The sequence below is a fragment of the Nicotiana tabacum genome, chromosome 3 (assembly GCF_000715075.1).
Source record: "Nicotiana tabacum cultivar K326 chromosome 3, ASM71507v2, whole genome shotgun sequence".
In the NCBI taxonomy this organism is placed as follows: Eukaryota; Viridiplantae; Streptophyta; class Magnoliopsida; order Solanales; family Solanaceae; genus Nicotiana; species Nicotiana tabacum.
The window spans coordinates 13,659,718-13,803,896 of NC_134082.1; the positions used below are offsets into that span (position 1 = coordinate 13,659,718).

Genomic DNA, 144,179 nt, shown 5'->3' on the forward strand with positions numbered 1-144,179 from the left:
CAACACACTCATCACGTCTTTCTTCGTTCTTGGGGGAGGTAGATCTCTGATAGATTTTATCTTTGTTGGATCTAACTCTATACCTCTCCTACTTACTATGAAACCCAAAAGCTTGCCTGATGGGATTCCGAAGGCGCATTTGGCCGGGTTCAGCTTCAAGTCGTACTTTCTCAGTCTCTCAAAGAATTTCCTCAAGTCTTGGATATGATTGTCTCGAGTCCTGGACTTGATTATCACGTCATCCACATACACCTCTATTTCTTGATGCATCATGTAATGAAAAATGGCAGTCATGGCTCTCATGTAAGTTGCCCCAGCATTCTTCAGACCGAATGGCATAACCCGGTAACAGTAAGTGCCCCATGGTGTAGTGAATGCAGTCTTCTCAGCGTCTTCTTCATCCATCAACACCTGATGATATCCAGCGTAACAATCTACGAAAGACTGGATCTCATGTTTGGCGCAATTATCAACAAGGATGTGGATGTTGGGCAATGGGAAATTGTCTTTGGGGCTTGCTCTGTTCAAATCTCTATAATCCACACAGACCCGAGTCTTCCCATCTTTTTTCGGCACTGGAACTACATTCGCTAACCACGTGGTGTACTGGATTACCCGAATTACTCCTGTTTTCAGCTGCTTGGTGATTTCTTCTTTAATCTTGTCACTGACATCAGTTTTGAACTTTCTCTGCTTTTGTTGAACTGGAGGACAATCAGGGTGAATTGGCAATTTATGCACCACTAGATCAACGCTTAATCCTGGCATGTCATCGTATGACCAAGCAAACACATCTTTAAATTCAACAAGGAGTTGAACTATCGCGTCTCGCGTTCTCTTGTCCGTGTGAATGCTAATTTTGGTCTCTTGGATTTCCTCAGGAGTTCCCAAATTAACTGGTTTAGTGTCATTCAGATTCGGCTTAGGTTTGTTCTCAAAGTGTTCCAATTCTCGATTTATTTCCTTAAAAGCCTCTTCTTCGTCGTATTCCATTTCTTGGTTCATTATTTCGCAGTTAGACCGCATGTTTGGATCCGGGCATGAAGTCCGCAAGCATGTCATGTTATTTAAAGCCGCATTATTAGAACTGAAAGAAATAAAATAGAAAAATAAAAAAATCAGAGAGAATAAATAAGATAAAAGATGAAATATTTATTTCATTTCATTGAATTTTGAAGATAATAGGGTTTACATCAGAATTTAAGGACAAAAAACTAAAAGGAAATCATTCGAGTTACACCCCAAAATAACTCGTGATGCAGAAAAGGTGGCAAGACTGGTCTACCAGGATTCCCACTTGATCGGAAACGGAGTAGCCTTCTAGTTTTGCAATTTGGCATCGGGCCCCATGTAAAGCACCTCAGCGGTGCTCGAGCCTTCTCCCGGCTGAACCATATGGGTTTCGTACATCATTTGCCTCATAACCTCACAGATTTCTTCAATTTCCTCGGTCGTGAAGGTCTCATCCTCTCTTTCTTCATTGTACTTGGGTTTGACGAATGTTTTGTAAAGATGGGGAATTGGCTGAGATAATACCCAACCATTGCTCTTCCGTTGGTTTGCCCACATTACGTCAGCTTCTTCGGCGTAAAAACCAATACCGAAGAACTTTTCGGCGGCAGGTAATGTGATAGGTTCGGTGATACCTTGCAATAATGCCCCGAGTCCCTTTCCCAGTTTATAACCATGCCTGATCATTTCCTTGGCAACCATAACTGACGCTTTTGAGAGAAAAGGTTGAGGGTAGGGGCTTCCTTCTTCGAATTGGTCTGCGACCACAACCTCGAAAACTTGATAGACTATGTGTTCACTACCCTCCTTAGCTTCGAGGCATGGAACCGGCGGGTCTCGATAAATTGAATGCTCATCCTCTCCGTGGACTATAATCTCTTGATTTTCATGTACAAATTTTACCATCTGGTGGAGAGTAGAAGGTATGGCTTCCGTCGCATGAATCCAGGGCCTTCCTAGAAGGAAATTGTAAGAAGTATCCATATCTAGGACCTGAAAGGTCACCTCAAAATCCACAGGTCCAATAGTCAAAATCAAATCGATCTCGCCTAGGGTGTCCCTTTTGATGCCGTCAAAGGCACGAACACATACGCTGTTGGGCCTGATTCTCCCTGTTTCGATCTTCATTCTTTGCAGAGTCGAAAGGGGACAGATATCCACTCCGGACCCGCCATCCAGCATGACCCTCTTCACATAGTACCCTTCACATTTAACTGTTAGGTGGAGGGCCTTGTTGTGAGCGGCCCCTTCCGGGGGCAGATCATTTTTGCTGAAGGAAATTTGATTGATCATGAAAAATCTTTCTGCCATCCTCTCTAGCTGTTCCACGGTAGTTTCAATTGGGACGTAAGCTTCATTGAGGGTCTTGATCAACACTTTTTGATGCTCAGTTGAATTCATCAATAGAGACCACAACGAGACCTGAGCGGGAGAGTTTCGGAGTTGATCAATTATCTCGTAGTCTGCAGTTTTCATTTTCCTGAAAAACTCTTTCGCTTCCTCGGCGCTAACCGGTTTCTTGAGTGGGAAACGCTTCTTTGTAGAATCATTCAACTCCTCCAGGTTGAGGTATTTCTCAGTTGGGTTAGTTTCATTAACTTCTCCCAGGATTTCTTTTCCTTTGTAGGTTACTACCGCCTTGTTATAATTCCATGGGACGGTAGTAGGATCCGTCATGGGCCTCTGCGGCGCGCGTCCAATAATCACGGGCTCATTCAGCCTTGGTGAAATTATTGGCCCCCGTTCCGCATAGGTCCCTTTGGGCACATACATCTTAGATCCTTTGTTCAGCTCAAACCTTCTTGGAGGGCTCAATGTCACTTGTCCTTTCTTCGAACCTTGGGGGACATAAAGGACAGTATCTTTCGAGGGTACTACCTCAATTTTTGTTTCCACTACTTTTTCTGTGTTTTGAGGAGGGTTTTTATTCTTCTTTTCCACCTTTTCTTGCTTTGCATACGTCTTGGGATCTTTCTCAATGTCGGCGATTGCAATGATGGCTTTCAAGACAGGATCAAACTCTTTATCTTCGCAGATCATCCCAATAATCGGTACATTGTTGTGAGCCGGTAACGGATTGTTGGTCACATTAGGAATGTCTTCGTCCTTTAACACTATTCGCTTTTGTTCTATGAGGTTTTCAATAACCCTTTTCAAAGTCCAACAGCTCTCAGTGTCATGTCCTTCCACTCCAGAATGATAGGCACATCGGGCACCAGGTTGGTAAGAGGGTGACTCTGGGTTTTGCCTATTTGGGGGTACGGGTTGTAACAAACCCATTTGGACTAATTTGGGGAAAAGGTTGGAATATGATTCACCAATAGGTGTGAAGTCCATTTTCCTGGGCGGCTCTCGAGTGCGGGCGTTGTAGGGGAGATTATTTTGTGGAGGTCGGGGATTATACTGAGCTTGGTGAGGAGGTTGATTTCTTGGAAATTGAGCTCGTTTTTGGTGAAATTGTTGTTGTGGCCTAATATATGGTTGTGCATTCATTACTGTGTAGGGCTGAAGGTTCATAGCATAGGCCGCATCTTGATGGGGGTAGTAGTGTTGCGGGGGTCTTTCAGAGAAATGAAATCTGGACGGATGGGGTTTTCTTACACTCGAAGTTGCCATTGTTGCTTTTTCCTTCTTCTTTCGGTTTGCTCCTCCTCCAGACCCGCCTTGGATTGCTTGGGAGGTGGCCCTTATAGCAGACTGACTCAAGATTCGCCCTGTTTTTAAACCATTTTCTACCATTTCACCAATTTTGATGGCTTCAGCAAACGGCTTTCCCATTGCAGACATCATGTTTTGATAATAATCAGCCTCCTGAGCTTGAAGGAAAACGATGACCATTTCTGTTTCATCCATGTGAGGTTTGACTCTGGATGTTTGTTCGCGCCATTTGACAGCATATTCTCGGAAGCTCTCCGAAGGCTTCTTCTTTAGATTTGACAATGAATTCCTGTCGGGGGCAATGTCGATGTTATATTGAAACTGCCTGACAAAATCCCTAGCCAAGTCGTCCCAAATGTGCCAACGAGATACTTCCTGATCATTATACCATTCAGAAGCAATGCCAGTCAAAGTTTCTCCAAAGTAAGCCATAAGAAGTTCTTCTTTTCCGCCCGCTCCCCGCAACTGGTTGCAGTACCTTTTGAGGTGGGCTATGGGGTCCCCATGCCCGTCATATTTCTCAAACTTTGGGGTTTTGAAACCCAAGGGCAGATGTACGTGTGGGAACATGCACAGGTCAGCGTAAGATACGCTTTTTTGCCCGCTCAGACCCTGTATATTTTTGAGAGTTTGCTCCATGCTTCTCATTTTTCTGGTCATTTCCTCTTGTTCAGGCGTTTTCTCGGCTTTCTCCTGTCCTGCGATAAACTCGTACCGAGACGGCTGAGGGTAAGCGTTGGTAGTGAACTGACTAGGTTCCAATGGAAGAGGTGGTGCTTGAAATGTGAAGGATGATGAATCGAAGTTAGGCCTGGGTAAGACAGGTTGTGCCGTGGATGAACAAGGTGGAGCAGTGAATATGTTTGAAACCGCTCCGGCAGCTAACACCTGGGGGCGAGACTCAGAAGGTGTTCCAGTAAAGTAGGTTGAGATGGTAGGAAATCCCAATGGGGTATTTGGATAATTTGTGGGGATGTTGGAGGTTCCACTTGCCCTAGGAAAAAGCTCAGGGAATCCAGGGATCGCACTTGGTGGCTCTTTTCCATTGGCCCAGGCGTCCCACATTTCCATCATGCGGAGACGCAGAATCCTATTTTCCTCAACAGTTGATGACTCAGAAGTTGGGATGACTGAGATTGAACTTTCCTCCGAAATAGGAATCGTTGGCAGAGGAATTTCTGAAGACATTTCGACACTTCCCTTCGACCTTGTGAAATATGTATGAGCAATTCCTCTTGATTTAGCGAAGGGTGGTTGAACGTTTCCTTTTGATCTCGTGAAGTATGTATGAGAGGCCAGATTACCACAAAACCAAACCACTTTTCTAGGAACCTGAACTTATCAGCAAACATGACGGTTAGTGTAAAACAAATAACAGACAGGTAATCTCACATTGGGGTGTGATGCACCTATACAGTCAGGGGAGTTTCTACATGCTTGCAACAAAGACATGTGTCATTCCGGCTTCTCCTTAGGCTTTTTTTTATCACCATTTTTCTTTCTTTGTTTTTTTTATTATTTTATTATTTGCAGTTAAAAAATGTGACCGGATCCGATGAGGATTGCCTACGTATCACGATGCCGCGTGAATCAGATCTTGCGTAGTTCGGGATAGAGGAGTGTAAAAGAAGCACACATTTTATTTCTTGAAGCAATCTATTACAACCAACATTTGAAAAAGGGGAAAATAAACAAACCTTGAAAACAAATGCAGACTCAAACAAACTAATGCACCCTGATGCGAAAAGACGGACAGAAGATGCTAAGATGCAGACTCGACCTATAAATACATCAAGGTTTCGAGAATTGGCGCCCGCGGGGCATCGTTCGGCCTCGCCGCGGTCTTAGGTGTGAGATCCCTTTCAAGTTGTTCCAGCTCATGCATGGTTTGCTTGACATACACCATCACTGCCGAGAGAACGGTAATGGTGGTCATGTTTTCACACCGTAGACATCTTCTGATGATGGCATGGGCAATGGTCCTGATCTTATCCCTGGTTCGCCTCTTCTCTTTGAGTAAGTGCTCTATTTGATCATTACGGGCTGTCAGAACCCGAGAATCCTGGAGGCATTGATTTTGCCACTGCCGAATTTCTACTTCCATTTGGGCTAAAAGCTTGCGACAATGTCTATTTTCAACTCCTAGGGTTCGGGTTTGCTCAAACGCTCTGTCCATCTTTTCCTTCAAATTGGAAATGGTTCGCTCGTGATCCCTTTCCAACTGCTGTAAGTGTCGATTACATTTTTCTGTCCTTCTTGCCCAGCGTGCCTCGAGCCCCGCTATGGTATTTTCTGACTCAGTCCGGCGCTCCCCAATTTCCGTCCTTAGAGCTTTTATCAATCGTTCATCCGACCGACTCCTTTGTTGGTTATCAGCATCTAACCTCATTTGATTTATCCGGGCCTTGAGCATCTCGTTTTCCTGAGCCAACTTGTTCTTTTCTCCCAGATCGGTAGCAACTTGCACATTGTGCTCATATTTTAGACATTCCACTTGTTGCTTCAACTTGCTGATTTCGGTACGATAACCTCTTTCTTTTGCCAACCAATCCCACTGCTTTTGCGATGATTCGGCGAAATTCAAGATGTGGGGTCTTTTAGCCGGCCTTTCGTGTTAGAGTTCTCTTTTGTACCATGCAAGGTAACCTGGCGCCATTTCACTTTTGGCCCGATCCTGCACACAAGTATCTGCTTTCAAATATTGACATTCGTTCCAGATCTGGCGGATTTTTGCTTCAGGAAATTGTCCGTCAGGGCTTATCTCAATTGTTTGAGCACTAAGATCTTCCTCGTGTGGCACTATTTGATATCTTCCGAGTTGTCTCAAGACTCGGCAGGGCGCGTAAGGTTGAATGCTCTTAAGTCCCATCAGTAGGAAATGAGTTCTAGTTGCTGGCATATACATGATCTCATCAACAGGCAACCATCCCAGTGTCCACTGTATTTGGCTGGCAGTAAGAGCTTGAAAGAATGAAGTCCATGCCATAACTCCTTTGGGTAGACTGATCTCTTTGGTTCTCGTGTAAAACTCTTCTATGCAAGTCTTCTCCGAAGAAACATGGCTCAAAAATTTGGAACGATGGCAGAGATGTTCAGTCATCCATATTTGTAGCAGCAAGTTACAACCTTCGAAGAAATTCCCTCCGGCTTTGCAGGCTGTGAGAGCTCGAAAGATATCGGATACCACCATAGGCGCGAGAGTACTGTCATTTTGAGTGAGCAAAGTACTGACGACCCCGGATATTTTCAGATCAATATTCCCATCTTTCCTCGGAAATACCAGAAGGCCCAAAAATGTTATCATGAAAGCCACCCGTCTGTGCTTATCCCACTTCTGACGACTTCCTTTGCTGCATAGCTTGTTAATCGGATTGTTGAATCCTCCTACATGACCATACCTGTCGTATATGAAACATGGATTACAGAAACCGGCGGCCAAATCTGGGTTATGGACCGTCCTGGGTATTTTTAGTGAGTCTAGAAATCGATGCACCGTGACAGCTCTTGGGGCGACCAGGTATCTTTGCCTTAATGGAAGTTCAGCATTTCCGATGTACCCAACCATTTCCTCCAGAGTTGGGGTGAGTTCAAAATCGGAGAAGTGGAAAACATTGTGCGTTGGGTCCCAGTAAGTGACCAAAGCTCTTATGATATCTCCCCGAGGCTGGATTTCCAGTAAACTCGTGAGACCTTTAAGATATTTCTTGACTTCACCTTGTCCTTCAAGACCTAGATCATTCCACCATAGCCGTAACTTGACAGGGATTTTAGTCATTATCGAAAAGTGCTCATTTTGCATTGTGCTCATCCTGCACATTTATTAAGGTGATTATGCCAACGAAAAACTTTTATTAGACTCAAAAAACATAAAACTATCTATTTTTTTATTTTTTTTTATTTTTTTTTTAAAAAGAAAAGATTTTGTTTCCAAAATAATGGACTCGGTTTTCAAATGCGGCCTTTTAGTACTTCGGGAACGAAGATTTTAAGGCTGCGAGGATCAACCGGTCAAAAATAAAACGATGACCAAAGATGACCGTTTATGCAATGTCAGCCTTCCGCCGTCCTTTTCGGGAACATTCGGCTGTTTTTGACAACAAAAACATCACTTGATTTTTTTTTTTAGAATGGTGACACGACATTGGGAACATGGCCTCACAGAGCCTCGGGGACGAGGATTCCAAGGCTGTCAGGCAAATTGGTCAAAGTTCAAAATGACAAAAAAAATGGTTGTTTGTGCAAAGTCAGCCTTCCGGCGTCCTTTTCGGGAATATTCGGCTATTCTTGACAAAACAACATCACCCTACTCATTTATGATGATGTTAAAAAAAAAAATTCTAGACATTTTGGCTATTTCTGAAAAAGGGGAGGTTGGACCCGATGAGGGTTGCCTACGTATCTCACATCCGGTGCGAATCAAACCGGCGTAGTACGGTCAATAAGGCGTAGAGTACAAATAAACTAAACTCCTTCTGACTACAATCTTTTAAAGGGAAAAAGTATTTTTCTGGAAATTTTTTTTTTTCGTTTTTTTTTATTTATTTTTTTAAAAAAGGAAATATTTATGAATTTTAAACTTCTTTTCACCCTTTTTTTTTAAAAAAAAATTCGAAAAATCTTTTTTAAAACGGAACAAATACCCTTTTTTTTTGAGTTTTGAATTTTCTCCCTTTTTTTTTACTTTTAAATAAATACCCGTTTTGGATTTTGAAAGTGATTAAAAGGAATTTTTTTTATTGTTTTTTTTATATATAAATCAAACTAAAAGACAAATTTTGTTTTCACTTTGTTTTCTTTTTTTTTTAGAAAATTCCGGTGAGGTTTTGACACTACTTGGACATTGGTTTTATCTTTTCCAAAAAAAAGTAATTATCTCCCTACGCTGCTATTTTTCTCTTTCCCTTTTTTTGATTTTTTTTTAGAAACCGGTCAGCACGCAGATCTGAAACAAATAAATGCGCCAACAAACGGGATGTAGCAGGATGGTCTTTTCATTTCAGGTTGCCTGTCCTAGACGGACCCAACCCCTGTGTTGAGTCCCCTACGTCAAATGCAACATGATGCAAATAAGCGTTCCTACTAGGGACCCGACATGAGGTTTCGTTATACTAGGTTTATAACCTGGGTATATGTTCGAGACTGTGTACCCGAGCGGACAACTCGAGTCGAGGAGGGGGCTACGTATCGGGGACCCGCGAGATCGTCCGGCTTTGTAACTTGTCCGGCCTCTTTCTTATTTCAGGTATTGACACTAACAGAATGGGGAGTCTCGACCAGCGAGCTTCTCCCCGGAGGTAAGAAGAGAGGGGTTTCGGCACAATTTATATACAGTTCAGATAATATCAAAGCGGTAAAAGACAACATTTAGCACGTTATGCCAAAACATGTAATAAAGATCAGATGATAAAGCCAAATATAACAATTATTCTAAGCTCGAATTCTTAAACCCTGAACCAGTGGTTCTGGGCCCAGCTCCCCAGCAGAGTCGCCAGAGCTGTCACACCTCCTTTTTGCGCGCCCGCCCCGAAGGGTTGAATGCGCGAGGGAGTTTTTCCAATTTAAGTGACAATATTCGAAATGGGATTATTTATTTAATTCAGAGTCGCCACTTGGGAAAGGTTTGGCTTTTGGTGTCCCAAGTCACCGGTTTATCTTGAATCCCAAATCGAGGAAAATATTCGACTTTTCAAATGAAGTCTACGAACCAGAAATTCTAAGTAAGGAATTCTGTTGACCCGAGGGAAGGTGTTAGGCACCCTCGAATCCCGTGGTTCTAGCACGGTCGCTTAAATTGTTATAATGGCTAGATATCTGATTTATTACATGTTATTACTTATGTGCTTTCATTAAGCTTAAAATCGCTTTTATTATTATTTATTTTTTATGGAATTGCAACATTGTAAAAATGCATTTCGAACCACGTCACAATCAATGCTCCCATGGTTGTTAATACATTCCGACTCCGTTGAGATTTGGATTTGGGTCACATAAATGCGCACCCGAATTTAAGAAGGTAAGATTATTAAAATGCACGCCTGAAGCAATTATCGTATTATTATTTCTGGGTAAGGCCGTGGAATTTTGCTAAACGGCTCATCCCGAAGTCTAAGTAATTTTAATTAAACATTTATCGAGGGCCCCGCAATTTGTGTGTTTTATTTGGCGAGGCTCATCTCATTTATTTTTATTAGGATAATCCCAAAGTGCCTACATTTTCTATTAAAATTGTCTCTACAAAAATGAAAGAGAAAAGGTCTTAATTTATTTACATGCTTGAGTTATTATAGTTGAGTTTCGAATATGATTCGTAAATTCTGAAAAAATGATACAAGCAAGGCAGTCTGTTGCCAGTACGGGCACATGCTCACGTATTACTACCTAATTATATTATACTAGGCATGTTCTCAGTTTGTCAAATTAAAAAAAAACTTGGCAATCTAATTTTAATCCTAAAACAATTACATGCTGGAATTAACCAATATTATTTAACTAAACAATTTTCTTACAAGTTCCGAAACGGTCTATTCGTTTGATTTTTAACTTAGACGGACTTACTACACCATTTATTTATTTACTTGGCAATCTAATTTTAATCTAAAACAATTATATGCTGGAATTAACCAATATTATTTAACTAAACAATTTTCTTACAAGTTCCGAAATGGTCTATTCGTTTGATTTTTAACTTAGACGGAGTTACTACACCATTTAATTATTTTTAAGCAATATATAGATAGTTCATCCGTTAAGCTATCTTTGGATGTTCCACTATATATACATTAAATAGCTACATGATTCCGATTTTTGTAAGCTAAATAATTTATATATACAAATAAAATTAAGAATATAATTCAAAATAAATTTAGAACTTCAATTCTTCATTTTTCGTATTCATGCTTCCTGTTTCAGTTTACAACAATCAGCGTGTCAGTTGTGTACCTGATATTGGAAGCAAAAGAAAAGTGAGAGATCAGCAGAAATTCAGTAGCATACAACAACAGCAATCCCAGCAACTAGTAACAACCAGCGACGAGAAACTTAGTGACATATTTTAAAATCAAGACAAAATCCGGAAACAACAACAACCAACGGACAGAAGCAAAGGGAAACTTTTCAGATTTTTGAAAGACTAGTTAGTGTTTAACCCTTAATTTCTCAATCCGTATCTCAGAATATTTGGACTATATATCAGGTGTATATTCTTCTTCTTTTGAATTTCCAGAATGTTTTTCTTTTTGTTTTTCTAAAGTCTTAGTATTTTTTTTTCGGAATTTTCTCTCTTAAATTTTTTCCTCCTCTCAAATCTGATTCAAGACCTCTCTATATATCCCCCAACCCATAAATCTTTTAATCAATTAAAATCAACCCATTTTCTCTACCAAACCCATTATCTTCCCACTCATCCCCATTACATTAAATAAATATATCAGACCACCCCATTATATTTTGTCCCCCATGCCTAACATAAATAAATACAAGATTCCCCCCACTAATTTTTGTCTTGTCCCCCCTTTATATTAAATAACCATATCACAACCCATCCCATTTCATTTGTCCCCCATGCTTCAAATAAACAATTACAAAATGTACAATTCCTAAACTACCCCTCCGACCTTATTACAAATTACTATTTTACCCCCGAACGTACTACAAATTACCAAACTACCCCATCAGCTATAACACATCAATTAATCAAACTTAACCAAAATATAGACAATATGATTAATTTCTAACAATGTTCAAACAACAAATTTCATGAACATGATTTCTTCAACATTTTAACAACAAACCACATGAACATGATTTCAACAACATTTCAACAACAAATCACATGAACACAAATTGAACAACAAAGAACAACTAAAATTTGATTGAACAATATTTTTAGCAACAACAAACCTATTTTCGGATTTAAACAACAACAACAATCAAACAAGTATATTTAGATTTCTAAATTCAATAATATTGAACTCAAAATCAACCATAACAACATTACAACCAACAATTCCTATATCAAACTTAAACAAGATTATGAGACAAATTCAAGAGATAATCATAAATGATAAACAAAAAAAAATCAAACTATACAAATTTCGGATTCAAGATCAACAAACATAATATGAACATGAATTAAATCTAAAAATAAAAATGACGGATTCAAATGATTAAAACCAACATACTTCCCTTATTACAACTAAATTCTTTTAGGCAAATGACAAAACAAAACCTAAGAAGAAACAATTATGAATTTAAACTTGAACTTAACAATATTAACAATTTCCGGAAAATACATAAAATACATTAAACAAATTGAAGAAACAATTAATTAAACTTCAATTTGTATCTAACTAATATTAAACTAACAAATATTCACTTAAACAATAATACAAACATGAAATAAACATGAAAATAACTAATTAAACTTCTATTTTGAAATCTGAAAATTAATTCAATCAAACACATGAACACACTAGAAAATTATTTCAACAATGAACAACGAACAAGACAAGAATTGAATCATTTAACGAGTTTGGATTCGGAAAATATCAAATAAAAATATGGACAAAAATAAAACTTAGAACAACTAACCGTAAATGACCAACGACAAACATCGAATGAACTCTAAATGAAACCAACGAAACTTTGACATAACGAAGAAGACGAAGCAAGAGCCGAAGCATGGAACGTGAAGCAGCAGCAACGGCAGCAACAACGACGACCCAGCTCCGGCGAACCAGCAACGGTAGCAGCAACACTATGGAGGAGACATACCTAGCTGCCACGACGAGGCAGGAGAAGCAACGGCGCCGGTGGGGTTTGAACGATGAAGCAGCAGCTGCGCCGGTGGGGTTTGGACGATGAAGCAGCAGAAGTTGACGCGGAATCAGCTGCCATGGAAGCGAGCGGTCGACGAAGGCAATGGCGGACTGCTTGGTGGAGCTGGGCAGCCATGGATGTCGAGCTCAAGCTCGAGCTTGACGAAGGACGAAGAAGATGAAGTGACGACGCAGAGACAGCTGCGCGGACAGCAGTAGCTATGGTTCTTGGGGTCGTTTGGTCATGATGAACTGTTTGTTGATGGTGTTTGGACGAGAGGGAGTGGGGTCAAGGGCAGCCATGGTTGTGCTTTGGAGTTTTGAGGAAGAAGAAGGAGAATAGGGGGGGATGCTTTAGGCATTTTTAGGGTTTTCTTACTCTTTTTTTTTGTTTTATTTTGTTTGTACAATAATAGGGGTGTTGGGTTATGGACTGGGTCGACCCAGTTCGAAATGGACTGGGTCATAGGGAAGGTTGGACCATTTTTTGGGCCTGTGGCTTGAAATCGAAGAAGAGGCCCAATTCCTACTTTCTTTATATTTTCGCTCTCTTTTCTTCTTTTATTTTCTAAAACTAAATTATAAAATACTTAAACTATTATTAAGAACTAAATTAAGTCATAAAAGCGCAAATTAACTCCCAACATCAATTAACGCACAATTAAATAATAATTAAGCATAAAATTGTATATTTGGACATTAAATGCTAAAAATGCAAACGATGCCTATTTTTGTAATTTTTTTTAATTTTTGTAAAACACATCTAATTATTAACAATTGTGGAATTAAATCCTATATGCAAAATGCGACATGTTTTTTGTATTTTTATTAATTTAGCAAATAAACACGCACAGACAAATACAAATAATTATTCAAAATATCACAAAAATTGCACACCAAAGAGAAAATCATTTTTTTTAATTTTTTTTTATTTTTGTAATTCTCATATAGGGCAAAAATCACGTGCTTACAATGGGATGAATCGCTTATGGCGTTGGAGATATATTGAATACCAATGAACCATTTGGTGAAAAACTAATGGCTTGGAAGGTGATTTATGTCAAGTACTATATATCAATAGTTATAAAATCGATGAAAGCAAGGACTGTAAAAACTAGCTTGGCAAAATTATACTTATGGACTCAAATTAAAAATATTTAACTGACAAGAAATATAAAGTAACAACAGGTCTTTAGTAACTGCTTGCTTCGTGTCAAAAACGAAAAAGAGCATGTAATAAAAGATGATTTGGTTCTTTCGTAACACTTGGTTATCAATCGCAATTGTAATAGTAGTGCATTTAATAAGAAAAATATTTCTATCAATAGATTAAAATGTAATTTATCCAAATTACATGATAGAAATTAAAAGCTATCTTAGCTAGCAGAAATGAATATATTGATCAACTAAATAAAAGGTTGATTGCAAAATTTTATGGTAAAAATAAGATATTTTTCAGTTTTTGACTCAGCAAAATATGATACAAATAATTACTACCATGAAGAATACGTAAATACTTTAATACCAAATGGCCTTATACCACACAAATTTGTTGTCAAGTTTATTTTTTCTTATGTATATCAGTGTCACCATATATGTAATACATTAAGTTAAAATTGATCCTTCGTTACATATAAATTGATTTGAAGAAAACTATGCTCGTCATGCTAATGAAAATCTTAGATCCATTGAATAACTTATGTAATAGCACATAGATTGTATATAGAAGTTTTGACAATAACGTCATACATGCAAAAATTATGATGCCGGTCAATGTATTTCTAAGTATATTTTTATTTCTGAATTCAACTTTCATCTTCCGAAACTAGAGAATATCCATTTAAATTTGTGTGAAAATAATTTTCGGTATGTTTATGTTGTGCAATTAAATAAATAAAGCACAAGGACAAACATCCTAAATATTGGACTGTATTTATCGCAATATATTTTTTTGCACTAAAAAAAATTATCAATATCGACAATAAGAGTTATGGTTACGGCAGAGCAACCAAAGTATTACAAGGAAACATACGCAAAAATATCATCTACAAAGAAGTGTTCGGTAAGATACCACCAAGTTAAATACTTTTAAACTATAATACGTAATTAACTAACACGACTAAATTGATGTAAGTTCTGATGATTTCCTTTTATTTTGAATTCACGTATTATGCTAATGTAATGATATTTTTCAGTTTTTAGATGATTTAAATGGTTAAAAACCATCGTGTATCATTATTAACGTGCAACGCACGTTCATAGATACTAGTTGTTATAAAAGCACGAATGTTGAAACGCTAAATGTTAAACGACAAAAATGTCCCGTAAATATTGACCAATTTATACCCTTTAAAATTGAATTATTTCTCCAACAAAAAAATAGAATATGGGATAAAATTGTAACATTTGGTGCCTAAAATATAGGAGTTTGAAACCAACTAAAACTAGAAAATTCAAAATCATAAAAATAACATGAATTAAGTTATAGTGCCTAAAATAATGGAATTGTTACTAATTAATAATAGAAGTTCTTAAAGTCACGTGTCGATAGAAAACAAGAAGAAAAATTTCTTAAGCCACAATATAACGTAATATTCCAATGCCGCTCTAACTCCTTGTTTAAAGGTATAAAAAATACCTAAATAAAAAAATAGAGTAAGTTTAAACGTAGAGAACATATAATTAGCAACCTATCTTGTTTTAGCTTCAAAATCAGAGGTAGTATTTAAATAGAATTCGATTTTTCATTATACCAAAATAATCTATGAATTTATGTAGGATTAAAAAAATAAGGGTAAATTATTATGATGAGGACATTAGTTCTTTTTTCCCCAAAGATGTGTCCTTTTAATTTAAATATTGACCAACTTTTATACCCTTCAAATTTAAACTATTTCTTCAAAAATAAAATGAAATATGGGATATAACGTTTGATTTGGTAGAATGATGATCTTTTAATATATACGCTAATTTGCAATTCAGAAACCCTAAATCTCAATTGATGACTACTCATAATAAACCAATTACTTTAACAAATATATATATATATATATATATATATATATATATATATATATATATACACACACTAAATTACATCTCAATGTTCTGTATGACGATTGATTTAAACATACTAAAGAATTTTGATATGCGCAAGCATACTTGTGTATGGACACATGATAAATCCTGTGCTTTCTAAGAGATTGGATTAATAAGAATTTGAGTTGAATAATTTCTAGCGAAAACTTTTATATATCATGACTTCTTCCGTATAATCACACAAATTATTTTCAATGTGTGGCTAGGAAATTAAAATGTTTAAACATAAAAATGTGTAATACTTGAAATAGAATAACGTCCAAATAAAAAAAGTTGATGAAAGACAACAGTGATTAAATGACTTTTAAGCTTTGTTTTCTCCATTATGATCAATATATCTTTATCTTGAGATATATATATAAGGCTTAACTAAAACTAATCATAACTTCACATAAAATAGCAAATAATAATGCATTTTAAAGTTATTTTACAACTTTAATCACATAACTTTGTAATTCCAGAATATTTAGTTTCAATTTTTCGTCTTATATTATGTCAAAACATTATTCATGACTTGGTTTTGTACGATATATTGTATTTTTTTTATCTTAAGGAACTAATTTCATACTGTATACATATTCAATAGTACATATAATTAAAAGCTTATTACTGTCAGTATGCATTTCTCGTGCAACGCATGAACATAGAGACTAGTACTATATTAAAAGTACGAATACCCTTAGCGAAATGTCGTTCCCCTTTTTTACCCTTTAAAAATGAATTTCATATTGGACAAAATTGTAACTTGAGTTATTTTCCTAATATTTAGGACTTTAAAATCAAATAAAATTTTACATCTTAAATCTTTCCTTGTTAACTACTATGTAGAAAGTCCTATATTTAGGACTTTAAAATTAATTATAATCTTATATTGAATAAAATTACAACACTTATAATTCAGAATTGTCTTATATTTAGGACAATTCCTTCAAATTAAATTTTAGCTGCTCTTTTTCGTTAGTACGTAGTATACCAAATTCTTAACTGAAAAATAGAATTTTTCCATCACTGCAATTTTAGGTTTGAAATTTTTATATCTTTAACTTTCACATTTTCATGGTGCAATTGTATCTCTTTGTTTAGCATCATTAAATTGTTAGTGTCCGTTTGGACGCATCTGATTATTAAGGATCAATATTAACTTCTCTTCTTCTTATAGCCGATGTTTAATATCTCTGGTGCATTCTCTTTAAGTTTTTTTCCTTAGTAAAATATCGTTCGTCTTTTTACCATTTTAAACTAATTTTACATCACATAAAAGTGCAAATTAATAACTTTTTTAATATTTAAGACTTTGAAATCCGCTAAAATTTGGTATTAAATCTTTTCTTATTTGAACTATGTAAAAACTCCTAATATTTAGGTTATATAAATTTATTCCTTAAATCTTTAAATATTAAAGTTTACTATACAATGTGAACCACACATATAAACACATTAGGACGAGTAAGAAAATATCTTTAAATAAATGACATGCCTAAATTAAAAATAATAATAATTATAGTAATAATAAATACTACAGTATACTTATAACTTTTTATTTATATATTGTAATATATGCCCATATTAAATCACAAATCCAATTATAATATTCGACAAGTGAAGCATAGATAAGATACTCAAATTTATATATTGAGATTAGCAATAAATCGTATTGTTATTTATAAGAAACTTAAGACTGTTTAAAGTATAACTTTCTCCATAATTCTTTTAAATTTATATTATTTAAATAATATAGAAGTCAAATAATAATATCCATTGATTTTTTTTAAATTTTTTTTTATAAGAATTCACGTGCAACGCGCGTACTCTAAGACTAGTACTATATTAAAAGCATGAAAACTATTTGCGAGATGGCGTTCGTCTTTTTACCCTTTAAAAATAGATTTTACACTAGACAAAATAGTCATTTAATTATTTTTCTACTATTTAGGAATAGTCATTTAATTATTTTTTCTTATTTGATTTATGTGAAACGTCTTAATAATTTGGAGTTAGACTCAAATTCAACTGAAAATTTTATTTTAAATGATTTTTTCTTACTTGACCAACTTTTACGGAGTATATGAACTTCAGAAGTACTTTTGGAGTTAAATACGTGGCAATTAAAGTTTTCTCATTCCTAGCCTCGAAGACTATGATTATAAGTCGTTTTCCCTCCAAATATTACCAATAATCGATTACCTATAAATCATGATACATCAACAGAACGTTCATTTTTTCTTTTAATTTTTTAAGAATTTGATTTAATTTTAAGCATAGATTTCTAAAAGTTTCAACTAACATGACAATATTAATTTAAAAAACAAATTAAAGTACAATAATACTATGTAAAAATGTAACTACAGCTAATATTTTAAACTTTAGATAAACTAATATATTTAAAATTTTAAAATGGCTATAAAAAATTTTCCCCCTATTTTGAAAATTTATCATTAGCACTTTGAACTCTTAAAATTTCAAAGTCGTCAGTGGAACTCTTGAATGTTTCAATAAGGGGATTTAGATTTAAACCAATGTGAATATAAACAAATTATTTTTTACATAAGAAAATCTTTGCTTAGCTTATAACCTATTATTTTGATGAACTTTTAATGAACATATAAGAATACTTGAGTTGCAAAGAGCAAATTCTGTATCATGTTAAAACCAAATATATAAATATGATTTTATAAAGAGATGTTAGGTGACATGCAATACATAACGTATTTGTATCTTATATAATAAGATATCCATAGCTATAAATATTATATAACTAACTCAACTAAATTCATCATTGAGAAGATATTGCGTTTAGCTATTGTTCAATTGTATACGGTCAAAATCGCATGCCTCCGATTTACAGGCTCGACGGTCCGCTCTAGGCCCGAGTCCGGGGGAGGTTGAGTTCGAGACCAGTGGACCATACTCGAGCTCGAAGACAGAGTGCAATGTTCTGAGATAGGAGTTCGAGGAATATCAAGGTCAAGCATGCTCGACCCCGAAATAGTACCGTTATGGATTTGTACCAGAATGAGCTAGATTCCTGCCACGTCTCCAAAGTCATGGCACAAATCTCGAAATAGGGTTGTACGATTCCGTACTAAGCGGTTAGACAGTTGTACCAAGAATATTCCTTACTGTAAATAGAAATATTCCTTATTTAAGGTTCCCCTATTATATAAAGGGGACTTCAATCATTTGTAAGCTGATCAGATCATTGAGAAAAGAATATACTCTCTACTTTTTGCCTACTATTCATTAGAATTGTCCTTTAGCTTTATTGTTCTTACTTTGCTTTTTCTACTTAATTTTTCTTATTGCCCTAAGACACCTCGAGGTCACTGCTGTTAAGTAACATTTATTTGATTCACTTCTATCTTTTATTTTTACTTCATATTTCTTGATTATTAATTGGTATTGAACTAAATTACATATCTTTAAAACCATTAATCAAATTTAATTGTTACTCGTATTTTCGAGGTAAATAGTTTGGCGCTCACCATAGGCTACAAATAATAGTGATTATATCTTTACTGATTCTCGTTACACACGTTGCTTTTACACTTTTTCTTGTCAAGATTTTTTGATTTGCGGGCTGAAACATGTCAACAAAACGCACCCATTCATGACAACGAAGGTCTTGGAGAAAACAACAACGTAGGAGTCAGTGTACCACCGATAAACCCAGGGGAAGTGCCACATGTCGAACCTGTTGACGTTAGTTCATACATTGCTTTGAATGCAGATCTAGGCGCAGACCTCGAAAGAGATATACGCAGGGAAGCCCGGTCCGGTGGCCAAAGAACACAAGGAATGGGAGAAGGGGAAATTAGCCTCCTAGTGATATTCGAGATGCTGCAAGCTCAGAAAATCGCCATCGCTCAACTTCAGAGTCAGAATAGAACTCCAAACACAGTCGAACCAGTAAACACTCGGCGTACTGTACTACCATTAGAAAGGCCCGATAAAGTGGCTCAGGGACTGACCCCACGATTATGAGGATGCTCGAAGAACTTACTAAGAGGATCGAGTCCGGGAAGAAGAAAATTGAAGATAATGACAAAAAGGTGGAAACTTATAACTCCTGGGTAGACCAGATATCGGGGGAACCTCCAGTTTTGAAAGGTCTAGACACCAAAAAGTTCATACAAAAACCATTCCCCCCCAGTGCGGCTCCGATGCCCATTCCGAAGAAGTTTCGCATGCCTGATATACTCAAATATAACGGGACAATCGACCCTAACTAGCATATAATTTCATACACTTGTGGGATTAAAGGAAATGACTTGAATGACAATGAAATCGAGTCAGTTTTGTTGAAAATATTCGGGGAAACACTATCAAAGGAAGCCATGATTTGGTATCACAACTTAGCTCCTAACTCTATTGATTCATTTTCTATGTTAGCAGATGCCTTCGTCAAAGCACACGCCGGGGCCATAAAGGTGGCCACGAGAAAATTGGACGTCTTCAAAGTAAAGCAAAGGAACGATAAGATGCTAAGGGAGTTCGTGTCCCGGTTTCAGATGGAAAGAATGGAATTACCACCGGTCTTCGATGACTGGGCAGTACAGGCCTTTATGCAAGGTCTGAATGAAAGGAGCTCGATCGCGTCTCGACAGTTGAAGCAAAACTTGATTGAATATCCAGATGTGACATGGTCAGATGTGCACAATCGTTACCAGTCAAAGATCAGGGTCGAGGACGACCAGTTGGGAGCCCCCTCGGTTTCAGTTCATCCTAACAGATTCATAGCCAAGCCCCAGAGGGACATAGATCAGGAATCGAGATTCAACAAAGAACGATATCAGCCATATGCCGATCAAAGGAACAGCGGCCCGAGCCGCAACACTCCTCAGAACGATCGGAGAAACGATTGAGGTCAAAGTTCTCGGGGACTCATGAGTAAAATTCGATAAGCACACCAACCCCGCCGAGGCCCCTCGATTATCAGAATACAACTTCAGCATAGATGCATCAGGGATTGTCTCAGCTATTGGAAGAATTAAAGACACCAAGTGGCCCAAGCCAATATAGACCGATCCTTCTCAAAGAAACCCGAACTTTGTGTGCAAGTATCATGGCACACATGGTCATCGGATAGAAGATTGCAGACAGCTACGGGAAGAAGTGGCTCGTTTATTTAACGAGGGTCACCTTCGAGAATTCCTAAGTGATCGGGCTAAAAATCACCTCAGGGAGAGAGATGCAAGGAAAAACGAACAAGCAGAACCACAACATGTAATCCACATGATCATTGGAGGAGTCGATGCCCCTCAATGACCTGTGTTTAAGCATAACAAAGTATCAATCACCAGGGAAAACGAACTCGGAGTTATGTGCCTGAGGACGTCTTATCATTCTGTGACGAGGGACAGAAGGCATATATCAGCCTCACAACGATGCCCTGATAATCTCTATCATTTTAAATAAAATTCAAGTTAAACATGTTTTAGTGGATCCAGGTAGCTCAGCAAATATAATCAGATCGAGGGTCATGGAACAACTCGGCCTACAAGATTAAATTGTACCTGCATCTCGGGTCCTGAATGGCTTCAACATGGCAAGCGAAACAACAAAAGGAGAGATTATCTTGCCAGTAAACGTAGCTGGGATCATACAAGATACGAAGTTCCATGTCATCGAAGGTGATATGAGGTATAACGCGCTCTTCAGGAGACCATGGATACACAACATGAGGGCAGTGCCATCAACTCTTCACCAAATGATGAAGTTCCCAACAGAGGAAGGAGTGAAAACAGTCTACAGAGAGCAACATGATGCAAAGGAGATGTTTGCGATTGAGGAAGTGGTGCCGATACCAGAGCCTTCGACCTCGGAGAAATCAAGCATCGGAGGTAAACAGGCGACCAAATAGCAATCATCGCCTCCAACCTCGATGGAATCAGAGCAACAGGTAATCGAAGGCGAAGATGAGGATTTCCTTACTCCCCAAACCTTCGTCGTTCCCGAAGAATCCGATCTAACCAAATTAACCTTCGAGGAGCTGGAGCAGGTCATTTTGATCGAATACATGCCCAAGAAAAAGGTATACCTGGGAACGGGATTAACCCCTGAACTCAGGGAAAAACTCATTCAATTTCTTATTGATAATATAGATTGCTTTGCTTGGTACCATTTAGATATGACACAGATTCTATCGAAAATCACCACGTATAAGCTAAGCACTAATCCCAGGTTCAAACTGGTGAAGCAAAAAAGGAGGCCTCAGTCTGAGGTAAAGCATGATTTCATAAAGGACGAGGTAACCAAACTCCTTAAAATAGGATCTATTCGGGAGGTAAAGTACCCCGAGTGGCTAGCCAACGTATTTGTAGTTCCTAAAAAAGGAAACAAACTTAGAATATGCATAGATTATAAGGACTTGAACAAAGCATGTCCGAAAGATTCTTTCTCACTGCCCAACATCGATCGTATGATCTATGCCACGGCTGGCCACGAGATCCAAACTTTTCTCGACGCCTACTCCGGGTACAATCAAATTCAGATGAACCCAGGGGACCAAGAAAAGACTTCATTTATTACAAAATTTGGGACTTATTGTTATAATGTAATGCCCTTCGGGCTAAAAAAATGCAGGAGCTACATACCAACGCCTAGTTAACAAAATGTTTGAAGAACAAATAGGTAAAACAATGGAGGTTTACATTGATGATATGTTGGTTAAGTCCATGCACGCAGAGGACCATTTGACTCATTTGCATGAAGCTCAACACGAAGAAATGTGCCTTCAGAGTCGGCTCGGGTAAGTTCCCCGGCTTCATGGTGTCGAATATGGGCATTGAAATTAACCCCGATAAGATCAATGCCATCGAGGACATCACGGTCGTGGATAGTGTGAAGGCCGCACAAAGGTTAACAGGTCGAATAGCTGCTCTGGGTCGATTCACTTCGAGGTCATCATATCGGAGTCATCGGTTCTTTTCCTTGCTCAAAAAGAAAAAGGATTTCGCATGGACCCCGGAATGTCAGCAAGCCTTAGAAGAATTAAAGCGATATATGTCGAGCCTGCCTTTGCTTCACACCCCGAAGATAGATGAAAAACTTTATCTATACTTGGTAGTGTCTGAGATAACAGTAAGTGACCTACTAGTTCGAGAAGAGCAAGGTATGCTATTTCCTGCTTATTACGTCAGCCGAACTCTGGGAGAGGCTGAAACTAGGTACCCTCACTTAGAAAAATTAGCACTTGCATTGATAAGCGCATCTAGAAAACTAAAACCATATTTTCAATGTCATCCTATATGTGTATTAACCACGTACCCCCTTCAAAATGCTTTGCATACGCCCGAATTATCGGGACAATTGGCCAAATGGGCCATCGAGCTTTGCGGGTATGATATCGAATATCGACCCCGAATGGCCATCAAGTCTCAAATCCTAGCTAACTTCGTGGCTGATTTTATGCCAACCCTCGTACCCAAAGTGGAGAAAGAACTCCTATTGAGTTCAGGTACGGCATCGGGGGTATGGACCCTTTTCACGGACGATGCCTCGAATGTGAAGGGGTCCGGACTTGGCATTGTCTTGAAGCCACCCACGGGTGATACCATTGGGAAATCTATCAAAACTCCTAGATTAACTAACAATGAGGCCGAGTATGAGGCCATGATTTCAGGACTTGAGCTAGCTAAAAGCTTGGGAGCAAAAGTCATCGAGGCCAAGTGCGATTCTTTATTGGTGGTAAACCAAGTGAACAAAAGTCTTGAGGTTTGAGAGGATAGAATGCAACTGTACTTGGACAAGCTACAGGTAACTTTGCACCGCTTCAAGGAGTGGACTCTGGATTATGTGCCTCGGGAACAAAATAGTGAGGCTGATGCGCTTGCTAATCTAGGATCCTCGGTCAAAGAAGATGACATCGTCTCGGGGACTGTCGTCCAATTATTGAGGTCCGTGGTTGAAGAGGGTCATGCCGAGATAAATTCAACGAGTTTAACATGGGACTGGAGGAACAAGTATATCAACTATTTGAAGAGTGGAAAACACCCATCGGACCACAAAGAATCGAGGGCCTTGCGAACCAAGGCTGCTAGGTTTGCATTAGATGAAGATGGAACATTGTACCGAATAAAATTCGATGGAACATTGGTGGTATGCTTAGGGCCAGGGGACACCGATTATGTCCTTCGAGAAATCCACAAAGGCACTTGCGGGAACCATTACGGTGCCGAGTCTTTGGTCCGTAAAATTATCAGAGCAGGTTACTACTGGGATATCATGAAAAAATATACTAAGGAATTTGTCAGAAAATGTGATAAGTGTCAATGATTTGCACTGATAATCCATCAGCCCGAAGAACAACTCCATTCAGTCCTATCCCTGTGGCTTTTTATGAAATAGGGAATGGACATAGTTGGACCCTTACCAACGACCCCATGTAAAGCTAAATTTATTTTATTTATGACTAATTATTTTTCTAAGTGGGTGGAAGCACAGGCCTTCGAGAAAGTTTGAGAAAAAGAAGTTATTGACTTTATCTGGGACCATATCATATGTCGATTCGGGATACCTGCCGAGATTGTATATGACAATGGAAAGCAATTCATCGGCAGCAAGGTAACAGAGTTCCTCGAAGCACATAAAATAAAGAGGATTTTATCGACACCGTACCACCCAACCGGAAATGGATAGGCCGAGTCAACAAATAAAACTATCATTCAAAACTTGAAGAAAAGACTAGACGATGCAAAAGGGAAATGGAGAGAAGTTTTACACGAGGTCTTTTGGGCATATCAGACGACATCGTAGTCTAGCACCGGGGCCACCCCGTTTTCTATAATATATGGCTTCGAGGCCCTCATCCTTGTCAAGGTTGGAGAACCCAGTGCCAGGTTTTGACATGTATTGGAGGAGTCAAATCACGAGGCCATGAATGTTAGCCTCGAGTTATTAGATGAAAAGCGAGAAACAACGAAGTTCAGATAGCCGCGCAGAAGCAAAGGATCAAAAGATACTACAATAGAAGGACCAACCTTCTACATTTTGGAATCAGGGACTTAGTTCTACGAAAGGTCACCCTCAACAATCGAGACCCAAATGAAGGGAAACTAGGCCCGAATTGGGAAGGACCATACCGAGTCCTCGGAGTTGTCGGTAAAAGATCTTACAAACTTAGCACGATGGAAGGTGAACAACTGCCAAATAATTGGAACATATCATTGCTCAAACGATACTAGTACTAAGGTATGACTTTATCCTTTTATACATTTGAGTTTAAAACTAAATTGTTACAGATTTTCGATCGAAGCTATCGAAGGCATGTGATCTTGAAGACACCCTTTTTATACGAAGGCCTTAGGTTTTAAAGCATGCATTGCACTTTTTTTCCCTTAGATCGGTTTTGTCCCAAATGAGTTTTACCGGCAAGGTTTTTAACGAGGCAACTACCACGTCCTACTTAAGGAGAACTCAATAATATCCAATGCTTCTTTTCAATAAACCTCAAATACTGGGGGGCATCACCCTCGAAGGTTATATTTTCAAGGAAAATACTTCACGCCTAAGAGGGCCTCGATAGGAAAACTGTATAATGGGCCAAACGATCAGATGAACCATGTCCATATAGAATAGTCGAGCTCCGACGGCAAAGCATGTATGCATGTATTAATTATTTGAAGAAGCATTCTATTAATATCAACAACACTTTCTGTCTCAAAGAAGTCTACTATTATACGAGCTCTACACTTATAATCCTATAGGAAACGACTCAAGAGCCAAAGCATAAAAGTATACCTTAATACTCGGGGATTGTCATTGACAATCAGTACATCTGAGTCAACGAAAACTCGGACTCATAAGACCTCAAAGATGCACCCCCTAGAAACAAAGGCCAAGGCCAATATACTAACTCGGGGCTAACTTTTTCAAACAAGTTCAGAAAGTTATCGGGAAACAAGTCCAAGTGACAAACCCGAAGGCTACGACCATACTAAAGACTACGATCATATAAAGGCTATGGCCAAAATAATGTTGCTCAGAGAAGTCCGACTTTAGCTATAAATTAAAGGCCTTCAAACATTGAAAAACCGGTTAAATCAGGCTACCCTCGGCAAAAGCAAATATAAAGGGCTTCGATAAATTCAACCCCCCAAAAAAAATCTAAGGGCTTTGATAAATTCAGCCCTCTAATAATCCAAAGGTTGCGATAACAGCAGCCTTCGAAAAAACCTCAAGAGGTATTCGATTGTGTTTATACAAACAAATTACTAATAAGGTTCCGATATGTCGAACCTTCAAAAAATCCAGCGGGTACAAAAACACATGCTAAGGCATAACTAAATTTTCACTAAGTCTTTTAGCCGAAATGATGAAAAAATTATATAGCCATTTTAGAGGCCAAAATGGCCCAACTTAAGAGCCTAAGGGCCAATTTGAAAGAGCCTAAGGGCCAACTTAAAAGAGCTTAAGGGCCAAAAGCATATGAGAGTCCAAGACTTCGTTCTCACTCAACTTGGACCCAAGAGTCCCATTGTTCCGAGCTCGCATCAAATTGATTTAAGCTTAGCTCGAGGATTATCTAAAACCTTAAGTGGTATTAAATTGAGCAATTAAAACCTAAGGGTTTATTACGTTCTGAGTCTGAACCGATACTAGAGCTGATTATTTGAATTATCGAAATCTTCCATAAATTAGAACAAAATAAAATTCAACACAAGTCGAGGATAGAACAAAAAGATACTTTATATTCATAAGGGAAATTTTACAAAACATATTTACAACGCCCACAAGGGACCCTTGCACAATAAAGAAAACCTAATCTATTTTCGGGGCCACATCCCCGGGAGCAATGTCCTTTGGGACTGCACCGTCAACAGCTTTACCTTCGGGAACTCCCTCTTCTTCGGAGGCACCTTCTTCGCCTTCCCCATCCCCGGAACCACTCACAACATCCTCGTCATCGAAAGAGACGAAAAACCTGGCATCGCTTTCCCGCGCCTTTGCTTCAGCTATCTTTTCAGCAAGGTTGAACCCTCAGGCATGGATTTCTTCGAGAGTCTCCCTCCAGGCCTAGCACTTGGCCAAATCATTGCTCCATTTTTCCCGGTCAGAGGTCTCCCCCAGCTCTTCCTGAACGGCCGCAACATCCCTTAAATATACAGCGATGGATTTATCAGTCATAGCCTTCATCTTCTTAGCTTCAGCCCTGGCCTGTATAGCTTCGGCCCAAGCTCTAGCAAGCTCTGCCTCTAACTCCTCGATTTTACTGGCCTGAGCCAGGCCTTTTGCTTTATGGCCCCGAATTTGGCTCTCAATCAAGGACAGTTGGGCTGTGACAACCTCTTTATCAGTAGCAAGCTGATCCATGTTCTTTTTCCACTTATGGCAGTCAGCCCTAACTTGATCAACCTCGCCTCGAAGCTGATCGATCATATCCAACTTCCACTGCAGTTGAGACATCGAAGTATTAGCCTCCAAAGTAAGACCAGAAGGCCATACTATGTTAAAATAACAGTTACCTACTCATCTAGCTCGGTCTCATTTTCCCGAGCTTTGGCCAATTCAGCCTGAAGGTCCTTAAGATCTTCCTCTTTTTGGTCACAGAGGAGCATCAAGGACTTATCTTCGCCTGAAACCTCCTAAGCTCGGCCTCACATTGGCTCAGCTCGGCTCTAAACTTGACGATGGCCTATGCATGAAACGAAGATATGTCAAGCAAAGGAAAAGAAAGAAGGAAAAATTGCAAAACTGAAAATTAGTATTTACCCGAGAAAAGAGATATTGAGCCTTGTCGAAGAGGGTGGATGCATCGTTAAGGTCGTCGGTATCATCGATCCCAGTAAAATAACTCTGAAAGGGATCTTCGTCGATGACCTTGCTCGGATCAGGCATGCGCAGAGTGTTAACTTCTTCGTTTGCCTCCTCGAAATAAGTTGGCAAAGAAAAGGACTGACCTATTGTCAAGGCCCTAAGCTCTTCTCTCGGGGCGTTCTCATTAGCTTTGAGGGCTTCTGCACTACACCCTCCAGTATATTTGTTGAAGGCAGAGGAACGATCTCGACCTCTGGGGATGCGGGGTCCTTGCCCGAGTTTTTCTTAGGGTTCTCCTCACCTCGGGATGAGGTCTCTAGTTCCGAGGGCTTGGCGGTCCATTGGTTTCCTGGTTTGATGCACCAGAGCTACCTCTTCACCATAATTCTCTTCATCATCCGGGGAATTGTGGGCCGAATCTGCGTCCACATGAGCAAATCTCTTTCGTAACCTTCGAGCTGGGGCTTTCTTATATTGAGGTTCTTTCGGGCTTCGAAACCCTCTTTCTTCTATTGCCTTTCCCCACTTTCAGGATCGGGGACTCGGCCTCTTCCCCGGACGAGTCCGGCCTCATTTCGGAGACATATCCTATGCCTGCAAACAAGCCTGAGTCAGGTGGCATAATTAATAGGAGAAATATATCGAAATTTTGAATGAGAACTTACCATGATGTTTGGCCTCCCATTTACCCCTCGACAAGTCACGCCATTTGCGCTCGTCATACGAGGAGGTCGCGGCCAACTTCTTGACCCAGTCCTCGAGGTCAGGGATTGCATGTGGCATCCAAGCATCAGCTGCATGAAAAGGTTGAAGCCATCACATAATGCGAGAACAAAACACAAGGGAACACTGAAAAATGAATTTTTTACTTACGTCAGAAGTTCCATCTCGCAGGAAACGACATTTGTTCCTCGGGGATGATGTTCAAAGTCTTCACTCGGATGAATAGACTCATCCAGCCTCGGTCTTTGGTCTCGTCATCACTGGCAAAAAAGGCTTTCTTGGATCGACGTTAGAGCTTGATCAGTCCACGAAAAAGTTGAGGCTGATACAATCTGATGAAGTGATGGAGGGTAAACTCCAGTCCATCGGCCTTGCTAGAAAAATAGCACAACATAATCACGATGCACCAAAAGGAAGGGTGGATCTGCCTTAGGGTGACCTCATACCTTTTACAGAAATCAATCACCACCGGATCGAGGGGACCCAGTGTGAAGGGGTAAGTATAAATACTTAAAAAATCCTCCACATGAGTTGTGATGCTCTATAGGGGAGCAGGGATCTGTATAGTAACCTCGTCCCCCCGACCACACTCCTTCCTCAGAACCTAGAGATGCTTCTCCTTTATCTAACAAAGGTACCTCGATGCATTTTCACATCGGCCAGGTACTGCAGGTGGTGTTTTCGACATCGAAGTATTTCTTTAAAATGCAAGTGGTTGGAACAATTTCATGGAGGGTCGGCGCTTTATCGACGGCCAATCGGAAAGTAGAAAAAGATGATGCCTTTTCCTTTTGAGGGACTATTTTAGAAGTTTTCGCCATGGTTTTGGGTTACAAAAGATGACGAGGCCTGGTTGTTTCCGGTACTAAGAAGACGGTAGTAGCATAAAATAAAAGGGAACATATTAAGAGAGAGAGGTTTGGAGGAGGTTCAGAGATGCTTGAAAATTGAAGTGAAACTTTCTTAAAGGTAGGACCTTATATTTATAGATGGGCGGCGACGATTCAACAACACTGGTGGCCGACCAATACTCCCGGGCATTTAATGTTTTGGGGAAGCAAACCGACGGGACATTTCAGTCACTTCGAGCGCCTACGTCACGAGAGTGACATCATCATTATAGACTCTTGAGGATCGAGGTTCAAATCGTTTCTTATCATCTTATTCTAAGAAACGCGAGAACTATCTCTACATGGTCAAAATCGCATACCTCCGATTTACAGGCTCGACGGTCCGTTCTAGGCCCAAGTCCGGGAGAGGTCGAGTTTGAGACCAGTGGACCATACTCGAGCTCGAAGACAGAGTGCAATGTTCTGAGATAGGAGTTCGAGGAATATCAAGGCCAAGCATGCTCGAGCCCGAAATAGTACCGTTATGTATTTGTACCAGAATGAGCTAGATTCCTGCCACGTCCCCAAAGTCATGACACAAATTCCAAAAAAGGGTTGTACGATTCCGTACTAGGCGGTTAGACAGTTGTACCAAGAATATTCCTTACTGTAAATAGAAATATTCCTTATTTAGGGTTCTCCTATTATTTAAAGGGGACCCCAATCATTTGTAAGATGATCTGATCATTGAGAAAAGAATATACTCTCTACTTGTTGCCTACTGTTTATCAGAATTGTCCTTTAGCTTTATTGTTCTTACTTTGTTTTTCCTACTTAATTATTCTTACTGCCCTAAGCCACCTCGAGGTCACTGCTGCTAAGTAACATTGGTTTGATTCACTTCTATTTTTCATTTCTACTTCATATTTCTTGATTATTAATTGGTATTGAACTAAATCACATATCTTTAAAACCACTAATCAAATTTAATTGTTACTCGTATTTTTGAGGTAAACATCAATGTAATAACATTCATTTTTATCATTTAAACAAATATTAAATTTAGTTTAATGTCAATTGCTATTTTTCAATAATATATTCTTCTTATATACATTTTATACTTATTGACGCGACACTAAAACTAGGACTAGACTATACATAGCTTCCTTTAAAATTATTTTCTCAAAGATATCCTCGAAGGATTATATTGTGTAGCGACATTGAAGGCTGGCATTCAATAAGAATCTCTTTATTACGCATTTTAATTATGTTTTGATTATAATATTATTTTCTATTTTCATTGAAAGCACTTTGGATAAATCTATTTGCTAGTGGCCTCAAAATATAAATTCAATTGGTTATTTTATAATTAGTTTTTGGGTTAAACTGTTACAACCAAACGTAAGTGACTATAAAGCCTCTTAGACTATCCGGGACCAGTGGCATACCCATGATTTTATATAAGCATATCACCATTTTAAGAACTGAACCAATAAATAAATTTTTATAACAAGATTATTTTAGGAATACATATTCGAATAAGGCAGATCAACTTCTAGAAAATTGCGGGGACTTGGGATACGGGGACTAGAGAGTGCATTGTCTGAGTTGGAGTAAGTAAAACTGGAGAATAGATGAGCAAACAACATTATAGGTTGTTTTAGGATATTTTTAAATTTTTCAAAAAAGAGTTTTTGATTTGAGTTTTTATTATCCTTAATAATGAAGTATTAGTTCATAATAGTATTTGTTTTCGTTTTTACATTTTCTTGAAATTTCGCTGGAATTGTATTTGTTTATACAGTTGCAATGAAAGTGTCATTTTGAGGATCATATCAGTTAAGATTAAAAAGGGAACTTTCAAAAATATTTACATTATTAAGGGGCCTTTTAACAATATGTGGCTACATTTTATGTATTTATATTTCGTAGCTAGTTTTTGACAATGCGCTGTATTTGAGTGTATTTGAATACACTTTTCACCTTTTTAAATCTTTTATTAATTTTTTTTCACGTGTATTTAAATGTATTTGAATATACCATTCAGTTGTATCCAACATTATTTGATGTTGCAAAATTTAATGTATTCGACTGTATTTGAATGTATTTACACTAAAAATGATGAAATACAGAATACAGTTAAATCCAGTCAAATCTCCGACAAAAACACAAAATACACTATATTTAAAAATAAAGAATACAATCAAAGTCGATCGGATTTCCGGCGAAATACAAAATACCACTGTATTTACCCTAAAATAATGAAAAAATACATTCAAATCTTTTAAAAAATATACAGTATTTATACTAAAAATGAAGAATACAATCAAATCCGGTCGAATCTCCGACGAGAATACAAAATACATTATATTTGAAAATAAAGAATACAGTCAAATCCTGTCGGATCTACGGCCAAAAAACAAAATACACTTTAGATCTCTGACGAAATACAAAAAATACACTATATTTATACAATAATATTTCAAGGTGAAAGATAGTGGAGGAGAAAGAGGGGACTTCTTTTTCTGATTAGAAAAGCAATGGTGGAGGAATAAGTTTTCGGTCAGACGAATACGCTCAAATGTGAGATACAAAGAAGGAGAAGAAGCCATGGATTCCGGCATCCCCGTTAGATCCAGATCTGGTGACCCCTTCGATCTTCCTACTCCATTATTTTTGCCGTCGGTAATTGACCTATCGCAACTTCGTAATTTTTTAGATCTGGATCTAACGGTGGCAATGAGAGAGAGAGAGGCGGCTGGATCTGATGGCGGAGATGAGAGAAGGGAAGAGAGAGAGAGAGAGAGAGAGAGAGAGAGAGAGAGAGAGAGAGACGACTATTTGGTTGGGTTCCAGTAGAGCTCCGCTGGAGAAGATGGCCAACGGCCTTGCTGAGGGTGAAGAGAGAGGTAAAATGAGAGAGAGTTGAGGGAGAAGAGAGAGAGAGAGTTGAGATTTGGCATAGCTATGATGGATAAATTGTTGCTATGTAAATTAATTAAATTAAAAGGTATTTATTATCCATAAATAGATCTTAGATTTATAAATACAAGGGAAAGATCATTTTTTTTTACCGAAAAAGATCGTTTTATCAGGTAATGGATACACTATAAGCATTCCTTTTCCAAAAAATAGCCAACATCCACTACTAGAAATTACACTAATTGCATCGGTTATTTAGCAACGGTTATGTAACCCTTGCAATAGATGGTCTATTGCAAGGGTTACAATTATTGTAATAGCCTCTTAGGCCTATTAAGACAGTACTGAAACTAAACCATCGCATTTGTACCATAACCGTTGCGACAAAGATGTCTATGAAGACAGTATGGTAAAATAACTTTGTGGGGACGATTCTTTCTAAAAAATATTATTGGGACAATTTAGTTTCCCTCCAATAATTTCACTAAACCCGCGAATTCCCATTTTTATAATTAAAAAGTAATACCAAAATCTAAAGTATACATATCAAAAGAGTGGTCTTCTTACGCCTTTCTCTTCATTGAGAACTTCATGAGAAAAAACCCTCCAGTGAATTGAAGGTTTCTTCAAACCCATATCCAGCAAAGGAATTTTTCGATCAAGTATACATATCGTTCTCTACCACAATAGGTGTGCATGATTCTCTCTCCTCCATAGCTTAAAAGTTCTCTGTCTCTAGATCTACCATTCAAGGGTTTTTGAAAAAGCTTACAAAATACACAAATGAGTTTCTATGAAGTCATTATGTTTTGTTCTAATTTATGTTTGATATTTAATTTTTGTGTTGTTTAAAGCCTTTATCTCAAATTTGGTGAGGATTTGAGAACCCCGTGAAACATTCTATGATAAAAAATTAAAGAGGATTGCTTAAATTTGGGGTTTTAGTAAAATTGGTGTTTGAGAAGCTGAATTTCAATTCTTTGAACCAAAATTTTATTCAAAGTTGATTTTGTACTAAATATTGAGTTTACTGCTGTTTGGAAGGAATACCCTTCGAAACTCCATCGTTGAGGTCGACAAAATTCTAAAACTTAATTAGAGAAAATTGTTGATTATATCTTGAGATTTCACTTTTTTGATTGGTTTTCTGATGGTTTTGCTCTTCTGTTCTAAAATGGGTGTTGAGGCCTGAGGGGTATGTTAAGTAATGTAATGTATGTGTGTTTTCTCATAGAACTGTTCCATGTGGAAAGAAAGATTTTATTCTTTTATCTTAATGATTGGTGTGACTGGAGAAGAGAAAAGTATGTTAATGTTAATTTTATTAGTGTTAGTTTTAAACCTCTAGTTGTAACTTTGTGTATGAAAGTGCTATTCTTTTTCTCATAACAATGAATGAACAAGTTTTAAGTATGGATGTAGTTTTTGTCCTCTACTCAATTCTTGATTTACACTGTGATTAGTAGTGCCCTTAAAATAGATAATAGTTCATGGAAGTAGGATGAGGAAAAAATATTAGTTGATGAGATACGTACATATGACATTTTTATGTATCAATATTAACTTTTCAATTGTGAACTAGAAATTTTAAGGCCTCGGGAATGAGTGAAGTTGTTTAACAGAGAGTAGTATTCAATTGTCTAATTGTTTATAAGTGCACATAATTGGTACTACTTCTATGTTGCTACATGTGTGATTGGATTTTATCTCCATATTGTACAGAGGACTATGAGAATTTTGGTTTTTATATACTTCAATCTGTTTTGTGTCTCTATTTTAATCATACCAACCAAAAATAACCAAAATAAATCCTCTTAAATCATGCTACTTTATTAATGTTTTAGATTTTGACTACTGAATTTTATTACTTTTAAAAAAAGTAACTGATTTATGTATTCTCAATTTTTGCAGCTCGCTGAAAATGGTGTTGTCGTAATATCCAATATCATAGTGTGTAGATGATACTATGTGAATAGCCTTCAAGCTTCAACATCTCTTCAAGCTAGTTTGAAAAACTCTACAATTAGTTGCTTATACTTGATCTGATTTCCTTTTTTGGTTATTCTGTAATTCAATTTTTGTAGATTGTAAATTAATTATTTCTTCCATGTCAATTATGATTAAATTCTGAAAAGTGTGATATGTAATTGGAAACGTGTGCTGGTGTCTTTACTTGTCATTGGTTGCCTTGGTCCTCATGTCTCCGCTCCTCTCTTAGACCATCATAATAACCTCTTATGCCTTCTTACCATTTTTTTCAGGGTGTTGCAAATTAGTTACGTGAAGAGAATATTGTCGTCATTGAATTTGTTAGTATGGCTGAGAAAGATTGGAGGTAAGAGTAGTTTTCCCTTTTTTTGAAATCTGATCACAATAGTATAAACTATTTGAAATAAAAAATAATTTGTTGGAACACCATCAAATACTTCTGCTGATATCTTCATTTCAAAGATGAAATAAACTTCTGAACTTCTGATTTCTATGGTGTCATCATCTCAAAGATAGTTCTGCTCTTGATAATTTTCATTCCCTCTTTACCACCACTGATACTGATATCTTTATTTGCTTCAAAATTGTAGTCATGATTCAAGAAGGTACAAGACAAAAGAAAAAAGTGGAAAGCCCGACATATGTTCAAGCTGGAACACTTACATCTTTGGCAAATAAAAAAAGGTTGTTGCGGACCAGAAAAACGAATATTCTAGCTAGCTTTATACGATTAACTAAAGAGCGTCAGGTTCTGAAAAATTTAATGGAAGAACATTTGCTACCAATGCCAAAACATCAGAGGGTAGGAGCCCATTTACAAAGTGATTCAACCACCCCTACAACATAATCAGTAGAGCAAGAAGTGCAATTGGATGCTAATACTCCTATAGTAAATGAACAAGGTAAGAACATTTAGATTTTATATTAAAATATTGACATCCTATATCTATTTTACTAAATTGGAGGATACTTTTGATTTTTATTATTGTAGGATCTTGTACTAACTAAAAATAAAGACGTAAAACAAGGATGCTAAGTGTACATGGAAGGAGTGAACGTAAGTTAATTGTGGTCAATGAGTTTGGTCAACTTGTTGGTCCTACTAAAGATGTTGTGATGGAGGGTTTACCGTGAAAATGGTAATAACAATTAAATTTGTAGATGGAGCTCTAAAAATATGTGATCTATTTTTATACTAGTTTGTTAAGCAGTTGATGCTAAGTATATGAGATTTAGAGACGAAATAAAGTTAACGAGAAAGCTATAATCAAACCGATGGGTTGGTTACTCGAGGCCTCGGGTTTGTCGACTCTGGGCCTCGAAATCGATCCCGAAGCTCAATTATGAACGATCGAAGGCAGCAACTATGTAACTAACGATTATAATGAAATCAATGGAGGCTCTTTATGGCCAATGATAAGCAATAAATGAAGAACAAGTATGAAGACAATAAATAAAAGCAATAATATCAAGAGAGAGTATGAGAGAGCAAAGAGAGTGTTCTTCTATATTTCTTATGGAGCAGCTGGAGAAACTGAAGTGACCAACCCTTACAAAGTGATAGGGATCCCCTTTATACAGGAGGAAAATCCCATAATAGTACAACAAGCATTAATTACAAAGATATGGAGATGTGACGTCTAGATGACACCCTGACTCGGGTCTTAGAGTAGCTCGCTAGGCTCTGTCAGTCCTAGCTGCGTGCCTTGGGAAATCCCCGTTTCTACTGTGACCATGGTCAACATTACCCTAAGACCGAGTGCCGATGAACCTCAAGGTAGGAGACTCGATCATAACCTTGTAGCTTTGAGATGTCGAGATGGTCTTCTGAGGTGTTTTGATAATGAGAAATTGGACCCTCCGATTTCGCCGTACACAAATAGTCCCAGCGTTTCTTAGAGAGGAGTGATAAGAAACGATTTTGACATTCAACTCTTCGGACTTCTTGCGGTGATGTCACGCTGACGATATCATACCTACGATGTAAAGCTTCACGATAACCGTTACATCCCACGGATTTGTCTTTTCAGCGTCATTCAATGTGCTGCCGATCGCCATTCTTCAAGGTGACCGTATCACCGTCGATCCAATTTCCAACGGCGTATTGATTGTGACTGTCGATTCGTCTTTCAAAGGCATTGATGTCATTGTTGGCCGCATTATCACCCCCTATAAATGGGGCCTTTCCATGATATCTTTTTATCCAAGTGTGTATGCGGCAAAATTAGAGGGCCCAATTTCTTGCTAGTAGTTCATTTCAGAAGAATACCTCGAGGCCTTGAGGACACGAAGCTGTGACCGAGTTCCCTCCCTCAAAGATCGTCGAGGCCATTCCTAAAGGGAATGTTGATCGAGGCTACAATAAAAATGGAGAATTCCTAAGGCACGCGGCTAAGTCTGACAAAGCCGGCCTGCCCGGAACCTGTATCAAGGTGTCACGTCTAGCCGTCCCATCTCCATACCTTTATAATTAATGTATTTTGTACTATGTTGGGATTCCCCTACTATATAAAGGGGATCCTTGCCATTTTGTAAGGCTTTCCTGTTGTTGCTTCAACTATTCTACACGAGATAAATAATAATTCTCTCCATCTCTCTTTTCTCTCTAACGTATTCTCCCGCCACTATTGCTCATATTTATTGCCTTCATACTTGTTCTTCATTTGTCGCTTGTCATTGGCCATAAAGAGCCTCCCTTAATCATATCCTAACTGTTAGCCCCTTCCCGATTATCCCCGATAGCTCGAGTTCGAGCCCAGGCATCGACCTCGAGGCCCCTTATCGGTCAGTCCGAGGCCAGAATAGCTAACCCCCCGGTTCGATCATAATCTCATTTTAGCTCGCATTTTATCTTTTATCTTCATATATCTAGCATCAACTGCTTAAACAACTAGCATAAAAATAGATCATGTATTTTTAGAGTCCCATCAACAAATTTAATTGTTATTACCATTTTCACGGTAAATAGTTTGGCGCCCACCGTAGGGCTAAAAATAATAGTGATTATTTTCTTTCTGGTTTCATTACACAACGCAAGTTATCTTTCACACTTTTTCTTGTCCAAGATCTTCGATTTCAGGTCAAAATCTCTGGCTTAGTGAACAGAGTTGAGAACGACAACCTTGAAAATCACGGAGAAAACGGTGTGGCTGTTCCAATTATTGGCGCACCACCACAGAACCCCGACAACGCACCTGGACTGATTCCTGCGGACATGGGTTCGCAAGACGCACATCAGGTCGACTAAACCTCACACTTCAACAGGAAGCCCAAAAAGCCCCCGCTCGGGAAGAACGGGAAGTTAGTCTTCATGTTATTTTTGAAATGTTACCAGCAAAACAGCCGGCTATCGCTCAGCTACAAAGCCACCCGAAGACTCCCAACACAGTAGCACCGGAAGCTACTCCCCCGGCTGAACAGGTACCGGAGAGATCGAGCAACAACGGATCGGTAGCCGATCCTGCAATCGTAAAAATGCTCGAGAACCTCACCAAAAGGATCGAGTCAAGCGAGAAAATGATAGCAGACAATGACAAAAAGGTCGAAACCTATAAATTCAGGGTCGACCAAATCCCGGGCGCACCCCCGGTCCTGAAAGGTGTAGATTCGAAGAAGTTCGTACAACGGCCGTTCCTAGAGGAAGCGACTCTGAAACCCATTCCAAAGAAGTTCAGCATGCCAGAACTCCCAAAATACAACGGGGCCTCAGATCCCAACGAACACGTCACTGCCTATATGTGTGCAGTAAAAGGCAACGATATAAAAGATGACGAGATCAAGTCCGTGTTACTGAAGAAGTTCATAGAAATGCTCTCGAAGGGGGCCATGATATGGTATCACAACCTAGCTCCTAACTCCATAGACTTATTTTCCATTCTAGCAAACTCCTTCATAAAGGAACGCACTAGTGCCGTCAAAGTAGCAACAAGTAAGTCCAACGTATTCAAGATTAAGTAGAGGGAGAATGAAATGGTGCGAGAATTCGTATCTTGCTTCCAAATGGAATGAATGGAACTACCCCCGGTCTCTGACGACTGAGAGGTGCAGGCCTTCGCTCAAGGCCTAAATGAATAAAACTCAGTGGCCTCAAGGTAGCTGAAAGAGAATCTGATCGAGTATCCTGCTGTAACCTGGTCGAACGTCCACAACCGGTATCAGTCAAAGATCAGGGTCGAGGATGACCAGCTGGAAGCCCCCTTGGGCTCAGTATATCCGTGTAGACTCCTGGCGAAGGAGTCGAAACCAAACAAAGAGAGGTATCAACTGTGCCTCAAAGATAGGAGGAATGCCCCGAGACGCAATCCGCCTCACAACGATCGATTGGTGAACCGATGATAGAACCCTTGGGGACTCATCAACAGAGGCGGATTCGATGGGACACGGGGCCAACAGGGGCACCTCTCCTATCAGAATATAACTTCAGCATTGATGTATCAGACATCGTGTTCGCCATCAACAAAATCAGGGACGCCAAATGGCCCAGGCCTATTAAGTCGGATCCTTCCCAGAAGGAATCACAAGTTAGTACGTGAACTTCATAATACACGCAGCCATAGGATCGAATATTGAAACCAGCTCCGAGAGGAAATAGTCAGGCTATTCAATAAAGGTCACCTCCGAGAATGTTTGAGCGATCGGGCTAAAATTCAACTCCGAGAAAGAAAGGCGGCTAAGAATAACGAAGCAAATGAGCCATAACATGTTATCCACATGATATTAGGGGGCGTCGAAACTCCCCACGAACCCGTGATGAGAAATACAAAAATATCCATCACTAGAGAAAAGCAAACTCGGGGATACGTACCCGAAGATGCCCTCGCATTCAGCAAGGAGGACTTTGAAACCTCGTCCCAACCTCATAACGGTGCCCTGGTATCCTCTTTCCTCGTTAATTCATTTCGAATAAAACATGTGCTCGTGGATCCAGGTAGCTCTCCCAACATTACCAGGTCGAGGGTGATAGAGCAGCTCAGACTGCTAGACCAAATCATTCTCGCCACTCGAGTCCTTAACGGATTCAACATGGCGATCGAAACAATGAAAGGAGAGATCATTCTCCCAGTCAGCGTGGCCGGCACGACCCAAAATGTTAAAATCCATGTCTTTGAAGGAGACATGAAATACAACACCTTATTCGGGCGACCACGGATACACTGCATGGGAGTGACACCATCCACCTTCCACTTAATGATGAAATTTCCTACAGAGGATGGGGTTAAAACCATCATCGCGGAACAACACGCGGCAAGGGAAGTGTTCGCAGTACGTAACATAGTGCCGGTACCAATATCTCTACTCTCGAAAGAGCCAAAGGATAATCAAACTGCGTCGTTGGCTAAGCCCGATTAAACACAGCGGAGGACCGTACCGAGTCCTCGCTCCAAACAATAGGGACACATTAGACCTCGGAACATCGCTGACGCATCCCACGATAAGGTAGGACCACCTCCCGTTTTCATTATTTTACACTAACCCATATGCAGGCGCCCGATCAGGGCAGTCAAAAGTGCTAACCCAACTTGAAGATCTCAAGGCCTTAAAGGCATCCATTGCACTCTTTTCCTTCGGCCGAGCTTTTGTCCTGAAGAGGGTTTCACCGACAAGGTTTTTAACGAGGCAACGTCCATATGCTATCTAAGGAGGATCCAACAAGCGTACAAGGCGTCTTTTGCAATCAACCCTGAACATTGGAGGACACCCCCTCGAGAGGTCATCCATTCAGAAAAACCAAGGAACGACGAACAAGGTTCCAATAGGAAATGATGTACTGGGCCAAATAGTCAAATGAACTGTGTCCGCATAAGCCGGACTCACGGTAGCAAAACGACATGTACTTATGCCAAGCAATCAAAGAATATCTTTTGCCAAAACATCTCGTACTCCAAAGGAAACTCAGCATTTTCATAGCAAAGATCATTCCGCCGAGGACGACCCAAAATACTTAGAGATTAGCATCAATAACTCAGCACCCGCATGGCCTCAGGGTCGGAACTCCAAACTCATACGCCCTCAACGAAGCATCACAGAAATCACGAAATATCTCCAAAAAGGAAAAATATCCCGAACACTCGGAGATTGGCATCACAGACTCAGAAAATGCATGACCTCAGGGTCGGAATCTCCAAAATCATAAGCCCTCAATGAGGCAATTCCGAGCCTACGAGTAATGGCTCTCGAGATGAAGCAAACTAGATGACTCGGTGACTGTCACCAATCACCATTCATTTAAAAACCCGAGGCCATAAGACCCCAAGCGGGCAAACTCGGTCTTGTAAGGCCTACACAAGGCAACAACAAAAACTGTAAGACCTCAAGTAAGGCACAAATCACACTTGTACCAAGTATCAACGAAAACTATAAGACCTCAAGCAATACATGAATCATACTTGTACCAAGTATCAACAAAACTATAAGACCTCACAAGGCATGAAAACTTTGTAAGACCGTACTACAGGCATAAACTCAATCCTGAAGTTTAGGCTATATATCGCATTTGTAAGACTCCCGAAATGGCATACCCTCGATATAGACAGCTAAACTACTACACTCGGGACCAAAAATGGCTCCGACCAAACACAAATGACTACGGTCATACGGCTGTACCAGCCAAATTAATGTGACTCGGGGGCCCGACCGTCGCTACAAAATCATTGGCCATTACTTCGAATCTACTTCAAAAAGAACCGGTTAAACAGGCTACCCTCAACAGGAAAAAGAGCTTCGACCATCTCAGCTCCAAATCACAAGGGTTCGAGCTACTCAACCTACGAGCCAAAGCTTCCGAGGTGCTCGAACATCACCGCAAATAACTTGAAAAGGTTCTTCCCAAACCGACGATGGGTCAGGCAAAATCATTTCAAAAAGACCTTAACGGGAGGAAAACAAAACCTACATATGCCTAAGGGAAAAGCGTAAGATCCATTGTCGCCAGCCTAATGAGCCTTAGGGTCATACACACTAAAAGGTTGCAATGACCAAAAGCGTAAGAGCCACTGTCGCCAGCTTAAACTTTGAAAGCTTGAGGGTCAAAATGAGCTCGAGTCATCACCCGATTCAGGGACTGGACCCAAAATAGTTAACTATACATACCTAAGGGCAAAGTCTAAGAGCCGTTGTCGCCAGCCCACGCAAATACAAAACTTGAGGGTCAATTGTGCTCCAGTCGAAACCCGACTCGGAGACTGAACCCAAAATAGTTAAAATACAAATGCCCAAGGGCAAAGCGTAAGAGTCATTGTCGCTCGCCCATGCAAACGCAAAAGCTTGAGGGTCAAATGATCTCAAGTCAAAGCCCGACTCAAAGACTAAACCCAAAATAGTTGAGCAAAATCATAAGAGCTCTAACTCTAGCTTACACTAAAGGTCGCATTGACCGAGCGCGTAAGAGCCCCCGAGACTGCCTAACGAGCCCTAGGGCCATATCACGAATCTAGGGACTCTCACTAACTCTGAAACTAGTCCACCTCATCAGAAGCAGAACAGAAAGGGGTACAGAAGAAATAAAACCTCAAGTTTTCTTTTATTTACATACGAGAAAAAGTGCATTCTCCATCTACAAGCACACCCTGAAGATATCGCATACAAAATGGCAAAGTCTACGCCCTACCCCTGAGGGCTACGACCTACCAACCCCATCTTCGCTCTCCTCGGCATCGGACAGGAGTGACCGAGCACCACGCTCGTCCGCCCTCGCTCGCGCTAACTCTTGCGGGAGAACAAAACACCTGGCACCGATCTCCTCGAGAACCCTTCTTCGAGATCTGCAACGAGCATATTCTTTGATACTCTCTTCATGATCGAGAACCCTCTTCAACTTGGCTTAGGCATCGGTAGCATCCTTCAAATAAATTGCCATCTCCTGATTAGTGTTAGTACGACTTATTGCTACTTCGGCCCGAGCATCAATGATCTCAGCCCCGACCTTCGAAAGTTCGGATTCGAGCTTTGTGATCATATCTGCTTGAACTGAAGCATTATCACGAGCTATACAGGTTGGACCTCGAAGGCAGGAACTTTAGCCAAGGCACCTTTCTCCTCTGAAGTTTGAGCATGCGCCCGAGCCCTTAGCTCGCCACAGTCACCCCTGATTCGGTCGGCTTCACCCCTAAGGCGTTCCAGGGCCTATGTCTTCTTTTGTAGTTAGGATAGGCGAAGAATTAACCTGAGAAGTTAAAAAGTGAAATATGTACTCACCCGGTACGGGAAGTTACCTGCTTCATCAAATAGCTCTCGTAATTCGATCTCCGATACGCCTCATATCGCTAGTGCGCCAACTCAACTTTCTTCTCCTCACAAAGGGGCCCAAGGGACCTACCCTAATCCAGAGCTTTCCGGAGCCTAGACCCATGACATAGCAACTCAGACCTAAGCCTGTCAAAGGCCTGCTAAAGAAAAAACTCGATAAGGAAGGGAAGACGTGAGATTCGGAAGGCCTGTGCCAAAGCTCACCATAAAGTGAAGTCAGCGGACTTCCTCGAAGGCCGAGCACACCTCTATTAATCTAGTCCCCTCGGACTTGGAAGAATAAACCCCGGTCGAAGCACAAACTCTCGGAGGAACCAACTCTCCAGAACCAGAAACTTCGGGTGCAGCAGGCTCGGACGATGTTTTCTCCTCAAAAGCTCGGCCCCATTTTGCCCTACTGTGAGTGCCATCGCACTGCAAATGCATATCCCGTTTATTATTGTCATCCTTTAGCTCAGAAGATGGAAACCCCTCCCCTTCTCCGGAGGAGCATGCCCTCGCCTTTGGAGACCCTCCGATACCTACGACGGCAAGATTAATGCGTGAAAAGGAAAAAATGTCTTCCCAAAAGTACGAAGGACAAGGAAAAAGCAGTACACACATATACCATGATGTTTTGCTTCCCATCTGCCCCAGGATACAGCTTTCCACCTACACTCGTCACAAATCGAATGGGTTGCCAGCTTCCGGACCCAACCAGGAAGATCAGGAACTTCGCCCGGCGCCCATGAAATTGTTGCAGAAAAGGAAGAAACATGATTACTAAACTAGTTTCCACCATGAGCAAATCTGAGAAAGCACGAGACGCTCCACTCACGTATATAATTCCACTCCTCGGGGAATGGCATAAGTTCTATAGGAATAACGTTGGCCATCTGGCCCTGGATGAACCGATTAATCCACTCTCGATCTCCATCTTCCTCATCGTCAACAACAAAGGGCATAGACGAACGGCACCGCAAGGTTAGCAGACCTCGATGATGAAAGGGCCGGTACAACCTGACAAGATGACTGAGCATGAATTCAAGCCCTGCCTTCTCCACAAAGAACCTCATCATCAGTATTGTTCGCCAAAATGACGGATGTATTTGCGCCAAAGTAACCCGATACTTTAAACAGAAATCGAGCACGACCCTATCAAGGGGGCCCAGCTCGAAAGGGTACAAGTACACGTTCAGGAATCCATCGGCAAGGTCCGTGATACCCTCATCCGGAGGAAGCACTTGTAACGCAACCCCTTCGCCCCATCCGCAGTCTCTTCTCACCAACTCAAGGTGTTCCTCTCTTATCGAAGACATAGTCTTCAAGGTAAAATCCCATGGATCTTGAGCGCTGGGAGTGGAACTCTCTCCTATCTGCCGGGCGGACCCTAAAGTAGCAGTCATGGCTATGGCGGGACTAGCAAACTGAAGTGGGAACCTACACAAACACTTTGGTTCTAAGGTAACGATGGACTTGACACCGAAGCGGAAGGATAACTATCTAAAATAGTGGGATCTCCCAAGAAGCGGGAGAAACCCCATATATATGTGGGGAAACAACAATGGTCCACCTACCCAAGTTAGGCCCCAGGAGGCTAATGACTTCAATATGAGTTCCGAGGAGGTACCCGACCTCAAGGACCTCCATTAAAGAGAAGTTTAGGTTTCAAAAGGCCAACAACATCATCTCCAGTTCCGAGGTGGTATCCGACCTTGAAGGTTCCTCTCAAGAAGAAAAGTAAGCACTTCGAGCTCCGTCCATGAGGGCTCGACCTCAGGACATCACCTAAATATGGGTAACCCCTCCTCAGGGACATATCTACAACGCCTTAAAAGGTTATCTACATCAAGTTCAAAGTAAACCTCTGGGTGCCTGAAGCTAACCTTCACTTAGAGACCACTCTAAAAAATTTCAAGGTTCGATGCGCTATCTTCATGTGACTCGAGGGTCCCGATGACCCGAGTCTATCAGATTGTTTTAGGCTTGGTCCGAGGACAACGGTGGGCTCAGAAAGGAGCCATTCTATTAACCAAAGACCGGAAGGAATACTCGCATCCAAGTTAGATATTGACAATCGTCAACAGAGGCATACATTCAGAATTCCCACAAATACAAAAGAATATGGCAAGTATTAAAGGCAAAAGTCAAGGAAATATCTTTATATTCATAAACATTTGCTTACAACATCCCTCGAGGGGTCCTTACATATGATTGCAAAAGCCTACAAAGGGTCTCTACACAGAAACAAAGAAGCAAAAATATACACGTAGTAAAAGCCTAGGGCCTAGTCTACTCTCGAAGGTCCACCCCCTGCAGTGACGCCTTCAGACATCCTCTTTTCGTGCATGCGTCCTCAAAGACAAGTCCATGGTATGTCTCGGTTATCATGAAAACTCATGCCATAGGTTGCATCATTGGCATGACATCGTCACAAGAAGCTCGAGGAGTCAGGTATCAGAATCATTTCCTATCGCTTCGTTCTAGAGAACACGGAGACTATCTGTATGCGGCAAAATCAAAGGGCCCAATTTCTTGCTATTAGTTCATTTCAGAAGAATACCTAGAGGCCTCGAGGATGCGAAGTTGTGACCGAGTTCCCTCCCTCGAAACTCGTCGAGGCCAGTCCTAAAGGGAATGTCGATCGAGGCTAGAGTAAAAATGGGAAATTCCCAAGGCACGCGACTAAGTCTGACAAAGCTGGCCTGCCCAGAACCTGTATCAAGGTGTTACGTCTAGCCGTCCCATCTCCATACCTTTATAATTAATGTATTTTGTACTATGTTGGGATTTTCCTCCAATATAAAGGGGATCCTTGCCATTTTGTAAGTCTCTCCTATTGTTGCTCCAACTATTCTACACGAGATAAATAATAATTCTCTTTCTCTCTCTCTCTCTCTTCTCTCTACCGTATTCTCCTAGTACTATTGCTCATATTTATTGCCTTCATACGTTTTCTTCATTTGTCGCTTGTCATTGGCCATAAAGAGCCTCCCTTAATCATATCCTAACTGTTAGCCCCTTCTCGATTATCCCCGATAGCTCGAGCTCGAGCCCAGGCATCGACCTCGAGGCCCCTCATCGGCCAGTCCGAGGCCAGAATAGCTAACCCCCCGGTTCAATCATAATCTCATTTTAGCTTGCATTTTATCTTTTATCTTCACATATCTAGCATCAACTGCTTAAACAACTAGCATAAAAATAGATCACGTATTTTTAGAGTCCCATCAACAAATTTAATTGTTATTAACATTTTCACGGTAAACAAAGTTCCTCTAAACATTTTTCTGTTCCTATCTTTCCATTCTCATTATCCTTCTCCATTTCTACCCGTCATGTATGGGGTCTCTGGTCTTAAGGTCTTATGGCGGCATTTTTATCAGTCATGCCATGGCCTTCTACCTAGGCTTTGTTGTGTCGAGCGAGATTGTACTATATTATTGTTGTTGTTATTGTTACGGCTATCACGGGTGTCGTCGTTAGATCGAGGTGATGAGATAAAGGGGGTCGGCCTGTTCTAACTTGGGGGAACATTTGGACTCTACACCGCTGCTCGGGAGAGTGTTCGAACTATACACTGCTGCTCACTCTCCTACCCCGGTCTGGTGTGGCACTTCATCCCTTTAGTTTTTTCCCAAGGAATAAAATGGCACAACCAGTCATTAAGCTCGCATGGCACAACATCTCGGAAGGTGGACCCAGAACGAATGTGCGAGTAAGGTAGAGGCCCGCCGAATCTTCAACCTTTGGCTTCAGCGGGCTATGTCTCTTTTTTCTGCCTCTTTTGCATCACCTTCCTCTTCTTTGACTTCCCGCTTTCCTCTTCTTCATCTTCGCCCTCAGAGATATTGCTCCATGGGATTGAGCTAGGAACCTAGAGGAGGTGGCAGTCGAACGTATCATGGCCGAGGATGTATGCTCGAGGAGGTGGTGCTCGGAGATGAACAGGTTGAGAGTAGACTAGGTCCTAGGCTTTCACTACATATGTACTCAATTGCTTCTTTATTTCTATGTAAGAACCCCTCGTGGGCTTTTGTAATCATATGTAAGGACCCCTCGTGAGCTTTTGTAATCATATGTAAGGACCCCTCGTGGGCTTTTGTAATCGAATGTTTCATGAATACAAAGATATTTCTCTAATTTGTCTTCGATGTTTGCTATGTTCTTTCATGTTTGTGGAGACTCTGAATGCATGACTCTGTCTGCTGTTGCCAATATCAATCCCGGGTATGAGTATTCTTTCTGGGCTTCGGTTGATTAATATGGCCTTGCGTGGAACCTTTTGTGATCCCTTGGATCGAACCTGGATCGGGCCGATGAACTCGGGTCGCCGGGACCTTGACTTTGAGTATAATGAACGTAACATTTTGGGCCTTGAAACCATGATTTATTACTTAAACTTTGTGGTAACCTTTGAGAAGAAATTTGCTCGGAGGCCTGTTGACATGGACTACTTTTGATCTCTCGAGGGCAGTCTCCGAGCGGAGGTTCGTTCAAATTTGGACCACCTGGAAACTCGCTTTAGGCTTAGTATGAATAGCCTTAAGGCGCTGTAGATAGATCTTGAAAAAGGTTTTGTCCGATCTCAGACGGTACCTCGAGGCCAAGCCCATACGGGTGGAGTTTAAATGCTTATTTCCTTGGAGCCTGATTCCCTTTTGACAAAAAAAACCCCTGAGGTAGGGTACCACCTCGGGCCTTGTAATGATGCCATTGGCTTCCTGGAGCCTAACCTTCTCTTTGATGGAGATCCTCGAGGTCGGGTACCACCTTGGTACTGGCGAAGGCGTTATCAGCTTCCTTGAGCCTAGCCTTGTCCTGATCGAGGTCCTCGAGGTCGGGTACCACCTCGGGACTAGCGATATTGTCGGCTCCATGAAGCTTAACTTTCCTTTGATAGAGATACTCGAGGTCGGGTACCACCTGGGGACTCGCAATGTTGTCGGCTCCTTGGAGCTTAACTTTCTTTTGAGGGAGATCCTCGAGGTCGGATACCACCTCGGGACTGGCGATGATGTTGTTGGCCTTTCAGAGCCTAACTTATTTTTATGGAGATCCTCGAGGTCGGGTACCACCTTGGGACTGGCAACGATATCGTTGGCTCCTTAAAGCCTAACTTTTGTTTGATGGGGGTCCTCGAGGTCGGGTACCACCTCGAGACTGGCGATGATGTTGTTGGTCTTTCAGAGCCTAACTTCTTTTTGATGGAGATCCTCGAGGTTAGGTACCACCTCGGGACTGGCGACGATATCGTTGGCTCCTTAAAGCCTAACTTCTATTTGATGGGGATCCTCGAGGTCGGGTACCACCTCAGGACTGGAGATGATATTGTTGGCCTTTCAGAGCCTAACTTCTTTTTGATAGAGATCCTCGAGGTCGGGTACCACCTCGGTGCTGGAAAAGGCATCATCGGCTTCCTGGAGCCTAGCCTTGTCCTGATGGAGGTCCTCGAGGTCAGGTACCACCTCAGGACTAGAGATGGTGCTTTTAGCTGGTTTTGAGGCAAGCGGATCGTCACCGTTTTTTCCATATATATATATATATACATGGACGTTTTTTTCTTTTTAGGGGATCCCACCATTTCAAGTAGTTGCCCTTCCCTTTCCGCATCAATCCTTTCGTTATTTCAGTACTAATGTACTTGCACATATTCCTGCTTTAGTTCTCCAATTTTGCTGTAACCATGATCGCTGCATCGGGGTCTGCCCAACAGAGAGGGGAGAGCTCTGCCTCCGGAATTCAGGGCCAATGAGAGTATGCCTTGAAGGTTGCTTATTTGATAAGAGAAGAACATCTTGAGTTAGTGAGAAAAGACTGCGGATAGGGGGAAAAGGTAGTACCACAGATACTTTCCTCGGGTGAGGGCATCACGGATCGTGCCAACGGATTCTTGAATGTGTACACATACCCTTTCACATTGGTCCCCCTTGATAGGGTTGTGCTCGACTTCTGCCTAGAGTATCGGGTTACCTTGGCACAGATCCATCCCTCATTTTGGCGAACAGTGCTGATGCTGAGATTTTTTGCGGAGAAGGCGGGTCTTGACTTTACTCTTAGTCACCTTATCAGGCTGTACCGGCCCTTCCACCATTGAGGTTTGTTGATCTTGCAATGCCGATCGACCACGCCTTTTGTTGTTGACGATGATCAAATGGAGATCGGGGGTGGATGATTTGTTTCATCCAGGTGCGGACCGCTGACATTATCCCCGTGGAGCTCATGCCATTCCCTGAGGAATGGAACTATACTCGTAAGTGGTGCATCTCGTGCTTTCTTAGTTCTGCCCATGACGAAAGCCCGGTTTTGGAACCGTGCCTTCTTTTCTTTTCCCGCAGCGATTTCATGGGCACCAGGCGACGTTCCTGATTTGCCGGATAGGGTCCAAAAGTTGGCGACCTACTCAACTTGTGACGAGTGCAAGTGGCGAGCTGTGTCCCCGGGCATATGGGAAGCGAAACATCATAGTGAGTGCTGTGTTATACTTTTCCCTCCCTTCCTTCATTTGGAGAGGCATTTTCCCTTCATGCGTATTAAGCTTGCTGTTGTAGGCATCAAAGAGCCGTTCGAGGTGAGGCCGTGCTTCTCCGGAGAGGAGGAAGGGTTGCCAACTCTCGGGCTGAAGAACGACGAAATTAAGGGAGAGATGCTTTTAAAGGTGATGGTGCTCAAAATAAGGTAGAACGAGACCGGGGCTTCAGAGCAGAAACATCGTTTTAGCCTGCCGTGTCCACGGTTCCTGGTTCTGGAAAGAGGGTTTCTTCGTTGCTGTTGCCTTCTTTTTCCATCGATAATACTTCAGGAGATACTAGAAACCCGAGGTTGCGTACACCGCGCGACCGTGCTTCGACCGGAGTCTACTCTTTCTGGGCTAAAAGAACTAGATTGGCAGGCATGCGCTCGACCTTCGAGGAAGCCTAACGGCTTCACTTTGTGGTGAGTTTCGGCATAGGTCTTTAGAGCTTCGAGCCTTCCTTTTCTTATTGGGTTTCTTTTGTAGGCCTTCGACAAGCTTAAGTTCGGGTTGCTTCATTGTGAAGCCAGGCTACATAAAGATTTGGATGGGGAGATATCCCTTAGGCTCCTTTGTGGTGAAAAAGAAATCGACTTGGCACATTTGTAGTGTAAGGTGGGCCGGAGCTTGAATTACGAGACCCATGTGAAGGAGTAGGTAATTTTTTGTCCAGGGCGAGCATGCATTCTGCCTCCTGGTTCCTGAGACTAACACTTAGTCTATTTCAGTTGCAGAAAAAGACGAAGGCCTTAGAGCACCTTCGAGATGAAGTTGGTCGGGACAAGTGTGAGCATGATGAGCTAAAGGCTCGGGAGGAGGCTTAGGCTTTAGAGGGGAAGGACGCCCTAGCTAAAGATCCCACTTTTGAAGCTCAACTCCGCTTGGCTCGTGATAATGCTTCGGCTCAGGCAGAAATGATTGCGAAACTTGAGTCCGAGCTTTCGAAGGTCAGGGCTAAGATCGTTGATGCTCGGGCAGAAGCTGCAATGAGCCTGACTAAAGCTGATTGGGAGGTGGCGATCTATTCAAAGGATGTTGCCGATGCTCAAGCCGAGCTGAGAAGGATCCTCGACCGTGAAGGGAGGGTTGAAGAATATGCTCGCTGCAAATCTCGAAGAAAGACCCTCGAAGAGATCTGTGCTGGGGGCTTCGCCCTCTAGGAGGAATTGGCGCTAGCAAGGGCGGACGAGCATGATGGTCAGTTGTTTTTGCCCGATGCCAAAAAAAGCGAAGATGAGGCCGACATGCCGTAGCCCTCGGGGGGAGGGGGCATAGATTTTGTCGTCGGTGTGTAGAACTTTCGTAGCATGTTTGTAGATGGATATTGCGCTTTTTCGCATATGTGTATGAAAGTAAACCTCGTAGCTTTATTTCTTTTGTATCTTTTTCCTGCCTTGAATTTGGCCAGGTGGACTGGTCTTTGAGTTGGTAGGAATCCTTAGAGTCGTGATATGGCATCGGGGTTCGTTAGACTGGCCCGTAGGCTCTTACGTACTTTCGCTCTTAGGTATATTTAGGCCACCTGTTTTGGGGCTCAGTCCTCGAGTCTGGCATCGACTCGAGCTTATTTGACCTCCAAGTGGCCAAAATTTAGCCTAGCGACAGTGGCTCTTACGCTTTTGGTCGATGCAACCTTTTGTGTGTATGGCCTAGGGCTCATTAGGCTGGCGACAATGGCCCTTACGCTTTGCCCTCAGGCAAGTGTAGTTAACTGTTTTGGGTTTAGTCTCTGAGTCGGGTTTCGACTCGAGCCCAATCAACCCTCACGTTTTTGAATTTGCGTGGGCTGGCGATAGTCGCTCTTATACCTTGGGTCGAAGCGGCCTTTTACGTGTGTGGCCCTGAGGCTGGCGACAATGGCTCTTATGTGCTTTGCCCTTAGGCATATATAGTTAACTATTTTGGGTCCAGTCTCCGAATAATGTTACAACTCAAGCTCATTTTGACCCTCAAGATTTTAGACTTCAAGCTGGCGACAGTGGCTCTTATGCTTTTGGTCGATGCGACCTTTTGTGTATGTGGCCCTGAGGTTCATTAGGCTGGCGACAATGGCTCTTACGTGCTTGGTCAATGTGACCTTTTATGTAGGCTTTATTTTCCTCTCGTTAAGGACTTTTGAATTAATTTTTTCCTGACTTGTTGTCGGTTCGGGAAAAACCTTGATTTCGAGTAACTTGCGGGTATGTTCGATCACCTCAGGAGGTTTGGCTCGGAGGTTGAGTAGCTCAAAGCCTGTGATTTGGAGCTGATATGGTCGAAACTCTTTTGCCTATGCCGAGGGTAGCCTGTTTAATCGGTTCTTTCTGAAGTAGATTCGGAGTAATTTGAAGGCCTGTGCGAGCTGCCGACAATGGCTCTTATGCCTTATAGCGATAGTCGGGCGTCCTCGAGTCGCATTAATTTGGCTGGTATAGCCGTGTGTCGGAGTCACTTGTGTTTGGCCGGAGCCTTTGAGTCCCGAGTGAAATAGTTTCGGCATCTATATCAAAGGTATGCCTTTTTAGGGGTCTTACAAGTTCGATATATAGCCAAAACCTGCCTTTAGTAAGGTCTTACAAGTTTGTCATGCCTTTTGAGGTCTTATAGTTTTTTCATGCCATTGAGGTCTTACAGGTTTTTCATGCAATTGAGGTCTTACAGGTTTTTTCATGCCATTGAGGTCTTACATTTTTGTCACTTGGTACAAGTGTGGTTCATGCCTTGCTTGAGGTCTTACAGATTTTTCATGATGTTGAGGTCTTACAGTTTTTTCATGTCGTTGAGGTCTTACAAATTTTTCATGTCGTTAAGGTCTTACAATTTTTTCACTTGGTACAAGTGTGGTTCATGCCTTGCTTGAGGTCTTACAGATATAGTTGCTGCCTTGTGTAGGTCTTACGAGACCGAGTCTGCCCGCTCAGGGTCTTAGGGCCTCGAGTTTTGATAAGTCGATGGGGGTGGTGCTTGACGGCAGTCCCCGAGTCGTCGAGGGTTTCTTGACTTAGGAGCCATTATTTGCAAACTTTGTATTGCCTTGTTGAGGGCTTACGATTTTGGAGATCCCGACCCTGAGGTCGTGCGTTTTTTGAGATTTCGACGCCAGTCCTCGAGCATTCGGGGTACTTTCAACGTTGGAGATGTTTTGAGATTTTCATGTTGCCTCATCTGAGGGCTTATGATTTTGGAGTCCCGACCCGGAGGTCATTCAAATGTTGAATCGTGGACGCCAGTCCTCGAGTATTCGGGACGTTTTCGGCGGAGAAATAGTTTTCGTGGAGGGTGCCGAGCTTCTTTTGGAGTGAGATATGCTTTGATAAAAGATATTCTTCAATTGTTGGATACAAGTGTACATGTTTTTGCTGCCCGGGGCTCGGCTATACGGACACGGTTCATTCGACCGTTTGGCCCGGTACATCATTTTCCTATGACCCCATTTGACTTTTCTTGGCTTTTCTGAGCGGATCGCCTTTGGGAGGAGGTGGGGTGCCCCTCAGTGTTCTAGTTTGATTGCAAAAGAAGCCTTGAACACTTGATAAGTCTCCCTTAGGTAGTACGCAGATGGTTCCTCATTAAAAACCTTGCCAGTAAAACCCTTTTCGAGATAAAAACTTGGTCTAAGGAAAAGAGTGCAACATATGCTTTGAAACCTTAAGGTGCTCTGACTGCTTTGATCGGGCGCCTGCATAAGGGTTAGCACAAAATACAAAATGAAAAAGGAGATGGTTATACCTTAGTGTAGGATGTGTCGGCGACGTTTCGAGGACCGATACGTCCTAGTTACTCAAGACGAGGACGTGGTACGGTCCTTTAATTTGTTTGATCGGGTTTAATCGAAGGTGTGTCTTGATTACCCTTTATCTCTTTTGCGAGCGGAGGTACTAATGTCGGTGCCACGTCGTGCACCATGAATATCTCCTTTGCCTCATGCTATTCCCTGTAGACGGTTTTGATCCTATCCTTTCTCGGGAATTTCATAATTTGGTGTAGAGTGGATGGTACTGCTCTTATGCAGTGTATCCACGGCCGGACGAATAAGGCGTTGTACCTCATGTCCCCTTAGATGACATCAAATTTGGCATTTTGGGTCGTGCCGGCCACGATGACTCGGAGGGTGATTTCACTTGCCAAGCTGCCTGGATTCACGAGCACACATTTTATTTGAAAAGAATTTACAAGGAAAGAGATTACCAGTGCGTCATTGTGAGGTTAAGACAAGGTTTGGGTGTCCTCTTCGCCGAATGTGAGGGCATCCTCGGGAATATATCCTCGGGTTCGCTTTTATCTAGTGATGGATATTTTTGTCATTCTCATTACGGGTTTTTACGGGGCATCGACGCCTCCCAAGATCATGTGGATGACATGTTGTGGCTCATTTGCTTCGTTCTTTTTGGCCGCCTCTCTTTCTCGGAACTAATTTTTGGCTCGGTCGCTAAGGAATTCCCGAAGGTGGCCTTTGTTAAGTAGTCGAGCTACCTCTTTTCGAAGTTGGTGGCAATCCTCAGTCCTGTGGTCGTGTGTGTTGTGAAACTTGCACACTAAGTTATGATTCCTTTGTGAAGGATTCGACTGTACAGGCCTGGGCCACCTGCGTCTCTGATTTTACTGATGGCGAACACGATGTCGGATACATTAACGTTGAAGTTGTATTCTGATAAGTGGGGTTCCCCCGCCGGCCCTGCGTTCCTATCAAATCTGGCTCTATTGATGAGTCCTCGAGGATCCTGTCCTCGGTCTATCCTTTGATCGTTATGAGGTGGGTTGCGCCTCGGGGCGTTTCTCCTGTCTTCGATGTACGACTGATATCTTTCTTTGTTTGGTTTTGGCTCTTTTTCCAGGAGCCTGCTTGGGTATACTGAGCCTGAGGAGGCTCCCAACTGGTCATCTTCAGCCCGATTTATGATTGGTACCGGTTATGGACGTCCGACCAGGTCATAGCTGGATACTCGATCAAATTCTGTTTCAACTGTTTTGAAGCCATCGAGCTTCGTTCGTTTAGACCTTGAGTGAAAACCTGCACTGCCCAGTCGTCAGAGACTGGCAGTAGATCCATCTATTCCATTTGAAAGTGAGATACAAATTCTCGCAGCATCTTGTTCTCTCTTTGCTTAATTTTGAAAACGTCGGATTTCCTCGTTGCTACTTTGATGGCACCGGCATGCGCCTTTATGAAGGAGTCTGCTAGCATGGCAAATGAGTCTATGGAGTTAGGAGCTAAGTTGTGATACCACATCATGGCCCCCTTCGAGAGTGTTTCCCTTAACATTTTCAGTATTACGGACTCGATCTCGTTGTCCTTTATGTTGTTGCCTTTTACCGCACAAGTGTAGGCAGTAACGTGTTTGTTGGGGTCTGAGGTCCCATTGTACTTTGGGAGTTCTGGAATTCTGAACTTCTTTGGAATGGGTTTCGGGGCCGCTTCCTCGGGGAACGACCTTTGTATGAACTTGAATCCACACCTTTCAGGACCGGGGGTGCGCCCGGAATCTGGTCGACCCTACAGTTGTAGGTCTCGACCTTCTTATCGTTGGCTTCTATCATTTTCTCGCCCGATTCGATCCTTTTGGTGAGGTCCTCGAGCATTTTTACGATGACAGGATCGGTCATCGACCCGTTATTGCTCGATCTCTCCGGTACCTGTCCGGTTGGGGGAGCTGTCCCCGGAGCTACCATGCTAGGAGTTTTCTGGTGACTTTGTAGCTAAGCAATAGCCAACTGTTGTGCCTGCAACATTTCAAAAATAATGTCACACCTCCTTTTTGCGCGCCCCGCCCCAAAGGGTAAAAATGCGCGAGGGGAGTTTTTCCAATTTAAGTGACAATATTCGAAATGGGATTATTTATTTTAATTCAGAGTCGCCACTTGGGAAAGGTTTGGCTTTTGGTGTCCCAAGTCACCGGTTTATCTTGAATCCCAAATCGAGGAAATTATTTGACTTTTCCAACTGAAGTTTGCGAACCAGAAATTCTAAGTAAGGAATTCTGTTGACCCGAGGGAAGGTGTTAGGCACCCTCGAATCCCGTGGTTCTAGCACGGTCGCTTAAATTGTTATAATGGCTAAATATCTGATTTAAATACATGTTGTGACTTATGTGCTTTATTATGTTTTAAAAACCGCTTTTATTATTATCATTTGTTTTTATAGAATTGCAACGTCGTAAAAATGCATCTCGAACCACGTCGCAATCAATGCACCCGTGGTTGTCAACACATCTTGACTCCGTTGAGATTTGGATTTGGGTCACATCAATGTGCACCCGAGTTTAAGAATATAATTTGATTAAGTCGCGCCTAAGAGCCTAACGCGTTATTATTTTTGGAAAAGGCAGGAAAATTCACTAGACAGCCTATCCCAAATTCTAAGTATTTATTATGATTGATTATTGAGGGCCCCGCAATGTGTATCTTTATTTGACGAGGCTCGTCTCATTATTTTTAAAGGATATCCTAAAGTGACTACATTTCTATTATGTTTGTCTCTAAAAAATAAAAGAAAGAAGATACCAAATTTGCTTGTTTAAACGACTGCATACTAAATCTCTACTATGTTCGCCGAATCCGAATTTTGTTTAATTACCTGATTGGTTGTTTATGAGGTGAGAGTTATCTCATGCCTTGTATTCAACGAGTGAATACGCTTGTTAATTTGCTAAGGGAGATTGCAAGCAAACTAATAACATATACTAAACTTACATTAAACGACCTTCAAGTTTGAATTTAAAACTAGCTTGTTTGGGCTTGATTAATGAAGTCGGCTATTTATCAGAAAAGCTGCCACTAATTGAATTCAAAACTGCCTAATGAAATTTGTGTGTAACGGAGTTAAATTGCACAGTTTGAAACCAATGTTACATCTGTCCAGGTTAATAGCAATCCATTTTATACATGTAAGATATAACTGAGAATGACTTATGTGCGTATACCGGTTACTCATGCATTCCATGAATTGCGTAATCACATCACACATATAATTACAACAAGGTAAACCATTGTAAGTTAAGACAGTTAAACAGACCCAGTTTTCAATTGAATACAAAACTACCTGCTGTATCTTCCTATGGAGTTTGCAATCTAAAGATTTGCGCGAATTTATTAACACTTTATAAGACAATAGGTGCAATACTGAAGGACTGAAAATTCTTTGCGTCTTCATTTCAACTCCTTGCTATTGGTACATCAAATATGAGATTCAAAAGGTGTACTTGGATGCTGAAATGCAAAGAGGAAAATGGAAGCAACAGGTCAGCGACAAACTCAAAGGGACAATAGTGATCACAAGTAAACAGTGACGAGCAGTAGCAGTAGCAACAAATAACAGCAGAACAATTGGAGTAGAATCAAGATCCCAACTAGACCAAATCCCAGAGCAAACCAATAAACAACCAGTAAATTCAGTTGGGATTTGGAAGAAATCAGTATTGAACAAACAGGTCAAGACCAGTGAAATCAAGACAACAATGGAAAATGCAGTTCCTAATTTTGTCTGTCTGTGTTTTCTATATCTTGCCCTCTCTCTATCCTGTATATATCCTCTCTCAATATGTATCTACATGTATCTAACAATCAATCCCCTTCTGTCTATATGCCTTTTTCTCTCTTTTCTGAATTTATCTCTCTCTGTATCTATGTTTTCTAAAATCCAGTCTCCAAAATCTGAATCAGTTCTCTTTCTTTTTCCTTTTTTTCTGATGAAAGTTCTCCCCTCTTTATAGCCTAACATTAGCCCCTTTTAGTCTGTTAAACACATCAGAACCCCCTCCTTTCTTGCTATTTTTCCACTCAACATTTTACAATATGAAATCCTCCCATGAGATTCCCTGATAACCCTTTTAATCAGCTTATTAAACTAAAAGCAGACATGGGCAGCAAGAATATAATCTGACAGCATATGCTGTCAAACTATTTTAATCTTAAAAAAGGGCCTTTATGCACATGTTGTGCACAAGTGCACATGCCACCAATTCAGACCAAAGTTTGAACTGCAACTATAAACAACATCCTCAAAGGTTTCTGAATTGAACAACTGAGAAACAATTACACTCAGTTCCTAATTGGATTCAAACACACTTCAACAGAAAATCCACAATATGAATCAGATTGATATCCTTCAAAGCCAAACTAATTGGCGACGTATATCGACTCGACCATACTAATCGTAATATATACAATTGAAACCAATGATTGGAATCGAGCAGTATCGAACAAGGGGTTCAAATTGTATTGTCAATACAGAAATGACCCTGGGAACTAATTAAACGAACCATTTCAAATTCGTTTGATTGTACAGCTTACACATATACACATTATCAGTAAATGAAAGAAAGACTCGATCAAACAGAGGGGTCCAGGCAAGGTGGACAACAACAGTTGATAAAAATTCAAAGACACAAATTAAACAAAACATTTGGCCATACGAACAGACCTTTAAACAACACATGTACTGAATAAAGAAAAAGAAAAACACACTTACCTTAAAGCCCCTGAAAAATCAGAAAGCCTTAGCTCGGATTTGAACAGACATTTCTTGGGGTTAAACAGACTTTAATCGAAGTGTTCTCAACTGAGAACACTTCGATTAAGGTCCATTAGACCCTAATCAACTTGGCTCAAACGGACACAGACCAGGCTCGGGGTTTCTAGGGTTCCTAGATGGCAGATTTAGGATTTGGGTTTCCACGGTTAGATTCGGACCAAACCAAGCATGGTTTGGTCACGAGGGAGGCCCGGGGACTGTCTGGTGTGAAGCTGGGGTAAATTGGTGTAAGTCGAGGTCCGACTCGAATCTTCAAATGAAGATTCGAGAAGGTGGGAGGGGATTCGAGCTAAGTGGTTGGTGGATTTGGGTTCAGGATGGTGAGGTGCATCTATGGTGTTAAGGTGGGGGTGACCGGCGTCCATGCCGTCGGGATTAATGGTGAAGGGAAAGGGGGCGGCTAGGGTTCCTAAGGTTTCGTGGGGAAAGGGGATGAGGACGAAGGCAGGGGTCTTGGATAGGGGGCAGGGTATGATAGGAAAGTTTATATATGGGATGGGTGGATTGATCTCAGCCGTTGGATTGCTGATGATCAATGGCTGTGATCTATCTACTAAAGGGAAACGGTGTCGTTTCAAGTGCACGGGGCTGGGTTAGACCAAGGTTGAACGGGTCGGATCTATACGTGGGTACGGGAGATGTGATTTTGGCCGTTGATCATTCTGAGATCAGCGGCCCAGATCAGACCAGATCAGAACTACGTCGTTTGGATGCTCCTAAGGTCAGCTGGTCTGGACCGGGGCAATCACGCATTTTGGGCTCGATTTGGGCCTCAGATTTTAAATGGGAACAAGCCCAAACTTGATTTCAGGCCAATTTTGCACTCTTTTTCTTTTATTTTTTCATTTTAAAACAAAACCTAATTAAACAAAATTAAATTCCATTAATTAGACACTTAATACAATTATTTACAAACGTATCAAAAATATTAAAAATAGGTAAAATCACCAAGGCGACAAATAGGACAAAACATGCATATTTTGTGATTTTCCTTTTAATAACCGGACTATGGTTCAACTACACATGACACACACATTTTTTGTATTTTGTTTGATAAAAAATAAAAATGGACAAAATCACAAATACCTAACGAAATGCCACGTAAAAATCCAAAAATTGTACAGCAAGACCAATTGCTATTATTTTTGTTTCTTTTGGAGTGATTGTCGCGCAAAACAAAAATCACGTACTCACAGCTGCCCCTCTTTGTTCGGAAACACGAAGGGTTTTCGTGCAAAGATAAAGTGAGAGGATATGAGCGATTTTTGCCTATCGGAAAACTCCGTGTGAAACATTTTTTTTTTGAAAGATTTGACCGAATCTTCGCTTCAAAGATTTCCTACATATCCTGGGCTAAACAGGAATCAGGTCAATGTAGTTCGGGAAATTTTGGCAGCTGAGACTACCATGGGATTGCAATGCTTGCTGTTACTGCTGTTGCTGTTGTCACTGTTGCTTTACTGACCGCCTTATTACAACCAAAGAAAAATTGAAACTGAACCAAATACTTATGCTTGTCACTTGCTAATTACAAGATTCCTATCTATGATTCTTTTGCAACTTGATCTCGGGTCTTAGCTGATTTTGCTTGTAGACTTCGATACGAATTTTGATGCTTGCAAGTTATAAGTGTCTGTTTATTTCTGCGACACTGAGTGAGACGGGAGTGGTAGAACTCGGGGCCTTGATCGAAACTTGGAGCGATCCGCCCTTCGTTTTTTCAAACATCTCGGAACATCTTCTATTTTTTCTTCATTCTGGGTTGAGGCTCATCTCGTGGGTCTTCTTGATCCATGCGCCTCGAGGTCAGACCTGCAGGGGAAAACAAACGAACGAAATTTTCTGCCCCAGTTTCACTAGGAAAATTTCGTGAGTTATTTGCCAGAAAGTTCATAGAATTGATGAATGAATTGGAAAATTCCAGTTTCCAAGATGCCAACTCCGGGATTGGATCAACGATATTGCCACAAGGTAAGAATATTCAGTTTAGGGTTGGAGCCCTAAGGCTGGCGGAATGGAAATAGTTCAGTTCAGGGTTGGAGCCCTAATGCTGACTAGCTGGGGAGAAGCTCAGTTTAGAGTTGAAACCCTAATGCTGACCAACTGGGAAAAAGTTCAGTTTAGGGTTGGGGCCCTAATGCTGACTGAATGGACAGAAGTTCAGTTTTAGGGTTGAAGCCCTAATACTGACTAAGGAAAAGCTCAGTTTAGGGTTTAAAACCCTAATCCTGATTAAAGAGAAAAGTTCAGTTTAGGGTTTAAAACCCTAATGCTGACTAAAGGGAAGAGTTCAGTTTAGGGTTTAAACCCTAATCCTGATTAAAGAGAAAAGTTCAGTTTCGGGTTTAAAACCCTAATGCTGACTAAAGGGAAAAGTTTAGTTTAGGGTTTAAAACCCTAATGCTGACTGAAGGAAAAAGTTCAGTTTAGGGTTTAAAACCCTAACGCTGACTAAGAAAAAGAGTTCAGTTTAGGGTTTAAAACCTTAATGCTGACTAAAGGAAAAGAGTTCAGTTTAGGGTTTAAAATCCTAATGCTGACTGAAGGAAAAGTTTAGTTTAGGGTTTAAAACCCTAATGCTGACTAAAGGAAAGAGTTCAGTTTAGGGTTTAAAACCCTAATGCTGACTAAAGGAAAGAGTTCAGTTTAGGGTTTAAAACCCTAATGCTGACTAAAGGAAAGAGTTCAGTTTAGGGTTTAAAACCCTAATGCTGACTAAAGGAAAAGAGTTCAGTTTAGGGTTTAAAACCCTAATGCTGACTAAAGGAAAAGAGTTCAGTTTAGGGTTAAAAACCCTAATGCTAACTAAAGGAAAAGAGTTTAGTTTAGGTTTAAAACCCTAATGCTGACTAAATGAAAAGAGTTCAGTTTAGGGTTTAAAACCCTAATGCTGACTGAAGGAAAAGTTTAGTTTAGGGTTTAAAACCCTAATGCTGACTGAAGGAAAAGTTTAGTTTAGGGTTTAAAACCCTAATGCTGACTAAAGGAAAAGAGTTCAGTTTAGGGTTTAAAACCCTAATGCTGACTAAAGGAAAAGAGTTCAGTTTAGGGTTTAAAACCCTAATGCTGACTGAAGGAAAAGTTCAGTTTAGGGTTTAAAACCCTAATGCTGACTAAAGGAAAAGAGTTCAGTTTAGGGTTTAAAACCCTAATGCTGACTAAAGGGAAGAGTTCAGTTTAGGGTTTTAAAACCCTAATGTTGACTAAAGGAAAAGTTCAGTTTAGGGTTTAAAACCCTAATGCTGACTAAAGGAAAGAGTTCAGTTTAGGGTTTAAAACCCTAATGCTGACTAAAGGAAAGAGTTCAGTTTAGGGTTTAAAACCCTAATGCTGACTAAAGGAAAGAGTTCAGTTTAGGGTTTAAAACCCTAATGCTGACTAAAGGAAAAAAGTTCAGTTTAGGGTTTAAAACCCTAATGCTGACTGAATGGAAAAAAGTTCAGTTTAGGGTTTAAAACCCTAATGCTGACTAAAGGAAAAGAGTTCAGTTTAAGGTTTAAAACCCTAATGCTGACTAAAGGAAAGAGTGTTTAATTTAGGGTTTAAAACCCTAATGCTGACTAAAGGAAAAAGTTCAGTTTAGGGTTTAAAACCCTAATGCTGACTGAATGGAAAAATTCAGTTTAGGGTTTAAAACCCTAATGCTGACTGAATGGAAAAGTTCAGTTTAGGGTTTAAAACCCTAATGTTGACTGAAGGAAAGAGTTCAGTTTAGGGTTTAAAACCCTAATGCTGACTAAGGGAAAGAGTTCAGTTTAGGGTTTAAAACCCTAATGCTGACTGAAGGAAAGAGTTCAATTCAGGGTTTAAAACCCTAATGCTGACTAAAGGAAAGAGTTCAGTTTAGGGTTTAAAACCCTAATCCTGATTGAAAGAAAAGGGTTCGAGGATACTAACTGACACCTTTTTTTTTTGAATTTTCTTGTTTTAGTAAAATGCAAAAGAGAATTTCATGGAAACTTAACTTTCGAGTGGATTCCTTATTATCGAACTGTTTCTTGTACTCATGTACCTTCTTCTTTGGGTGACACCTGCTTCTTACACGGTTGTCTTGGATTATACCTTTTTCAAACTTCTCAAACAAAGAACAATTGTTAGCTCGGAAATAGCCGTTGGTTCGGTGACCTTGATTGTTCCAGTTGCTTTGTTGCGTCCTTATTTCTGTTGCGAAGTCTTGCCATTGATTGGATTCAAACAGGGATTTCAACGGGGATTTTAATTAGGAGACTCTGTGGGGATTTGTACAAGGGGAAGCTCTGTGGGGATTTGTACAAAAGGGACTTGCTGGGGATTTGTTTCAAAACGGGCTTTCCAGGATTTGTTGGGGTAAGCTCGCTGGGAAATCTTTACAAAGGGACTTGCTGGGGACTTGTTGGGGAAATCTTTTTTTTTTATTTAACCAAAGGGAGACCCTGTGGGGATCTGCACAAGAGGGAAAAGTCTGTGGGGATTTCGCTGGGGCAGACTCTTTGGGGAATATTTACAAAGTGGATTCTTTGTGTGGATTTGTACAAAAGTAAAGCCCTATGGGGATTTGTACAAGGCGGACTTGCCGTTGATTTGTTGGGGTAGGCCATGCTGGAGAAAAATTTCTCTTCTCTTTTTTCTTTTTGTGACTTTACTCCAAATGCAGTCAACATTATTATCCATCAGGTTTGGACAGATGTACCATTGAAACGAGGTATTTTCCTTCATGAGACGGAATTTTGTGAAACCAAACCTGCCACCTATCCTTTCCAGTATATCTGGGACTTGGGGTTAAAAATGAAAGGGATTTAAAGGAAAAATAAAGTAAAGACACGGAGAAAGCAAATTTCAGAAAAGAAGTGTCCTTTTCGGGACACGAAAGACTTATCTGAGGGAAACAATGCTGACTTTAAATGGATATGACATGCTTTTTGGGCTGGACGCCTGACCTTCAATGAACTTGCATTTCCCCCTGAACCAAAATGGATCTGCGTTTTCAAAACGGTGGGACATGCCAAAATCTCTTGAGGTGGAGTCATCCTTTCGGCCAACAACGCCCTTTGCGGGTTTTCGCTAGTCGACCTCTCTCATTTCTCTTCCTGTCGTCGCTTGATAGTACTCTTTGCGAGTTTTTTACTAGACAAGCTCTCTCATTTTGGTTTCTCTACTCCCGTCGCCTCGCGGTGCCCATAGGTTTTCACCGTCGAGACTCTCTCATTTTATTTCTCTCAATTTAGAGTGTGTCGGTCTCCATTCGTGACGCTTCTTGGCTTCCTGCTACCTTTGGTAATTGATCTGAAGGGTTATGCTTGGTAAAGAGAGGTAGATGATACTACTACTTTTAAACTGTTTGACGTGCCCCGGTTTCAATTTCAGGGTAAATGGGATTTTATTGGTGGTGTGACTGAACCTCAGGGAGAGGCTGCCTACGTATCCTTTCGGAATCAAGTCAGACGTAGTTCAAGCCTCGATCAATGTTTTGTTTTGTTTGTTTTTTTTTTGTAACCGGCTCAAAGGTTTGTAGAGAGAGTTGATAGTGGGAATAAAACCTTCAGCATTTCAAATGTGTCAGGACCGCTGGGGCGTCACTCAGACATAGTATCTTTTGACTGCGTCCGCATTCACTGTTGTTTCGGGATCATTTCCTTCAATGTCACCTAGGTACAATGCTCCTCTCGGCAATATCTTCCTGATGATGTATGGGCCTTTCCAGTTTGGGGCAAATTTCCCTTTTGCTTCTTGGTGATGTGGCATAATGCGCCTCAGTACCAGTTGACCTACTTCGAAATTCCTGGGTCGGACTTTCTTGTTGTAAGCACGGGCCATTCTTCGTTGGTACAACTGTCCGTGACAAACCGCGACCATTCGTTTCTCATCAATCAAAGTCAACTGCTCCAATCGAGTCTTAACCCATTCGCTGTCCTCGATTTCTGCTTCAACAATGGTTCGAAGCGAAGGGATTTCTACTTCCACTGGTATCACGGCCTCGGTCCCATAAACCAAAAGATAAGGAGTTGCTCCTACTGACATGCATACCGTAGTGCGATACCCCAACAATGCAAATGGTAACTGCTCATGCCACTGTCGGGAACTCTGGATCGTTTTTCTCAGAATTTTCTTGATGTTCTTGTTTGCTGCTTCTACAGCGCCATTGGCCTTGGGCCGATAAGGAGTAGAATTCCTATGCATTATTTTGAACTGCTCGCACACATCTCCCATCAAGTGACTATTCAGGTTCGTTGCGTTATCTGTGATGATAGTTGCAGGGATACCGAAGCGACAGATAAGATTCGAATGTACAAAATCCACTACAGCTTTTTTGGTGACCGACTTGAGAGTGACAGCTTCTACCCATTTTGTGAAGTAGTCAATGGCAACCAGTATAAATCTATGTCCATTTGAGGCCTTCGGCTCGATCGGACCAATGACGTCCATGCCCCAAGCAACAAACGGCCAAGGTGCAGACATGGGATGCAATTCCGTGGGAGGTGCATGAATCAAATCACCGTGCACCTGACACTGATGACACTTCCGAACAAAGCCGAAGCAGTCCTTTTCCATGGTCATCCAGTAATAACCTGCTCGAAGGATTTTCTTTGCCAAGACATACCCGTTCATGTGAGGTCCGCACACACCTGCGTGTACTTCGTGCATGATCTTTCTTGCCTCCTCGGCGTCGACACATCTTAGTAGATTGAGGTTCGGGGTCCTCTTGTACAACAATTCACCGCTCAGAAAGAAACCACTTGCATGCCGCCTAATGGTTCTCTTTTGATCTCCAGTAGCATGCTCGGGGTATTCTTGCGTCTTCAGGAACCTCTTGATATCATGGTACCATGGCTGTATGCACGATCCTGTCTCGATTACGTTACAGTAACCGTGTCTCTCTCTGATTTGGATTTCTAAGGGATCGACATGGGCGTTGCCTGGGTAGGGTAGCATCGAAGCTAAAGTAGCAAGTGCATCTGCTAGTTCATTGTGACATTGTGGGATATACCTGAACTCTATTGATTTAAAACGCTTGCCGAGATCCTCCACGTGCTGTCGGTAAGGGATAAGCTTGACATCCCGAGTTTCCCATTCACCTTGGGCTTGCCGGATAATCAAGTCAGAATCTCCCATGATCAGTAAGTCTTCGACATCCTGATCGATCGCCATATGCATGCCCATGATGCAGGCTTCATACTCAGCTGTATTGTTTGTGCAAAAGAAACGCAGTCTAGCTGTGGCTGGATAATGCTGACCGGAAGGCGAAATCAGAATTGCCCCGATCCCTACACCTTTGGCATTCACGGCTCCATCAAAGAACATCTTCCAAACATGAGCATCCTCCGAGACCACTTCTACGGTGTTTATTTCTTCATCTGGAAAATAGGTATTCAATGGATGGTATTCCTCATCGACTGGATTTTCGGTCAAATGATCTGCTAGAGCCTGGGCTTTCATTGCTGTGCGAGTGACATAGACTATGTCGAATTCAGTAAGCAAGATTTGCCACTTGGCCAGTCTTCCAGTAGGCATTGGTTTCTGAAATATATACTTCAAAGGATCCAACCTGCTTATGAGGAAAGTAGTGTGAGCTTGGAGATAATGTCTCAGTTTCTGAGCCACCCACGTTAAAGCGCAACACGTTCTTTCCAACAGAGTATACTTGGCCTCGTAGCCGGTGAACTTCTTGCTCAAGTAGTAGATTGCTTGCTCCTTCTTTCCGGTTATGTCATGTTGCCCGAGGATGCAACCGAAAGAGTTTTCCAAGACTGTCAGATACAAGAACAATGGTCTCCCTGGCTCTAGCGGGACCAAAACTAGGGGGGTTTGAAAGATATTCTTTGACTTTGTCAAAAGCTTCCTGACATTCAGCCGTCCATTTGATCGCTGCATCTTTCCTCAATAGCTTAAATATGGGCTCACACGTGCTTGTCAGCTGGGCAATAAATCGACTGATATAGTTTAATCTGCCCAACAAACTCATCACGTCTTTCTTCGTTCTTGGGGGAGGTAGATCCCTGATAGATTTTATCTTTGTTGGATCTAATTCTATACCTCTCCTGCTCACTATGAAGCCCAAAATCTTGCCCGATGGAACTCCGAAAGCAAATTTGGCTGGGTTCAGCTTCAAGTCATACTTCCTCAGTCTCTCGAAGAATTTCCTCAAGTCTTGGATGTGATTATCCTGCGTCTTGGACTTGACTATCACGTCGTCCACGTACACCTCTATTTCTTGATGCATCATGTCATGAAAAATGGCAGTCATGGCCCTCATGTAAGTAGCCCCAACATTCTTCAGACCAAATGGCATGACTCGATAACAGTAGGTGCCCCAAGGCGTGGTGAAGGCAGTTTTCTCGGCGTCTTCTTCATCCATCAATACCTGATGATATCCAGCGTAACAATCTACGAAAGACTGTATCTCGTGTTTGGCACAATTATCAACGAGGATGTGGATGTTGGGCAGTGGGAAATTGTCTTTGGGACTTGCTCTATTCAAATCTCGGTAATCTACACATACCCGAGTTTTCCCGTCTTTTTTCGGTACTGGAACCACATTTGCCAACCATGTTGTATACTGGACTACCCGAATCACTCCCATTTTCAGTTGTTTGGTGATCTCCTCTTTAATCTTGTCACTAACCTCAGTTTTGAACTTTCGTTGCTTTTGTTGAACTGGAGGACAATCAGGGTGAATTGGCAATTTATGAACCACTAGATCAACACCTAATCCCGGCATGTCATCGTATGACCAAGCAAACACATCTTTAAATTCAAAAAGAAGTTGAATTATCGCGTCTCGCATTTTCTTGTCCGTGTGAATGCATTTTTTGGTCTCCCGGATTTCTTCAGGAGTTCCTAAATTAACCGGTTCAGTGTCATTCAGATTTGGCTTAGGTTTGTTCTCAAAATGTTCCAACTCTCGGTTTATTTTCCTAAAAGCCTCTTCTTCATCATATTCTGGTTCTGGGTTCATTATTTCACAGTTAAATAGCTCATTGTGATCTGGGCGTGAAGTCCGCAAGCATGTCATATTTAAAGCCGCATTATTATAACTGAAAGAAAAAGATAAAGGAAAAAATAACAAAATCAGAACAAAGGAAAAATGGAAAAACAACGATGATTTTTTTTCATTTTTCTTCTTGAAATTTGGAAGACAACAATGTTTACAAACTCAGGAATTCGAAACAACAATTAAAAGAAGAAAACATCCAAGTTATATCCTGGAGATAACTTGGGATGCAAGAAAGGTGGCAGGACAGGTCTACCCGGACTTCCGCCTAGTCGAGAATGGCGTGGCCTCCCAGTTTCGGAGTTTGGCGTTTTGCCCCATATATAGTATTTCGGCGGTGCTGGTCCCTTTTCCTGGTTGAACCATGTGAGCCTCGTAGAGCATTTCTCTCATTGCCCCACATATCTCCTCGATTTCCTCAGCCGTGAAGACCTCATTGTCTTCTTCTTCGATATATCTCGGTCTGACGAAGGTTTTATATAAATCTGGCAGGGGCCGAGGCAGTTTCCACCCCCCATTCTTCTTCTTCTTTGCCCATTCTTCATCTTCCGGGGTGGGTTGGAAACCTATCCCAAAAAGTTTTTTGGCGGAAGGCAGGGTGATGGGTTCCGTTATTCCCTGTAATGTCCATCCGAGCCCTTTCCCTGGCCTGAATCCGTGCCGGATCATCTCTTTAGCCACCATAACCGAGGCGTTAGACAAGAAAGGTTGGGGGCAAGGTTTTCCCTCTTCATGCTGCTCTGCTAACACAATCTCGAAAGCTTGATAGACCGTGTGTTCGCTCTCTTCTCTTGGTTCAAGATATGGGATGGATGGGTCCCGATAAATAGCATGCTCGTCTTCTCCATGGACCACGATCTCTCGGTCTTCGTACTCAAACTTCACCATCTGATGAAGAGTGGAAGGCACAGCTCCTGCCGCATGAATCCAAGGTCTGCCAAGGAGGAAATTGTAGGACGTATCCATGTCAAGCACTTGGAAAGTTACCTCAAACTCTACTGGCCCTATGGTCAAAATCAAATCTATTTCCCCAAGGGTGTCTCTCTTGATGCCGTCAAAAGCCCTCACGCAGACATTATTGGGGCGGATTCTTCCGGTCCCAATTTCCATTCTCTGTAGCGTGGAGAGCGGACAAATGTCAACACCTGAACCCCCATCCAACATACCCGCTTGACGTAGTAGCCTTCGCATTTAACTGTTAGATGCAAGGCTTTGTTGTGTGCCGCTCCCTCTGGGGGTAAATCGTTCTTGCTGAAAGAGACTTGGTTGATGGCAAAGAACCTCTCCGTCATCCGTTCCAGTTGTTCAACTGAGGTTTCAACTGGTATGTATGCTTCGTTCAGGGTCTTGAGTAAGATCTTTTGATGATCGGTTGACCTCATTAGCAGAGATAGCATGGACACTTGCTCAGGGCACTTGCGCAGTTGATCTACTACTTCGTAGTCTGGCATTTTCATTCGTTGGAAGAAAAATTCCACTTCTTCAACGCTTACAGGCTTCTTTGGTGGGAAGCGTCTCCGTGTGGCGTTGTTCAGCTCTTGGGTGTTTGAATACCTTCCAATGAAAGTATTTTCCGGAAGTTCTCCCGTGACTTATTTACCTTTGTATGTTACCAACGTCCTCTGATAGTTCCACGGTACTGTGGACAGGTTTGTCATCGGCTTTTGTGGCACGCGTCCGATAACCACTGGCTCATTCAGCCGAGGTGGTTGAATCGTCCCCCGGACCACATAGGCCCCCTTTGGCACGTACATAGGTTTTGCCCGTTTGACCTCGAAGCTCTGCGGCTTCTCTGCTCGACCTCGTGGGATGTAAAGAACTCCATTCTTCACAGGCACCGCCTTCTTCTCCACCTTCTCTTCGGGCTCGCACTTTACAGTATTGGCCTTTTCCCCTTTTTCTAGTTTCTGGGCTGTTTCAGGCCTTTTCCCTGCGTCAACAATGGCAATTATAGCTTTGAAAGCAGGGTCAAATTCTTTGTCTTCGCAAATCATTCCGATCAGCGGCCCATTATTGTGAGCATGTAATGGATTGTTAGTCACATTTGGGACCTCCTCGTCCCTTAGCACTATTTTCCCTTGCTCTATTAAATTCTTGACCACTCTTCTCAATGACCAGCAGTCATTTGTATCGTGCCCCTCGGCCCCTGAATGATAGGCGCATCTGACACCGGCTTTGTAAGAAGGTGATGCCGGGTTGTGCCTTGTCTGAGGGACTGGCTGCAGGAAACCCAACTGGACTAGTTTCGGGAACAAAGTAGAGTATGGCTCACCGATAGGCGTGAAAGTCCGCCTTCTAGGTGGTTCCTGAGGACGGAAGTTATTTTGCGAAGGCTGTGGGTTATAGTGGTTGCGGTATGGAGGCTGATTTCTGGGAGGTGGAGCTTGGCCTCAGTTGGCTTGTTGTGGCGGATGGACATAAGGCTGGGTGTTCATAACCATGTATGGTTGAGGAGCATATGTCATGTTTTGGTGGGGGTAGTAGTGTTGTGGAGTCCTTTCTGGAAAACGGGGCCTGGGGTTACGATATTCCCTTGCTTCTGATGCTGCCATAGTCGTTTCCTCCTTTTTCTTCCCTCTTGTCATTCCTCCAGACCCGCTTTGGACGGCTTGGAAGGTTGCCCTTATGGCTGCTTGACTCAAAATCCTACCCGTTTTTAGCCCATTCTCCACCATCTCTCCAATCTTAATTGCTTCTGCGAACGGCTTTCCCATGGCTGACATCATGTTTTGGAAATAGTCAGACTCTTAAGCCTGGAGAAAAGTAGTGACCATTTCCACCTCATCCATGGGAGGCTTCACCCTCGACGCCTGCTCGCGCCACTTAATAGCATACTCTCTGAAGCTTTCTGAAGGTTTCTTCTTCAAGTTCGACAGAGAATTTCGATCTGGTGCAATGTCGATGTTATACTGGAATTGTCTAACAAAATCTCTAGCGAGATCATCCCAGACATGCCATCGGGACATGTCCTGGTCCATGTACCATTCCGAGGCTATTCCTACCAGACTTTCCTCGAAATATGCCATTAGCAATTCCTCTTTTCCACCGGCTCCCCTTAATTGGTTGCAATATTTCTTGAGGTGAGAAATGGGGTCACCGTGCCCGTCGTACTTCTCAAACTTTGGGGTCTTGAAACCCACTGGTAGGTGCACGTGAGGGAACATGCATAAGTCGGCGTAAAAGACGCTTTTCTGTCCATTCAAACCTTGCATGTTCTTCAAACTCTGTTCAAGGCTTCTCATTCTTTTGGCCATCTCATTTTGTTCAGCAATTCTGGGGTTCTGATCCTGCCCAGGTGCAAGCTCGCACTGAGGCTGTGGAGGATTAGTGCTGGTGGCGAACCTAGTTGGTTCCATTGAGAAAGATGGGGCTTGGAATGTAAACGAGGACGAGTCAAAAGTCGGCTTGTATGCAGCAGGTTGTGCCGTGATCGGGCAAGGTGGTGCAGTAAAGATATTTGTGTTTACATCCGTCGGTGACACTCGGGGATGAGACTCAGAGGGCGATCCAGCAGAGAAGGCTGAAATGGCTGGGTATCCGAACGGGGTAGCAGGATAGCTTATGGGGACATTAGAAGTCCCGCTTGTCCTGGAGAATAACTCAGGGAATCCAGGGACGATGCTTGGTGGCTCTTTTCCATTATTCCAGTCATCAAGCATTTCCAGCATGCGGAGCCGCAAGATTCTATTTTCCTCCGCAGTTGCGGATTCGGGCGTGAGGATGGCCGAGATAGAACTTTCCCCGGAAACAGGGATTGTTGGCAACGGAATCTTTGAAGACATTTCTACACTTCCTTTTGACCTTGTGAAGTAAGTGTGAGCACTGCCTCCTGTCTTAACAATAGGTAATTGAACACTCCCTTTCGATCTCGTGAAATATGAGTGCGAGGCCAGACTTTCACCAAACCAACCACCTTTCCAAAAACCTGGAAGGAACTCAACGACAAACGAACGGTTAATTCGAATCAAATAACGGATAGGCAATCTCACGTTGGGGCATGATGCACCTATACAGTTAAATGGATTCCTACATGTTTGCGACGAAAGCATATGTCATTCCGGCATTCTTTTAGGCTTTCCTTTTTTTTCAATTTTTCTCTTTGGTTAAACCGCGACCGGATCCGATGAGGATTGCCTACGTATCACGATGCCACGTGAATCAGATCATTACGTAGTTCAAAAACACAAATGAGCGTAAAAGAAGCACACCTTTTATTGTTGAAACGGTCTATTACAAACTACATTTTGCAAAAGAAAGAGCAAACTTTGAAAATAAACCTAGACTCAAATAGACTAAAACAAACTGATGGGAAAAACAGGCAGAAGATGCTAAGATACAGACTCGACTTATGAGTACATTATGGTTTTGAAAATTGGTGCCCGCGGGGCATCATTCGGCCTCGCCGCGGTCTTGGGTGTGAGATCCCTCTCAAGCTGCTCCAGCTCATGCATGGTCTGCTTGACATAACCCATCACTGCCGAGAGGACGGTAACGCTGGTCATGTTTTCACATCGTAGACATCGTCTGGTGATGGCATGGGCAATGGCCTTGATCCTATCTCTGGTTTGCTTCTTCTCTATGAGTAGGCGTTTTATCTGATCGCTACACATCTTGAATACCTGAGAATCCTGTATATGCTGATTCTTCAGTCGACGTACTTCTAACTTCATCTGGGCTAACAAGTCGTACCAGTATCTGCTCTCAATTTGGAAATCCTTGGCCTGATTAACTGCTTTGATCTCAAGTATAGCCATCTCTCTGTTCATTTTGGCAATAGTTTTCTCGTGGTCGCGTTTCAATTGGTTCAAGTATCGGCGATGCTTCTCTACTCTTGTTCCCCACTGTGCCTTGAGCTTTGCCATGACCTTTTCAGATTCTTCTAAACCATCTCGCCATTCCATGGCTTCTCTTTTTAAACCCTTAATCAACTACTGGTCTGATCGACTTCTGGGCTGTTCATCAAGAGACAATCTCAATTTTTGGATTTGGGCCTTAAGTTCTTCATTCTCTTGGATCAATTTATTATTTTCGCTTCGATCCGCCGCGATTTGTATGCTGTTATTGAATTTCAGACTGTCAATTTGTAGCTTCAAATCACCGATCTCTGCCCGATACCCCTTTTCATTTGCTAACCAGTTCCATTGCCCTTGGGACGATTCTACAAAATCTTTGAGATGCGGTCTCTTAGCTGGTCTTTCGCAAGACAGGTCGCCTCTGAACCAAGCGTGATACCCTGGGGCAACTTCCCCTTTTGCTATATCCATCACACAAGTGCTTGCTGTCAGATGTTGGCACTCACTCCAGATTTGGCGAACTTCTTCTTCGGGGAAACGACCGTCCGGGCTAATTTCAATCACTTGGGTACTCAGATATTCATCTTTCGGCACCACTTGATATCTCCCAAGTTGCCTCAAAACCCGATATGGTGCATAGGGTTGGATGCTTTTAAGTCCCATCAACAGAAAGTGGGGCCTGGTTGCCAGCATGTATATGATTTCCTCAATAGGTGACCATCCGAGTGTCCACTGGATTTGGCTAGCAGTGAGAGTTCGGAGAAATGAAGTCCATGATGTGACTCCCTCAGGTAAATTGAACCCTTTGATTCTTGTGTAGAATTCTCCAATACAAGTTTTTTCGGGCGAACCGTAACCCAAGAGCGGGGAGCGGTGGCATAAATGATCGGTCATCCATATTTGCAACAGTAGGTTACATCCTTCGAAAAAGTCGCCCCTGGCTCGACAAGCAGTGAGAGCCCGGAAAATGTCAGCCATAATCATAGGCGCCAGAGTACTTTTATCTTGGGTAAGCAAAGTATTGACGACCCCGGTTATTTTTAGATCGATGTTTCCGTCCTTCCTTGGGAACACTATAAGACCCAAGAAGGCTGTCATAAAAGCTAACAGCCTGTGTTCGTCCCACTTTTGTCGGTTGCCTTTACTACACAGTTTGAAATCCGGCTTATTGAACCCGCCCTCGTGACCGTATCTAGCATACATGAGGTGGAGACTGCAGAAACCTTTGGCAAGATCTGGATGGTGAAATGTTCGGGGTATTTTCAGGAAATCCAGAAACCGGTGTACCGTGACGGCCCTAGGTGCAATCAAGTATTTGAACCTTAACGGAGCTTCATCACCCCCAATGTATCCCGCTATTTCTTCCAAAGTCGGGGTGAGCTCGAAGTCTGAGAAATGAAATACATTGTGCGCCGAATCCCAGTAAGTGACCAATGATCTGATAATATCGCCCCGAGGCTGAATGTCTAGTAAATCCGGGAGATTTTTCAGATATTTCCTTACTTTGTCTTGCCCCTCCTTGCCTAAGTCGTTCCACCATAATCGCAACTCAAAAGGGATCTTGGTCATTATTGAAAAAGGTTCGTTTTGTATCATGCTCATCCTGCACATTTATTTAGGGTGATTATAAAAAAAACCTTTATTAGACTCAAAAATTAAAATTATCTAGATCTTTTTTTTAAAAAGATTTATTTTTTGCAAAATGGGAGGTTGGACCCGATGAGAGTTGCCTACGTATCTCACACCGTGTGAGAATCAAACCGGCGTAGTTCGGTCGGATCAAAATAGGGGAAACAAAAATAAAATCCTTTAAAGAAAAGAAGAATAACTATTTTTTTTCTGGAATTTTGTTATATGTTTTTTTTATTTTATTTTATTATTTATTTTTTGAAAAGAGACCAAGAAAATACTTATACATTTTAAACTTCCCTTTTTTTCATTTTTTTTTCGAAAATCTTTTAAAGAGGTACAACAAATGAAAAAATAAATTTTATTTATTTTTTTTATTTATATATATTTTGGATTTTGAAAGTGATTAAAAGGAATAGTCAAACTGAAAGACAAGCTTTGTTTTCATTTTTTTTTATATATTTTTTTAAAGAAAATTCCGGTGAAGTTTTGACATTACTTGGACATTGGTTTTTTTTCCAAAAGAATAAGTAATTATCTCCCTACCCTGCTATTCTTTTTTTTTGAAATATTTTCGAAAACCGGTCAACATGCAGATCTGAAGCAAATAGATGCGCAAAACAAACGGGATGCAGCAGGATGGCCTTTTCATTCCAGGTTGCCTGTCCTAGACGGACCCAACCCCTGTGTTGAGTCCCCTATGTCAAATGCAACATGATGTAGATAAGCGTTCCTACTAGGGATCCGGCATGAGGTTTCGTTATACTAGGTTTATAATCTGGGTAGATGTTCTAGATTGTGTACCCGAGCGGACAACTCGAATCGAGGAGGGGCAACTTACCGGGAACCAAAAGGTCGTCCGACTTCGTAACTTATCCGTCCTATTTCTTATTTCAGGTATTGACACTAACAGAATAGGGAGCCTCGACCATCGAGCTTCTCCCCGAAGGTGAAGAGAGAAGGGTTCGGCACAGTTTATATACATTTCAGATAATATCAAAGCGGTAAAAGACAACGTTTAGCACGTTTATGTCAAAACACGTAATAAATATCAAATAATAAAGCTAAATATAACAATTATTCTAAGCTTGAATTCTTCAACCCTGAACCAGTGGTTCTGGGTGAACTTTTCCCCAGCGGAGTCACCAGAGCTGTCACACCTCCTTTTTGCGCGCCCCGCCCCGAAGGGTAAAAATGTGCGAGGGGAGTTTTTCCAATTTAAGTGACAATATTCGAAATGGGATTATTTATTTTAATTCAGAGTCGCCACTTGGGAAAGGTTTGGCTTTTGGTGTCCCAAGTCACCGGTTTATCTTGAATCCCAAATCGAGGAAATTTTCGACTTTTCCAAATGAAGTCTGCGAACCAGAAATTCTAAGTAAGGAATTCTGTTGACCCGAGGGAAGGTGTTAGGCACCCTCGAATCCCGTGGTTCTAGCACGGTCGCTTAAATTGTTATAATGGCTAAATATCTGATTTAAATACATGTTGTGACTTATGTGCTTTATTATGTTTTAAAAACCGCTTTTATTATTATCATTTGTTTTTATAGAATTGCAATGTCGTGAAAATGCATCTCGAACCACGTCGCAATCAATGCACCCGTGGTTGTCAACACATCTTGACTCCGTTGAGATTTGGATTTGGGTCACATCAATGTGCACCCGAGTTTAAGAATATAATTTGATTAAGTCGAGCCTAAGAGCCTAACGCGTTATTATTTTTGGAAAAGGCAGGAAAATTCACTAGACAGCTCATCCCAAATTCTAAGTATTTATTATGATTGATTATTGAGGGCCCCGCAATGTGTATCTTTATTTGACGAGGCTCGTCTCATTATTTTTAAAGGATATCCTAAAGTGACTACATTTCTATTATGTTTGTCTCTAAAAAATAAAAGAAAGAAGATACCAAATTTGCTTGTTTAAACGACTGCATACTAAATCTCTACTATGTTCGCCGAATCCGAATTTTGTTTAATTACCTGATTGGTTGTTTATGAGGTGAGAGTTATCTCATGCCTTGTCTTCAACGAGTGAATACGCTTATTAATTTGCTAAGGGAGATTGCAAGCAAACTAATAACATATACTAAACTTACATTAAACGACCTTCAAGTTTGAATTTAAAACTAGCTTGTTTGGACTTGATTAATGAAGTCGGCTATTTATCAGAAAAGCTGCCACTAATTGAATTCAAAACTGCCTAATGAAATTTGTGTGTAACGGAGTTAAATTGCACAGTTTGAAACCAATGTTACATCTTTCCAGGTTAATAGCAATCCATTTTATACATGTAAGATATAACTGAGAATGACTTATGTGCGTATACCGGTTACTCATGCATTCCACGAATTGCGTAATCATATCACACATATAATTACAACAAGGTAAACCATTGTAAGTTAAGACAGTTAAACAGACCCAGTTTTCAATTGAATACAAAACTACCTGCTGTATCTTCCTATGGAGTTTGCAATCTAAAGATTTGCGCGAATTTATTAACACTTTATAAGACTATAGGTGCAATACTGAAGGACTGAAAATTCTTTGCGTCTTCATTTCAACTCATTGCTATTGTTACATCAAATATGAGATTCAAAAGGTGTACCTGGATGCTGAAATGCAAAGAGGAAAATGGAAGCAACAGGTCAGCGACAAACTCAAAGGGACAGTAGTGATCACAAGTAAATAGTGACGAGCAGCAACAGTAGCAACAAATAACAGCAGAACAATTGGAGTAGAATCTAGATCCCAACTAGACCAAATCCCAGAGCAAACCAATAAACAACCAGTAAATTCAGTTGGGATTTGGAAGAAATCAGTATTGAACAAACAGGTCAAGACCAGTGAAATCATGACAATAATGGAAAATGCAGTTCCTAATTTTGTCTGTCTGTGTTTTCTATCTCTTGCCCTCTCTCTATCCTGTATATATCCTCTCTCAATATGTATCTATATGTATCTAACAATCAATCCCCTTCTGTCTATATGCCTTTTTCTCTCTTTTCTGAATTTATCTCTCTCTGTATCTATGTTTTCTAAAATCCAGTCTCCAAAATCTGAATCAGTTCTCTTTCTTTTTCCTTTTTTTCTGATGGAAGTTCTCCCCTCTTTATAGCCTAACATCAGCCCCTTTTAGTCTGTTAAACACATCAGAACCCCCTCCTTTCTTGCTGTTTTTCCACTCAACATTTTACAATATGAAATCCTCCCATGAGTTTCCCTGACAACCCTTTTAATCAGCTTATTAAACTAAAAGCAGACATGGGCAGCAAGAATATAATCTGACAGCATATGCTGTCAAACTATTTTAATCTTAAAAAAGGGCCTTTATGCACATGTTGTGCACAAGTGCACATGCCACCAATTCGACCAAAGTTTGAACTGCAACTATAAACAACATCCTCAAAGGTTTCTGAATTGAACAACTGAGAAACAATTACACTCAGTTCCTAATTGGATTCAAACACACTTCAACAGAAAATCCACAATATGAATCAGATTGATATCCTTCAAAGCCAAACTAATTGGCAACGTATATCGACTCGACTATACTAATCATAATATATACAATTGAAACCAATGATTGGAATCGAGCAGTATCGAACAAGGGGTTCAGATTGTACTGTCAATACAGAAATGACCCTGGGAACTAATTAAACAAACCATTTCAAATTCGTTTGATTGTACAGCTTACACATACACACATTATCAGTAAATGAAAGACAGACTCGATCAAACAGAGGGGTCCAGGCAAGGTGGACAACAACAGTTGATAAAAATTCAAAGACACAAATTAAACAAAATATTTGGCCATACGAACAGACCTTTAAACAACACATGTACTGAATAAAGAAAAAGAAAAATACACTTACCTTAAAGCCCCTGAAAAATCAGAAAGCCTTAGCTCGGATTTGAACAGACCTTTCTTGGGTTTAAACGGACTTTAATCGATGTGTTCTCAACTGAGAACACTTCGATTAAGGTCCATTAGACCCTAATCAACTTGGCTCAAACGGACACAGACCAGGCTCGGGGTTTCTAGGGTTCCTAGATGGCAGATTTAGGATTTGGGTTTCCACGGTTAGATTCAGACCAAACCAAGCATGATTTGGTCACGAGGGAGGTCCGGGGACTATCTGGTGTGAAGCTGGGGTAAATCGGTGTAAGTCGAGGTCCGACTCGAATCTTCAAATGAAGATTCGAGAAGGTGGGAGGGGATTCGAGCTAAGTGGTTGGTGGATTTGGGTTCAGGATGGTGAGGTGCATCTATGGTGTTAAGGTGGGGGTGACCGGCGTCCATGCCGCCGGGATTAATGGTGAAGGGAAAGGGGGCGGCTAGGGTTCCGGGGTTTGGGTCTGTTGGAAAAGATGAGGACGAAGGCAGGGGGTCTTGGATAGGGGGCAGGGTATGATAGGAAAGTTTATATATGGGATGGGTGGATTGATCTCAGCCGTTGGATTGCTGATGATCAATGGCTGTGATCTATCTACTAAAGGGAAACGGTGTCGTTTCAAGTGCACGGGGCTGGGTTGGACCAAGGTTGAATGGGTCGGATCTATACGTGGGTACGGGGGATGTGATTTTGGCCGTTGATCATTCTGAGATCAACGGCCTAGATCAGACCAGATCAGAACTACGTCGTTTGGACGCTCCTGAGGTCAGCTGGTCTGGACCGGGGCAATCACGCCTTTTGGGCTCGATTTGGGCCTCAGATTTTAAATGGGAACAGGCCCAAACTTGATTTCAGGCCAATTTTGCACTCTTTTTCTTTTATTTTTTCATTTTAAAACAAAACCTAATTAAACAAAATTAAACCCCATTAATTAAACACTTAATACAATTATTTATACACGTATCAAAAATATTAAAAATAGGTAAAATCACCAAGGCGACAAATAGGACAAAATATGCATATTTCGTGATTTTCCTTTTAATAACCGGACTATGGTTCAACTACACATGACACACACATTTTTTGTATTTTGTTTGATAAAAAATAAAAATGGACAAAATCACAAATAACTAACGAAATGCCACGTAAAAATCCAAAAATTGTACAACAAGACCAATTGCTATTATTTTTGTTTCTTTTGGAGTGCTTGTCGCGCAAAACAAAAATCACGTGCTCACAAATAATATGAAGGCTAACCTCACATTCTTCCCTAGTTGGGTTTTTCTGGACTTCTTGTTGATCTCCTTGACGTATGCTTCTGTCGGTATGCGAGCTTATATCGACCCGTTGGGCGTCGCGTGAGATTGTGTTTACAGGGACTGGCTCTGGTGTATTCCCAGGGTTTTGTGGTGGCACACCAACACCCGGAACATCCACACCGTTCTCCCTGTGGTCCTCGAGATTGTTGTTTTTGCCTCCATTTACTGAGTTAGACATATTGATCTAAAATCGAAGATCTTGGACAAGAACAGGTGTGAAAGATAACTTGCGCTGTGTGACGAAACCAGCAAGAAAATAATCACTATTATATTTATCCCCACGGTGTGCGCCAAACTGTTTACCGTAAAAATGGTAATAACAATTAAATTTGTAGATGGGGCTCTAAAAATACGTGATCTATTATTATGTTAGTTTGTTAAGCAGTTGATGCTAAGTATATGAGATTTAGAGACGAAATAAAGTTAACGATAGAGCTATAATAAAACTGATGGGTTGGTTACTCGAGGCCTCGGGCTTGCCAACTCTGGGCCTCGATATCGATCCCGAAGCTCGATTATGAATTATCGAAGGCAACAGCTATGTGACTAACGGTTATAATGAAATCAATGGAGGCTCTTTATGGCCAATAATAAGCAATAAATAAAGAACAAGTATGAAGACAATAAATGAAAGCAATAATATCAAGAGAGAGTATGAGAGAGAAAAGAGAGTGTTCTTCTATATTTCTTATGAAGCAGTTGGAGCAACTGAAGTGACCAACCCTTACAAAGTGATAGGGATCCCCTTTATATAGGATGGGAATCTCATCATAGTACAACAAACATTAATAACAAATACATGGAGATATGACCACTAGATGACATCCTGACTCGGGTCTTAGAGTAGCTCGCTAGGTTCTGTCAGTCCTAGCCGCGTGCCTTGGGAAATCCCCATTTCTACAGTGACCGTGGTAAACATTACCCTAAGACTAAGTGTCGACGAGCCTCGAGGTACGAGACTTGATCATAACCTTGTAGCTTCGAGATGTCGAGATGGTCTTCTGAGGTGCTTTGATAATGAGAAATTGGACCCTCCGATAACACATGGAGTTTGGCAGCTTCCTCGGTACATTGACAAGGAATTTGACCTTTTCTCCTCTTGATATATTTGATTGGAGGAAAATTAACACAAAAGATAATTTGTGGGAACATACAAAGGTTCTCAGTTCTCAATTTTATTTTTGGTTGAACGTGCTTAATATTTTTGCACTACCCCATTAAAACAATTTGTAGGAAAAATATAATATTTCTGATATTGCGAAAAAGTGGACTTTGCAAGCAATTCAAGGCTTGGAGAAGGTATAAGAGTCAATTGAAAAGAGATCACTTTGAAGCATATCATAATGACGAAATTCGAATGGAAAAAAGCCTGAAAATATTCCAGCATATCAATTTAAGGAACTTCTCAAATATTGAATCTCTGATAAACACCAGGTATGTTTTTGAGAAATAGTTTTATTTATGTTAACTTTTGTCAAGAAATATTCATGAAGGAAAAACAATTCTTTTCTTTCTATGACAGTTTCAAATTGAAATTTATTATTTTACTTGCAGAAAATGTCAACAACTAATATTGAGAATCAGAAAAAGTTAGAAGATCCACACACTACTGGCAAAAAAAACTTTGCTATAGTCCGCAATGATTTGGTATCTGCTCTTATTTATCACCAAATATGAACTTGTTATCATTTTTAAGAAGGTATTTTATACTACTTTTAATGTGTCCAAGAAAAAGAGAAAGAAACTTCTGATCCACTATCACTAGGGGTGTTTATAAAAATCAGAAAACTCAAACCAAACCGAAAGCCAAACCAAATCGACAAAAAAACCGATACTTTTTGGTTTGGTTTAATTTTTGTTTTGAAATTTAAAAACTGATCAAATTTGGTTTGGTTTTGGTTTTAATAAAAAAAAAACCGAATATAGGAGTAGCTATTTTAAATTTATTATTACACCTATATATATGTATACTTTTATACAAAGTTTCAAAACTTTTATAGTAAATGTTAATCGTTTGCATTTTTAGTACAGGTCTTTACCTTTACATTCTAGTTTGATTGGTAGTTTTCTTTTGTTAAGTGTAAGAATCTATTTCATATTAAAAATAATATATTTTTAATTGAGTCCTTAAATTATTCATCACTATTTGATTCAATTATCATCAATATATCTTGGTAAATAATAGATTTCTCAAAGAGCAATTGATTTGATAGTGTTACGTTGAAAATGTGGTCGCCGAAATATGTGTTTGATAGTGTATGTCTTAAATTTAAGAAAAAACTGACAAATAACCGAGAAAACCGAAAAATCGGCATAAACCGAATCAAGAAAAAAATGACTTAATTGGTTTGGTTTGGTTCTAATATTTGAAAAATCGAGTTACTTGGTTTGGTTTCTTTTTAGAGAAAACTGATCCAAACCGAACCATGAACACCCCTAACTATCACTTAAGGATATCTTTATGGCTACAAGAAAAAGAAAACTCGATCGAACATACAAGGAATTGAATGAAGATACAACTAGAAAAATTGTGCGAATTCTTTCTGTTTCTATTTTGTTAGGATGAAAAATATGTTCATATTGACTTTTTCTTTATTAGAATTCTTTTTTTTATTTGTATCATAGGCTGAAATGGAGAATATTGAAACGCAACAAAGTGAAAATGGTGATGAGTCAACTAATGCATTTGCATCAATCATGGGACTTGAACATTCGGGTCGTTTGAGATTGTATGTGCAGGGGTTACAAAAACCTCTTTGAAAGGGAAACTGGAATATTTTGAACCCTCTTCAAATGCAACAAATGATCACATGCAAAAGATGGAAGAGAGGATGATAAGATTAGAGGAAAAAATTGAGGAACAGAAGGAAAAATATGAGGAACAAAAAACAATGATGAGACAAGAAATTGTAGAAAATACCATAGCAAAACTTCAACGTTCTGGATTACCAATTGATGCTAATATTTATAGCAACGTTGTATTCTCGTCCATTAGGTGAAGCTTCCTCAACACAAGTAACAGCTATTCAGCTAATTCACCGACCATCTCTTGGTAGCAACAATCAAGGTTAGAATCCTCGCAATCCTATAATTGATGCTTCTAAATTTTAGACTGTACAGCTAAAAATCTGCATTTTTTAATTAATCCTGAATTTAAAGTGATGGGTGCTATAACAGTGTATGAGCTCGATTAACTACTATCATTGGAGCATTTTGTCGACCTGCTGAAACAGTCGAATTTTATTGGTTTTTCTTCGCGCTTGGTGATGTATTCTTCCTCACCACTATCCAGCCTTCCTACTTTCATTTTGTGCAGCTACTTTCTCCAAGTGAGTTTTAACAGACTTGCCTGAAGCATCAACAACATGTCCAGATTTGCTAGAAGAACGCACATGTCCAGCTCTTTCTTCCACACCTGCCTATTGCACAGTACTAGCTATAGGAGCTGTTGGCTTTTCAGTAGCTCCTTGTGTATCTTCCTTATGCATAACCTTCTCGCTTTCATCCTTAAAAAGAGTTGTTTGTGCACCCGTAGTGGGCTGATCAACAGTGATATAAATAGCATGTTTAGCTACTGCCTCAACACCTATAGTCATTGCCTTCTCCACTCCAGCTATTATTTGCCGATTGTTGCTGTCACACCTCCTTTTTGCGCACCTACCCCGAAGGATAAATGCGTGAGGGAGTTTTTCCATTTTAAGTGACATTAATCGAAAATGAGATTATTTATTTATTTCAGAGTCGCCACTTGGGAAAGGCTTGGCTTTTGGTGTCCCAAGTCACCGGTTTATCTTGAATCCCAAATCGAGGAAATTTTCGACTTTCCAAATGAAGTCTGCGAACTAGAAATTCTAAGTAAGGAATTCTGTTGACCCGAGGGAAGGTGTTAGGCACCCACAGATCACGTGGTTCTAGCACGGTCGCTTAAATTGTTATAATGGCTAAATATCTGATTTTAATACATGTTATAACTTGTGTGCTTTTATTAAGTTTAAACCGCTTATATTATTATTTTCTAATAGAATTGCAATGTCGTGAAAATGCATCTCGAACCACGTCGCAATCAATGCACCTGTGGTTGTTAATACATTCCGACTCCGTTGAGATTTGGATTTGGGTCACATAAATGCGCACCCGAATTTAAGAATGTAATTTAATTAAAATCGCGCCTAAAGAGTCTAACGCGTTATTATCTTTGGGGAAAGCCATGAAGTTTGCTAGACGGCTCATCCCGTATTCTAAGTATTTTTAATATATAAATTTATGAGAGCTCCGCAGTTTGTGCATTTTTTTTTGGCGAGACTCGTCTGACAACAAACTTAAAAATACTTCAAATAATAATAGGCACATGCTGTACATATGTTTAAACTAAAGCTAAAGCCAAAAGCAAAAGTTAAAGCTTAAAGGGAAAGCAAAAGTTAAAGCAAAAGTTAAAGCAAAAAGGGTGTTATTATTTTAATAGCTTTTAATATTTCGGGAAAAATTTAAGGTTATTTAAAACATCTCAAACCATAGCACCTGTGGTTCACGACACGCTTTATTTAACCCTGTTCAAAATTGAAGTCGGATCACATGAAATGCACCCTCGAATTTAGAAATTAAGCATCACAACTGCGTCACGGGAACCGTACCCGTAATCACGATAATAAATTAAAAGCGCCTAAAAGTATACTAGGTGTTCGTTATTCTTCTCAAACTTTGTGACTATTGTAAAGCACCCATTATAGAATTAAACTAATAATTAAATCATGAAGACTAAGAGTTAAGCTATAATCTAAATCCAACAACTTATTTCTTTCATGTACCCATTTTTTGTGGAACATATCTTATAAGACAAAATTCGAACGAAAAACAAAGTAAACAAAATAACAATGAAGTTATCCAAGATCAAACAAATATGGAACAACAATTCTAATAGGTAATAATATCCATGGTATAGTCAAAAGCAATTCAACAAAAAATAACACACAAACAGTTCATAGGAATTCCATGCCATTTTCATTCCAATAGATGATAAATATCAAGGTAAAAAGATAGAGAACTGGACCTCAATAGCAAACTCGGGAATGAAACGTCAAAACCACGGACAAGGTCTCTATTGGAACGTCTCGCCGAAAACTCGACGAACTGCGAACGGACCTCGACGGAAACTTCGGACGGATCTCATGCGACTCGACCTCCATCGAACTCCATTGAAAACCAAATATCTTTGTGGGGTTGTGCGTTTGTGCGTGTGCATTCAGTGAGGTGCGTCAAGAAGACGATGGTCGTTAATGGGTTGTTCATCAGGACGCGAGGCAGTGATGGTGGTTCGTTCAGGGAGTGCTGGTCGACGAACAAGTATGGATGATAACGGAGGCGGACCGGTGTCGTTTGAACAGGGTGTGACGGGGGAGCTGGTTCGTTGTTGTGAAGAAGGTGGTTGCTGGACGTCGACTGGTTGACGACGAGCAGCAGGACTGCTGGTCGTTGGTTGACAGAGATGAGGGGTCTGTTTGGTTTTTCCGGTGATGGGTCAATGATGGTTTTGAGATGTGAAGGAGCAGGAATTTCTGGTTCGTTACTGTAACGAGGGTTGGCGACGGGGATCGTTTGGAAGCTGGTTTCAGGTCGACAAGCTATGCGTGGAGTTGGGGTGGTCGACTGGTTGTCGCTTGGGCGTGAGGGAGACCAAGATGGCAGTGAGGGTTTTTGGTCGTTTTTGTCTTCTTCAAAGTGAAGAAGACCATGAACAGTAGCCTAAGGTCCTAAGGTGTTATTGTGTAGTTTAAAATCCAGAATGTCTATCTCCCTGTCCAAACTCTCCAGCATATGTATCAATGTGTGAGTTTTGTGTTGTGAGGGTATCACGTGTATGATGTTCTGTCCGTGAGTGGTAAAGTGTAGAGAGTGTGTGTGTTCATGTGCTAGCATGTGTTAGTATGTGTTAGCATGTGTTGTCATGTGTGTCTTGGCTGAAAATGTTTTGGGCTAGGTCCGAAAATTAGGCCTAAAAAAATGAGTCGTTAATTTGAACCCAAATATTATTCTTTCCTCGCAACCGAGAATAAAAACACGACCTTATTTAATTAATCTTACGTAAGCAGAATAACTATTAAAACAGACTGACAATTAAAATAAAACTATATATATATTTTTAAAATTATATAAAAATAAAAATAAAGTATTATTTTGTATTTTTTTAAAGTTTATGAGAAATAAATAAACTAAAATTTATATATCTTTTTTTTTGTAATTTTTATTTTTGTGACGAAAATAAAGTAAAAGAGTCAAAATAAGCTGAAATAGCTACATTAAGGCTAAATTAAATATTTACGTGCTAAAATGTGAAAAATTTGGGGAGGGACAAAAATCACATGTCAACAGTTGCTAAGTATGTCCTTAGCAGCAGCTGCTCGATCCCCAAATTGTTATTGTTTAACACCTGAAGACTTTCTTTTGCTAGGTGATCGATTGACATATGACCAACCTCAAATTGTTATTGTTTAAGGAATATGCAGCCACTTGATCACATTCCTGTCCAGCTTTATTTCCTTCCTGTTGCCTCGCAATTCTAGCCTGCACCTTAGCCTATTTCCTTAAAGTTGCAGAATTGCCCAGCTTCAACATGTGCATTGTTAAGTGTATTTGATTTCACCTCCGAGCAACAATATTGACAGGCACCTGCTCACCAGATTTACCAGTTGCTAACAAAATAGTAGCCTGATAATTTAATTCCACAGTAGCCAAGTCATGCTCCTTTTGTTCAACAGTTGTAGTATAGGCCTTATGCACATTCTCCTCTCCATCAGTCACATACATAGTAGCACCCTCCCCTTGGGCACCAATCCTATCCATAGTAGTTTTATTTTGTAAAGTAGAACCCACAACCTGGTAAATCCTCATTAAAGTAGTAGCAACAGGGATATCATCATGAAGTTTAGACTTCCAAACAGTTTTCTGTTGATCCATCTTTACCTGCACAGTTTCTAGAGCATCAATACCACTTCTAACTCCTTGATTCATCAGTGCAACCCCTTGTTGATTATTACCTGTAGTAGCTCGACTCAAAACTGCACCACGACCAATGGCACCAGCTGGAACAATCTGCCAGCACCTACAGTCCCAGTTAAACTAGGATTAGGATTGTCCTTCTCCTTTGTTGAACCTGCCTTCAATACATGTGAAGCCCTACTTGTTCCAATATCAACCAAGCTCCCGTAGATTTAGCAAGCTCCAAATATTGTTATTTCTTTTGAATTTGTAGGTGAAGAAAATTAACAAATGGGAGATGAAAGCAGTGAAGACCTTACTTAAAGAGTATTGGTTGATCTACACCTTCAGATGTTTTGGGACTGTTCTTATTTTTGAATATTTTGCAAACTTATATGCAATCTAACTCTTGAATTGTTAGTCAATATTCTCTTATATTTGGATAATGCTAGTTGGATATTTTGGATGATAATTTTGTTGATGAATATAGCTTCTTTTCATGGTTTGTATAAATTCCAGGGTATTATAGTTTACTCCATTACAATAGCTCGTAAAAATTACTGCAACAGTTTGTAATAAATGTTGTAATAGCTCGAAAAATCGTTGCAATAGCTGAAATAACTGTTACAGTAGCTTGTAATGACCATTGCAATATATCATAATAACAGTTGCAATAAATAAGCTAAACTATATCAACAAACTATTCCAGTAGGTCTATTCCATTGGGTTTGCACCGTTACAATAGTCGTATTGCAACGGTTAATAATCGTTGCGGCAACTTTTAATAATCGTTGTATTAGGCTACAGTAAGACCATTGCGGTAGATGCGGCTATGACCACGGCTCCGAAACTGTTGCAAAAAACCGTTGCAATAGACCAATTGCAATGCCTTATCTTGCACGGAGCCCAAACCGTCGTAATAGGACTATTGCAACGGTTTTATCGGTGTTGCCATAGGCCATTTTTCTTGTAGTGATTGGCCCATTGAGGGAATGGAACATGCGACCTCAGAGACTACAAGTGATAGTCGGGATTGCAGGACTTGTCGTGCTTTGTAGGGTATATAAGAATAGTGCGAAATAAGGTGTATTAGTAATGTAGGGATTAGTAATGCAAGCATTAATTATGCCAATATTATTTTTTATCTACTATTTGGCGTGGTGTATTAAAAATTATAATGTACTACATAATTTTTAAGAAAAATTTACAAAAATGCCCTCTATATTCTCTAACTTTAAGGGACTTTAAGGATAATTTTGTCTTTAACCATACTAATTCGTGCATTAATAGTCTTGGTATTATTAATGTCATGGTTTTCTATGCATTACTTATACATAGGATAATATCAAATATGATGTATAACTAATAGATTGAAAAAATATACCAAACGAGGTAATGAGCCTTACCCCTACTCTGAAAGGGTAAAAAGACTGATCCCGTTAGACACTCGGTTAAAGAAGGCGAAAGAAGCCCGATACCAAACGACCCCTATAGTTATATACTTTTATTTCGTTTCTTAATTATCAATGTTTAACCGCTTCGGGCAACGTGCTGCCGCCCCTGCCAGGGACAGCATAGGGCTGAAAATAAGCAAATGGCTCGAGGGCAAGCGCTACTTGAGCTTTTGGATGAGCTAGGCGTCCATTCCTATATTCTGCATTGCTTTGAAAATCTAGCAATGAACAAAAATTCACCATTATCCAAGAATGTCTTATACCAACATTCATATATATGGTCCATGCAAGCACAAATGTCTCAAATATATGAACTCTATAGAGCATACATGGATGTTGATTTCTTCTATCATCAAATATGGAAGCTGCAATATAATGGTCCCTTTTACGTACCTCACTACCTTTTACGGTCTGCCTGTGCTAGACCCATAGCGAGTGACTGATCCTTGGTTTGATCATTGATGAGTGGAAGCTTAAACCTTCTGCTTTAGGTAAAGGGACTATGAATTTATCTAGATGCTTCATAACCTGCTTTGAATAAATGTCTATATCATAATAGTGTTGCCAAAAAAATTGTTCGCCCTCCTTTATGTTGTAGAAAGAAAACCGATGACATATTCATTGCTTGTTTCTGACATTCTATCAAACATCTTACGTGCATCTATTCATCCTTCTAGATATGATGAGCAAAACAAATCCATGTATACACTGCCTTTTTTAAGGTTGGATCCTGGAAATTATAAGAAGAGTGATAGAACATCTGTATAGATATAGAGTTTTCTCATTGAACATCTGTATAGATATCTTTCAGACTTCCTTACATGAATACATCTATGAGTTTAGTATTTGTAACAGAAATCTATAGCTACCTCTCATTGTTTTCTCAATCTTATTGTAGCAATAAAATGAATTTACAAGAAATTCATCAACTTAGTGATTGTGACTTTACTTATCCTCAAATTAAAACTTACCCAAGTCAAGTAAATAACATCTTCATCTATTATTTCATTCTCTTGAAACGATGAGCCTAGATATCCAAATTGTTTGCAATTTGACACTGCAATCCCGTCATCTTAACTTCGCTCTTCTCATGCTGACTAAACTTGTTGTGCGTGAATTTAGTCTTACTTCTACTTATCCTAAAACACTTATTCTCTAGGTGCTTCTCCATAGTCGATCAAGCTTCTGGTTGGCACCCTCTCTAGCTTCGCCAATTAACACAACATCATCAGCAAATAGCAAACACCATGAGATCTCATCTTGTATTGTGGTTAGCTCATCCATAACTAGGGTAATTAACAAATAACAAGTAGGGGCATAATGCCGATCCCTGGTGTAGATCCCTTGCTATAGAAAACTCCTCTGTATTTTCCAGTTACCATTTTCACACTAGTGACGGCTCTTTCATACATGTCCTTTATGGCTTCTGTATATTTAATATGAATTTCTTTCTTCTCCATCACCCACCAAAGGACCTTCTGTGGTATTCTATCATGTGCTTTCTCTAGGCCAATGAACACCATGTGTATATTTTTTTTCCTTTTGTGATAAATTTTCACCAACCTTCTTAGCAAGAATATAGCCTACGTTGTAGACCTATCGGTCATAAATCCAAACTGGTTCTTTATCATTCTTGTCGTGTTCCTAAATCTGTGCTTTATCTCTTTCCCAGAGCTTCATCGTATGAGTCCAAGTTTAAATCCATGATAGTTCACACAACTTTGACCATCTTCTTTGTTATTATTAATTGGTGTTCTTCCTTCATTCATCAGGCAGGCATCCTGCCACTTTCTAGTATAGCTTTGAATAGCTTGGTGAGCAATTCTCCTCCAACTCTTCAAGGCACTTTCAAACTTCTATAGGATATTAACTGGACCACAAGCTTTTCTAATCTTCATATTTTTCATGGCATCCTTTACCTCACCACTGTCGGCCTAATTCTGCGAGTGTAGCTAAAGTATCTATCGTACACAAATGTGTGGTTATTCTCTTGGTTCGAGTTGAACGTCTAACAGAACAACTAATAACCCTAATTCACATTGCTACCTTCAAGCTAATCTCAGTTTGCGGTGTATAATTGTTGAAGTTCTTTCTTTATGTTCTTCAATTTTTAACTAAACTAATCGAACTAAAGCCACTAGTTAGATATTAGAATGGTGTAAAGCTTAAACCTCACTGCTTTCAAGAGGTAGCCATATTGCAGTTGTACAGTCCTACAACATTTGTAAGATCTGGACAGTACTAAAGAAGCAACAAAACTTTATACTAAATGAATATTCTAAGATGCAAAAATGTACACCAAATAGCAACATCTTTGACAGAGCAAGAGTTCCAGTCAAACCATCTACACAAGAAACACATTCATTAAATGCAAATCCAAGCTACTCACATAAAGTACTGGCAAATGTTCTTAGTTCAAATCTTGCAAGTCATGTCTCGTGGACTAAGTTTACTAAATCACTCTACCAGAGAGTGGAGTTAAAAATCATTAAATAAACAGCTTCAAAAAGTTGAGGTTGTCAAATGGTATCATTTCATCCATATCTGTATAATCTTTTACTATAGTGTATATTTTGGTTATTCTACACAAAGCAAAATTTTGAATATTACAAATGGAACTATCTGATCATCTTACGACGTTCTCTATTTCATAAATGGCTCCTTAAGCATCTTCAATTCTCAGATCTCATTTGTCAGTGACACAATCTCCACCAAGTCTCTTATATTATATTTCCAGTTATATGCCCAAAATTCACTCCTCCTAAACACCTTAGGGGTCGTTTGGTTGGAATACGATTTATACCGGTATAAGTTATATTGGGATAAGTTATGCTGAGATTAGTTATGCTGGTATTATTGTTTATTCATTGTTTGGTATGTTGTATTAAGAATGACAATTGCATAATTTCTAAGAAGAAGGTATAAGTCATACCGGTGCTAATTACCCCACCTTCTATAAGGTATAAGTTATCCCGGTGTTAAAATTAACACCGTGATAACTTATACCTAGTTTGCTAACCAAACAGAGTATTAAGGTGGTATTAAATTTTTATACCACCCTTATACCTTCTTATACCTTATACCAAACGACCCTTTACTATCTTGTTGTTTTTATTCTGCTTTTGTATGGCGTTTTGGTATTGTCCCTTCCTGTCCTCGGGGAGCTCGGGGAGGTCGGATGGTGGGGAGGGGGGTAGGGCAAGGGTCAGGGGGTGGGATGGGGCCCCAAGGGGGTAAAGGGAACAAGGTAGCCTGTAGGTTGAGAATTGGATCGTGGAATATAGGGACGTTGACGGGTAAGTCTATCGAGCTGGTGAAGATTCTCCAGAAGAGGAGGGTCAATATAGTGTGTGTGCAGGAGACTAGGTGGGTATGATCGAAGGCGAGGAATGTAGACGGGTATAAATTGTGGTTCTCCGGAGTCGTGAATGGCAAGAATGGAGTGGGCATTTTGGTAGATAGGGAGCTTAGAGAGTCGGTGGTAGAGGTCAGACGGGTGAATGACAGATTGATGGCGATTAAAGTAGTAGTTGGAGGGAGCACTCTGAATGTCATTAGCGCTTACGCGCCGCAAACAGGCTTGGAGGAGGAGGTTGAGAGGTGCTTCTGGGAGGCGCTGGATGCGGTGGTGCGAGGTATTCCGCCTACGGAGAAGCTATTCATAGGAGGGGATTTCAATGGTCATATTGGGTCGTGTGCTGGTGGCTATGGTGAGGCGCATAGTGGCTTCGACTTTGATGATAGTAACGGGGGTGGTACCTCACTGTTGGATTTTGCTAGAGCTTTTGAGTTGGTGATCGTGAACTCTATGTTTCCGAAGAGGGAGGAACATTTGGTTACTTTCCGGAGTATGGTGGCTAAGACTCAGATTGACTATCGCCTCCTTAGGAGGTGTGATAGGGGGTTGTGCGAGGATTGCAAGGTGATCCCGAGTGAGAACCTCGCAACTCAACATAGGCTCCTAGTGATGGACGCCAGTATCTTGATGAAGAGGAAGAAGAGGTTTGTACGGGGTCAGTCGAGGATCAGGTGGGGAGCTTTGTCTAAGGATAATGCACAGGAGTTGGTAGGGCGGCTGACGAATATGGGTGCCTGGAAGAGTGGTGGGAACGCTAGCGCTATGTGGACGGGGACAACGAACTGTATAAGGGAGGCAGCAAAAGAGGTATTAGGATTTTCGAAAGGTTACTCTGGCGGGCACCGAGGCGACTAGTGGTGGAATGAAGTGGTCCAAGGTAAAGTGGAAGCCAAGAAAGCGGCTTACATTAAGTTAGTAGAGAGCACCAGCGAGGATCAAAGGAGAGCGAACAGAGAAAAATATAAGGAGGCTAGGAAGGAGGCAAAATTAGTCGTCACAGAGGCTAAGACTATTGCTTTTGGTCGGGTTTATGAGGAACTTGGGGGCAAAGGTGGGGACAAGAAGTTATTTCGGTTGGCCAAAGCGAGGGAGAAGAAAACTCGCGACCTGGATCAAGTGAGGTGCATCAAAGACGAGGACGGTCGAGTATTGATGGAAGAGGCCCAAATTAGGCAAAGATGGCAGTCGTACTTTCATAAACTTCTGAATGAAGAGGGGGATGGAAACATCGTGTTAGGGCAATTGGGACACTCCGAGAGTCACCGAGACTTTAGGTATTGTAGGCGCATTAAGGTTGAGGAGGTCGTGAGTGCGATGGGTAAGATGAGTCGGGGCAAAACGACCGGACCAAACGAGATTCCAGTAGAGTTTTGGAGATATGCGGGTAGAGAAGGCTTAGAGTAGCTGACTGGGTTGTTTAATGTTATCTTCAGGACAAAGAGGATGCCTGATGAGTGGCGGTGGAGTAAAATGGTTCCGGTGTACTAGAACAAAGGGGATATTCAGAATTGTAACAGTTATATGGGTATCAAGTTACTAAGTCATACCATGGAAGTGTGAGAGAGGGTGGTAGAAGGGAGGGTAAGGAGGGCGGTGTCTATATCGGAAAACCAGTTCGAGTTCATGTCGGGTCGTTTTACTACGGAAGCTATCCACCTTATCAGGAGGTTGGTGGAACTATACAGGGATAAGAAGAGGGATTTGCATATGGTGTTTATTGACCTAGAGAAGGCGTATGACAAAGTTCCTAGGGACGTCCTTTGGAGGTGCCTGGAGGTGAAAGGTGTGCCGGTGGCTTACATTAGGGCGATAAAGGATATGTATGATGGAGCTATGACTCGGGTTAGGACTGTGGGAGGTGACTCAGAGCCTTTTCCGGTTGTTATGGGGTTACACTAAGGATCTGCGCTCAGCCCATTCTTATTTGCTCTAGCGATGGACGCACTGACACACCATATCCAAGGAGAGGTGTCATGGTGTATGTTGTTCGCTGATGATATAGTTCTGATTGATGAGACGCGAGGTGTCGTGAATGGGACACTGGAGGTATGGAGGAAGACCCTGGAGTCTAAAGGTTTCAAGTTGAGTAGGACTAAGACAGAATATGTGGAATGTAAGTTCAATGACGTGACAGGGGAAGCGGATGTGGAAGTCAGACTTGACTCGCATGTCATCCTCAAGAGGAAAGTTTTAAGTACTTAGGTTAAATTATCCAGGGAGATGGGGAGATCGACGGAGATGTTAGCACCGTATTGGGGCGGGGTGGATGAAATGGAGGTTAGCGTCTGGAGTCCTGTGTGATAAGAATGTGCCACTGAAACTCAAAGGTAAGTTCTATAGAGCGGTGGTTAGACCAGCCATGTTGTATGGAGCTGAGTGTTGGCCAGTCAAAAATTCACATATCCAGAAGACGAAAGTAGCAGAAATGAGGATGTTGAGATGGATGGTGTGGGAGCACTAGGCTGGATAAGATTAGGAATGAAGATATTCGGGAGAGGGTGGGCGTGGCTCCCGTGGACGACAAGATGCGGGAAGCGCGGCTTAGATGGTTCGGACATGTGCGGAGGAGAAGCCTAGATGCACTGGTTAGGAGGTGTGAGCGATTGACTTTGGCAGGTACAGGAAGAGGCAGATGACGGCCTAAGAAGTATTTGGGCGAGGTGATCAAGCAGGACATGACGCGACTTCAGATTTCCAAGGTCATGGCTATTGATAGGAACATGTGGAGGTCGAGCATTAGGGTGGTAGGCTAGGGGTAGTCGAGAGTTCTTCCCTCTTTATATCGGGTAGTCTGATAGAGTTTTGTTTAGGTTTGTTAGCGATCTATGTTGTGTTCACATTATTGTTTTGCATAGTTTTGTGTTATTGTCCTTTTACTTATGCGTTGTTGTTATTTTCTTTCTGGCACATTTTGCTGTTACATGCCTTTTCTTTTGTTTCTTTTATGATATTATTGTCTCTCTTGTCGAGCCGAGAGTCTCCGGGAAACAACCTCTCTACCCTTTTCGAGGTAGGGGTAAGGTCTGCGTACATTCTATTCTCCCCAGACCCCACTAGTGGGATTTACTGGGTATGTTGTTGTTGTTTGGTGCTTATGCTTTCCTGAGCCGAGGGTCTATTGGAAACAACCTCTCTATCCTCACAAGGTAGGGATAAGGTGTGCATACACATTACCTTTCCCAGACTCCATGGTGTGGGATAATACTGGGTATGTTGTTGTTGTCACTCTTCCTAAAATTAATATTCAAAAAATCCAATCTTTGCAGATGATAAAGTGCATGCTAAGATTAAACTTGCAGCTATCACATGAAATCAAGCAGTAAAAATGGAAGTTAACTAAATTACCGCACCAATTTAACGTATCTCAGTTGCACCAGAGGTGCCTTCCAACTCCAGGTAAGATCCCATTACAGCATCCAAATGCATTAAACTGGGGTTATTTGTACCAAAAGATGCAACAGTTTTTTGCATTCATATACAGAAGGGAACAAACTAAAAGCTAATGGGGTGATATAGAAAATCGCGCAAACACTAATGCTGCAAAATCTTAATAACATAATATGTAATTGCACCAGTAATTTAACAACAACATACCCGGTGTAATCCAACAAGTGGAGTCTGACAGGATTTGAATGCATCTGCCGAGAGTCGAACCTGAGTCTATTTTTGGAAGGCAATTATCCTAACCGTTGGACTATACACACTGGTTAAATTGCACTAGTAATTTGAATTTCGATATCTCTTTCCTCCAATTAGGAGTCAGTTTGATCAAGTAAAATATTAATTCGTGTATTTAGCCTTAACAGTCTTAAATCCTCAAATAAACTGTAGGCGAAAGTGAAAAAAGAATCTTGGTTTTTATAATATCTCATTCACGGAGCTGCAGCAGAAATCGTAACATGTCATGATTTCTGAAATCAAACATCGTCGCTACTTATTTTTCTTTTTATTTATCTTATTAGGGATGTTAAAATCCTAACTTTTGTAGCTGAGATCTTTTTGTATATTTGTTGCCATGTGATTTTTGTAGTTCTAAATTAAGTAAACACCAGCAGCTTCACATTAATTTCTTCTCTTCTCTCACCCCGTTTAATATCATTTTAGACTTCCATATATCATCATAACTACGTATATCAAGAAACGAGTACAATTCGTGATTCAATGAGCTTGCTTGTGCAGAATTGAACACTTAACGCAACTGCCATATGTAATCAACCAGCAACCGAGAGCCGATGATTTGATTACACCTAGTTTAGACTACTGACAAACTCAAGCCTGATCATTCTAAGTGCAGAAAGAGCATCTCCCATGCTAATTCTTGCATCAGGTGTCACTAAGGTGCAGCTCAAAGCTAATTTCATGATAGATAACACACACTGCAGCTTTGCGTCCGTTTGGTCATTTCTTGGTTGTACCAAATTAGTATCCACCACCTTATGAATTCTACTTGGAAAAGAATCACTAACCCAACGTCGTATGGTCAAGTCTCCAGTAAAAATCTCATCACTTGGTCTCATTCTTGTAAATGTCTCCATCATCAGGATGCCAAAACTATAAACATCGCAACTCGTGGATACTATTCCATCTTGGCCATACTCTGCAATGACAGTGGAAAATGATCAGGAAAGCTTCCTAGTTAGCAAGGAATAGGCTAAAACAGGAGAGTATCGATCTGTATCTAGGGGAAATAATTATTTTGGAAATTCTAATGATATGAGAAAGCCTTAAAAAGTTCAATTACCTGGAGCAATATACCCGAGGGTTGCAATTGTTCCTGTTTGAACAAAATTCTCCCCTGCACCTAGTAATTTTGCAATGCCGAAATCAGTGACATGGCCAACCATTTCTTGATCTAGCAAGACATTGCTTGGCTTCAAGTCGCAATGCACAACTGGTGTTGAATAGCCATTGTGGAGATAGTCCATTGCAGATGCAACATCTATCATTATATCTAATCTCCGCAATAAGTTCAAGAACAAGTTGTGAGAGTATAACCATTTATCAAGTGCCCCATTGGGCATGTATTCCAACACTAAGGCCTTGAAATCAAGGTTGGAGCAGCTGGTGATGATTTTGGTCAGATTTCTGTGGCGAAGGTTGCGTAGCATCTCACATTCGGTATCAAAACTTTTGAATGCACCCTCCAATTGCACATTGAATACCTTTGCTGCTAAAGGGGTTCCATCCTTAAGTGTTCCTTTGTAAACCGTGCTGAAACTCCCATTACCAAGTAAGTTGCTTTCATCGAATCCTTCTGTTGCTTGTTCAAGTTCATAATAGGAAATTCTTTCATGTCCTATTATCGGGGACACTTCTGCTTGGCCTGCATTCTTCTTTATCATTTGCATTCTTAAATATACACATGTGAAGGCTAATGCAAGAAACAGCAGGCCCACTCCCAAAAGGGTATACAAAACCAAGGTTGCCTTTTTTGTCTTGGTAGATTTTATGATGCATGGTGACACATGAAACCTGGAGTCACCACAGAGTGCATTATTGGACAAGAAAGATTGACCTGTGGCATTTGTAAAAGGACCACCGGTGGGAATCTCTCCACTAAGTTCATTAAATGAGATGTTCAGGTATTTTAGATACACAAGAGCTTCTAGTGACTTTGGAATTTCACCGCTAAGATTGTTATAGCTCAAATCCAAGAATTCCAAAGCCAACATTTCTCCAAATGAATCTGGAATATACCCATCTAGTCTATTATGTGCTAGCGAAAGTTTGCTCAATTTATCTAGACCCCTTAGAGTACTTGGAATCTTCCCAAAAAAATCATTTTTTGACAGATCGATGAGTGTTGCAGCCTTTAAATTTTCAATCTCCATAGGAATTTTCCCACCTAATAAATTGGATGAAACATTGAATTCGATGAGATCATGAAGGTCCCCCAAGGCTTCAGGTAAGCTTGAGTTCAGTCTATTGTAAGCTAGATAAAGATACCTCAAATTGGTAACTTTTCCTAAGCATGGTGGCACAGAACCAGCAAACTGATTTCCTGACAAGTTTAATGCACCAAGTTTCTTTAAATTGCAGATAACATCTGGTATGGTTCCTTCTAACTTGTTGTTTTGTAGGTAAAGTTCTTGAAGATTCAGCATGCCTTGGATAGTATTCGGGATATGTCCAGTCAACTCATTGTTAGACAGACTCATCTTTGTCACTCCAGTAAGATTACCAATTTCTTCAGGAATGACGCCCTTCAGTTTACAATCCTGTCCTACAAAACTGTGTAGAGAGTTAGAGAAATTTCCAACGGATGATGGAAAAACACCATCCAACGGATTATCAGCAAACCACAGTACTTTTAGATTCCTACAGTCTGTCAAAGATGTCAGGAAACTCATTGATGAATCGCTGGAAAAATTATTTCCCCACAAGTTGAGAAACTCAAGGTATTTTAAGTTACCAAGTGATGTAGGAATTGGACCTGTGAAACTATTGAATGAGAGTTCAAGACCTGTGAGTTTTGAAGAATTCGAGATAGTAGCAGAGATAAAACCACTAAACTGATTTTGTGCACAACTAAATTTTTCTAGGCGGTGCATTCCACGGCCTAAATCTGAAGGTAAAGTACCGGTAAACTCATTTCCTCCAAGTCCTAGGTGCTGCAGTTCCGACATGTTGAAAATGCTTGAAGGGACGGTACCAGTAAACATATTTTGGTATAATAACAGCGCCTGGAGTTTCCTAAGATTACCTAGCTCCACTGGTATCTCTCCTGTCAAGTATGAGAATATATGAACACCAGTGTGATAGAGAGAAAAAAGAAAGAAATTTCAGATTTCTCATTAGGAAATATCATACTCCATGTCATTTTATGTCTTAGTATGACTAGGCACACCGTTTAACGAAAGTAAGAAAAACGTTTGAATCTTGTCGTCTTAAACTAAAGATGTGTTTATTGTTCCACAATACCTTTGAATCTTTTGGTTTTAAATATGCCATATGGAATATTGGAGTTAAAGAGTTACTAAATATAGAAAGAAGCATTCTTATCGAAACAAACTAAAAAGGAATTAAAATGCATAAATTGAAACAAAGAGAGTGCTACCTTCCAAGTGTTGTTCTCGAAGTTCTAATATTGTAAGTTCTGTTAAGTTAGCTAGCTCTCTTGGTATAGTTCCAATGAACTCATTGACAGACAATGACAAGACTTGAAGCTTTCTGCATTTTCCTATATTTGGTGGAACGACACCTTCTAGGTTGTTTGTTGAGAGGTAAAGCATTTCCAAGTTTGGAAGATGGTCACATATAGTCATTGGAAGCTTACCAGTAAGATTGTTACTAGTAAGAGCAATGACTTGCATTGTCGTAATGTTAAAGATTGATGGTGGTATAGAGCCAGTAAGCAAGTTGTATTGCAGGTCTAAAATAGTCATGTAACGAAGATGACCAAGTTCTCGAGGGATCTCTCCTTTGAGATAATTTCCCTGTATGCTCAACACTTCCAGCTTTGTTAGATTGGAAAGGAACGATGGTATTTCTCCCGAAAATTGGTTGCTGGAAAGGCGCATAATGCGAAGGTCTGGTACCAAACTTAAAAATGATGGAATGACACCAGTGAAGTTATTGCTTGTAACATCAATCTGTTTCAACCTCTTCAAATGAGCCAGTTCCTCTGGCAATTCTCTATAAAAAGTGTTGTTACTGATGTCGAGGGAAACAAGAAATGAGAGGTTTCCAAGATGTGGAGGAATGGTACCATGAAGTTGCATGTTAGAAATGTTTAAAGCTGTGACTCGTTGATGGCGGGAGCTGCAAGTGATTCCAATCCAGCTGCAAACTGGGGTGGAAGAAGACCAGTTTCTTGTTAATATATTGTTAGTTTCAAAAGAAATGTGAGATTTCAGGGCAACAAGAGCAGCTGCATCAGTGTTAATATTGGGAACAGTAGCAAGGGAAGTATGGTCATGTAGCAGAAAGAAAACTGCAAGAGCAATTAGAAAATTGCCACTAATTCTGCCCATAATTATAGCAGGATTTCTCTTTTTTCTTTCTTGATCTAATACAAGAATGGCTATAAGGAATGATCTTAGATGATCTCTTTAATGGTATCAGTATACTGTTGTTAGTTTCTGGAGTGTTTTTGGTTTAAGAGAGTCAATATTTTGAGTACTACGGGCTCGTTTGGTACGAGGGATAAGGGATAATTAGTTTCGGGATTAAAATTGAAATGAGTTTATCCCACTTTTGATTAGGATAAAATTGCGGTATAACTGGTCCCGGGATTGTAATATTATTTTTATCCCAATGGGAGGGTTGGATGATAATCTCGGGATAATTATTCTCGGGATACCTTGTTTCCCAACAAAACTACCCTAAAAGTTTGTATTAGGAATGCATTATTGAGGATGGCAATATGTCTCTTGCTTCTATGTGATGTTTGAAAATACGTCAATCTCGTTCTGTTCTTTCTTGACGCGTTGCATTTAATTATAAGTTGACTGTATGATGAATCTGGAAGTCCAACTTTCCAAATTAAAGTCAAAACACAAAAACTTGCCCCTTGTTTTGAGAAGATATAACAAAAAATCAAAAATTAAGTTGTACATATTAATAATGTAAATTTTTTTAATTAAAAAACGCTTAACTTTCTCAGTGGACCTTTCATATGCTGTGGTGTTCATGATTCGATTTGGATCGGTTTTTTCCTAAAAAGAAACCAAATTAAGTTAGTCGGTTCTTCAAGTATTGCAATCAAATCAAACCAATTAAGTCGGTTTTTATTGATTCAATTTTGTCGGTTTTTTAGTTATTTATCGATTTTTTTCTAGAATATGAGACATACACTACCAAACACATGTTCCGGCGACTACATTTTCAACGTAATACTATCAAAGCACTTGCTCTATGAGAAATCTATCATTTATCAAGATATATTGATGATAATTGAATCAGATAGTGATGAATAATTTAAGTACTCAATTAAAAATTGACTATTTTTAACATAGAAATAAATTCTGGTACTTAGCAAAAGAAAATTACCAATCAAACTAGAATATAAAGGCAAGCAATTAGATTATTATAATAGCAAAGAACTAGACTAAACATACAAACGACTAATATGCACCATAAAATTTTAAAACTTTATATACTATACCAAATGCGAATCTGAATTGGTCAGCAAACTTAGTATACCAAATGCTTAAACCAAAAATATACTAAACAGTGACGGAAACGTAACAGAGTTTTCAAGTTCTTTGCTGCCCAGATAGACATACTTGACTCATTAAATTGATGGACAAAGTGAGATTTTTTATTTTTGTATTCGGTACACTGCAAAAATCTTGATCCAACAGTCTCTTTTACATGTTTGAAAAAGTCAGTATGTGTAGTCTATTTGCATTTAATGTGGATCCTTTCCACTTGCCTCCACCATGATAGTCAAATTTAGTTTTCTATTCTTTTATATATACATAGTAAGTGAAGTTTAATTCCTATAATGTTGTATTGTAGAACTAGAAACAGTATATCCACAGTAAATATCGTGTCATCTTGTTAATTTTTGACATTTCTTTTATGTAATCAAATTAATCTACATTTTTATCATCCAATTAACTCTAACCATAACAGTCCATTCTAATTCTATATGAAGTGTCCCTCCCCGCACCTTTGAAAATCCACAAAATTCTTTTTTGACAGATCTCTCTTATAACAAAATCTTTTTTTTTTTTTGGGGGGGGGGGGGAGGGGGGAGTGACAAGGGGTTTGTGGTTGATGGGATGCGATTCGAATGACAACTGAAAAAGGCTATATAAATATAAAGATATTGAATTTTAATATATTTGATAATTAAAAAAAGCGATGTAGAAACATTTTAGGCGATAAAATTCAGAATTTGACTATAAAAAAAAACTGAAAAAGGCGTTGTGGGCAATTTAAGGTTTTATTAAATCTTAAATTCAAAAGGATTTGCATCCAATCATAAATTAAATTGTCGCGACCCAAATCCCGGTTGTGATGGCGCCCAACACACTACTAGGCAAGCTCGACCATTATTCAACACTTAACCCAATTTATCAAAAATAGCGGAAAGAAATATCAATTAAGCAAGATTAAAGTACTGAAGATTTTAACAAAATACACAATATAATCTCACTAGGACCCGGTGTCATGAATCCGAGCCTCTAGAATACAGAATATCATCCTAATACACGGTATATCCAAAGTCCGATAATGCGGAAATAAAGAGATAGGATAGGAGGGAAAAGATCAATGGCTGTGAATGCCGTGCAGCTACCTCGATACTCTCAGAAGCTGGATCTGCTGATCAACTGGATCTACTGAGCCTGAGACTGCTCTGGATCTGCACACAAGGTGCAGGGAGTAAAGTGAGTACTCCGACCCAGTGAGTAATAAAAGTAACTACAGTCCGAAGATAAGAAAATCCAGTAAATACACAAAGTAAGCTAAAATCCGAATATACAGCAACATATGGAACTAAGCAGCTAAACACCAGTATAAATACAAATACATGAATGCAATGCAATGCATATGATGGTACATTCCAGTACCCACTGCGGCGTGCAGCCCGAGCCATCCATATTTATTTATCGTCGACGGCGCTCACTGGGGGTGTGTACAGACTCCGGAGGGGCTCCTACAGCCCAAGCGCAATATCTCGGTCAGTCATTGTTACCTGATCGGTCAACCATTGTTACCTAACCAATTTATATCATACGGTGCCATTGTTACCACTGTTCAAGTATATCATCCAGTGTCATTGTTACCACTATTTCAAGTCACTTTATAATCAGTTCAGAAAATAATATAATAAGCCCCTTGGGCATTTACAAAACAGAAGTTCCCAGCCCGGAATACATTTTAAAATATCATTTAAGTTTTCAACACTTAGAATTATGGCTGAGTTTGCAAAACAACATTTAAAACCTTGGACTGAAATTAAATGATATGCAAATCATGCTAAGCAGTAATATCAATCCTCGAAGGATTTTACAAATCGGCACAAGGCCCCAAACATGGCATCAAGCCCAGTAATATCAATGAAGTATGTGTATCAATCACCAGTATAGTATAAACATCACACGGGATGGACCAAGTCACAATCCACAATAGTATCCGACCCCGCACTCGCCATGGAGTGCGTGTCATGCCTCAATATAGCGTTACGATGTGATAGTCCGGGGTTTCAAACCCTCAGAACAACATTTACATCTATTACTCACCTCAAGATGGCCAAAAGTCTACTCCGCGATGCCCTTTCCTTTCGAATCGACCTCCTCGCGCATCAAATCTTGCCAAAACCACAAGGAATATATTACAATAGGCTAAGGGAATATAACCCAATCGAAAAGACTCGAAAAATATCGAAAATCACGAAATTTGCAAAACCCAAGCCCCGGGCCCACTTCTCGAAAAATTACTAAAGTCACATCACCGGATTCCTCGTCTCGCCACGAGTCCGTATATATAAAATTTACCAAAATCGGAGTTCATTTGACCCCTCAAATCACCAAATCTTATTTTCTATAATTTTCATGCTCTAATCCATACATAATTGATGTAATTAACTCAAAATAGGTGGGGATAACTTACCTTCACATTGATGATGAAAATCCCCTCTGGAAGCTCCCCAAAAATCGTCCATACTTTGAAGAAATGAAGAAAAGTGAGCTAAATCCGTGTATAAAAGAATCTGCATGTGCTTCGTCGAGTTGTACCTTGCACTTGTGCTATACAAGTTGTACATCCTATTAAAATTGTTCCTTGTCGGACACCTTCTGTTTAAACACCTATAACGTCTTGTATAAATATCTAAATGATAAACGGTTTAAAGATTTAGAAACTAGACTCAAAGATCTTTAATTTTATAGGTTGTACACCATATAACGCTTTATATATCCCGAGATATGAGCTTCTAAAGTGCATCGTAAATTCTGCCGAAATTGCTCCAGCAGCCCTTTTCGATCCATCGTAACTTTCTGAGATGATATCCAAATCGCGAATGGTTTAACTTTCCTAAAACTAGAATGTATGGGCTACAACTTTAGGGTTTGCACTTTTTCTGATTTCTTATAGATTACAAGATATAAACTTTCAAACTGGACTACTCGCACCTAAAATTTTCTGGGCACAGCAGAATTTTCTGCAATTTTCTGCAATTTTTCCTAAGTCCGAAATCACTCCGAGACACCTTCGAAACACTCCCGAGCCCTCGAGCCTCCAAACCAAATATGAACACTAACTCTAAAACATCACACGAACTTGCTCGAGCGATCAAATCGCCAAAATAACATCAAAATCAATTATTTGAGCCTTAAATCCAAGAATTCTTTCAAATTTCATAAACTTTCAAATTTTCCAATTTAAGGCCGAAACCCGTCAAACAACGTCCGTTTGTAACCAAACTTTACAGGAAGCGCTTAACCAAGTCGGAACCAAAATACGAGCCCGGTACCATTACTTTCTGATCAAATTTCATTTTCATTTTCCTTAAACATTTTCAGAAAACAATTTCACGAAAAAATTCATTTCTCGGGCCTGGGACCTCGGAATTCGATTCCGGAAACACGTTCAACTCCCATATTTTTCTATGGACCTTCGAGACCTAAATATCACGGGTCCGGGTCCGGGTCCGTTTACCAAAAATATTGACCAAAGTCAACTTTAACAATATTAAATATCAAAATTTTCAAATTTTTCCCATAATTCATATATTTCAACACAAAGATATAACGGACACACTCCTAAGTCCCAAATAACCTAACGAATCTATCCAAACCATAAAATCCGCATTTCGAATCCGATATCAAAATTTCCACTTCCGGTCAAATTTTCTCAAAAACCTTCAATTTTCCATCTTTAGCCGAACGGCTCCAAAATGACCTACGGACCTCCGAATTCACTTCCGATTGCGCTCCCAAATCCAGAATTACCATACGGAGCTACTCCCAGTCTCGGAATCCCAAACGGACATCAATAATACTGAAAGCATTTTAAATCAAACTAATGCAATTTCTTCTAAAATGCTATCTTCCACAATAGGCGCCAAAACACTCCCGGATTATCCAAAACCCGATCCAGGTATACGCCCAAGTCCGAAATCATCATACGAACTTGCTAGAACCTTCGGATCCCAATTCCGAGGTCGTTTACTCAAAATTCCAATCCTAGTTCATTTCTTCAATTTTAAGCTTTCAAAATGAGAATTTTCATTTAGATTTGACTCCAAACTTCCTGAATTTTAATTCTGACCATACACACAAGTCAATATACCTGAGATGAAGCCGCTCATGGCCTCAAACTGCTGAATGATGCACCGGAGCTCAAAATGACCGGTCGGGTCGTTACAATCTCCCCCACTTAAACATACGTTCGTCCTCGAACGTGCTGAGAACTACACTGAAGTAGTCTGAAATCACTTGTTTAACACATCATGCACCTTCCCATGCTACCACTACTCCGTTGAGCACATTAGCTCGATAATTCTGTAGATATACTTATTTATTCAAGCAAATAAGCCATTAGGCCCAATTCCAACATCCTGAATTTCCCTGCCAAGCCTGTTTCCATCATACGACCACCATATCAATCTCCACACGCTGTACCCAAACATGACTGCATAACTTTGCTGAATTCACACTTTGCATCACTTTACTCATAGAACCACAATAACATTCTTTAAACATAATAGTCGAAATTCCACGAATCTGATGCTCCCATTGCATCTCATGATCTACACAGGTCTTGCTCTAGTTTTTTTTTCAACACCGATACGACTGAAGAGATGTGCCGAAATTCACAACCAACTGCTGAATCAACAATTCATTGGATCTACACTCCTGACAAGTTCCATTACCTTGTCCCAAACCAAAGAATGATCTTTGCTCTATAATATACTTCATATAATCAGTTTGCACTGACCCCAAATCTAGTAACCTCGTCTCACCCAGTACGAACTGCTCAGGCAATAAGCCACCTCAGACATAATCAAAAATCCCACAAGACGCCACAATGTGCCAGTATGCTATCAATTCGAACGCGATACAAAAGGAAGGCGAACTCTAGAAGGAACTACTCAACTCGCACACTAACATAGACTTCCTCAGAAAACAGGGAAATAGAACACACAAAAGCAAATATGGGCACTGAACTGAACATCACACTGTTGCAGCGTGCAACCCGATCCAAACAACATACCCATGGCGGTGTGCCACCCGATCCACATATAGAACTTACATAAGGAGATATACGTCGAGCTAAATAGCTCATCACATCAAAATACTGAATATCGGTCATAAACACACTAAGGTGCATAATATCATTCCCAAGGAAACATATAGCGCTATAGGCTACAAACTCAAGCACAACTGAGGTGCGATACATGATCTAAGTCTCATCCTGCTCATATAACATCACCGCTGAGCGGAACCTCAACACATAAGGAATTTACCAAGCTGTCTCACAACTTATACGGTGCAATATATCTTTACATGAATTAACTGACCACGAAATAAGACCGCGACTATCCTTCCATAAATAGTGCATTGCTGATATAAACACAACTGGCCTGACGTAAGGCTCACTTCCACATTTAAATCTATCCACCGACCTCAAGTCGATCCTGATCGTGCCAAGATAGGCCAATAATCTTTCACAGGTCCATAACCCAATAAACAGAGTGCCCTCCAGGCATAAATTCTCAAATGAATGATATTACCAAAATCCTCATACTTGGTTTAAATTTCTAATTAATCAAGTGATTACATGTCACACTTATACAATATTCCTGTGGGACAAGCTCCCACCATCTTCCGAAATAATTAACGGGTCTGCACATCCAAACCACCAGCTGCACTAACGCTGAAAAGCGATCAAGAATCCCTAACCAGGATGCAAAGCCTTTCTCACAGAACACCGACCTCAGGTGATACTGACGTCAATACCCATCTTACTCAAAACACTGAAACTCATATACTGCTCATCCGAGATCGTGACATCACAGTCATTAACCAAACTGCAACCTTGGTCCTTACTTCAAATTCCATACCACTCACTGCACCTCACGTGCAAATATACGATAGACGCGATTTCCATCACAACTCTGGAACCGCCAATAGGCTAATACTTCATCACATAAGACTTTCCATTTAACTCACTTCAGGAGAACTATAGCAGCATACAGGCGAATCCTCATAATCGTCGAATATGTCAATCTCTAAGTAGTTGTCCAAGCCACCATAACACTTTCTGGGATTCGCCTACTCATAATAGGCCCTAACAAAAGAATGCTTCAGAATAACATCAATCACTGCGGCCGACAAGCCTCACATGCATAACTCGATCACGCTGAACGAACCGATCACTGACACCAGTATACCAACTCAACTATGGCTAATCAATCTACTTCCTTCAAATTTATCCTTGATTGCCTTAGAAATAATAATATCTCCCTTTAACACCTAACTTATTTCAACCAAACTCACCCCGAGTGACCTTAAATCACGAGACCATGCTGTCTCAAATACCATGACCATTTCATGTCTCTCAATTGCTACACCGCAAGTCAAAACATCATAAAACATTATGTGCCTTTCTTCATAAGCTGCTTCAAAAGCTTGACTCTTAACCGTACTTATAGACTCAAAATCATTAGGCACCACACTTTACCTCTTGAATTAACTAGGACCGCTATTGAGAGCCACCCAACTCTGACTTGGCCCCGAATGCAACCAACTCTACTGAATTTTATAACATATGAATACCCTCTCGATAAAGCACCTAGAGGGATCACTTCCCTCGAAGCCTGCACCTATACGAGGCATAAATCATGAATCTTCCCTCAAGTCTGAACATGAGCCAATAAGGCTAACCATAGCATGCATCCAACAATTCATTTACTCAAATTACCACTCATGGTCCTTTTCCATAGTTGCAATAACCCACCAATACGCCAATAACCAGAATTCACGCAGGTAATAAACCGTGCAATCAGCTAATCAACGGCAAGCTCCCCAACTTGGCTCGAAGCCATAGATCACAACACATATACTCTATTGCTGTCGTAATATCATGGTGAGATTAAACTCACTCCATCATAAGCTCGTGGAAACACGAATCATCTGGAATTTTAACTCTTCTGCAATTTATGCATTTACTCACATAACAGTTAAGCCCACTCTCTAGGCGACCAATTTTTTTTTAAGTCCTAAATTTTTCAAAAATTTCGGCAGAGCCTCCTTTGTAATTGGTCCTATCCACCTGCCAGAGAATCACCAAAACCATCCTAACAACACATCCACAACTTGACAAAGCAACACAATGCATATCAATTACATAAATCTAAATTGATACATGGACATGCGTTGCACCTATTTGAATCATAACACATAGAAAATACCCTTCAACCCTCCATTATTGGGCTATTCAACCAAGTAGGAACATATTCTTCCTTTAATATTTTCGACCTTCAAGGTGGTCTCCTTGACTCAACGATTTCGTCATAATACATTTACGGAAGCGATCTCAGCTCCCAGACTTATCTAACTAGGAGACACGAAAAATATTCTTCACGCGCCCATAACTCGGGCTACTCAACAAATCACAATAAGAAACGAATCACTTAACAGTTCATCTACTATCCAGTAGGCTTCTTCGCTACTACCAAGTCGTACAAATACACCTCGCAACACTAACATACTCATCACTTGGATATCCAACCGCCATTCCGGCTAACAAGGACAATAATGAACATATGAATTCAAAACACTTGCTCACAAAATCAGCACCTCGGTGCTCAAGCCATTGGCAAAGATTTGGCCTCAAGTCCTCCAGACTGGTCTAACTTCAAACTCATAGAGATTACACCTCGCCCCTCAATCGGGGAATCAAAAGCCATCGAGACACATTTGATACTGAGCGCCCGTTGGTGCATACGATCACGCGGAAGGAATTGCAAAAGTTTCTTTTCAAGCTGAATCAAGGACGCACGATAAGAATTCAAGAATGTGAAGATTTCCTAAAGGTTCGGCAGCCTCTCGAGGATAAGTACAGACGTCTCTGTACCGATCCGCGAGACTTTACTAAACTGGCTCATGACTCGCGAGACCAAGTAACCTAGGCTCTAATACCAACTTGTCGCGACCCAAATCCCGGTCGTGATGGCGCCCAGCATACTACTAGGCAAGCTCGACCATTATTCAACACTTAACCCAATTTATCAAAAATAGCGGAAAGAAATATCAATTAAGCAAGATTAAAGTACTGAAGATTTTAACAAAATACACAATATAATCTCACTAGGACCCGGTGTCACGAATCTGAGCCTCTAGAATACAGAATATCATCCTAATACACGGTATATCCAAAGTCCGATAATGTGGAAATAAAGAGATAGGATAGGAGGGAGAAGATCAATGGCTGCGAATGCCGTGCAGCTACCTCGATACTCCTAGAGGCTGGATCTGCTGATCAACTGGATCTACTGAGCCTGAGACTGCCCTGGATCTGCACATAAGGTGCAGGGAGTAAAGTGAGTACTCCGACCTAGTGAGTAATAAAAGTAACTACAGTCCGAAGATAAGAAAATCCAGTAAATACACAAAGTAAGCTACAATCCGAATATACAACAACATATGGAACTGAGCAGCTAAACACCAGTATAAATACAAATACATGAATGCAATGCAATGCATATGATGGTACATTCCAGTACCCACTGTGGCGTGCAGCCCGAGCCATCCATATTTATTTATTGTCGACAACGCTCATTGGGGGTATGTACAGACTCCGGAGGGGCTCCTACAGCCCAAGCGCAATATCTTGGTCAGTCATTATTACCTGACCGGTCAGCCATTGTTACCTGACCAATTTATATCATACAGTGCCATTGTTACCATTGTTCAAGTATATCATCCAGTGTCATTGTTACCACTATTTCAAGTCACTTTATAATCAGTCCAGAAAATAATATAATAAGCCCCTTAGACATTTACAAAACAGAAGTTCCCAGCCCGGAATACATTTAAAAATATCATTTAAGTTTTCAACACTTAGAATTATGGCTGAGTTTGCATAACAGCATTTAAAACCTTGGACTAAAATTAAATGATATGCAAATCATGCTAAGCAGTAATATCAATCCTCGAAGGATTTTACAAATCGGCACAAGGCCCCAAACATGGCATCAAGCCCAGTAATATCAATGAAGTATGTGTATCAATCACCAGTATAGTATAAACATCACACGGGATGGACCAAGTCACAATCCCCAATAGTATCCGACCCCGCACTCGCCATGGAGTGCGTGTCACGCCTCAATATAGCATTACGATGTGAAAGTCCGGGGTTTCAAACCCTCAGAACAACATTTACATCTATTACTCACCTCAAGATGGCCAAAAGTCTACTCCGTGATGCCCTTTCCTTTCGAATCGACCTCCTCGCGCGTCAAATCTTGCCAAAACCACAAGGAATATATTACAATAGGCTAAGGGAATATAACCCAATCGAAAAGACTCGAAAAATATCGAAAATCACGAAATTTGCAAAACCCGAGCCCCGGGCCCACTTCTCGAAAAATTACGAAAGTCACATCACCGGATTCCTCGTCTCGCCACGAGTCCGTACATATAAAATTTACCAAAATCAGAGTTCATTTGACCCCTCAAATCACCAAATCTTATTTTCAAATCCCTAAGCCTAAATCCTCAATTTTTCTACAATTTTCATGCTCAAATCCATACATAATTGATGTAATTAACTCAAAATAGGTGGGGATAACTTACCTTCACATTGATGATGAAAATCCCCTCTTGAAGCTCCCCAAAAATCGTCCATACTTTGAAGAAATGAAGAAAAGTGAGCTAAATCCGTGTATAAAAGAATCTACCTGTGCTTCGTCGAGTTGTACCTTGCACTTGTGTTATACAAGTTGTACATCCTATTAAAATTATTCCTTGTCGGACACCTTCTGTTTAAACACCCATAACTTCTTGTCTAAATATCCAAATGACAAACGGTTTGAAGATTTAGAAACTAGACTCAAAGATCTTTAATTGGATAGGTTGTACACCATATAACGCTTTATATATCCCGAGATATGAGCTTCTAAAGTGCATCATAAATTCTGCCGAAATTGCTCCAGTAGCCCTTTTCGATCCATCGTAACTTTCTGAGATAATATCCAAATCGTGAATGGTTTAACTTTCCATAAACTAGAATATATGGGCTACAACTTTTATGTTTTGCACCTTTTCTGATTTCTTATAGATTACAAGATATGAGCTTCCAAACTGGACTACTCGCACATAAAAGTTTTTGGGCACAGCAGAATTTTCTGCAATTTTTCCTAAGTCCGAAATCACTCCAAGATACCTCCGAAACACTCCCGAGCCCTCGGGGCTCCAAACCAAATATGAACACTGACTCTAAAACATCACACGAACTTGCTCGAGCGATCAAATCGCCAAAATAACATCAAAATCAATGATTTGAGCCTTAAATCCAAGAATTCTTTCAAATTTCATAAACTTTCAAATTTTCCTATTTAAGGCCGAAACCCGTCAAACAACGTCCGTTTGTAACCAAACTTTACAGGAAGCGCTTAACCAACATATATGACTTGTATCGGGCGTCGGAACCAAAATAAGAGTCCGATACCATTACTTTCCGATCAAATTTCATTTTCCTTAAACATTTTCAGAAAACAATTTCACGAAAAAATTTATTTTTCGAGCCTGGGACCTCGGAATTCGATTACGGAAACACGTTAAACTCCCATATTTTTCTATAGAACTTTCGATACCGAAAAATCACGGGTCCGGGTCCGTTTACCAAAAATATTGACCAAAGTCAACTTTAACAATATTAAATATCAAAATTTTTCAAATTTTCCCCATAATTCATATATTTCAACACAAAGATATTCCGGACACACTCCTAAGTCCCAAATAACCTAACAAAGCTATCCAAACCATAAAATTCGCATTTCGAATCCGATATCAAAATTTCCACTTCCGGCCAAATTTTCTCAAAAACCTTCAATTTTCCATCTTTAGCCGAACGACTCCAAAATGACCTACGGACCTCCGAATTCACTTCCGATCGCGCTTTCAAATCTAGAATCACCATACGGAGCTTCTCCCAGTCTCGGAATCCCAAACGGACATCAATAACACTTAAATGCATTTTAAACCAAACTGATGCAATTTCTTCTAAAATGCTATCTTCCACAATAGGCGCCAAAACGCTCCCGGGTTATCCAAATTCCGATCCGGGCATACGCCCAAGTCTGAAATCATCATACGAACCTGCTGGAACCTTCAGATTCCAATACGAGGTCGTTTACTCAAAATTCCAATCCTAGTTCATTTTTTCAATTTTAAGCTTTCAAAATGAGAATTTCCATTTAGATTTGACTCCAAACTTCCTGAATTTTAATTCTGACCATACACACAAGTCAATATACCTGAGATGAAGCCGCTCATGGCCTCAAACTGCCGAATGACGCACCGGAACTCAAAATGACCGGTCGGGTCATTACATAAATATACTTTGAACCAAATAAATATTATGAACTAATATATTAGATTGGCTATTTAAATTGATTTAAATAAATGTCCAAGGTTAGTGGGCTAGCCCATTTAGGTGGTCTTTACTAATTGGGTTGACTCATGAATACCAAACCCAATGATCCATTACAAGGGACCTCATGGATCAAAGACCACAATTTCTCTACAAACTATAAGTGCCAAGCATTTAATTACTTCAACACAAGTTTTAAATATTCAAGATCAAGAATAAAGCCAAATTAAATGTAAGGTGTTTAACATCAAGGCTAGTTGTTCGTGATAGAATTATTGTTCATGAAGATCATCAAAGTGTTCGTGATGGATAGATCAAATCCAGATTTACGATTTAGCTCAAAGTCCGTTAAAGTTATTTTATTTACTGTTGGAATGAAGAACTAGAGGACTAATAGAGATTGTAATGCATAAATTATTTGGAATAAAATACTATGATAGTTACGATATTTTCCAGTCTCGATTATTTTCAAGCACAAGATATATTCTACATATTGTTTCATCCAGTGGGGCATTCTCTATCATCTCATCTCTTCTATCATCAAAGTCCAATAACATTGAAATGGCTTCAAAGAAAGCCAGCTCCTAATTAATTTCCTATAAGGTTAATGATTCCAAATTCCTTGCTAATGTGAAAAACATCCTGGATGTCACCTTAGAAACATTAAACCAATTACAAGGAGCAAAACAAGTGGTCAACAAGTACTCCAAGTGTCATCCCATCAAGTCCTGTTTTTGGATCTTCATCCTCAAAAGAAGCAAGATCCTCTACCAACACATCTAAAGAGGAAGCAACGTTGCTGAAAGAATTTAGGAAACTCTAGCTCTTCTTAACCTCTTTAGATCCAAGAACTCTACAATGAAAGATGATAGTGGTACTTTAAGTGACGGATCTTCTCCACTTACACCGTGTAAGGCGAGCAAGTCAAATGATCAATCTATGTGACAACTCATGTTACTCTCTATCGTTTACAAAAGTTATGCAATCAATAATGATGAATGCTTCATTGGTAAGAAGCTTGACGACTTGACTAAGTGTATGCAAGATCAAGACGTTCAAATTGACAAGTTAACAGATAGAGTGGAAGGCTTGATGGAAGGAGAATCCAGTTATGTACCCGGAAATCATTTAGAATTTCAAGAGATCAATACTCCCCCAAAATGAGTAGCACCGGCCAAGAAAATCCCAATCTCTTCTGAAAAAATAATTCCAATTGACCGACTAAAGGAGTTCATTGAAGGTTATTTGCATCTAATATGGATCCTTTCCACTTCGCTTCAACGTGATAGTCAATTCTAATTTTCTATTCTCTTATATATAGTAAGTGAAGTATAGTTCCAATGTTTCAGAACTAGAAACAACACATTTATCATAATATTATATCATTTTATTAATATTTCAAATTACTCTTATGTAATTGAATGAAATTTATTATTGTTATCATCCAATTAACTCTAACCAGAACAGTCCGTTCTAATCCTATGTGATCTTTCAGGAAAACAAATCTACATGAAGTGTCCCTTACAACACCTTTGAAAAACCACAAAATTCATTTTTGACATCTCTCTCTCTCTCTCTCTCTCTCTCTCTCTCTCTCTCTCTCTCTCTCTCTCTCTCTCTCTCTCTCTCTCTCGTGGGGCTTGGGGAAGGAAAGTGAAAAGGGGTTGGTTTGATGAGAGGCGATTTGTATGACAACTGAATGGTTCTCATACATTAGTTGAAGAATATTATCCTAGTCACATGGTCATATCTTTTTATCACTATTACAAAAAGGTTATATATAAAGCAACTCACAAGTCTATGACCAAAAAGAATATCAGGACTTGTACAAGTTAAATACCTTAAGTTTTCACCAAGACTTAAAATATGTGAGATTGATCTTGTCTACATCTCCATTCCTGGACAATTTAACTCCATATTCCATGGGGTGCTTACGTGCTTGTAATTCTCCTCTGCATATTCTTCTTGAGATATAAATATATCATAATTCTCTTGTCTCACCATAATGCCAAGATAGTAGGATATTAGACCAATGTTCGCCATCTTAAATTTTATTGTTATTACTTTCTTGGACTGTTCAAACATCTTTGGATTATTTTCTGTAAAGATCAAATCATCTACATACAAATTAAACAAGTAAAGTATCTTCATTTTTGTTAATTTTTACATAAGGTGCATGTTCACGTGGACATTTTGAAAAATCATTTGCTTGGAAGTATTTGTCAATTCTTATATTCCTAACTTGTGGAGCTTGCTTCAAGCCATAGAGAGTCTTCTTTAATTTCAAGAACTTTATCTTCATGTCCTGCAACTTATAGCTCAAAGGTTGATGAATGTAGACTTCTTCCTCCAAATTTGATTCAAGAAAGCTTACTTCATATTTATTTAATATATTTGCCGTTGGTTTTGGGTTTCCAAATAAATTATCAAGCTGATTGTTTTCAAACTAGTAACCGATGCAAATACCTCATCATAATTAATATCGGTCTTTTGCTTGTACAACTTGGCTACCAATATTTCATAGTACCTCTGTGCTTCTCCCAAATTTGGAATTTCTCTTTATCTTGTAAATTCGTTTGAATCCAATGGTGCTTTTGCCTTTTGGAAGCATGACCAATTCCCCTGTATCAGTCTTCTTGATTTTCTTAATATATTTCTACATCCATTGAATCTCCCCATTTTGTAAGTGTGCCCACTTCCAATGGTGCTTTTAATCCTTTTGCTTGTATACCAACGAGTTTGTTATTCAAGGTCCTTGTCCATGAGGTTTCAGACCATAATTGGCTGGTCATGTGGCGCTTTCTTCCGTTCCTTATGTTGCTTATGCATATTATACATAATGTATAATTTAGTATAGAATGATTATATAATATATGTATAATTAGTGACTATATATTTTACACTTATTATACACTGACTTTCACCTTTCCCAAAAAGCAATATTGTACACATAGTCAGGAACTCCCACCCCAAAAAAAAAAGAAAAAATAATAGTGTACTTCGATTCGAAAAAGGAGAGAGAGGTCGAGTACGACATGTGCCGATGAAGCTTGATTCATTATTGTAGTTGACCCTGCTTAATAGAACCCCCATAGTTTTTTTATTTACGCATTAGTCCTTAAGTTTCATAGGATACAATTAAATCGTTTTGTCATTTTCCTAGTCTTTTATTTTTTCTAGAAGGTGGACATTTGTCTACTATTGAGGTAGGTTGTTACATTTCCTTAGTTGGCCTTTTTCTAAACACTATTTAGGATTCCAATCATTGTAATTAGAGACCTGAATGATATGAATCCCTTTTTCTTTATCTAAATTTTTTACTGTTTTATGGTAGTTTTTCATTTTTCTTCGAATTAGTAGCGAATTCCTACAATTTTGGTATCAGAGCCCCATTCTTGGCAACAAGAAATGGGGGATAAACAAAAAAATTCAACACCTGATGATGGGTTGAAGAGATTCGAAGCTTAGTTACATATTTTTATGAAGGAATCAATGAAACGGGTGGATAAATTGGAAGATAAGCAAGAGAATTTTGAAAACAAAATGGTGGAATTTTTAGGCTCCACTAAGCGAATTGAAGAAATGCTCTTAGCTATGCACAATCAAAACCAAGTCGGGCTTGGACCATCAGAAAAATCGAACGTCGCCGGAATCCATGGCACACCATCAGAAACGAGTCAGTCTTCTGTTGGAGGTAATGTACGAAACCAAACCCCTACTTTCTCTCCTCTTAAGATTGGTAGTGATCCACTTTACTCCAAAGCTTCTAATAAAGTCTCTTTTAGCATATCCTTGAAGCCTCAGCTGCAAATTTTCTACTACATGTTAGATCCAACCCAATCAATACCCAATCCTTAATGCCACAACTTTCCTCTACCACCACCAAACCTTTTGTTTCACAAATGGGAACCTACCATATTTCTGCCCAACCCTTCTTTTGTCACCTACATTCGTACCTAATGTCTACTCAACCATATCTTCCGTAAACCTATCCAATATTAAATCTAACTCCACTAATCCCTTAAATCAGCCCACTACTTATCCCTTAATAATGAACCCAATGACACAGCCATTCTCAGTACCCTTTGGATCTTTCTAAACGGGGTTTATTCAGCCCAATCATGAGGAGGAGTTTCACACTCTAACACTAGACTTAGTTCTAGTGGGTTGCAGTCCAAACTTCCAAAAGCCAATCTGACCTTCCCCGAATTTAATGTAAACAGTCCAAGGAGTTGGCTTCGTTATTGTGAAAAATATTTAGATTTGTATCAAGTGGAGGATAATGAAAAGATCACTATGTGGCGATCAATTTGAAAGATTTTGCAGATTATTGATTGGATGGATACTTAGCTAACCAAGGTTTATGGGCTCAATTTTGTAATGATATTTGTGAAAGATTTGGCAATAACATGCCCATTGAGATTGTTAAAGAATTCAATCGCCTTGATCAAACCACTGATGTTGAGAGTTATAAGTGAAGGTTTGATGAGCTGAAGCTTGATATTATGCTCTTAGTACAATTTGTCAGGCCCAAAACATTGTTAGAAGCTTATACATGTGCCAAATTACATTAAAGTTCCTTCAATGCACCTTACCAACAAATGGACAAGCAATTATCCCACAAACCTCCACCTAGAATAAATAAATCACCCTACAAATCCAACACTTCCTACCCTCCACCAAAGAACCCTACTGTTGTAAACACCCGCAACCCAAACCAAAAGAACATGACATGGGAAATGATACGAGAAAAGAATTTGTGTTACAAATGCCATGACAAATATCACCCATGGCACTAATGTAAAAACAAGGCCATAAACACCATAAAGGCTGAGGAATTTGTAGATACTCATGAGGAAGTCCTAGAACCAGAAAAAGTTGAGGCTGAGGACATTGACCAAGCAGAGGTTACTCTAAATATGATTTTTGGAAGGAGTAAAACCCCTTCAACTATTAAAATTTTGGGTTGGGTTAAAGGTCAGCAAGTGGTAATGCTAATTGATAGTGGGTCAACCATTAGTTTTATTGAGCCTTAATTGGCAAAGTCAAGCTCTATTTTCGTGGAACAGCTGGGCCGGCCCATGCAAGCTAAAGTGGCCAATGGGTAGTATTTGTTAAGCAAACAAAAGTGTCGTAATCTGGGATGAAAAATGCACGATAGAAAATTTAAATTCAACTTTGGGATTTTAAAAGTAGGTGGTTTTGACATGGTGTTGGGCATGAATTGGGTTGACACCGTATATCCAGTAATATTACATACACGCCCATTGAGTATATCATTCTTTCACAATAAGGAATATATTACTTTATGGAGTTGTCTAGATGATGGTAAGATGTCTAACATGGACACAAAAATGATATCCAAGCTAATGAACAAAGGGTAATGCAATTTTGTGGACCAAATGTTCTTAATGGGTTGTGCTCGTAACGATAAGAAGATGATACCTCCACCAGTGGAGAAATTATTGGGCCGCTATAATGAGTTGTTCCAGGATCCCAAGACAATTACCTCCCAGTCGAGAATGTGATCATGCGATTGAGCTTGTGCTTGGTGACAAACCGATACTTAAGACCTTATCGCTATTATTTTGACCAAAAGAATGTGATTGAAGAGATTGTGGCCGAAATGCTCAAGGCCCAAACTGTAATCAAAAGTGTGTCCCCTCTTGCCTCCCTAGTTCTCTTAGTGAAAAAGAAAGATTCGAGTTGGTGAATGTGTGTGGGCTATAGAAAAATTAAATGATATTACAGTAAAAAATAATTATCATATACTGGTTGTGGAAGACTTATTAGATGAATTACATGGGGCTCAATTTTATTCTAAGTTAGATTTAAGGTTGGGTTACCATCAAATTCAGATGAAGAAGGGAGATGAGTACAAGACAACTTTCCACACCCACCATGGGCTAATTTGCCAACAACATTTCAAGCCCTCATGCGTCAAATCTTTGGGACCTTTCTAAGGCAATTTGTGTTAGTGTTTTTCGATAATATCTTAGTGTATAGTGCTTCATTACCGGAGCATCTTAAACACTTGCAACTCGTATTCGACTTATTAAAAGCCAATCAATTGTTTGTGAAGAAATCAAAATGCAGTTTTGGCCAAGATAAAGTTGAATATTTAGGTCATGTAGCACAAATGAAGGAGTTAGCGTTGATGGTGATAGGGTTGAAGCTATGTTGAATTGGTCGAGGCCCAAGACTGTAAAAGAGCTACGGGGGTTCCTTGGCCTAACGTGATATTATCGAAGATTTACTAAAGACTTTGCTATCATTACCAAACCTTTGACCAATCTGTTAAAAAGGGGGGATTCAACTGGACCATAGAAGCCACTCAAGCTTTTGAGGAGCTAAAACAAGCAATGTCCAGGGCACCTGTGTTAGCCTTACCTGATTTTTCATCAGCTTTTGTAGTGGAAGTGGATGCTAGTGGTAAAGGAATTGGGGAAGTGTTGATGCAAAATGGTAATCCCCATTCATCAGTCAAGCATTAAGTCCTAGACATTTGAGACTTTCTACCTACGAGAAGGAATTAATTACTCTACTTCATGCTGTGGAGAAGTGGCATCACTACTTGCAACCTAACCATTTCATCATTAAAACAGATCATTTCAGCCTTAAGTTCTTAAAAGATCATAGAGTCACTACTTCATTACAGCATAAAGGGGTTACTAAGTTGATTGGGCTTAGCTATGAAATTTAATATCACAAGGTTGTCGAGAATGTAGTTGCTGATGCTCTTTCTAGGCGATTCGAGGAAAGGGAATGTTCTGGTATTACAGTAGTTCTGCCCAAATGGATTGAAGAAGTCATGGACAACTACCAAAATAACCCAATAGCCCAAAAATTTATCACCCACTTGAGCATTGATCCTAGTGGAATTCAAGGGATGCAACTGCAAAGTGGGATTCTCAGACAAAATGATAAAGTTTGGGTTGGTAGCTACGGTTCTCTTAGAAAGAAATTGATTGATGATATGCATTCCACACCTTGGGGTGGCCACTCAAGCATACGTGGCACTCAACAGAGAATTAAGGCACTATTTTATTGGCCTACTCTATTGCAGGATGTCAAGAAATAATTGCTGAATGTGAGACTTGTCAAAAGAACAAAGCAGAAAGTGTAGCTTATCCTGGGCTCCTACAGCCTATGCCTATACCATCAAGAGCTTGAGAACATATTACAATGGACTTCATAAGTGGGCTGCCTAAATCTAATAGGAAAGACTCAGTGTTTGTAGGGATCGACAGGTATACTAAATTTGCGCACTTCTTTGCCTCGACTCATCCTTACTCTGCGAACCAAATTGCTTAGTTGTTTCTAGATAATGTGTGCAAGCTACATGGTATGCCTAGTTCAACTGTTTCAGATAAAGACCCAATCTTTGTAAGTAATTCTGGAAAGAATTATTCAAAGGATTACAAGTACAGCTTAACCCTGGCACTACTTACCACCCCCAAACCGATGGACAATCAGAGAGATTAAATCGATGTTTGGAAATCTACCTTCGATATATGACATGCCATAAACCTTCAGATTGGAACAGATGGTTGTAACTAGCAGAATTTTGGTACAATTCCAACTTCCAATCGGCAATAAGCATGACTCCATTCAAAGCCTTGTACGGTTATGATCCACCACAACCCACATTTGATTTGATAGCTCAATCTAAATTGGAAGCAATAGAGGTAATATTTAGGGAGCACCAGTTAATGTCCAAGATATTGCAGGACAATCTCGCAAAAGCACAAGCACAGATGAAGTTGTATGCTGATGGTAAAAGAAAAGAACGAAAATTTCAAGTGGGAGATTGGGTATTCTTAAAATTACAGCCTTATCATCAATTGTTCGTAGCAATTTGCAAAAATCTGAAGCTCTCTGCTCGATTCTTTGGGCCATATGAGATAATTCGAAAAATTGGGACTGTAGCTTATGAACTCAAGCTACCAGATGGATCAAAAATCCATCTCGTCTTCCATGTCTCACAATTGAAAAAGAAAGTTAGGGAAAGAACTTTTGTGACCTAGGACCCCCCTTACTGCACTTTCGATGGGCATATTTTGACAGAGCCTTTGAAGATTTTGGATCGTAAGATGGTAAAGAAGAGGAACAAGGCAGTGGATGAGGTTTTGGTTCAGTGTGCAAATCTTCCTCCTGAAGAAGCAACTTGGGAGGAGTATTCATTTCTAAGAAGCCAATTTCCAGATTTTAATCCTTGATCAAAATTTTTTAAGGGAAGTGGAGTGTCGTGTCCGACATGTGCTGATGAATCTTGATTCATTATTGTAGTTGACCCAGCTCAATATAATCCCATAGTTTTTTTTATTTACGCATTAGTCTTTAAGTTGCATAGGATATAGTTAAGTCCTTTTATCATTTTTCTAGTCTTTTACTCTTTACACTTGTCTACTATTGAGGTAGGTTGTTACATATTTTGGATTTCAGTCATTGTAATTAGAGACATGAATGAAATGAATCCTTTTTTCTTTATCTAAATTCTTTACTGTTTTATTGTATTTTTTCATTTTTCTTCGAATCAGTAATGAATCGCTACAAGAGAAGAGGATAAGAAGGTTTTAAGTACAAGCTACAACCTCAAAACCGTAGAGAGGGACAAAGGACGAGAAAACGAAGTAGTGGGATTGAGAGAGAGAGATCTGTAGCTTATTGTTGAAATGGGCTTGTTTAGAATGTTGTGTGATGCAAAATTTATAAAAAGTTTAGCACCGAGTTTAGTACATTTGATATTATGGAATCTAAATATAATCTTAGTTAAAGTTTTATGTAATATTTTTTACGTACATATCTATATCCTATGGTGAAAATACTATGTTCGGTTAAATCCATAGCTTATTAGCTACATCAGAGCCATTGTGTTTCAGAAATATTACCATTTCAGAAATATTACCATTGTACCATTCAGAAATAGCTACATCAGAGCCATTAAATTTTAGAGTAAGAATATAATTCATGCAACCATTCTATATACTATTCATCTATATACACTGAAACTTGCAGAAATGATAAAAGTTCGCAAATCACAATTCAAATGATATTTACGTTGAAAAAGGTACAATATTATAGTGTGAGTTTTGAAAATTACCCTTTTAGTTTTTGATTGATCAGTTAAATATCTTGTTGAACATAAAATCTTAAAGTTGTAAGCCAAACTGAACCAATTCATAATATTGAGTATAATAATTAAATCAAATTGGGCCAAATCATAATTAATGATAAGTATAGGTTGAGAAAACTCAAGAATTAACCCCTCATCCTGTGTAAAATTATTAACCTCCTTGATCTCATTTCTCTTTCTATAACTATAGGCTCTCTCCAAAAACAAAACTTAGTATTCTCCTCTTGTGTTTCACAACATGCAATTCATTGGAATGCTTTTCCTCATTTAGTGCTACATCAACCAATGGACTTTTTTACATAAAAATTCATAACCCCTCATATCTCTTCTCTCCTTTTTCCTCCCGGTTTTGTTCTTTGATCAAGGCAACATTATGGGAAGGAGGACTCCGTCGAGTAATTCTTCGCCGGAGTCGGACCTCGATACGATCAAAGTTCAACCTCGGGACAGCGGTCCGAATCTAGAGGAACGTGATCGGTACCCTGCACATTATTCTAACCAATATTCTCGTCCTCCGGGGCCGCCGCCTAATTATCAGCCCTATACAAAATGGTTTCCATGGCTAGTACCTATTGTTGCTATTGTCAATGTCGGTCTTTTTGTTCTTGTTATGTACGTAAATGATTGTCCTCGTAATAGTCAAAATTGTTTTGGAACCGAGATCTTTGGTCGTTATGCATTTCAAGATGTCCATGAGAACCCTTTACTTGGTCCCTCCACAACAACGTAAGTCCCTTTCTGCATTTTATTTCCTTGATCATAATCTGTTTTGATATATTAGCTCGTTCACAAATCATTACAGTTCTGTAAGACAGAATTATATGTATTTTATACGTAAAGCAACGTAATTTCAAGAATATATATGTTGCCAATACACCATTTAGAAAGGGGTATCATGCAAAGAAGAATATCTTATATGTACTTATTTAAATATATTTTTCCAAAAAAACAATATGTATATATATAATATGCCGACACTTCTTGAAAAATAATGCAATGTAAACATCAATTTGAGACAGAAAGTAAAATCTTAGAACCAACATAGTCCTAAAGTTAATCTCATTTACAGGTCGAATTAGTATAATAGATCGATACCGTTTACACAAAATCATGTGTACATCACTCTGTGTGTATAAAATATTCTTCGAGTTACGTCGAATAACTTTTTCACTTGATGAAGGCTTTTTGAAGAATGTAAAGTTCAAAGCTTAAACTCATTAACAGGTCGAATTAATATAATGGGTCGATGTTGTTTACGCAAAATTATGTGTACACTACTGTATGTAACGTTTTCACTTGATCAAGGGTTTTTGAAGAATGTAAAGTTTCAATGACATGCTCATTATTTATTCTTATAGGTTACAAAAGTTGGGTGCTCTTGACGTGAAAAAAGTGGTTGAAGGTCGTCAATTATGGAGATTACTTTCTTGCATGTGGTTACATGCTGGTGTATTTCATGTTGCTGCAAATATGTTGAGCTTGTTATTTGTAGGTATTCGTCTTGAGCAAGAGTTTGGATTTGGTACGTAAAAGAATTTTTATACTTCCAGATTATCAACTTAAATATTCATAATAGATGAATAATTAACTTGAAATTTATTGCTCGTTACCGGCTACAACCATAGGCGGATCAGAGCTAAAACTAGCGAAGGGTGGTCAGTTGGACACCTTTTACTGAAAAATTAGGTTGTCTATATATATTAAATATTGTTTTTATACAAGTATAACAAATCTTGAATATTCTTGAATGTTTTTACTGAAATTTCTGACTTCACCACTGGATACAATATGTAGATTTTTTTTAAAAAAAAATTTAGCGTATATAAATTAAAACTTTATTTTGATAGTACTGCCATAATTACTTTCTAACTTCTACTATCTGTTTTTCTAGTGAGAATTGGTCCACTCTATGTTTTGGCTGGGGTTGGAGGGAGTCTATTATCAGCTCTATTTGTGAGGAAAAAAATCTCTGTTGGTGCTTCTGGTGCATTGTTTGGTCTACTTGGAGCTATGCTATCTGAACTCCTCACAAATTGGACATTATATGAAAACAAGGTATGATTTAAACTCTTTAAATAATGGATTTAGCTTATACACTAGTCCTATAGTTTAATATCTTGTAGCAAGTGATTTATCTTGTTTTTCTTATTAATAAATCTTACTTAATATGGACGGTTACATGTAGCTATCATTTATTAGTGTAAAGAGTAAAAGGGTTAAAGATATCCATTTACTGTACAGAATATCTTCATTGTATCCTCTGTTATACTTTCGAGTTATTGGTACCGATGCCATTGACAGATGATGTCATGTTTGCCCTTGATTTCAACGAAACTCCAACCTGAAGTATACATAGGATATTTAAAGCAAAGTTAAAAGTCCCTTTTTTCCGAAATATTTCGATATACGGAATTCATCCAATTCACACTGGAACTCCATTTAAGTCAAGAGCAAATAAAAGATGATTTGCCAACATGGTAGTAGTATGAATGACCCAAAAATACACCGAATGGTAAATTTTAATATTTTATATAGCAGATGGGTGCATTTAGACCTTTTTCCTAATGTAATTTTTTTTAACTGGTCAATATAGAAAATTCTAACTCTAGTATAATTGGCTAGCCAAACTTTCACATTTCTTTTGGTACCTATAACAAATGGACTAATTAATTTGTTTTTTGTCAAAACAGTTGGCCACACTGCTTACTTTGCTCCTCATAATTGCGATAAATCTAGCTGTTGGAATTCTTCCTCATGTGGACAATTTTGCACATCTTGGAGGATTTATAACTGGATTTCTTCTTGGTTGTGTCCTTTTGATTCGTCCACAATTTGGATGGGTGGATAAGAAAAAAGCACCTTCTGGCTATTTTGCGGCATCAAAAAAATCCAAGTACAAGATTTATCAATACATACTATTGATTATGTCATTAGCAATTTTTTTAACTGGGTAAGTAATGTTTTTAACTTCTTGGTACAATGTAGGTTCGTTTATTTGTTATAGCAAGTAACCTGCCTTATTTTTAAGATAATAAATTTTACTTTTATGAAGGGTTATTTATAAATATCTTTCGAATGACCTGATAATACAATTTTCTTTAAATTATCGGTGTATATACAAGTTAACTCGGAGAATAATATTCTCTTGTTTTCGAAAATGTGATATTAATGGTTACATTTATTGTGTAGGTTTATTCTTGGTCTAATTCTTCTAACAAGTGGATGGGATGGTAACACACATTGCTCTTGGTGTCATTACTTAAGTTGTGTCCCAACACCTCTATGGTCCTGTACTGAAGCACGTTGTGCGGTAAAATCTCTCTACTACTATTTTTTTTTAAATCTTAGAATTGCTTTAAATTTATTTATTTTTCCCTTCTTTTTTTTTTTTGCGTTTTCTTTAAATTTTAAGTTGGGTAGCCTCTTAAAATTTATTTATGTGACTTTCTTTTTGCAGACCACCCAGCTAGGGAACCAAATGAACATGACGTGCACATCTAATCATAAAAATGGGACTTATATTTTGTCAAACCCCAACAACACTATAGAGATTCAAATGCTATGTTCCAAACTTTGCAAATGAAGAGTTCATAGTTGGAAAACTATTGTTTGTGGTGAAAATTATGATGCAATATTTTTTGTGGTTCATTGCCCAAGAACACAAGCTTTGGAGACTACAAAAAATTATGTAAACCTTCATTTAAACAAGTATATATATCTACATATAGTTATTATTATCAGTGAAATTTTTGTTGTTTCTTTTTCTTTTCTTTGTGTTCTGCTTTCAGAGATATCTCATCTGTATTTTTGTAATTGCTCTCACCAGTGTACACCACCATATGTAAATCCTTCTATTGTTGATATATTTTGTTTTTAATCTTGTATTATAACTAATTTTGTATGGATTTCAATAGCCATGTAAACTAGATTTTGATTCGTAATGAAATCGAAGTGATAGAGAACCAATTTGAACTTACTGTTTATTGGAAAAACGGTACGGTTGAATATGTAATGTGGTTTATAGACACGTGAATTAAATTGGTCCGATAAGAAACCACAAATAAATTAAATAAGGATAATTGAAGAAGAGACAAGCATAAGCTTCAGAATATTCCCACCGGGATTAATAATAATTGGAAAAATTCGAACAACGCTTAAAAGAATGAGAGAAAAAATATTAGTCTTTTGCTATTAGTATTTCTTGATGTTTTTGTCACGACCCCAAACTACCCCGGTTGTGATGGCGTCTATCGTGAAACTAGGCCAGCTGACACATTTCCAATTTAATCCACATTTCATTTAAAAGCTTAAGTAAAACCATTTTTCAACTGAAATCCGATAAGGACATAAAGTTAAAGTCAACAAAGCGGGAAAAAAAATACAAGCCCGACCTCGGGTGTCATTAAGTCATGAGCCATGCTACAATAGTTCTGAAATAAGACAAGACCAAATAGTCTGAAAATAGCAACAAAGTACTAATAGGAAGATCGAGAAGGAGAAAAGCGGAACTGTGAATCGCCAAGCAGCTACCTCGCTATCTCCATGAAGCCCGCGACCGGAATAGTCAACAGCTGCTACCGTGCCCTGAGATGCCTGGATCTGCACACAAGGTGCAGAGGGTAACGTGAGTACACCAACTCAATAAGTAACAAGTCCAAACTATGGACTGATAGGTAGTGACGAACCAAACCTCAACAAGTAATACAATTACTGTACAGAAAAAAAGTAGACATGCTTGCAGTTCAAGTAAAAACTCAACAGTAAATAAATGCAGTCTGAACAGTATGGAGTATGAAACTCAGGAAAATCTCAATGTACCAATGCACAGATATCATGATCAATATTCCGTATACCTCCACTCACAAGTGCTCAACCACTCGGTACTGTATATGGTCATCCGGCCCAGGGAAGATCCATCCCGAAGTATATATACATCACTGACCGCAGTTATCTAGTACCGAGGAAGGCCATTCCAGCCCTATGGAGAAGATCCATCTCCAGGTATAAATACTTCGGAAAAGATCCATGTCCAGGGAAGATCCATCCCTCAATATCATCAACTGCGCTCACTAGGGGTGTAAAGACTCCAGAGGGGCTCCTTTCAGCCCAAGCACTATAACAAGCCAACGAAGGCATAATCAATATCTTGCTATGGCGTGCAGCCCGATCTCATACTATCACTCAATATCAAGCACTCGGCCTCACTCAGTCATCACTCTCCAGTCTCACACACGGGATCAAAATATCATGATACTAGCCTGAATAATGATATGATGTGTCAAATAACAATAATCGAGACTGAGGCATGATATAATATGCATGAACAGGACTTAGTACAGAATATCAATGAAGCTAATGATATGACAGCAAGAAACGACCTCTCGGGTCTCAACAGTATTGGCGTGAAGCCTTAATATGATAATTAAATGATTTATAGCTTATTAACTTAATCACATAATTAGAGCACATATATCAGCAAGAAAGAGTCACTAAGCGATGTCATGGAATGATCTAGGCCGCGATTCTCACGGTACACGCCCACACGTCCGTCACTTGGTATTTGTGTCACCTAAGTAGTAATCATAGAACACATAGTTTGGGGTTTCGAACCCTCATAACCAAGTTTGGAAGCGCTACTTACCTCAAATCAAGCCAAACTCTAGCCTGCGACGACTTGCCTCTCGATTTGGCCTCCAAATGCCCCGAATCTAACCAAAATCACTATATTATCATCAATATACGCTAAAGGAATGAAACCCATACGAAAATTATCAAATTAACTCAAAAATCCCGAAATTGACCAAATCCGACCCCGGACCCACATCTCGAAATTTGATAAAAATTACATCACTAGAATCCTTATCCTCCACGAGTCTATACATACCAAGAACATCAAAATTGGACCTAAAATGGCTCCTCAAATCACCACTCAAAGCTCTCCAAAACTCAAGCCCTAATCTTCAATTTTAACCCTTAAATTCCACAAATTTCATGCTTAAACAACTGAAAATCATCATAGAATCGAGTTTTAGGTTCAATAAACTTACCTCAATGAAAACCCCCTTGATTACCTCTTCAAAACCCTCCAAAAAGCTCCAAGTCCGAATAGAAATGGTGGAAGATAATCCAAATTTCGCGAAGTCCACCTTATATACTTTCTGCCCAGGCATCTCGCACCTGCGGCCAATTTGCTCGTATCTGCGGACCGCTTCTGCGGTCCAGACCACCGCATCAGCAACTTCCACTTAAATCTCCCAGAACCGCTTCTGCGGTCTCGCAGGTACGCTCCACCTTTTGCACCTGCGGTTCTTGCACTTCTCAGCCTTGGCCGCACCTGCGGTCTTTCTTTCGCTTCTGCGGTCTCGCACCTGCGGTCCCCACTCCACAGGTGCGGTTATGACAGAATCAGCAGCTTCAACTGCCTTCTCAAATTTCCAAACATTCCGATAACCATCCGTAATCATCCCGAGGCCCCCGGCACCTCATCCAAAAATACGAACAAGTCACATATCACTATTCAAACTTATTCCAACCTTCGGAATACTCAAAACAACATCAAAACACCAAATCACCCTCGGATTCAAGCTTAAGGATTCTAAAACTTCCAAATTCTACAACCGATCCAAAAACCTATCAAACCTCATTCGAATGACCTGAAATTTTGCACACACATCAAAAATGATACAACGGACCTACTCCAATTTCCAGAACTCCATTCCGACCCCGATATCAAAATTTTCACTACCAACTGGAAAACGCCAAAACTCCAATTTTGCTAATTCAAGACTAAATCTACCACGGACCTCTAAAATACATTCCGATCATGCTCCTAAGTCCCAAATCACCTCACGAAGCTATCTGAATCATAAAAACCAAGTTCCGAGATCATTTACTCACAAGTCAACTTTCGGTTGACTTTTCCAACTAAAGTTTCCTAAAAAAGAGACTAAGTGTCTCATTTCTCTACAAAACCACTCTGAACCCAAACCAACCAATGTGATACGATGAAATATAGCTGAACAACAAATAAAGAAGCAGAAATGGGCAAAATGGAGCGGTAACTCATGAAACGACCGGCTGGGTCGTTACATCCTCCCCCTCTTAAATAAACGTTCGTCCTTTAACGAGTCAAGAAACATACCTAAAGCCTCAAACAAGTAAGGATATCTGCTCCGCATCTCTCGCTCAGTCTCCCAGGTAGCCTCCTCCACGGGCCGACCTCCCCACTGCACTTTATGAAGCTATATCCTTTGATCTCAACTTTTGGACCTGCTGCTCCAAAATAGCCACTGGCTCCACATCATAGGTCAAATCACCGTTTAACTGCACCGTGCTGAAATCCAAAACATGAGACGGATCACCAATATACTTTCAGAGCATAAAAACATGAAATACCGGATGCACACTCGACAAGCTAGGTGGTAAAGCAAGATCATAAGCCACCTCCCTAATCCTCTAAAGCACCTCAAAAGGCCCAATGAACCGAGGACTCAATTTACCCTTCTTCCCAAATCTCATAACTCCCTTCATGGGTGAAACCTTCAGTAGAACTTTCTCCCTAACCATGTAAGACACATCACGAACCTTCCTATCCGCATAACTCTTTTGTTTTGACTGCGCTGTACGAAGCCGCTCCTGAATCACCTTCACTTTGTCCAAAGCATCATGTACCATGTCTGTACCCAAAAGCCTAGCCTCACCCGGCTCAAACCAACCAAATGGATATCTAAACCATCTCCCATATAAAGCCTCATATGGAGCCATCTGAATACTCGACAGATAACTATTGTTATAAGTGAACTCTACGAGTGGTAGAAACTGATCCCATGAACCCCCAAAATCAATGACACAAGTGCGCAATATGTCCTCCAATATCTGAATAGTACGCTCGGACTGCCCGTCCTTCTGAGGGTGAAAAACTGTGCTCAACTCAACCTGAGTACCCAACTCTCACTGCACGGCTCTCCAAAACTGCTATGTAAACTGAGTACCTCTATCTGAAATGATGGAAACTGGGACACCATGCAAGCGAATAATCTCCTGGATATAAATATCTGCTAACCGCTCTGAAGAATAGGTAGTGAACACAGGAATGAAGTGCGCGGACTTGGTCAGCCGATCCACAATCACCCAAATAGCATCGAATTTCTTCAAAGTCCGTGGGAGTCTGACTACAAAATCTATGATGATTCGCTTCCACTTCTACTCTGGGATATCTAACCGCTGAAGCAAGCCACCCGATGTTGATACCCAATTTTTCCCCATAATAGTTTTAAAACTATGCCTTGGCATCAATTGTAGTATTTTTCATACAATTTCTGTATTTTTAAAATATTTTTATTAATTTATCCCAACATTTTATTTATAAAACAATCATTGATTGCATCACAAATAGTTTTATAATAATTTTTTGTGGCTTAATTTTCTCATTCACATTTATACTAAGTTTCAATTATTGCACAAATAGCCACTTTTGTATTTTTAGGTTGCAATTATAGCCCACGCACGCATTATTACATTATTTTACCAGAAAACAACCTTTTATATTTTTAAAATATTAAGTAACTATTTTAAAACATTTCCAGGCATGGAAATCATTTTTATAATGTATTAAGTATTTTTAAAAACTCTTTTAGCGATTAAATATGTATTTAACAAATAGCCCCATTCATTTGTACCCAGCCAATTAGACAGTACAATTTTTAATCCCACATTAGCCCAAAATCTAACCAGGCCTAAATCCCATCTGACCCTAACCCAATTTAAGCTTACTCGACCCAATACCCGGCCTATCTTGGCCGTTGATCATTTTGATCAACGGTCCAGATCTCCCCTTACCTTAATTAAACCCATATACCCCTTTCTAACCTAATCATTTCCCACCCCTTCCCCGCCGTCATCTATTCCCTCCTCTCTCAACTGCTCTCTACCTAAACCCTAATCTTCAGGCACCGTCACTCATCTACTGCCCTCTTATGGGGGCTCTTTACCACCTCAGGCCTCTAATGGCCTCCTGCTTGCTATGGTGTCTCCATTTTTTGGATCCTTAAGGAGATCCTCAAGGGACCTAGGCGGTCTGTTTACACCTTGGGGTTTTCTTGCACGTTTCAGGCTGTTTGGCTTGACCTTGAGTAAGATCTTTCTCATTTTTCGTCTTGAATCCACGGTTTCCTAAGTCTAAGCTCGTCTCTGTTGCCTTTCTAAAAAAACCCTAATTTTTTATCCTTTGATCTTCTCAGATTTGTCCAGATCTGAGATGAATCGAACTCACTTCACTTTGTTTTTTATGAAAATCTTCTGGTTTTACGAGTGGCTTTCCATTTTCTTAAACTAAGGTTTCCTGAAAACCGTTTTTCTTTAAAATGTTTTACTGACTTTAAGTATTTAATCTTCTATTTTCATGTGTTTTTGACTAATTTCGTAGAGTTTTCTTCAACCCTCACTAGTTTATATTGAAACCCCAACCTTTTTCGACATTTTGCTTTGATTCTGAGTCTCGCCGTGTTACTTGTTACATTGTTTATATTTGTGCTTTGACTTCCATGATTTTTCTTAGTCTAATTCAGTATCTTGTGACTTTTGCCCTAGTTCATCTCTACTAGGGTTTCTGAGTCGATCTCTTGGCTAATTTATGTATGTTTATGAAGTTTTATTTAGCCTACTCATCTATTTGTGGAAACTGATATTTTTCCTCTCCTTAATCAGTACTATTTTGGATTTTTGATTTACTGATTTGCTTGGTTAAAAATTATGTGTTGATTCGTGATTCATTCCCTTATTTACGACTTTAATTATTCTTATTACCTTATTGCCTGTAATGTTACTGATTCATCACGATTATTTCCTTAATTAAACTCTTGTTTTCTACCTCTTTACTTAGGTTTGATTTGATTTTATTTCCTTAAGTGACTCCTGTCCTTTAACCGTTGAGTAATTATCCTTAATTAAAGGAAGACTACGCTGATTGCGTGTGTGATTGATCTTGTAATTTCCCTGATTGCTGAGTTTTGATTTATTTTACCTTATTCCGCTCCGCTCCTAAACTGCTATATATACTCTTCTCTATTCTCAGTTTAAGACGAACATTAGTTCATCAACTACTCTTACACTCTAAAAAAAACTCTCTATTCTTTTTGCTACTTGTGATATTCACTAGTCTTGTCGGCTGTAAGCCAAGGCTAGAAACTGCACAACACCTGTCTTACATCTTGTGTTCTCTTTCCCTTAACTGGTATGCCTCTGATTAAATTTTAGAATCTAAACCCTATGTGTTTCATTACTGCCTTAGTTCATCAGTCCTGAGTTCATTCCCGCTACTGTTTACTGTTCATCTAGCATGCCTACTGCTGCCATGTTCAATTTGTGATTAGCATGTCTCAACTATGCTTACTTGTCTACTGTTATCTAGCATGCCTACTGCTTCCTTGTTCAATATGTGATTAGCATGTCTCAACTATGCTTACATGTCTACTGTTTATCTAGCATGTCTAAAATCTTGTTTTATTCAGTGTGTGATTAGTATGCCCACATTATAAATGCTTGTGTGGTGTTTTGCCTAGTCTGTTCATTTAAGTCATTTCCTACTCTACTTTACTAAGTCATCTAGTCTCTATAGTTGTTTGTTTGAGGCTTATGTGTTCTCAACATCTTTGCTCCATGTCTCAATCACCTACCCTTGTAACTAAATTAGTAATTCTGTACATATGTTTACTTCTATGCTCCATTATACACTAAGGTGTGCTCTATGTGTCCCCAACCCCTCTCTCCATGTGTGGAACCTGCTTGCCAAATGTTTCTGAATATGGTTGTTCTGTGATTTGTGTTTTGATTTCAAAGTGTTTTCATACTTTCCTCAAGATATTTTACCACCAAATTAGTACTGGTTTTCAGAAAATCTTTTCACCTCTAAGAGTCCTCTCTATGTTGTTTACCAAAACCCTTTTCAAATTATGCACTCTCACTTACTCTTAGATTATTAAGTCATGCCCCCCTGATATGTGTACTGCTTAGAGATCCTTGAGATCTCTCTGAACTCTGGCATACCAGGGATGGCTCTTCCATACTGCACATAATCAGTCCTTATTTGAGAAAGTCTGGGTGTGAGCACTGCCCAGGATCCTTGAGGTCCTTAGGAAACTCTGACACACCTGGACATGAAATTGGCAATGAAACCTTGGGCATGTGAGACTACTGGAGGCCTGGTACACCAGGATTTGCTTTGGGCCTACTTCAGTCTCCCTATAGCTTAATTTATATTCTATTTATGAATTTTTATTCAATTATTGGTCTGTAATAATTAATTGTAAATAGATATTGGGGTGACTAGTGAAAAGGGAGGGTAGTTATATGGTACTGTGGGTAAAGCTGGGTAGATAACATGCCTATAAGATTTACTTTGGTTCAAATGTGTTTTGTTAGATAACCTGCCTATAGGGTTTGCTTTGGGTGAATTAAGTTCTTCCTGCTTTGCTTTACATGATTAAACGTCATGCCTATAGGGAATAAAATAACTAAGGTTCAACTTTCATTACAACATATATTCAAATCCGTCTCTTTAGAAATCATGCATGTAGGTTTAATTGGTGGTCATACTTTCTCAGTTAGTATGCGTGTCTAACAAAACTAATAACAGTTTCATTCATTAGAGATAGAACTCATGTCCATAGGGTATTACCGTGTGCATTAAGTGCTAAAACGGGAACACCATGCAGTGACTTCTTAAATGTCACTAGAAAGCATGCCTATAGGATGAAGAACTTCAAAATGTTTCCCAGAATTGTGACTGCATATACACACTTAGGCAAGCCTTAGGACGTTAAGTAACTATGAAACCAGTTCTGTTTATATGTGAAATCATCCAGGCTTAACAAGCTGTAAAACCAGTAGGCAAACTTGTTAGGATTCTGCCACTTTCTTTATGCATATCCTGAATCTGTAACATTCATCTAGATATCATGTTCTTAGGATTTTTGAGCTTCTTTACAATCTGTGTTTTAGACGTGCTGTTTGTTCGCCTATATACGTGCAGAGGTAAATATGAGCCTTCTAACTGTTTGTCCCTATTTGCTTGTCCTACATGTTGTTTTCTTGTTTCCTAGATTTTTAACCTTTAAAAACCATAGGTTGTCTATAACTGTCCAGATTTAGAGGTCCTAAATTCCTCCAGGACCATAAGGAAGGGACGGGTAGCAGCACCCTTAGAGGTCATTAATTAAACTCGCTTATATAACCGCTAAGGGGAGGGTAATGGGTAGTAAAAGGATATGATGACATGCGCACTAATGTCACGTATAGCCCCTCTCATTGAGGAGTGATTACCGGGCATTGCATGGGTATGATCCTGTAGGCTAATTAAATTAGGACTTCCCTTTCCCAATTCCCTTATGTGTTTAAATTCTCTAAACTTCCTTTTCTTTACATATACATGTGTAAGCTTTCCAAACCTCTTTACCTTCATTATCTGAACTTCCTTAATTATATATGCATTTAGATGGGGAAAGCTACTTTATTTGCAAATACTTGCTTACTTGTTGATTGATTAATTCATATAGTTTAAGTTCGGCCGAGACCCACCATTGTGGACAGCAAGGGATGCCTAACACCTTCTCCTCAAGGTTATTTTGAGCCCTTACCCTAATCACTGGTAATGCAAACTAGTTACAAGAGTTAATCGCTCTAGGTTTCGTAACGCACCATAATCCGTTAGGTGGGGACTCTTCAAATACCTAGTTCCCAAAAGGAAACGAGTTGTTCCCCCATGAATGTCGAAACCCGGACTTCCCCGTAAAGGGAAAAAAGGGGGTGCGACAGCATGGCGACTCTGTTGGGGATATTTTAGGCTCTTACTATAACGAAGTTATTTTTGTGAATTAGTCCAAGCATGATCTATCCCACGTACCATTTCCCCTTATTTGAATTTAACTGTCTATTTTCAAGCATTTATGATTTCTTTATTTTCCTGAAACCGACTTGTCTCTTTGTTTTCTTTTTTTGTAACTATCTTTTAATTATTTAAATACTGCATTTATCATTTTTTACGTGCAAATACTTGACAACATGCTATTTATTGCTGCATAAATCATGCTCAACATCATATTCCACTTGTGCATAATCAATCCTATAGAAACACTTGATGAGTGTTTGCGCTCTTCTTATATATCAACCTTTAAATTCGGAAAGGCGTATTTACGGTAAAACTAGTCGATCAGCGGTGCGTTCGACGGTTCCGTGCCTTTCCCCCTCAAGTTTTCCGCTTGAGGGTCCCAGTCTAGGCCTCTATAGCAGCCTTACTCTGATTAGTTGTGCATGCATCATGGTCAAACCTAGTCGGGTTAATATGTTGTCCGCATAATAACCCTTTAAGACAAGCCTCGTTCAAAAGTTCATCGGGTTTTCCACAATCCCAACTGACGTAACCACGATTGTGTGCATTAATTTGGAGAAATAAATGCCAATTTGCTAATCATTACTGTATAAATAGATGAACCTAGAGGGGGAAATGACCTAACTCTCTCTTGTTTTGTAGAAAATGAGGCACGAAGTCCCTAGATTCGGTATGGTCGGTAGTATTCCTCCACTTTTGATAGATTGGTGGAGAGATCTTCCCTCAAGTGACCAAAATCATGTGAAAAGAGTCTTGAGTAATTTACTATCACTATTGGATCTTCAACCAAACAAGATGCTAATCGAGGCTGCCACTCTATTTTGGGATAAGGAAAGGGTTGTGTTCCGTTTTGGAGACATAGAAATAACTCCCCTTCTAGAAGAAATAGGGGGATTTGCTGGGTTGCCTTGGGATAGCCCTGTCCTGCTAGCACCTGAAAATTGCACCACTTGAAGGTTGCTTAAGATGATGGGGCTGAAGAAAAATGATGATTTGGAGTGCCTGAAAAACTCCTACATACCTTTTGATTTCCTTCATGAAAGATACGGTCACAACAACTCTTACCGTATTTTTGATGATGAGTTCTCAACCACTTCTTTGGGCTGGGTCTATCGTAGGGTCTTCGTGTTCATTGTGTGCTTCTTGGGCATGCTGGTATTCCCAATCCAAGGGGATAGAATCCATACTAGGTTGTCTATGGTGGCCAAAACTCTAATGGACGGGATAGAGGGGCAGACATATACTATTATCCCTATGATCGTTGCAGACATATACCATGCCGTAGAACGCTGTCAAAAGGGGTTCGGATTCTTTGAGGGCTGCAACTTGCTGTTACAAGTGTGGATGTTAGAACATCTCCAAAGGGGCCAATATCGCCAAGAGTTTCCATGAAGACCGTGGAATGATCACATAACCTTCCATCACCCTAAGTGAATGACCTACATTCCGGACATGTTCGATCAACCTAAGGATGTTGTAGGATGGGTGCAGTTTTTCAACAAGATGACTGAAGACCAGGTTCAGTGGATGTTCGAGTGGTTCCCCACTGACGAGTTCAACATAATATCTAGAGATGTCCCGCATTTGGTGTTGATCGGGTTAAGAGGGATATATATTTATGCTCCACTTAGAGTTACGAGACAGGCAGGCAGGAGACAAGTCATACCACGGGTTGCTAAGATGAGCCACTTCAGAGCCGATTTCCATGGTGATGCCATCCCATATAATAATGAAGCGCAACATATTTGGACTTTGAAGATTATTGTGGAGAATGATACTATTGAGCCGGACAGATACCATGTAGGCCACTCATTCTTTTACCCCTCGTGGTTGGATGATAATCTGTTAGGAGTCTTTGAGCCAAGAGTTGGCCCAAGAAACAGGTTCATAGATGAATTCACCGAAGCAGAGGTGAAGTACAACAGGCTGCGGAAAAGAGTTTGAGAGTCTGATGCCGAGCATATGGCGCATCATAAGGCTGACATAGAGATGATTAACGAGTGGAAAGAAAAAGCTGTTAAATCCAGGGAGAGGTTGGAATATCTGGAGTACAATTTGATAAAATTAGAGGGAAAGATAAGATAGAGGGTCACCGATTGTCAAAACACTGAAAAAATGAAGAAGGGCATCTGGCAAGGACATTCCTACTGCTGAACCTGCACGAGCTAGGAGATTTGATCGACAACAGCATCCGGTCTGGAGAGGGTCCTTCTGGGACCAAGTAGATTAGATTTACTTGCTTTACTTTTGAATGTAATAAGGCCAAGTGCCACTAGCAACATTATCTTATTTAGTTTTGTTTTGGGTCGTTTATTTTTACATTAATGAAATGAGGCAGTTATTGGCACTAAAATTCTCCAAATTTATTTGTCTCTAGGCCTACCTCGGGCACAACGAGGTTCCCAAATTAGGATGCGAATTTACATTCATGCAAAATGTGTTTAAATACTGCAAACGTTTCAGAACCCTTACTGACTTGTTTACATTTTGTTTTTCATTATTCTTTATTCCCATACCCTAAGGTTGGTTCGCTCATACTGGCATCATCGGCGTATCACACCAAATCTAGAGGTTCTCCACCTCCTCCTCCTCCAAGCAACACAAAGAGCAAAGGGAAAGCTAAAATGGATGACTTAAGTGGTATTCGAAAGGAGAATGTGGAAAATGCAGAAACTTCAGACGGTCGGAGTACTCCGGCACCAAATGACTAGTCTTGAGGTTGTAACAAAAGATACTAGAGTTACAGGGAGATCTTGAGCAGGTCCACAACTTGGCAAACCTATCCCTCACCCTGAATGTCCACGACATCAACCATCAAAACACAAAGAACCCAGCACCTCCCCAAAACACACCAAACCAACATCCATAAAACCCTCCTGCACCGCATCAATACGCAACCCCACCTCAAAATCTCAATCCCTTACCGATACCAACTCCACCATAACACCACCATCAACCAATCCAATACCCACCAACCGCCATTTATCACACTCCCCAAAACACACCACAACCCATTCCTGATCCTCAAAACTTAACCAATGACCACCACTACACTCAGGCATCTGGAACTCACTAAAACAACCTTATATACATGGAAACCATACCTCACTCTATCCAACTAACTTCCTATACACCAGAATCCGCTGAGAAGGACCTGCTCATCAAGAACATGGCTGAGGAACTCAAGAAGTTGACAAGTAGAGTTCAGGGTGTCGAAGGAGGTAAAGGGATAGAAGGTTTGAATTATGAAGACCTATGCATACAGCCAGATGTAGAACTTCCAGAGGGATACAAACCTACTAAGTTCGAGATGTTTGACGGTACAGGTGATCTTAGGGTTCATCTGAGGACCTATTATGACAAGCTTGTTGGGGTCGGAAAGGATGAAAGGATCCGAATGAAACTCTTTCTGAGAAGTCTTACGGGAGATGCTTTGTCCTAGTACATCAGCCAGGATCCTAAGAAATGGTCCAACTGGGTGAGTATGGCGTCTGATTTCATGGACCGATTCAGGTTCAACACAGAAAATGCACTAGATGTTTTCTACATTCAAAACCTTAAGAAGAATCCCACCGACACTTTCCGCGAGTATGCCACCCGTTGGAGGTCAGAAGCAGCCAAGGTCAGACCATCTTTGGATGAGGAACAGATGAACAAGTTCTTCGTCAGAGCACATGATCCACAATATTATGAAAGGTTGATGGTTATTGAAAATCATAAATTCTCTGATATCATCAAACATGGGGAAAGAATCAAAGAAGGCATCAAGAGTGCGATGATAACAAACTTTGAGGCATTACAAGCCACAAACAAGGCATTACAATCAGGCGGTATATCAAATAAGAGAGATGTTGGGGCAGTAATGGTGGCTCAAGTCCCAAAATCTCCACTTACATATCAAACACCTCCACCTACATATCAAATACCTCCACCCACGTACCAAGAACCACCACCCACATATCAACCCTCATCTCCCAGATAATCCCAATCGTCCACTATCACACCTCCTTTTTCCTACCCCCGAGAGGGAGTAAGGGAGTTTTTTCCAATTTAAGTGACAATCGAAACATGATTATTTTATTTAAAATTCAGAGTCGCCACTTGGGATAACTTATGGTGTCCCAAGTCACCGGTTTAAAATCCCGAATCGAGGAAATTAATTCTTATTTACGTTCTACAAATACAGAAATCCAGGTAAGAAATTCTGTTAACCCGGGAGAAGGTGTTAGGCATTCCTGGGTTTCGTGGTTTTAGCACGGTTGCTTTGATCATATTTGGCTTATTAAGTTGTTTAACTAATCATTTTAGAACCTATGTGCATCCCCTCCTTTTAATTAAGAAATTATCTTTAAACAGGTCACGCACACATGTACCCATTTGTTTGGTGCGTCAAAAATTATGTCACGCAAACATGTCCACAATTAATAACGCTTTATTAATATTAGGAAAATTTGGCCGAAGTTGTGCAAATGCATACTCTGGTTTTGTTTTTTTAGAAATCGTAACATGTCACGCGAACGTGTCCACAATCACAACGATACATTAAACGGGCCTAAAGCAACTACGAACACTTGTCATTTTTATATCTAAGTCATAAGATTAATACGAGGGCCATGAATTATTAAATTGTGGATGGCACGCCTCGAACTATATGAACTAAATTAAATTAATGGTCTATTAATAACACTTTCATTATTAAGAAAGTTTGGTCAAAGTTGCGCGAACGCATACTCCGATTTGGTTTTAGAATCGTGATTATATCACGCGAACGTGTACACCATCACAATTGCATTTTAAACGCGCCTAAAGGCTTTTCTACGAATATTTATTTTGTATCGTAATCATATCACGCAAACAAAATCACATCTTTCTAATGTATCTTCATGTCAAATAACAGAACAAAAAAAGAAGCAAATTAATGAAAAAATTTAGAGCAATCCCGAGGAATTGAAAAGGTAAACGAACTAGAAGTTCTAGTTATTGGCATACATTGAATTAACAAAAATTATAATAAAATCAAACCCCTAAACAAAATAAATACTCTAGCACTAAAATTCTTGTTTACATGATTCTTATGAAAGAAAGCAATAGCACACTGCTACACTTCATCGGGAATATTCCATACAAAGAAATTCACATGTTTCGACTTCTCAAACAAGGAACAAAACTCGAGATTAGAAATATCATTTCCAACAAAATCAAAATAAAGAAACATAGTAGATAACACTATCATAAACCAAAAAAAAAAACAAATACATATCAGATAATCCATCATATAGGCAATAAATTACCTTAGTTTCAACATCAATCAGAAAAGAATGATCACAGAGATAATGATGAAGCTCCTTCTTCGAATCGAACACAATCGCATACGGTCCATCAGTACAATGGGAAACAATATCAGGATAATCCGACGACCTCTGCACGGAACTCGAACCTCAACCGGGTTTTGATAGTGGTTTTTGGGACTGCTTGGTACTGATTTTCGTCTGGGCTTTGGAGGTTATTTTGGCTGGGTCTAGGGGACCTTTGAACTGATTTTCGTGGAGGAAGAAGGAGTAGAGATGGGCGTCTGCTGCTGGGCATTTATGTGTGGAGAGGGACGATGGTCTTGGGGTGGTCGGTGACGGCTAGGAGCTGGTCTTTTTCCGGTGAGTAGAGTGGCTGGCGGAGGTGGCTGGTGTGTGTATAGGTGATGGGTGTGGAGAAGATGGTTGGCTTCTCTCTTGTTAATGGCTGCTGAAGAAGATGAATGACATGGGAGGGGTCCGTGTATTATGGTCAACAACGATGGATTCTGTCTCTATCTTAGGTCTCCTAGGCTTGTTTCTGTTTGCTTCTTCTTTTTTCTTGAAGGAGATCAGGAATCGGGGGGGTTGTTTTTGATGAAACGGCGGATAGTGATCTCTTCGGTCCTAGAGTCTTAGGCGTATTTTTTGTATTTTTAGCTCATAGCCTTAGGTCTAGGGGTCTAGGTATTTGTATGGTTTTTTAGGTTAAGGGGTATGAGCCTAGGAATTATGGGATAGGTCTGGAAATTACACTTAAATGGGTCGTTTGAACCCAAATTTTATTCTTTCTCCGCCAAATGAGACTAAAAATACGACCTAATTTACTAATTAATCCTATTTAAGTAAAATAACTATTAAAATAAGACTTACCGTTAAAACAAAAATATTTTTGGTATTTTTCAAGATTAAAAATGACTACAAAATATTAATGAAACTATATTTTTTGTAATTTTCATTTCTGTGACGAAAGAAAGTAAAAGAGTCAAAACTAATTGAAATATCGATATTAGGCCTAAACTAAATATTTCTCGCTAAAATGGGTGAAATCTCGGGAAGGGTTAAAATCACATGTCTACAGCCACTGCCTATCATACCTATAATTCCCAACCATCTCATTTCCAGTCACCTCCAACTCACCAAAATTATCCAAGACCACGACCCAATTTTGACCGCAAGCCACCCAGACAATACACCGCTATTATTGAACCCACGATCAGTTGTATGAAAGGTTGAAAGCCAGCTGGTTACGTCACCCCTATTACCGCTGTGGCGTTAGAGAATCCATCACAATGGGTCAACCCAAACAAAACATGTACATACCATTCTGGTATGAAAGGGCACACCATTGAGGAGTGTCGAACATTGAAAGACAAAATCCAGACACTGATTGACAACAAGGTTATACAGGCGAAAGAAGCCGCACCCAATGTCTGCAACAACCCTCTCCCGTATCATAGGGGTGGTGGGATACATATGATAGAGATGGATAAAGAATGGGATCATGAGGGGTCAATCGGGCTCATTCGAGAAGACGATGACTTTAAACCTGCAGTCACACTTGTAGACATGTGATTTTTGACCCTCCCCAAGATTTTTTATATATTAGCGTAAATTATTTAATTTAGGCATAATATAGATATTTTAAGTAATTTTGACTCTTTTACTTTAATTTTATTACAAGAAAATAAAAATCACAAAAATAGGTTCATTAATATTTTGTAGTCATTTTAATCTTAAAAAAAATCCTAAAAATATATATAAAAATAGTATCGTATTTTTATTTTAATATGATATTTGAAAATGCCAAAAATAGGTTTGTTTTAATGGTTAGCTTTATTTTAGTAGCAGGATTAATTAATAAATGAGCCCGTATTTTTAATCTCGTTCGCAGCGAAAGAATAGAGCTTGGGCTCGAGCAACTCATCTTTAGGCCTAATTTTGGACCTAGCCCACAATTGCCAAGCCCATAATTCCTAGGCCCATACCCCTTAACCTAAAACCCTACAACCTAGACTCTACACTATAAAAAGAATGTTTAAGACAAAAGAATTAGAATGAGGAAGACTGGAAAAGCAAGAAAGCTGACGAGCAGCTGCGCAGGGAACGAACCCCACTCCCCCCTGCGTCGTCTTCTTCACGACCCCCCGACCCCCCCTGCGTCGTCTTCTTCAAGCATACCCCCTCCCCTCGTTTTAATTTCCTTGAGCAGCCATGAACAAGGAAGCAGCCATAAACGACCCCTACTGATCCTTCTCTGAAACTCGTCGGAAAGCAGAAACAGCCATACACGACCCATGCATGCCGGACCAACCCCCTAGCTTCATTTTCTTCACGACTTAGACACAAGAAAACCCTAAAAACCCAATGAATGAACCATTGATAAAGTCAAAACTCTTCTTCGCTCACTGGATCTGGTTGCCGGCGGTGGCTTGGCAACAACGATCTCCGAGAGGCCATGAAAACTGGTCAAAAGCTTCGATAAGAACTCAAAAATCTGGCTCTTTTGCCCAACTCCTCACCTCCAAACAGCATCTGAAATAGTTAAAGTGTCTTAATCGAGTCGAGTTTCTTGTTGGTTCAAAGTCGAGTTAAATCTGTTCAGGTCGCCGTGTCCGATCCATCGAGTTGTTCGTTGATATGCTGTCCGAGCTTCCGTCTGTTTTGAGTTCCCGTTGAGGCTGAAGAGTCATGTCTGTCCATGTTTAGCTTCATAGGCCTGAGTTTCTTTGTAAATAGGCAACATGTTCTTACAAATTCGAAGGTAATTCACGTCCTTTTGCATGGATATTCTGGTTTGTTTTAAGCGTGTATGTGTTCTCTGTTTTGGTTGGTTTGCATGCCAAGTCACATTGTTTACCTAGAGCCGTCATGTTGTTCGATGAAATTCCTGTAAAAAACACTGCTGTGAACTGCTTGACAATGCAAAACCATTTGTAAATCTTGTTAAAGAGTGTGTCATTAGTGAGCGAGGGAAAGAGATAGGTGCTAGAATTGGATTCGAGTTCGACTGGGGTGAGATTTATTGAGGCGTTCGAGTCCGAGTTTCCGGTGCTAATTCGAGTCCCGTCCACGGCTCGTCACATTCTCGAGTTCAAAATAATGAACCGGCTATATTGAGGTTCACCTCTTTCACCCTCTATTCGTTTTATGCAAGTTTGTTATTAATTATTTGTTTAATGATATGATCCCGTTGATTCTGCAATTGATCTCTGTGGTTTTGAATTTGCTCGCTCGGTTATCTGTTCGTGTTTACTTGAATTGGTTATAGCTGAACGTGATTTTGTCACAGTATAGAAACTGGATTGCTGAACTATGTCAATTAGATTAAATGGGCTCGGGTGTGCATTTCATGTGACCTTGCCATAATTTTGGATAATAATAATGGAATAAACATGTTAAAATCCGGGGGTGCATTTCATGTGACCCGATTCTAATTTACAATAAGATTAAATAGAGTGTGTCGTGAACCACGGATGCATTTCATGTGGTGTGGCTTGCGATATGTTTTAAATGACCTTGAATTAATTCTTTAAATTGAATAAAAGCGGTTAAAAGTTAAAATTATACCATAGGCTAAAACCTATACTAAAATCAGATAATAGGCCAATTATAACAGTTGAGCGACCGTGCTAGAACCACGGAACTCGGGAATGCCTAACACCTTCTCCCGGGTTAACAGAATTCCTTACTCGGATTTCTGGTTCGCGGACTGTTAAACAGAGTCAACCTTTTCCTCGATTCGAGATTTGAACCGGTGACTTGGGACACTATAAATCTCCCAAGTGGCGACTCTGAATCTTTTGATAAATAAATCTCATGTTGATTGTCCTTTAATTGGAAAACCTCTTTTATACACCCCTCTCGGGGGTGTAGTGAAAAAGGAGGTGTGACAACATTTACTCCTATTGTAGTGCAAACTCAGTCACCAATCGAAGTTGAGGTAGATGCATCAGTTCCATTTGAGGTTGAGGTAGCTCCACCTACGCCCACCCCTGTTCCATTTGAAGTGGAAGTGGCCACACCTTTCACGGTGACAGTATCAACCACACCTCCTTTCGACTCAAAAGAAATACCCTGGGATTACGTTGCCGAAGCTAGGCGAAAAGGAAAGGCAAAGATGGAGAAATCCGATGCTGCGCAAGGAATGACTAGGACCGGGAGAATCTATACACCTGAACACTTGGGAGGACCAAGTAAGGATGTCACTAATAAGTAGCCTATCATTGAAATGGGACCAGATGACCTTTGGAGAAAAGTACAAGCAAGGGGATATTCCATCATTGATCATTTGAACAAAACCCCGGCTCAGATATCCATATTGTCACTATTGCAAAATTCAGAGACACACAAGAATGCTTTAATGAAAGTGTTGAGTAAAGCCTATGTACCCAACAATATTACCTGCGGAGAGATGGCCAATATGGTAGGGCAGGTGTTGGAAAGTCATAAGATAATCTTCTATGAAGATGAGCTACGGCCTAAGGGGTTGAATCACAACTGAGCGTTGCATATCACAGTGTAATTTGAAGACAAATTCATTGCTAGGGTCTTGATTGATGGAGGTTCAAGCCTCAATATTTGTCCGTTGGATACTCTGAAAAGATTGGGCAAAGATTTTCATGAAATACGGGCAGGGAGCATGAACGTGAAAGCTTTCGATGGGTCCCAAAGGGCCACAATTGGGGAGATTAATCTTTGTCTGCAAATGGGGACAACTTGGTTCGACGTCGAATTTCAAGTGCTTGACATATCAGCCTCATACAATCTTCTGTTGGTCCGACCATGGATACATGCCGCTGGGGTTGTGGCTTCCACACTACATCAAGCCGTGAAATTCAAATGGAACCATCAGGAGGTGATAATTCATGAAGATGGGAGTAACCCCATTTACACCAGTCAAACCATCCCGGTTGTCGGGAATAGAAGAAGGCTAGGAGGGGAAACCTATCATCACATCGAACGTGTCAATGCCGTTGAGAAATACAAAGGGTGAGTAGAAAAATAGAAAGCATGTTGGCATGGTCTGGGTATGAACCTAGCAAAAGGCTTGGGAAGAATCTCCAGGGTATTACTAAACTGATACAGATGAAGCGTTATGGTACTACCTTCGGGCTCGGGTACCAGTATATATGGCAAGAGTATAATAATTGTTCGCCTCCATGGCGTGGACCATATTACCCTCTCGAGCAACCAGTGCCACATCTGGATCAAGCTTTTCACCAAGCTGATACGATATGGGGAACAACAGAAGAAGAAGCATTAGTCGGGCTGAGGAATCTGTTCTTGGAGGATAAAGACATAGACTGCAATGCAATATTGGGGGGGAGGAAGAAGGCCTTACTATTCAGACTGTGGAGAAGGGAGCTATTCTGAGGAACTGGATTGCCACACCGTCCCGCGCTCGCCGAGTCCCTGGGTAGCTTGGCAGATTTTGTTTCTATAGCCATTCTAGGCATCTAAGATTTTTAGTAATTTTGTTTTAAAGACTCACTTGTTTCAAAATAAATGCTCGATTCATCGAGCCGTACTTGTTCAGATGTTTTTTAGTTTGAATAAAACGCATTGCTCTTTATTATTCATTATTATCTTCCATATTTTTCTTTCTATAGCGTTATTATTACTTTTTCTGATGAACCAGTGACTGTGACATGTAATGAGGCAACGCAATATAAGGATAATGATTCAGATGAGGAAGATGAAGTACCTGAGGAAGTTGTGAGGGAAGTTGAAAACTTTGAGAATAAGCCTAAGTCCAACCTGGACGAAACCGAAGCAGTAAATTTGGGAGATGCCGAGACCATCAAGGAGACTCGCATCAGCATTCACCTATCGCCGATAGAGAAAGAAGAATACATTCATTTCTTAAAGGAATATGAGGACATATTTACATGGTCATATGATGACATGACTGGTTTGAGCACGTCCATAGTGGCTCACAAGCTGCCTACCAATCCCATGTGTCCGCCGGTGAAGCAGAAACTCAAAAAATTCAAACCAGATATGAGCCTGAAAATCAAGGAGGAAGTTACTAAGTAGATCAAAGCCAAAGTCCTCAGGGTGGTTGAATACCCAACCTGGTTAGCCAACATTGTGCCATTTCTGAAGAAAGATGGGAAAGTCAGAGTATGTGTTGACTATCGAGACTTAAACAGAGCAAGTCCCAAGGACGACTTTCCACTACCAAATATACACATCCTGATCGACAATAGCGCCAAGCATGAACTCCAATCCTTTGTATATTGCTTCGCCAGTTATCACCAGATCTGGATGGATAAAGAAGACGCAGAGAAAACCGCTTTTATTATACCATGGGAGGTATACTGTTACAAAATGATGCCATTTGGTCTAAAGAATGTTGGGGCTACTTACATGAGGGCCATGAAAACCATCTTCCATGATATGATACACAAAGAAATAGAGGTGTATGTGGACGACGTCATTATCAAATCTAAGAGGGCCGCAGATCACATAGCGGACTCTAGAAAGTTCTTTGATAGGTTAAGGAGGTACAACTTGAAGCTGAACCCCGCAAAGTGTGCATTTGGGGTTCTCGCAAGAAAGCTACTGGGAAACATTGTCAGTCATCGAGGGATCGAGCTGGACCCGTCTAAAGTTAAGGCCATTCAGGAGTTACCGCCGCCTAGGAGCAAAAAGGACGTGATGAGCTTTCTAGGACGTCTCAACTATATCACTCACTTCATAGCACAGTTCACAGTTATATGTGAACCCATCTTCAAGATGTTGAGGAAAGATGCTGAAACAAGCATGTATACGGCAAAATCGGAGGGTCCAATTTCTCGTCATTAAGGCATTTCGGTGGTTCACCTCGAGACCTCGAGGCTGCGAGGATGTGGTCGATCTCCCTACCTCAAGGTTTGTTGATG

At 40.0% G+C, this 144,179-nt stretch overlaps 4 protein-coding genes and 1 long non-coding RNA gene across 15 annotated transcripts; 3 read left to right on the plus strand and 2 right to left on the minus strand.

Annotated features, from left to right (window-relative positions):
- Window positions 1-1,320: 1,320 nt before the first annotated feature.
- LOC142175694 (uncharacterized) lies at window positions 1,321-3,348 on the minus strand. The gene is made up of 2 exons (XM_075242673.1): window positions 2,104-3,348; window positions 1,321-2,004 (listed from the first exon to the last, which is right to left on the minus strand). The coding sequence occupies exons 1-2, from the start codon at window positions 3,346-3,348 to the stop codon at window positions 1,321-1,323; spliced, it is 1,929 nt and encodes a 642-aa protein (XP_075098774.1).
- Window positions 3,349-32,319: 28,971 nt separating this feature from the next.
- Window positions 32,320-82,705, plus strand: LOC107820172 (uncharacterized). Of its 11 annotated transcripts, XR_012707393.1 has the most exons (6): window positions 32,338-32,503; window positions 34,075-34,148; window positions 34,393-34,704; window positions 78,885-79,085; window positions 79,206-79,298; window positions 80,277-82,705. It is a non-coding gene; the product is annotated as an uncharacterized LOC107820172 (long non-coding RNA). The 11 variants fall into 11 exon arrangements; XR_012707396.1 differs by having other exon boundaries at window positions 32,320-32,503; window positions 78,885-80,718; window positions 80,968-82,705; XR_012707392.1 differs by having other exon boundaries at window positions 32,339-32,503; window positions 79,206-82,705.
- Window positions 82,706-89,588: 6,883 nt separating this feature from the next.
- Window positions 89,589-90,886, plus strand: LOC142175698 (uncharacterized). Its single transcript, XM_075242676.1, has 3 exons — window positions 89,589-90,242; window positions 90,291-90,551; window positions 90,869-90,886. The coding sequence occupies exons 1-3, from the start codon at window positions 89,589-89,591 to the stop codon at window positions 90,884-90,886; spliced, it is 933 nt and encodes a 310-aa protein (XP_075098777.1).
- A 2,626-nt stretch (window positions 90,887-93,512) lies between these two features.
- On the minus strand, window positions 93,513-97,771 carry LOC107818957 (uncharacterized). The gene is made up of 3 exons (XM_075249231.1): window positions 96,493-97,771; window positions 94,177-96,159; window positions 93,513-94,032 (listed from the first exon to the last, which is right to left on the minus strand). The coding sequence occupies exons 1-3, from the start codon at window positions 97,406-97,408 to the stop codon at window positions 93,683-93,685; spliced, it is 3,249 nt and encodes a 1,082-aa protein (XP_075105332.1). The 5' UTR covers window positions 97,409-97,771; the 3' UTR covers window positions 93,513-93,682.
- A 21,567-nt stretch (window positions 97,772-119,338) lies between these two features.
- On the plus strand, window positions 119,339-123,022 carry LOC107818958 (RHOMBOID-like protein 1). Its single transcript, XM_016645040.2, has 6 exons — window positions 119,339-119,847; window positions 120,480-120,643; window positions 121,013-121,176; window positions 121,812-122,071; window positions 122,311-122,431; window positions 122,579-123,022. The coding sequence occupies exons 1-6, from the start codon at window positions 119,495-119,497 to the stop codon at window positions 122,702-122,704; spliced, it is 1,188 nt and encodes a 395-aa protein (XP_016500526.1). The 5' UTR covers window positions 119,339-119,494; the 3' UTR covers window positions 122,705-123,022.
- The last annotated feature ends 21,157 nt before the right edge of the window (window positions 123,023-144,179 follow it).

Coding starts and splice junctions, on each gene's coding strand:
- LOC142175694 (XM_075242673.1), bottom strand. CDS start 3,348: ATGGACTTCACACCTATTGGTGAATCATATTCCAACCTTTTCCCCAAA. Junction 2,005..2,103: donor GGAGAATCAGGCCCAACAGC/GTATGTGTTCGT, acceptor GTGACCTTTCAG/GTCCTAGATATGGATACTTC.
- LOC107818957 (XM_075249231.1), bottom strand. CDS start 97,408: ATGGGCAGAATTAGTGGCAATTTTCTAATTGCTCTTGCAGTTTTCTTT. Junction 96,160..96,492: donor TCGAGAACAACACTTGGAAG/GTAGCACTCTCT, acceptor CATACTTGACAG/GAGAGATACCAGTGGAGCTA. Junction 94,033..94,176: donor CCTCGGGTATATTGCTCCAG/GTAATTGAACTT, acceptor CTGTCATTGCAG/AGTATGGCCAAGATGGAATA.
- LOC142175698 (XM_075242676.1), top strand. CDS start 89,589: ATGGCGATTAAAGTAGTAGTTGGAGGGAGCACTCTGAATGTCATTAGC. Junction 90,243..90,290: donor TAAGGGAGGCAGCAAAAGAG/GTATTAGGATTT, acceptor CGAGGCGACTAG/TGGTGGAATGAAGTGGTCCA.
- LOC107818958 (XM_016645040.2), top strand. CDS start 119,495: ATGGGAAGGAGGACTCCGTCGAGTAATTCTTCGCCGGAGTCGGACCTC. Junction 122,072..122,310: donor TTAGCAATTTTTTTAACTGG/GTAAGTAATGTT, acceptor TTTATTGTGTAG/GTTTATTCTTGGTCTAATTC. Junction 122,432..122,578: donor GTACTGAAGCACGTTGTGCG/GTAAAATCTCTC, acceptor TTCTTTTTGCAG/ACCACCCAGCTAGGGAACCA.